The sequence below is a fragment of the Bos mutus genome, chromosome 19 (assembly GCF_027580195.1).
Source record: "Bos mutus isolate GX-2022 chromosome 19, NWIPB_WYAK_1.1, whole genome shotgun sequence".
NCBI lineage: Eukaryota > Metazoa > Chordata > Mammalia > Artiodactyla > Bovidae > Bos > Bos mutus.
In genome coordinates, this window is record NC_091635.1 from 51,731,587 (window position 1) to 51,857,565 (window position 125,979).

General features: G+C 44.7%; 1 protein-coding gene and 1 non-coding gene across 5 annotated transcripts; one reads left to right on the forward strand and one right to left on the reverse strand.

Moving 5' to 3' along the window:
- Positions 1-2,366: 2,366 nt before the first annotated feature.
- YPEL2 (yippee like 2) lies at positions 2,367-76,620 on the reverse strand. 4 transcript variants are annotated; one of them, XR_011468063.1, is made up of 9 exons: positions 76,461-76,620; positions 67,006-67,230; positions 52,423-52,736; positions 19,342-19,385; positions 18,220-18,328; positions 12,499-14,345; positions 7,640-7,926; positions 6,475-6,678; positions 2,367-2,462 (listed from the first exon to the last, which is right to left on the reverse strand). XR_011468063.1 is itself a non-coding variant. In XM_070390581.1 (5 exons), exons 2-5 carry the CDS (start codon positions 52,537-52,539, stop codon positions 14,256-14,258), a joined length of 360 nt encoding a protein of 119 aa, XP_070246682.1. In that variant the 5' UTR covers positions 52,540-52,736; positions 76,461-76,620; the 3' UTR covers positions 13,291-14,255. The 4 variants fall into 4 exon arrangements, 2 of the variants coding, with proteins under 2 accessions (XP_070246682.1, XP_070246684.1); XR_011468064.1 differs by lacking the exon at positions 7,640-7,926; XM_070390581.1 differs by lacking the exons at positions 2,367-2,462; positions 6,475-6,678; positions 7,640-7,926; positions 67,006-67,230 and having other exon boundaries at positions 13,291-14,345.
- On the forward strand, positions 44,375-44,446 carry TRNAE-UUC (transfer RNA glutamic acid (anticodon UUC)). The gene has a single exon. It is a non-coding gene; the product is annotated as a tRNA-Glu (tRNA).
- Positions 76,621-125,979: the final 49,359 nt, after the last annotated feature.

The window sequence follows — 125,979 nt, forward strand, 5'->3', positions numbered from 1 at the left end:
ACCTACGTGACTGGGACTCGAGCCCAGCCAAAGCCCACAGCACATGGTACAGACCTAATGAAGCTCAGTTTCTTGATGTCTCATTGCAGAAAGAATACAGTGAGAGACAGAGATAGGTAAGAAGTGGATTTATCCAGATTCAGAGAGAAGCGGATTTAGATTCAGGCAGAGTGTGGGCCATTGCAGAGGGTGAGTGTGGCTGTGAAATGTGGCGTGGTTAGTCTTTATAGGCTGGGTAATTTCATATTTTATAGGCTGGGTAATTTCATGTGGCCATAAGCAGTGGCCAAAGGACTGGAAAAGGTCAGTTTTCATTACAATCCCAAAGAAAGGCAACACCTAAGAATGTTCAAACTACTACACAATTGCACTTATCTCACACGCTAGCAAAGCAATGCTCAAAATTCTCCAAGTGAGGCTTCAACAGTATGTGAACTGTGAAATTCCAGATGTTCAAGCTGGATTTAGAAAAGGCAGAGCAACCAGAGATCAAATTGCCAACATCCATTGGATCATTGAAAAAGAAGAGGGTTCCAGAAAAACATCTACTTCTGCTTAATTGACTACACCAAAGCCTTGGACTATGTGGATCACAATGAACTGTGGAAAATTCTGAAAGAGATGGGAATACCAGACCACCTGACCTGCCTCCTGAGAAATCTGTATGCAGGCCAAGAAGCAACAGTTAGAACCGGACAAGGAACAGCAGACTGGTTCCAAATTGGGAAAGGAGTACACCAATGCTATATATCGTCACCCTGCTTATTTAACTTATATGCAGAGTACATCATGAGAAATGCTGGGCTGGATGAAGCACAAGTTGGAATCAAGATTGCAGGAGAAATATCAAAAAATAACCTCAGATACACAGATGTCACTGCCCTTATGGCAGAAAGCAAAGAGGAACTAAAGAGCCTCTTGATGGAAATGAAAGAGGAGATGAAAAAGCTGGCTTAAAACTCAGCATTCAAAAAACTAAGATCATGGCATCCCGTCCCATCACTTCATGGCAAGATGGGGAAACAATGGAAACAGAGACTTTATTTTGGGGGGCTCCAAAATCATTGCAGATGGTGACTGCATCCATGAAATTAAAAGATGCTTTCTCCTTGGAAGAAAAGCTATGACCAACCTAGACAGCATATTAAAAGGCAGAGACACTACTTTGACGACAAAGGTTTGTCTAGTCAAAGCTATGGTTTTTCCAGTATTCATGTATGGATGTGAGAGTTGGACTATAAAGAAAGCTGAGAGCCGAAGCATTGATGTTTTTGAACTGTGGTTTTGGAGAAGACTTTTGAGAGTCCCTTGGACTGCAAGGAGATCCAACCAGTCAATCCTAAAGGAAATCAGTTCTGAATATTCATTGGAAGGACTGATGTTAAAGCTGAAACTCCAATACTTTGGCCACCTGATGCAAAGAGCTGACTCTTTGGAAAAGACCCTGATGCTGGGAAAGATTGAGGGCAGAAGGAGAAGGGGAAAACAGAGGATGAGATGGTTGGATGGCATCATCGACTCTATGGATATGGGTTTGGGTAGACTCCAGGAGTTGGTGATGGGCAGGGAAGCCTGGCGTGCTGCAGTCCATGGGGTTGCAAAGAGTCAGAAAGGACTGAATGACTGAGCTGCTGAAATTCATATGCTAATGTGTGGGAGGATTATTCCAACTATTTTGGGGAAAGTGTAAGTTGTTCAGTCACGTTCGATTCTTTGTAACCCCATGGACTGTATGTAGCCTGCCTGGCTCCTCTGTCCATGGAATTCTCCAAGCCAGAATACTAGAGTGGGTAGCTGTTCCTTCTCCAGGGGCTTTTCCCAAACCAGGAATCAAACCCAGTTCTCCTGCATTGCAGGTGGATTCTTTATTGTCTGAGCCACCAGGGAAACCCATTTTGGGGAAGGGGTGGAGATTTTCAGGAATTGGGCCACTGCATACTCCTTGGTCTTTTGACAGTGCCTTAGAACTGTTACTGGAGAAGGAAATGGCAACCCATTCCAGGATTCTTGCCTGGAGAATTTCATGGCCAGAGGAGCCTGGCAGGCTGCAGTCCGTGTGGTCATAAAGAATCAGACATGACTGAGCGACTTTCACTTTACTTGGAATTATCATGGCGCCTCTGGGTGCATCATTTAGCTTGCTGATTGAGGATCAAGGTCTAATTAAAATCAACTTGTCTGCCATCTTGGACCCCTTTGATTCTAATTGGTTTATGTTGTGTCCTTGGGCTATGTGGTTCTTTGAAAAGTTGTGTCCTGCCCCCTTCCCTCCTGTTACACTTGTACTTGGTTAGACTACAAGAAACCATATGACAGGCTTCACTCCCACCAAGAGATATAAAATATGCCCTCTTTAGTTATCTTACCTGGCAAACTTCTCTTTGGGACTTCCCTGGCGGTCCAGTGGTCAGGATTTGGCAATTCCACTTCCTAGGGCCTGGCTTCAGTCCCTGGTCAGAGAGCTAAGATCCCACAAGCCATGTGGCATGGCCAAAAATAAATAAAAAATAAACCAACTTATCTCATTTCCCTTATTGTTTCAAATGGAATGAAGGTAAACGCTAAAGCAATCTTTCCTTTATCCACAAGCATTCAATAAGTACCACATTTCCTTTTGGGTTGGGGTTGAAAGGAATAATTCTTTTGTTAACTGACCATACCTTACATCCACACTTTTTTTTTTTTTTGGTCCACGCAGCTTGCGGTATCTCAGTTCCCCAACCAGGGATTGAACCCAAGCCACAGCAGGGAGAGCCTGGAATCCTACCCACTAGACGACCAGGAAACTCCCCACGATTATTTGTTCATCAAACGTTCACTAGTCGGTTATAAAGAGTTCGGGACTTCCCTGGAGGTCCAGTTGTTAAGACTCCACGCTTCCAGTGTAGGGGGCGTGGGTTCAATCCCTGGTCAGGAAATAAAGATCCCACATGGGGAGCAGGCCAAAAAAAAAACAAAAGAGAACCTGGGTCCCTGCCCAGGAGGAAGTCCTATGAAAGGAGTCAGACAATAAACCTGGTAAGGACCAGAGAAGAGGCCTGAGTTAAGTGCTACGAGGACCTAGTGGGAGACAGGCAGCAAGGAGGCCTCTGGGAAGCCTTTCTAGAACTCTACTTTCTAGTCTAAACCAGTAACTGCTGTGGTAACTCTGACCTTTTTTCCACTGGGCAACCCTTTCTCCCCCTTGTAACACAAGCACTCCCTAAAGAGATTGAGAAAACTCCCCCAAGGGCAGGGGAATTATCCCTAAGCCTGGCTCAAAAAGACTTATTGAAAGAATGGGTAAATTACTGTCCTTGGGGATAATTGCCCAAATATACAGAAATGAATAATTGCCAAATATACAGAAATGAATAAAATATGTTCAGAAAGTGCATGCAAAGAAAAAGGAAAATTATAAACCAGCCTACCAGTAATCCTTGTCATTTGGCCATTGGAGCACATGCATTTTTCCACTTTGAATAACACACAGCCATGCTCTGCCTTTACTACTATTCAAGCAACAATAGCCAACATTACACCAGCTTCCCTGGTGGCTCAGTCAGTAAAGAATCCACCTGCATTGCAGGAGACCTGAGTTCGATCCCTGGCTCAAGAAGATCCCCTGGAGAAGGAAATGGCAACCCACTCCAGTAGTCTTGCCTGGAAAATTCCAAGGACAGAGGAGCCTGGTGGGCTACACTCCAAGGGGTAGCAAAAGTCAGATATGACTTAGGGACTAAACCACCCATCCAACCAACATTTCTTTAGCTTTAGGGGTGCCAGGCACTTGAGATACATTATCTCTCTTAGTCCTTACAACAACCTTCTTTTACAGATAAGTCAACTAAGCCTCAAAAGGTAACCAATCCAAGGTCACACAGCTGCTAATCAGAGCCTGGAAGCCTGCTTTTTAATCCCCAAATGCCTGGTAGTCTTATGCTCACAGGCAGAAAAGATCTTTACAGGCTTTCTAATGTTGAGTTCTGCCTGCCTTATCTGCTTTTACAAGTAAGTCTCCCTTAGGCTAAATCTAGCTCTACCCAAGGCAAGATGAAATATCTGATGTATAGGACACAACAGGTCCAAACCAGTTAGCTCAGTGATAACTCTAACCTTTTCTTTGCAAGTCTTGTTCCTGTGCTCAGCCGTGTCAGACTCTGTGCAACCCCATGGACTGTAGCCCGCCAGGCTCCTCTGTCCATGGAATTTTCTAAGCAAGATTACTGGAGTGGGGTGCCATTTCCTACTCCAGGGGATCTTCCCAAGATGACTCCCTAACTCCCCCTGGTTAAATAGAAACTTCCAGAGTTCCCTCCTATAGCCAGGGCTCCAGAAGGTCAGTGATGCTTCCTTTTTTCAATTTCTCTCCCTGATGTGGTTAACATTCTCTCTGGTACTATTTCTTTATAATATCATTGAGAAATAAGAACAGAATGAAACCTGAGCCCTGGGCATGTCTCATCACCATGGAAACAACTTCAAGCCTGAGTGCCTCCAGGAGATATGGGTACTGTTCATCCAATGGGTGTGGAAATAAGGCTCTGGGAACTAGATAAAGTTCAAACAAGCCCCTGTTGGCCTAGTGGCAGTTTTGGTAATAAAGACCATATTCAACATAGGATTGTATCAGCAGCCACATTATCAACCTATATCCTCCATTCCTGACACTGTGCTGGTTTGGTACAGAACATACCAACCAAATGAACATCAGCTCAAATTATCCTTCTTTTGTGAAGGGATGTTTGAAACTCTATTAAGGTGGCTCAGAGACTGTGGTAGGAGAAAAAAAAATGTAAACAGCAAAAAAAATTTCAAGAACATTCTGTAGATGATTTTTTGCTTCTGGGAATGGGAAACCAGTTTTCCCAAGAGACTCCATTATTAAAGTCATAAATAAAACATCCCTGATTCAACTGTTTGTTCGGTGGCTGTGCTCTGGAAAAGTGGCTCAGAATCAGAGGAGGCTGGGGAGGCGAGCCCGTTTGAGAACATCTTGCTTCCCCCACAAGCTGACCGCTCATCAGTCTCGGGTGTAAGGATAACGAGCGAATTTTGCTGTATGGAAGATGACCAAAGATGGGTACATTTCAAACAGGATCCTAAAATGCAAGGATGCTTTCCTAGCTGACACCCTTTCTTTTTTAAAGGTACACACTCTCCTCTCGAAGTAAAAGTAAGTAGTGTGGTGCAGGGACTCCTAGTCTGATTGCCTAGGTCTTCTGGGTTCCAGCTCCAGTTCTGGCTACATACCAGGCCCGTGATCAAGTGTAGGTTACTTAACCTCCCTGAGCTCCAGCCTCCTTGGTAGAGATGGGAAGGATGACTGTTGAACCTTAAGTATCCTATGTGCTGGGACTTCCCAGGCAGTCCAATGGTTAAGACTTGGCCCTTGCAATGCAGGGGGCACGGGTTTGAACCCTGGTTGAAGAATGATGATTTTGAATGCTGAGATAATATCAGGGCCAATAATAATAATAATAATCCCATGTGCTAGTGGTACCCATCACAGTGAGTTTCAATTACTCAGCAAATAAAGGGCAAGTGACACCTGCTAAGGCCCACTTGGTCTGGGCAAAGTGCTGAGCACTTTATGGCTGTTATTGATTCCTACAATAACTTATGCTTTCTGGTAGCCCCAACTTACAAACAATGGAAACTAGTCCTGAGAATTTCAGTGACTTCCTCGAAGTGATCAATGCATGTCCAACTCTTGAGACCCTATGGACTGTAGCCTGCCAGGCTCTTCTGTCCATGGAATTTTCCAGGTAAGAATACTGAAGTGTGTTGCCATTTCCTTCTTCAGGGGATCTTCCCGACCCAGGGACCAGACCTGGGCCTCCTACATTGCAGGTAAATTCTTTACCAAGTGAGCCATCGGGGAAGCTATAAGCACGCAGTCAGGCTTCAAACCCCCATCTGTCCAACTCCAAAGTAACCTTCTTTTTATTTGACCTTGCTAATATCTCAGCTTGGGAGAAATCATTAATATGATTTTAATTCGAAATAAATATAACTCGATAGATCGGTCATAGTTTTCAAATGGTTTGCTCAGGCCTTGAAAAATTCAGCTTCTCTAGCTATCCTGTCTCTCATTAAAATGATCCCACATCACTTGGGAATTAGAAGAATCTTCATGCAACATGAACTTTTAATCTTTGGCTTGTTCAAACAGGCCTGGAGCATCGCCCCCTATGGCTCCAAAGAAATATCATGTGTTAGGACACTTTAGTCATATCCAGATGGATAAGTTTTGGGGTTTCTATCTTTCAGTCTGAACTGAAAGTAATACTTTTTTTTCCCCTCAAAAGACATAAGTCGTAGTACTGAAATCAATAGTCATGAAATCCTGTGGAATAAAGGTTTAACAAACTATGCTTCCTCAGTTCTAAGCTCTTGGCTTCTAATGGAAAAGCCAGGGTTTCCATTTCATGAAAATAGAATAAAATATAAGAGAACAAAACAACATGACATTTTGGGTGTGCTTAGTCAGACCTGCCAGAGAGTTTCCGGTTTGGTAGTTATTCCTTTTTCCTGAACGGCAGGCTGGACCAGATGTGGTGTGGACTTCAGAATCAGAACATTCCTTTTTCCTGAACGGCAGGCTGGACCAGATGTGGTGTGGACTTCAGAATCAGAACAACAGTTCAGAGCTCTTCCATGTATACATTCATGCTCACTGAACCTCAGTCTTTCCCTCTGTAAAACGGGGAAGCGTCATGGGATTGTTGTGAAATTAAACAAAAAATATAAAGAGCAAAGTACAGTAGTCCTTTTTTCCCTACTCCAAATTCAAAACGGACTTAAGCAGCCTGTAATGATAACAGTTATTTTAATATCATTGACTCCTCCCTGGATTCCTTTTTTTATGAAGGGAAACCAGTATTTGAAACCAGGTGCTCTAATTCCAGGACTTGCCCTGTGCCCTGCTCTAGGACACAGCCATTTACTGGGTTCAGATGAAAGGATTTATGAGCAATTGCTTCTGCAGGAAACAGCTGCCTGAGGGTCGTGGTCCCTGTGGCTAGGTATTTGGCCAACGGTAGGGAAAGCCATGCATAATCCTTTGTTCTCACTCAACACAATTAGTACCCCTGCTCTTCTCCTCCCTGGGGTTAGTTTCCTGACCAGACTAGGTACATAATAGATGCCCCCAAAGTGCCTGCTGAATAAATAAATGCAAGTTAAAAAACTGATTGCTCATGGTGTAACAATTTATGGAACATTTAATACTAACCTCCATTCTTCTCTTACGGAAACAAACATGTTAAAGAGATTAAAAAAAAAAACACAAACCTGTTAATTCTCCACATTAATTCAGTGTTCACCAAGCACTTATTAAGGACCTCCTATTAATCAAAGGGCCAAGGATTACATATGTAATTCATTACTGAGTATTAAAGAAGCAACAAAGCTCAGCTTATATTCAGCTGTGGAATACACAATACTTTTCAGGTAGAATTTAGCTTTGTGGCTTTGTTTGCACTGCTTTTCTAATTTGCATTCCTCAGTCCTTATTTATTAAACAGTCATGGTGGGCAGACTGGGCAAGCGTCCTGTGAACCACGCTAGAATGAGGGCAGGAGAAGACAGAGGCTAACATTTGGGACACGGTGTAGGGAACCAAGAGCATAAGGTCAGATGGGCTACAATTCCTCACCCTGTCATGAGAAACCTCGGTTTCCTCATCTACAAAACGAGAATGATCATTTGCCCTGCTCTCCCACGAACTCCTAGGATGATATGAGGAAGCACTTCCTTGTGAACATCCTACGTTGAGGTCATGTAAGCAAAGAGCCCAACACAGGCTCTCACGCAAACCAGGCACTCCATGAATATCTCTGCTTTCCCCTCCGTTTCTTCGGGAGGCGTCCCTGGTGACTCAGTGGTAAACAGTCCTGCCAATGCAGGAGATGCGGGTTCAGATCCCTGGGTCGGGAAGATCCCCTGGAGAAGGAAATGGCACTATCACTCACTGAACAAATAGTAAATATCTATTCAGTTCTAGGCGGCTTCCCTGGTAGCTCAGACTGTAAAAGTGTCTGCCTACAATGTGGGAGACCTGGGTTCGATCCCTGGGTCTGGACGATCACCTGGAGAAGGAAATGGCAACCCACTCCAGTGTTCTTGCCTGGGAAATGCCATGGACGGAGGAGCCTGGTGGGCTACAGTCTATGGGGTTGCAAAGAGTTGGACATGATTTAGTGACCAAACAACAACAATCCCTTCTTCCAGCCTGATCTCCTGGACAGCTGCCGTGGTTTGAGTCTGGTCCTCTCCTGCACATGTTATCTTTTCTCCCCTCCTGGCTGCCAAAGGCAAACACAAATGAAATGGTAACAGGGTAGCCACTGAAGCAAAACAGGTCACAGGAAGGAGATAATGCATTCAAGGACAAATAAAAGTCAACTGTATACAATTATGTAAAGTTTAAAAATAAAATAAAATTAAAAAAAAAAAAAAAAAAGTCAACTGTAGCTGGGGCCAGAATGGGTAAGTAAAAAGTCCAGGAAAGTAGAGATGGTATCTCCTATTTTAATAGGGAATAGGCTTTTAAAATATTATGACCAACGTGAAAACATACAACACATATATTTGTGTGGCTCTAATATCCTCTTTGCTGTTTAGGTTGCTTGCACAAGGTGGGGACTCTGTAAGTTGTGGATGCAACCTTCTGAAAAAATGCTTTAAAATATAGAATAAACTGATGATGTTTAGGTAAAAATAGCCTTGTTAAAACTGTACTTATAATGAATGGCTATGCAAGGCTGTGTGTGCATATAGACAAGACTAGAGGGAAAGGTATTTGGGAAATAAACAGCTGCAATGTTAGGATGGTTGAATCGTCTCACCCAGTCCCTAGAACTGAATGTGAAAGTGAGGTTGCTCAGTTGTGTCCGACTCTTTGCGATCCCATGGACTGTAGCCCGCAAGGCTCCTCTGTCCATGGGATTCTCCAGGCAAGAATACTGGAGTGGGCTGCCATTTCCTTCTCCAGGGGATCGTCCCGACCCAGGGATCGAACCCAGGTCTCCCACATTGTAGGCAGACATTTTTACAGTCTGAGCTACCAGGGAAGCCGCCTAGAACTGAATAGATATTTACTATTTGTTCAGTGAATGAGAAGACTTGCTTTTCCATATATTGTATCTATGCTTATTTCCTTTTGTTAGTCAACCATTCAGAGGTAATGTTGCCTCTTTTTGACATTATTTTATTGATTCACCTGTTTTTTTTCCCCTTGGCCTAATGCAATTCTATCTCCACAGAAAATTGGTGTAAACAGAAAAGGTTGCAGAGACTAACAAGGGGCTTAGTAGACAGAAATGATAAAGGTCACTCCTGCATTTCTGATCTCCAAAACCAGGAGACGTGTTTATAGATAAGCAGGAGACCTGAGTTTTATTCATTAATCAGCCAAGTGTCCTTAGAGAAAATAACCCCCTAGGGCCTCAGTTGACAGATCTGTGAATGGGCTTAGACAGATGGCCTCCTTCTGACCTTTCAGTTAACTTTTATGTATTAAAATGTCGAGATAAAACATGCTGGGTCAATTAAGACAGAGGAGCCCTGCAAATAATTCATATTTGAAAACTTTATTTTCTCAAATGAGCACCAACACAGATTGGAAATATGACAGAAACAATGCACTTTTCTCTAATACTGAATCACTATGTACAAATACAGGAAATGGTGAAGACAAATTACTTGAAAATAATTTTCTTTGTTATTGAAGCAAAGTGACCTGAAAATGCCACTAAAAAAAAAATAATAATAAAGATAAAAGAAAAACAAAACCCAACAAATACAGTTTGTAAACACAAGCATAAATAGGCAGAGTCTGTATTGAAAGATAGTCTCTGCAGGTTGGAAAAGGGAACTGACTCTCACTTTCACCCAAATGTTATACAAAAACATACGGGCAGGTAGAATTTGATACTATGAGAACGGCTTGTTTCTTCTTGGCTTTATCTTTCACTGCTGGCTGATTTCATGACGTTATCTTAATTTTAAATATTAAATATTAATATATCTCTTTCCTCACCTAGACCACTAGCATGTTTTCTCATTTGAGGCAGACTCATTTTTTAAAAAAATATCTAAGTTGATTGTGTTCAATATTTGATTTCCCAGCCTCTTCCTGAACCTGAGGCAATGTGACCTTAAAAAAAAAAAAAAGCTATTTACCTACAAAATATGTGTATTATTTTATTGACATTCTTTTCAACCCAAACCGGTTTAATGTTTAACATGATGTGGCTTCCACAACAACTGGAGCCCTGGGTCCATGATGAGTTCCCTCACCTCTCAGTGAGGGACACAGCTGTGACTGCTGGGTCTTCACAAACAACAGATTTCCTTTACAGTCTGTAAAAGCTGAGCACACAAAGACGAAGGAGCAAACTCGCAACAGCTCCGTGCTCGGGGAAACAAACTCCTCGAGGGTTGTGCTGCTGGTCCACTCGGAAACAAAACCAGCAGAGAGAAAGAGAAGAAAAATCTTATGTGCCCAAGGTGTAAACTGTAGGTATAGTGTCCCCCCAAAAAACGAAAACCGCAGGCACGATGCAAAGTGCTTTACACACACACACACACACACGCACACGTGGGCGCACACACACTTACACAAACAATTAAAAACAAGACTCCAATCTGTTGGAAATTCTTCCAACAAGAGGAATCGCTCTAAGTTGTTACTAAATTTATTTGATTTATTTTCTTTTCTGGCCAATAGCGGTACAAGAAAATATTTCAATTCTCAACCTGGTAATGAATGTACTGCAGAGTCTGTTCCATTGGGAAGAAATACAGAGACATTGCTTCATTTATTGCCTCTGTCCAAACTAAAGTGATGGAGATCTTTTTTTTTTTCCTTTCCTTTTCTTTTGCAAGAGTATACTGGTGATCACTGTTTCCCTTAAAATACACTTCAAGAAATGCAGAGGAAACTAGAGAATTTAAAAATGAAAATAAAAAGTGCTCTCAGGGGATCTGAGAAAACAGCACCAAATATATTATTTAAAAAATTAAATATTATTTACAAAAGTATATTTCACAAGCAACTGTTTCTTATATATCCTCTTGAAAATCTTTTTATAAAGGGGACACCTGTCTTTCACACACTGATCCACCAGTAAAGATTGACTCTATCCTATCTCCGTCATCTTGTTGTCCGGGGAATTGGGCAGGCCCAGCTGACGTTCCGTGGACACTGAGCTTGGCTGGATTGGATACACGTCAAATCAACCCATCAGCGGCCTGAGACTAATATCCCAGCAGGCTGGGTGTAATCCAGGGCCGCCCACGCCATATGACCTGGGGAGGCACGAGGGAGATGGAACTAGAATCTGCCGGCTGGACTTCAGCTGAAAAGGAAGACAGCTGCTGGCTGATGTCTAGCACGTCATGCCTTTTTCCTTTCCCCTTCTCCCTTTCCCTACTCCGGGCACCCCACCTAAGCCTTACCATCGAACTCCAGTTCCCCAAACCCACCAGGGGTGAACGGATGAGGTCTTTGGTTATGCTCTGAGTCCATAATTTGGTGAGGAAATTAAAAAATGAGCCGACTGAGGCATCTCCCTCACTCAGCTGCGGTCTCTCGGATACTGCCAGACATTAGTAGACAAGCCATGAACGGAGCTCACGTTGTAAGAAGCACTTTCGGTTCTTCTTAGGGAAAGCCTAATGAGTTGGTTCTTTCTTACCCTTGTCATTATGGATAAACCAGCATTTTGTGCAGCTCTCTTGCACCATGTGCCCACTGGATGCTCAATGGATAGTAATTTAAATTAAAGCAAAACAAAACACCAAAACCCGGGTCTAACTGGAGCCCGCTCTGATCCATGCAAGAGTCAGAGGCCCCATCCCCACAGACGAGCAGTGGCACTTCAGTGTCCTCTGCCCCTTGAACATTCTAGGGCACCTCACATCCAATTCCTATATGACCATGCTCGGTTTTTACACACCTACATGTTCCCCCCACCCTGACCCTGCCTGTTTTCTTTTCCTGGAAAGGATTATCAATAGCCAGGACATTCCCTGAGTAAAGGGGCTAATCAAAACACAGAAATGAGAGCCACTACCTTCAGCAGGGATGCAGAGGGGAATTTATGATTTCTGGGCTGGCAAACCAGCTTAGGAATGTGAAAGTTGAAAATGATTTTTTTTTTTTTAATTGAGATCTTGGGCCTGGGAGCCAGAGGAACTGTTTTCTCTGGGATTGGAAATGAAAGACTTCTGAATCTCAGTCTGCTTTTTAGTAATGTGGAGAGAACAACTTAATCTCCCAGGGTTGCTAAAGCACCAAACGACGTGGGCCAAGAAGCTTTTGGGAACAAAATTTGCTTTTGCAGAACCCTCTTTGTTTCACGGAGGCTGTCTGCTGCTAAACGCAGGGCTACCTGGCTTCCCGTTAGCTCTCCACCCAGGACTGCCAGGGCAGGACCATGAGCATCTCAGGCCCTGTGCTCCACCAGCAGCCCACAGAGACGCAAAAAGGCATTTCCATGACAGACTCACCCTCTCTGGGAATCTGGTTCCATTTTGAAAACGTCCCGGGTTGGCTGCTTTAATCTTGCTTAACAATTTTACAGGTTCTCGTCTCCTTCAACTCACTCTTTTGTGACTTTTAAGGTGAATTTTCCTATAGGATCAGCCTACTGGGAGAATGAGATGCTGAGAATTACCTAACATAACCTACACATATCTTAGCAATGATAATATTTTCAGTCTAAGCAATGAAATTATCTCAGTTAAATGAGTTTCGGTCATGCACTGCATACTGGCTAAATTGCTGGAGAACAGACTTCACAGTGTTGATTAAATGCAACAAACTCTTCTCTCATGAGCCTCACAGAGATGCGTTCCCCACTTCCCTAATATAATGAGCTTTGGATGGGGAGGTCGGGGGTGGGGTGTAACACTGGAATTTATAACTTGCCGTCTGACATCAAATTGAAGACTTTTCCGTTGCTGGATCACACAGATTTCTCTCCACACAAAAACATTCAAGTACAAAGAGAACAAGCTAGGGGCATGAGGAATCTGTCAGCCAGGTCATCACTAAACTCGAAGGCTTGGGACTTTGTTTTCCGCAACTACAATGATAGACCTGGAGGAAAACACCCAAAAACTCATACGCGTAAAGGACTGCTGTTCTCAGTGAAGCCAATGCATACCAAAAAAAAAAAAGATGCACTTAACCTGTAACAGTTCAAACCAAAACTATTCCAGGCTCTGCCCCACCCACCCCCTCTTCCTTGCCACAGTGCTCTTCTCTTATGAAGGTTCAGAAAAAAAGGTCAGTCGGAATTGCTAACTGGTTCTACTTTTTTATTTTCTCTGGCCCAAGATCAAGGCCATTTCTGCAAGAGCTCCCCAACTGCACCTCCCTCCCCTGTGTTCCCTGTTATCCTCAATCATTGATTTTTTTTTACTTGATTGCTGGTCAAAGCCTTTGGGATATTTGCATCTCGCGCACATTGCAAATGACAGTCCCCTCTCCTGTCACCTACAGTGGCTGAAGAGGCAGAGATCACCCAGAGGAGCAGTGAGGCGTCAGTCATCAAAACCTTCTGGGCTTTTCCCAAGTCGTCCCCTGCTGCCAGGACACACTCCCCCCACCCCCACCAGCTCGGCCCGGGAGAACCAGGCCGGCCCCCTGCCCCGCCAGCGAAGACGAGGGGCCACCCTTCTTGTGTTCTCATTGGCTAATCTGGCACATTTGGTGGCAGGAACAGAAGCTTCTGATCAGAGAGAATGCAGTCATGAGGTATTTTTTTTTCCTCTTTGTCCTCTTAGACAAGTCGATTATTTCAAGCCTAAGTTCCCAGGTCTCCAGGAGCAGCACAAGTCTGTTCCTACCTCTCCCCTCCCGTCCCCTGCCCACCCGGGACCCTCACACCCCCGGGCTGGGCCACTGTACTCCTGCCCAGCGGCCTTCGGGCAGCTCTTCAAGGGCCCTGGGGCCTTCGTCAAAGTGGGCTGCCGCCATGCGGGCAGGCGTCTGTTCCTTTTGTTGTTTTGTTTTTTTCAGCCAACACTAGAACAGAGAGAGAAGCCAGGATCAACTCACAAACAGATACAAAGCAAAGAGACAGAGAGACAGCGGTTTAGAGGCCGGTCACCAGAAAGATGGCGTCAGGGTGGGAGAATGCCCCAGATGGCAAGGCCCCTAAATGGATGGAACCACGTGTTCAGTCACTCTCTCACGCTTGGGTAGAATGTTCGGTTGGATGGCATTCACGTGGACGCTGGGTTGGCTGGATGCTCTCCCATCAGTCCCAGCCATTGTCCTTGATCATGTGTGCTAGCTCAATGATGTATTTGCCTTCTTTATATTTCTGGCTGCTTTCAAAGGCGTGTTCCTACGGAAACACAAAGGAAGAGAAGACATGGAATGACCAAAGATGCGCAGGTGACTTCTGGCATACCGGAGCAAAGGCAGGGCCAATGACAGGCCTCGGGGCCTCTCAAGTCTGACCCCAGCCTCACCCAGACTCACTGAGAAGGCCCACTGCTCAAGCACGCCATGTCCCCTTGGCTTAACTGCAGGACTGAGGCATCACCAGGGCTTTCTCCATATTTACAAAAAATTTAAATGTTTTTAAATTTAAGTATTCTAAATATTTTCTCAGTATTTGCAGTAGAGTTCCTTTAGCATCTTTGCTCAAACGTCATCATTGCAGTAAGGTCTTTATTGAAAACCACAACCTCCCCTGCAGCCACCTCCCTTGCCCCCTGTCGCTTCCTGCTTTACTTTTCTCCACAGCACTTAACCACATTCAAACATACAGCATAACTTGTATCTATTTTGTGTCTTTCCGTCTTGTTCATTGTATATCTATTTTGTCTTTTGTCTGCCTTGGTTTTTGATGTTAACCAGAAATCTGTCCTATGGAGGTATCCATAGAATTTCTGTGCCAAATTTTTATTATTTTGGGGGGCTGTGCCAAGCAGCTTCCGGAATCTTAGTTCCCCGACCAGGGATTGAACCTGGGCCCTCAGCAGTGAGACCACAGAATTCTAACCCCTGGACTGCCAGGGAATGCCCACTGTGCCATTATTTTAAACCATGCTTGTTAGGCTGAGAGAAGAGACATTGGGGGAGAGGAACAAAGTGTACTGTATTGCCAAACAGGTCTCTCTTTTATTTCTTATCTTGCTATTTCCATGTCAGATGGGTTAAGTTTGTTTTTCCATCATTGCCTTTCTCTAGGGAGAAAGGAGCTGTATGAACTGCAGGCTGAAGGACCTGCCAGCCCTTGAGCCCCACTCAGCTGCGAGGCCTCCAGAGGACAAACCCAGCACAAAGCTGCTGGGAGGTGCCCATCTGAAATAGCGCCACAGGCTCTCCCAGCTAACAAGCCCCACAGAAATAAGTCCTGCATCAGTGTGGCAGCAAGGTGATATTCTATTTGCAGGTACAGATACAGAAAGCCATCTTGGTGTGTCATCTAAAAAACAGTGGGTGTCAGGGTCATCAGATGGCGAAGCTCAATGGGCAGAACAGTGGAAAAACTCTCCCTTCTGAGCCCCCCAGATCGGGAAGGAGCTAAATCTTACTGCTGATAGGTGCTGGGCAGCATCTGTATGAACTGTATCTTCTGTTCTAGAGCTCAGGGGCTCTGGGTCTCAGAATGCAAGTTCAGACTTGAGTCTCTCATTCAGAGAGGAGTCATTCCCCGTAGCAGAGAGGGGAGGGGCGCCAAGAGAAAGTGCAAACACACCACACACACACACACACAAGAGCTGTGGGCTCAGCAGTAATTTCCCTGACACCTCATTATTCCCCAGCTCCGTCTGCGTGAGTGTGATGTGTACACAACAGAGGAATACGGTTTAGGAACAAGACCTGTTGTTCCATGGTAGTGTGTTCAGAATACAGGGGGAGGAAAAAAATAAAACTAGGAAAGTGACAGTGTGTCCCTATTTAAAAAAACAGAGAGAGAGAGGGAAAAGAAAGCCAATACGCCCACCCCTCAAGCCTCAAGGCACTTGCAAAATGTCACAAGTGGACTCTAGGAGACAGAGCCCTGGATCTGGAATTGACACAAACATCGCAGATTAAACCCTGCTCCTACTGCTTCCCAGCATCAAAAGCATCATTTAAGCATCTAACTTCCATTAATAGTTTGCAAAATTATAAACTTTCCATTTACAAAGTTGGGATAATTACAGGGTCATCGTAAGGGTCAGAAGGAATAATAGAATGAAAGGTTGGAGCACTGGGGTTTGTGAGAGGGGATCAGGGAATGTTTGGGGAGACGGATGTTTCTCTGTTGTCCTGTCCAGCTGTTTGATCTTCACTTGTGGCTTTCCTCCCAAGTATCATGACTATAAGCATCCTGAGAGCAAGAACTGTCTCTCGTCCACTTTTGTATCCAACACAAAGGCTCTTAATAAATAAAGCTTTGTCAAAGGACTGGATTTTTTTTTTTGGCCACTCTGTGTGGCCTGTGGGATCTTAGTTCCCCAAATAGAGATCCAACCTGTGTCCCCTGCATTGCAAGGTGGATTCTTAACCGCTTAACCGCTGGTCTGCCAGGGAAGTCCCCAGGACTTAATCATTTTACCTGAAGTAAGGAGCCAAGCCGGCCAACTCAGGATTATTTTCTGTCTATGATCCAGCACAACTTCAAGGAATAAGATAATCAAGAAGCTGGGAAACAAAGAAGGGGCAGAACATTTCTGGGTAATCAAAACCAGAACTGAGGCCCCAAGACCACACAGTGGGGACCAGTGGCCACATGGGAATCAGAACGGCCAAGGCCCTTTCTCCCAGATGAACCTGTGGCTAAACCTTCTCAGCATTGTGAAACACAGCATCTAGGTTTTTCTGTTCTCATTCTGAACATTCCAAGGAAGACATGAAAGACAGACTCTAAAGGCTGTGCTCCTTCCCTGGACTCTACCTGCTGCAGCTTTTATGATCTGAGTATTTTTAAACTTTATTTCAACAGAATCATACTTTCATGGCTGGCTTCTCTTGCTCGATATCTTTTTTTTCACACAGACTCATATTTTTAGAGCAGTTTTAGACTCATCGAAAAAAGGAGCAAAAGACACAGATTTCCCCTATGCTCCCTGCTCCCACATATGCAGAAGCTCCTCCACCAGCAAAGTCCTGCAGAGTGGTGTCTTTGCTGCCATCAACAAACCTACATGACACATCCTTATCACTCTCCAGGAGGTTCTGACTGCTCCTTCAGGCTCCTTCCCAAGCAGGTCCTACGAGCCAGCCCCACACCGACCCTCTGCAACAACATGGAATAAAGTTCTCTCCCAGAAACAGGAAGACTGACTTTTCAACATCCCCACAATGACAGAGAGGGGAGAGAAAAGCACTGTGAAAAGATCTACCGATAATAATAGCAGCAACAACAATAATAATACAAGTTGACTCTCACTGAACACACATACCTCCTCTCACCCTGGCAAGGCTCTGAGCACTCTCCTAGCTGCCAAGGAGACGTTACAAGTATCTGTCGAGGGACTCCCCTGGCAGTCTAGTGGTTAAGACTGCACTTCCAGTGCAAGGAGTGTGGGTTCAATCCCTGGTCAGGGAACTAAGATTCCACATGCTGCATGGCATGGTCAAAAAATAAAAATAAATAAAAATTATTACCCTGCCTAAGCCTCAGTTTCCTCATCTGTAAACTAGGGATTAAATTATGGCTCACACACTAAGGATTCTGTGAAGAGTAAATAAAATCACGTATGCCTGGAACACGCGGTCAGGAGGTGTTACGTGCCATTGTTACTACTACTATTACTACTGGGCTTCCCTGGAGGCTCAGAGGGTAGAGCGTCTGCCTGCAATGCGGGACAGCCGGGTTCGATCCCTGAGTCAGGAAGATGCCCTGGAGAAGGAAATGGCAACCCACTCCAGTACTCTTGCCTGGAAAATTCCATGGACTGAGGAGCCTGGTAGGCTACAGTCCATGGGGTCGCAAAGAGTCGGACACGACTGAGCAACTTCACTTTCCACTATTATTGCACTGAGAGGGCGCGTGACTGTGTGTCTGTGTGTCAGGAGCAGGTGAAGGACTGAGTAGGAAGAGTGGACTATCAATGCAAAGAGGATGCTTGGATGCCAGGAACTGCTCTTTGAACTCAGTTTCCCATGCTCATTGCAGACAAGCCCACAAGGCCGGGGAAGCAAGTGGGAGAATGCATTCCAGTGACTCTCATTAGTTTCTTTACAGCGCGCTCTCCACCCACAGACCCCTCGGTACTTACATATTTCCAGCCCAGGGTGGTTTTGCAGTTTTCACAGTAAATGTCTGCGACGGCGTGCAGTCCTGTGAGCAACACGCGCTCTTCCGCCGGCCCGCAGCCCACGTTAACTCTGTGCCGGGGATGGGGAGAGAGAGAGCGGGGAGTCAGGCAAATGCCCATCGGTTGTTGAAGCTGAACTCCCAGCAAAAGATTAACTGAAGACGGCTGCCCAAAGGAAGCTAACGCTAAGCGCATCATCTCTAACTGAAACTAGAAGCAACCTCAAAGGCAGCCACATGGACACATCTCCATTGAGCTATCTGTCAGATGTGAAAGTTCTGATTCTGTGAGTCAACTCAAAATACTCTTTATGGCTGAGACTTTGCTTGGAATTTTTCTTTTTTCAGAGCTTTCCTTAACAAGTGCTTTTAGGCTTGTGATTTAAGGGGACAAACTGACAATCACACTGAAGCCCACGCCATGAGCACAGGTCCTCAGAACTTCCTGAGGACAGACTGTGGTCGAAGAGTCAATCATGACAGCAGAGTCCTGTCCTCATCACAGGGACGGGTGAGCCCCATCTATCAGCTCTCTAGACTCCTACATGGAGCTCCTATTATTTCAAGCTGGACATGCTAGATTTCCACTTTCACAGTTCATCAGGCTTGCCTTCCCAGAGAAAGCTGTAAATGCTGCTGAGGGCTGTGGCAGACCATACGAGGGGATGGAGGCTCTTAGCTCACTCCACTTTACAAAGCCTCCTCCAGCCTCAGTCCTCCAACGGATCCCGGGGTCTTCTGTTCATCCTCCTTTCTTCTTCGGAGACACGTCTCAGGTCTAGTTCTGAGACCTTCATGGTCAGGCTTCAGGAGAAGCACTCCAGCTTCTTTGCTAGGAGACTACAGCCCTCTGTGCTTACTGGAGTACTGCCTACATTATTTTTAGCCCAAGATGATGCCCCCCCAACCAAATTCCCCAAGGATGACTGGCTAACATGTGTGGTAAATAATGTTCCATGGGGTTCTGTGTGTGTGTGTGTGTCAGAGAGGACAGGTTCCATTGTGTAATCATCACAGAGTGTTGCTTTTCCCCATCCCTCAAAATCTGCACCGAACAATGGATGTACCATTCAGAGACACTCACACTGAGTTAAAGAGGTATGCTCGTCCTTGACTTCCTTGGAACGACTGAAATGCAAGAAGACAAATCGATGGTTAGAGATCCATTTCACCCACCCAGGGGGGGAACCAGCCCCAAAGCACAACAATCATGACCTTGCGGGACTGACACAGCTAAAAGGGAGCAGTGAGCCAGTTAACCGTCCAGCTGGCAGATGGCATGGTGGGAGGAGGAGAAGGCAGAATAAACAGAGGTACGGAACCCGGGGCACCCACACTTGGATTGGCAAGAAGACAGTATTAATCCACATTGGCCTTTCCTGGACCCATATGATTTTGGCCATCTGTGCTGCCCACAGTTTTCCTCGAGTCGGCCAGGGCACGGCCACAGGCACGAGTACCTCTCCAGGCTCTCTTGGTACAACCCTCAGGAGACAGCAAAGAATCCCCAAGGTAAGAATGAACCACCAAACCCACACTTCTCACTGGTCTTACTTTTTTGGAGATCCTAATTGCTCGAACAGTCACTGTCTTCCTAATTGGCAGCACGAGGACTTTCCTGGTGGCCCAGTGGTTAAGAATCCACCTTTCAATGCAGGGCACACAGGTTCGGTCCCTGGCTGGGGAACTAAGATCCCACACGCTGTGCAGCCAAACAAACAAACAGAAAAACCTGCAGTGCGGGAGTTCTCTCTTTTTGAGGTGCAGGCAACTTGATCTCCAGGTCACAGGAATACCCACTAAAGGGTAATCCCACTTTAGGAGCTTCTTTCTTCTGGCTGGAGGATGGCAGGGACTGGGAGAAACCGGAGCCTGAAAGCTCACAGTGCGATACTTCCACTAACACGGGCCCTGTCCATGTTTTCCTCCTCTGGTCGCACTGGAATGTCTGGCTGACATGAGCCAGCCATGTCCTGCACTGCTGCCTGCATTTTTAATGCGGCTTGACAACTGTACCCTGAATTAAACATCCTCGTCTGCTCTCAAGACCACTTGGAAAAGAAACAACCAAACAAAATAAGGGACTCTCCCGTGACCTCTGTTATTCAGTGGCTGGAGAGATCCAGGGCTGACTGGTTAACAGATGACCAGAGGGCAGGAGAGAACCAGACAGGACACAGATCACTGCGCCCAAGACAGCTGTTGTCAGAAGCAATCAATGGATTTTAGGAATCGGGGCCGCCAGCCACAGAGAAGGGTTAAAATTCTTGACTTGCGGAAAAACTTGTCTTTGGGGCAGCTGGATGGTTGGCTGCCTCCAATGTGCAAATGCACCAGAAGCCTTGGCTCCCGGGTGCAGCTCCAAGGAGCAAGCAGGTGTTTCCCAGCTGCTGCTTGGGCAAAGCCAGCTCTCTTTCCTCTGGGTCTTGAAGCATCTCCGGGGAACACATGAGCTCCAGGCTAGAATTGAGCATGAATACAAGTGTTACAGCCTTGAGACCTGGAACCTGGAAGTCCATGCCACATGTTCAGATGAGACAATGTCTCAGCGAAACAGACCATAGATTTGGCCAACCAGTTAGTTCCGTCTCGGAGCACACAGACACCCAAGCACCACCAGGAGAGCAAAAGTTTCACCATCTGGTCCCACCACCCCCTGTAGTCTCTTCTCTTGCTACTCTGCCACTGTCTTTTGCTCTAGTCAGGCCAAACCATGTGCAATTCCTGGAACTTGAATTTCACCAACTTTGCCCACGATCTTCCCTATGATGGGGAGGGTTCCTTCACTTGACCAATCTCAAGCCTCAGCTTGGCCTCCTCTCTTTCGTAAGGCTTTCTCTGATCTCCCCAAGAAGAGGCACCCACTGGTACCCATGGACGGGACCCGTCTTGCTCACTGCCTGTTCCTTTTTTTCTCAGCTCTCAGCACACTTGATTTCAACTGCCTGTCTGACTAACTCCCTCACTAGACTGTGAGCTCCCCGAAGACATAAACCGTGTCTTCAATGTCTCTCTGAACCCGCAACACATAGCATGAAAAATCTGGCATCATTTACAAAATATTTATCCCATGAGTCAATTGCCTCTAACTTCCTTTAAAAAAAAAAAAAAAAAATTGCTGCTTCTATGCTTTAAGACGTCAATAATGAGACTGATGTTATAAAAATAGGATCTTAAACAGTAGGATCCTTGCAATTTTTTACAGTGGGATAGAGTAGCCCAGAGAGGTTCATTTATACCCAAGTACTTAAAAATGTAAAGATAAAGTTATGCATTTTTCCTTCGCCAAAAAAACATTCCAAACTACCTGAACAAAAAGTTGCTGACAAAATGCTGACTTGGCAATATTTTTTAAAAACACACACACACTAAATCTGCCCCTTCAAAGTAAAGGCGACATTTTGACAGGGAATGGAAACGTAACTCCTTTTCCAAAGAAACTTGTACTACAGAGAGAACTGGTATTTAGCAATGTTTTCATTTTATATGATCTTTGTAGTTCAAAATTGAAATGCCTATACAAAAAAACTAATTCAAAATGGAGGCTATTAAGAAAAAAAATGCAGGAGAAAATCTTTGTGACTTTGCATTAGAAAAGACTTCTTAGATACTACATCAGCAATACAATTTATAAAAGAAAAAACTGCTAGATTTCATCAAAATTTTAAACTTGTGCCCTGAAAAACACTGTTAAGAAATAAATCATAGACTGGGAGAAAATATCTACAAATTGCTTTTCTAACAAAGGATTTGTATCTAAAATATATAAAGAATTCTCAAAATTCAGTAAGAAAATAAGAAATCCAATTTTAAAATGGGCAAAAGATTTGAAGAGACTTCACCAAAGATAAGCAGATGGGACCAGGCCCATGAAAAGATGCTCAACATCCCTAGCCATTCAGTTCAGTTCAGTTCAGTCACTCAGTCCTGTCCGACTCTGCGACCCTATGAATTGCAGCACGCCAGGCTTCCCTGTCCATCACCAACTCCCGGAGTTCACTCAAACTCATGTCCATCGAGTCGGTGATGCCATCCAGCCATCCCGTCCTCTGTCATCCCCTTCTCCTCCTTCCCCCAATCCCTCCCAGCATCAGTCTTTTCCAATGAGTCAACTCTTCACATGAGGTGGCCAAAGTACTGGAGTTTCAGCTTTAGCATCATTCCTTCCAAAGAACACCCAGGACTGATCTCCTTTAGAATGGACTGGTTGGATCTCCTTGCAGTCCAAGGGACTCTCAAGAGTCTTCTCCAACACCACAGTTCAAAAGCATCAATTCTTTGGCACTCAGCCTTCTTTATAGTCTAACTCTCACATCCACACATGACCACTGAAAAAACCATAGCCTTGACTAGATGGACCTTTGTTGGCAAAGTAATGTCTCTGTTTTTGAGTATGCTATCTAGGTTGGGTGTTGGTCATAACCCTCCTTCCAAGGAGTAAACGTCTTTTAATTTCATGGCTGCAGTCACCATCTGCAGTGATTTTGAAGCCCCCCAAAATAAAGTCAATGCAAATGAAAAACAACTGACATAGCCCTATTAGAATGATCCAAAAAATTTTTAACTGACAAAACTAAGTGCTCTCAAGGACACTGCAAAATGGCAATGTCTGGACAGAGTTTGGCAGTTTCAGTTACTCAAATGTAATAAAAACCTATGTTAATACATGTAACAACATGGATGAGCTTGAAATGCTTTAGGCTAAGAAGATCAGTGGTTGCCAGAAGTTATGGCTAAGGGGTGAGTTTGATTACAAAGGAGTAACATAGGAGATGGAATTATTTTCTCATCTTGATTTTGGTGGTGTGTAAGACTACGCATGTGTCAAAACTCATTGAATTTTTAAAAAAATTATTTTGACATACAGTAAAATATACTCCTGTTGGTGAAATCCAATAGAATCTTTGTTCCCCAATCAGGAATTGAACCCAGACCCCTAGCAGTGAAAGTGCCAAGTCCTAACCACTGAACCACCAGGGAATTCCCACAAATATTCCATCTGAATCTACCTTTCTTTGTAAAGAAGTTTTCAGCAAGGCCAACAGTTAAAATGAAGTACTGAAGAGGACTGTCTTTAGGACACACCTCTGAATTAATGAGGGCTTCCCTGGTGGCTCAGATGGTAAAGAATCTGCCTGCAGTGCAGGAGATCCGGGTTTGATTCCTGGTTTGGGAAGATGCCTTGGAGAAGGGAACGGCTACCCATTCCAGTATTCTGGCCTGCATAATTCCATGGACAGAGGAGCCTGGCAGGTCCTAGTTCATGGGGTCAGAATCAGAAGCAACTGAGTGACTAACACTTTCACTTTCTGAATTACTGAATCATAAAGTGATAAATGAAGATTTTTTTTTCCCTCCTGAAAAGAGAACAGATTCAATCATATATACTTTCAATGAAATAAGTTTAAAAAGTTATAATTGTGCTATTTTTTCTTCCATGCTTTTAAATTGCATAAATTATTAAAAATTACTAGTAAATGTTTATAATGTATAAATTAGCAACCCTATGTATACCATTTATAAATAAATAGACATTATTAGGAGTACACACTCAAAACACTTTCCTGGTAGGGGTTTGTGACTTTAAATGCTTGGAGGTGACTGTTCTGGGGGTTCTAAGGCAAGGCCTAAGACTGGCTTTCTCTCATCAGTGTTTTATAGTTTTCTATATATAGAGATCTTTTGTTTTTTAGGTAGATTTATTCCTAAGTATTTTATTCTTTTCGTTCCAACTCCAGTGAATGGAATTGTTTCCTTAATTTCTCTTTCTGTTTTCTCATTGTTAAGTGTATAGGAATGCAAGAATAAATTAATTTAAAAAACATCATATGAAAAGTAAAAAAAAGAGTGGCTTTCTCTAGCCTGACACACATTCGAATTTCTAGAGAGTGGGGTGGGGGAGGGCACATGGAGAAGAGTCTTCAATCAGGCCCAGCGGCGCCTCCCAAGGCCACCCTGGTTCCTCCAGGGGTCTTCTCCGAGGGTGTGCTGGCAGCGGCCCATGCTCTGCAAAGGCTGCTGAACCCATCAGGCGGCGAAACCTACAGAGGCACCCCCCCTAGCGACAGCATCGATGAGTCGGTCTCCCCAGGCCCGCACCCGGGACCAGCTGAGTCTCTGAGGACAAGAGAGATTCTGCAAGCTCTTCCGCCATGGCTTCCACACTGGGCCGCTGCCAAGCCAACATTTATGATGAGAAAAACATTCACGGAGAACAACAGGCATCTTGCAAATAGACACAGACAAGAATAGCCCGGCTGGACCGCTGTATCCTGTGGGGCCCGGCCCAGCCTGGTACGACCAGGCGCGGCCTGGCGCTCCCTTGAGGGACGGTGGTACCAAAGGTGGGGAGACTGAAAGTGGTGAAGGGAGCAATCAGGACGGAGCAAACAGGATTTCAGACCAGGAGATCCCAGACAGACGGTCAGACACATTTGTTTGCTGTCGTGACTGCCAGGCAACAAGGCAGCTCTTTTCCATGTTGTATATCAACCAAGGCTGGTATTCAGGACTCCAGGAAAGGGTTTTTTTTTTTTTTGGTTGTTGTTGTTTTTTTAAAAAATTACCCCAAACTTCTCTTCTGTCCTTTAAAGGAAAGTTATAGTTTCAGACCCAACCCTTCCAGCCAGCTCAAAGGAACGGAAAGGCTTTGAGTTTCCTGTTTGGTAGCCAAAACCACTGATTTCTGGCCCCTTTGAAAGTCTGGAAAGCAGCAATTCCTTTCAAATGCAGGAGGACCATTGAAAAATGAATATTTGTCGGGGGAGGTGGCAACAGAGCAAACATGTGGATTCCTCCTTCTCTCAAACAGGCTCAGGCTGTGAAGTCCTCCTAGCATAAAGAGGGCCTCTCAGTCTCCTTTCTCTGGGAAGGTCACCCATGATCAATTGAGTTCGTGCCCCAGGAGGTGCCCAGGGATGAGGCAGGCAGAGGCCCACCTGATTACTCAGCTGTAACAACCGGAGCTAGCCCTGGGGTATCTGCACATGATGAGAGGATCTCATCTCGGCTCAGAAATTCAGGATAAAATCCTGGCTTCACCAGGAGAATTATCTACCCTCTGGGCTTCCACATCTTTTACACCTGTGGATGGAAAACATGCCCAAGTCCTAAGTTGTTGAGACCAAGAAGTAAAACAAGGTAAACCAAGTGCAGAGGGAAAAGGAGATGAGTTCTCCACCTTCCCTCTCTGGCCTTTGCAGGAGCCTGCAGCAGAGAGAAGGTTGACTCAATCTGCTTCTTCAAAATCCATAAAAATACAGGGATAGCGCTGCAGCTGCCGATGACTCTTTCCAGTTACAGTATCGTCCACAGGCACAATGTCCATTACATGGGCTTTGAAGAAGTGGGACTGCTAGAGTTGGAGCTTGGCGTGGCCATATATTCACAATGCTACTAACTTGGTCAAGCCAATTTACTTCTCTGAGACTAAACTTCCTAATCTATGAAATGGGCACAGTAAAATTGTATTCACACTCACACCAGATTTGTATAAGAAATAAATAATACTGTGTACACTTCATGGCATGAGAGACAGAACCTTACCATAAAAGTCACCATTAACAAAAGTTAATGTATACAATTCAGGGGCTCTTGGTATATTCCCAAGGTTGTGCAACCATCACCACTATCTAATTCCAGAACATCTTCAGACCCCACAAAGAAATCTCGCGTCATTATCAGTCACCTTCCATTTCCCTTGTCCCTGGCAGCCACAAACCTCCTTTCTGTCTTTACGGATTTGCTCATGGTATTATATGCTGTACTCTGTACCTTGTCAGAGAAAACGTAACATAGGTATTAGATAGAGACACAATAAAGGAGAAGTAAAACTCCTCCCTTGGGTGTTGGCTGAACACCCCACCTCAACATTCTCCTGGGGAAGGTCAGGTCAGTCCTTTTTCCTTTCTCATTCCTTTATGCATTCAAGCCTGGTGGAGTTTGCTATTCAGGGTCAAAGTAAACCACAGGCTCCATTCCAAAGAGCTGAAACTCAAGCAAAATAATCTTGTCTAAATTTCACCCTTGAGGAAGCATATGGAGAAAGTGGGAAGGGTAATAATAAAGAACAATGAAAATGATGAAAACTTCCACAATTAGAACCCGAGTGCAGTTTAAAGACTCTGAGCAATCAGCTAAGAGGAAAGACAATCAAAGGGGATTTCTTCCATTTTCTCTGCAAATAAGGAGGAAGCGGACTGATACGGAAATAAGAGAGACTTGGGTTCATTATAAGGGAAGAATTTCCTGACTGTGTAGGACTTCCACACTGGGACACAGGTCACCAGGAAAGATTAGGAAAGAATAAAGCCATCTGTATGTGTTTATAGTTTGCAGAAAGTTTTCACACATCTGTCTGGAGGTCTACATGGGGTAAAAAGCAACGTGTGTGCTGCCTAGGGGGAGAAGCTTGGCTGCCTCTGAGCTCTGGGAGGTCCTCTCATTCCTGAACCAGATGAAGGGAGGGGCAGGGAAGAGACTGGCTCTAAAGGAGGAAATATCTGCAGTGTGGAGTCATGAAATTCCAAGGGCATGGGAGCATACACGATACAAGGAACTGAATGGCAAAAACAAAAGGTGGTGTGGGGCCTGGGTGCCACATTTTATTGCTGAAATGTGGAGACTTCAGGATCTAAATTACTTGATGATCAGACCCTTCAATTTCAGCAGATGCTGGCAGCTCCCTACAACCTGTACTCCTCCTCTCTCTCCACAGAGAAGGCCTGGGACACTTGCATTCTCTACAAGGATACAGAGGAGGGGGTTTCTATGAGCAGACAAGCCCCTGTCCTCTACAGAAGAGAGCCTGACATGTCTGCTGGGGGGGATGGCTTCTGAGACAGAGAGATAACAGGTGGAATCAGGATGCAATGGCAGCCAGTCATTAAAGCTGGGCCCTTTGCAATTCAAATATAAAACTGAAACTTCTGGAGGGGGGCCTTCCCTGGCAGTCCAGTGGTTAAGACTCTGCACCCCAGTTCGATCCCGGGCTGGGGAACTAAGGTCCCATGTGCTGCAGAGTGTCACCTAAAAATAAATAAATAAAAATAAAACTTCTAAGGGGGCTAAAATAATGGAGCTCAAATTTCTCTCAAAACCATCAGGCCCTTCCACTCTTGGGTATACATCTGAAAAATAAAACACTAATTCAAAAAGATACGTGCACACCCCTCCCTACCCGCAGTGTTCACAGCAGCATTATTTATAATTGTCAAGGTATAGAAGCAACCTAAATGTCCATCAACAAATGAATGGATAAAGAAGATGTTTTATATATATATATGATGGAATACTACTTGGCCATAAAAATAATATTGAGTGCATAGTGCATATTGCATATTGAGTGCAGCACTTTCCACAGCATCATCTTTCAGGATCTGGAATAGCTCAACTGAAATTCTATCACTGCTGGGAGCCAGTGAGGAACTCCGCCCATGACAAAGGTCATGAGGAAGGAGGCTTGGCATATGCAAAGGCGGGATCAAGCCTCAGGAGTCTCCCTGGAAATTCTCGAGCAATCTACCCCCAAAAACCAGAGTCTGCCTACTTTCTGCTTTGTGCTTTCACCTAAACCTCTGACTTTACGGGGCTGTCCCACTACCTCTCTGAAAAAAGAGAGTTAGCTTACAGCTCCAGTTAATAATTCTTGGGTGTGACAGTGTTTAACCTACAAACTCCTTTGGAAATCCTCTAGCCTGCCTGAATAGGTTTTTCCGCCACATGTGACTGTTCAGAGCCTCCCAATTGTCAGCAGGCCCCCCTGGCCAGAAGATGATGCAACACCCCTAAGACCTCTGTATACATTTGTATGAAGCACCTGACTTTGATAAAAGTCAGGACTGCTGACCCCACGTGACTTTTGCATAACATCTCAGTGTATAAAAAGTAGACCATGGAAAATAAAGAATTGGGATCAGTTTCTCGAAATACTGGTCTCCCCATGTCTCTCTCTCTTTCACTCTGGCTGAGTCTCCATCTGGAGCGCGGAACCCACCATGCTTACTAATTACACCTGGGCTTCTAAGATCTCTCCTTCGAATACCCTGGATCAGCCAGGGCTGGTCCTTGGCAGGGAGGGGCAATATAGGGGGAGAGGGATTTGTTTTTTTTAAGGGTATTTTGAGATCATATGAAATCATGTGTGTGAAACCTTTTCAGGCCTTTAAAAACAATTTACTATGAGCCCCTGAAGTTAAAAAGAAAGCAAATTAATATATCTAGGAAGAACATGATCAGTTTCTTGGATTTAGGTTTCCTTCAGTTCCCAAATCCAACTGGGCATTGGCAAACGAAAACGTCCTGACACTACAAAGGATCTCTGGAAAGCCAGTGGGCAAAACTTTACAGACTCTCAAGGCAAGACTTCCCCTTTGACCAATCCAGACAGAAAGGGTTCCCTGCAAGACTGAAGCCACATGCTATGGGGGTGGGTGGGGGGGTTGTTTTCTAAATATCTTCTAACAAGCAATCATGATAGTGAAATTAGAGACAGTTTATAGGTGTGAAGTGAAAGTCGCTTAATCGTGTCTGACTTTTTTTGACCTCATACAGTCCGTGGAATTCTCCAGGCCAGAATACTGGAGGGGGTAGCCATTCCCTTCTCCGGGGGATCTTCCCAACCCAGGGATCGAATCTGTGTCTCCTACATTGCAGGCAGATTCTTTACCACTGAGCCACCGGGGGAGCCCAAATTGAGATGGCTCATTAAAATAAATTGGAAATGGTGAAATAATAGTCATGGCTTATATTTACATAGTGCTTGCTATTTGCCATACAGGGCTTCCCTGGTGGCTTAGCTGGTAAAGAATCCACTTGCAATGCAGGAGACCTGGGTTCTATTCCTGGGTTGGGAAGATCTCCTGGAGAAGGGAAAGGCTACCCACTCCAGTATTCTGGCCTGGAGAATTCCATGGACCATACAGTCCATGGGGTTGCAAGGAGTTGGACACGACTAAGCGACTTTCATTGGACAAGGGAATGGCAATCCCCTCCAGTATTTGCCTGGAGGATTCCATGGACAGAGGAGCCTGGTAACCTACAGTCCATGGGGTTGCAGAGAGTTAGACAGGACTGAGCAACTAAGCCAACATATGCCAGACAGGATTCAAACTCTTTTACATAAGCCAGGTAATTTAATTCTGTCAACAATCTAATGAGGGAGGGACTTTCATCAATCCCATTTTACAGATGAGGAAAGCAAGACAAAGAAAGGTTAAAACATATGCCAACACAGGGTCAAATTCCAACATATGACAGTGACCCAGGCAGTCTGGCTCCAAACTCTAAGAAATGATTATGTCATCCCATCTAATGAAGATGGGATGACAAGGATGCTGTAAGTGACTTCCTAAAAGAAAGGAGCTCAACAGAATTAGACTAATATCGACATGTTTAAAGGACCTCTGAATGTACAAAGATCTTTCACATATATTAATTGATTTACCTCTAAAACAACAGAGGTGGAATCTGAGGTCCAGAGCTGTTCAAGTGACTTACCCAGTTTCCCAAAGCTTGTAAGTCAAGGTCAATACATAAACCTATAGCTTCTGACTCCAGGTCCCAAGATTTTTCTAGAACGTGTTCACTTGGAAAACCTGTCTCTTTGAAAAAGGAGGATGGATCAAGCTGTCAAAACTGATGAAAGTCTCTTAAGCTATTCACCCTCCTCTGCTCTGATTCCATATTTACTCAGCAACTGCCTAAATTTAATTCATTCGCTCAGTGGGTTTACCTTCAAGGAAGATAACACACATCTAAGCTTTCGGGATTATCTGTTCCACTGTAAATTAATTAGAATTCTGGTCTACCAATTAGCTTCCTGTGAGTTATGTTAGGATGAATCACTTCACCAAGGCTTGGTCACTCTTGGGAGAATGGATAAAATTTAATTTGTAAACTTAACAATGCTTAAGGCTGATGGAGGGCCACCAAGAGAATGCTCTCTGCATCCTAGCCCGAAACCAGCCCTCCCAGGTAACAACTGAATGAATGATTCTCATTTCACAACCCATGGAAAAAGAAAAGCAAAGAAGCCCTTAAAAATCCACTCCCCTTTTTTTGGGCTCCTGGACTTCATGATGCAGAATGAGCAGAGAAGCTGAAAGAATGCTTCGGGGAGCTTTCAAAAAGAAAAGTAACTACAGTCCGTAGGAATCTCATGAAGTGGACTGCAGGTTAGGTATAGTGGCAAGAGGCCTCCACAGCCATGGAGGATCTCCAAACAAAACAAAATATATGTATGACTTTATCCAGTTTCAATTTCAGAGACCACTGGGCTTTGAGGAGCCCCGGGGTCAACCACTCACCTGCTGTATGGCTCTTGTCCACATCTCCACTAAAGACTAACGTGCGCTCAGTTGTGTCTGACTCTTTGCGACCCCATGGACTGCAGCCCGCCAGGCTCCTCTGTCCATGGGATTTCCCAGTAAGGATACTGGAGTGCGTTGCCATTTCCTACTTGAGGGGATCTTCCTGTCTCCTGTGTCTCTTCTTGTCTCCTTGCATTGACTGGCAGATTCTTGACCACTGTGCCACCTGGGAAGCCCTATTTCCACCAAACTTCTGCCTAAATACTTTCAGGGATAGTGAACACCCTGCCTCCCGAGGAACCCCATTCTGCTGCCAGCCACTCTGATAATCCTTCATCTTTACATCCTTTGGTGCCAAAAAATACTTCTGGTTATAGCTTTACATCGCGGTTTCCTTCCACAGGCTAAGCTTCTCCCAGTTTAGCAGATGAACTAGATTCAAATTCCCTTTATGGCATTTTCTCTATTGTGTGTTCTTGAAGATGCTCCCCTTTCTGGTCTCAAGTTCCTCACCTGTCAAGTGGGGTAATGGTACCCACCTTGCAGAGAGTAAAGTGACTGGCATAAGCCAGGCCCTTGAAAAGTGGTAGCATCCTTCGAATTTCCTGTACGTGGCATGGTTTTACTCTCACAGAGTCTCTCACTGTCTCCTTAACCTGATTTTTTCATTTCATCTTTGGGGTTCCTGAACACCCCTTTCCTGTCCTGGAAATGCTAATCAAAGCACAAGGACTTGCTTCACCAGTCAGGCTTCAGGTTGTTCACACAAACTAAAGCAGACTGAGTAATGGTTTTCCCTGCCAGGCCACAGGTCCATTACCAGACTTTCCTCCCATGAGTGTATTAGCATCTATCCACATTTAACCTCCGAATTCATGCACCCCCAGGGACTGGGCTTAGTCAGGAGCAGAGATATATGAAATAGTTATGAAGGAAGAGACAATGTTATTTAAAAGGGTTTGAAGAAATCACAGCCAGCGAGCTCTTATGAAAAAGACTCAAAGATACAAATATTAGAAAGATCTCTGCATTACGTGCTTGCCAAAGTGCAAAAGCTGGGCACTGGAGATTCTCAGTATTCCGTCTAGAGACAGAATACGAGCGGGTCAGAACAACCAGCCGGCCCGCTCCCAGCCCCGGCCAGGCAAGGCTTCATCATCTGCCTCCAGCTCCATGCCTTCCTCACGCAGAGCCCTGCCCCTCTGCACTGGGAGTTGCATCATCTGTGAAATGAGGGGGTTGACTGAGGTTTCTTACGAGGGTGAATATTGCATGAGTCCATATTCTCCAGAGAGTAGACGCCTTGCACAGTGAACGAACATTTCTGAGTCAGACCTCTTTTCTGGTGTTTTTTCAACTTCCTGTTTATCTGGATAAAAGGTCTTTTTTGCTCATCAGCTGGTCTATCTTATCTAATTCCTCGATAAGACTCATCCTCAAGACTTAGAGACTTAAATCCCTGCCACATATTCTGGTGCTCAACCTTCTTCCCTGGCCAATAGAAAAACCTAAGGCACACTGAAATATCAGGCACTGGAAAATCATCTCCTGGGCAAAGAGATTTTCCCACAGTAACACAGTCTATGATACTTTAAAAATAGGAGACATGGGGTGGGGTGAGAGCTAACTATTCAATATTATAGACATGGCTGAGAGCTTCCCTGGTGGCTCAGTGGAAAGAAGCTGCCTGCAAAAATGAAAAGAAAAGAAGAATTGGCCCGCCAATGCAGGAGATATAGGTTAGATCCCTGGTCCAGGAAGACCCCACACGCCGCAGAGCAGCAAAGGCCACGTGCCACAGCTACTGAGCCTGTGCTCCAGAGAAGGAATCACAACTACTGAGCCCACATGCTGCAAATACTGAAGCTCACGTGCCCTATAGCCATGCTCTGCAGCAAGAGAGTGAAGTCGCTCAGTCGTGTCCGACTCTTTGTGACCCCATGGACTGTAACCCACCAGGCTTCTCTGTCCATGGGATTCTCCAGGCAAGAATCCTGGAGTGGGTTGCCATTTCCTTCTCCAGGGGATCTTCCCGACCCAGGTATCGAACCCGGGTCTCCTGTATTGCAGGCAGACACTTTAACCTCTGAGCCACGAGGGAAGCCACCGCAAATGAGAAACCTGTGCACTATAAGCAGAGATTAGGCTCAGCTTGCCACAACTCAAGAAAAGCCTGTGCAGCAATGAACACCCAGCAGAGCCATAAAGAAAGAAAGAAAGAATGCTGTACCTCCATAACTTTAAATCAACAAATATTGAATGTCCTAGACCTTGCGTAGCCCCAGAGGGTATAAATAGTCTGCCCCGAAGATGCTTAAACTCCAGTAGAGGGCTTTCCTCCAAGGTGAAGATGATGAAGAGGACTTGAAACAGCTGGGTTACAACCTGCCTATATGCACACCTCTTTCCCAGGGAAGGATAATAACTCAGTGAGCAGCACACCCCAAATGCTCACTACATAATAAGAAAAACAACAATATCTTATATCTCCCCTAGTTTGATACCACCTCAGGGCATTGTCTCAGGATTATCCCTGTTTTATAAGACAGCTGATGGGGACCTTCCCTCGTGGTCCAGTGGTAAAGAATCTGCCAACTCATGCCAACTCATGAGCCACCCCAATGAGAAGCCACCCCAACGAGAAGCCCGTGCACAGCGACGAAGACCAAGTGCAGCCATAAATAAATAATTTTTAAAAAGATAAACTGATGAGGACAGAGCCACACCGGAAGTTAAACTCAAAAGCGGCCCCCTCTCTGGGGGCAGCTCCTTTGTGTGGCAGTGTGGGTGAGCCTTGTCTATTGTATGCACATCACTCCCCTACCCACTGATCTTTCCTGTTGATGGGGGCGGAGAGAGGGTGTGGGATCCTTAACAGCACTGGACAGCAACTTTGAAAGCAGAACTTGTTAGTTTTTAAACAAGGACCAGCCAGTTGGACCACCGAGTGGGAGTTCCCATGCAAATTCCAGCGCTTTCAAGTTGCTCCATGAACAGAGCCTACCCAGGACAGCAAGCCCTGTTTTTCTGCAACCAGCTCTTTGATTAGGTCTAGTGAGGGACTCAATTAGCATCATGGAAACACAGAGCAGATTTCAGAAAGGAAAGGTCAGCTGCAAGCCCTAGCATTTGCTATCAGCCATCTGCCAAGCAGGAAGTTCTACTCAGATCTATTTTTAATCATATTCCCTAGGCAAAGGCTCCTGGGAGAATGCACAGGCCAGACTTATTCCAAGAGAAACATTAAATTGCTACCTTTCTGAACACATTTTTAAACCTGTCTCTGGATACTTGGGATATCATTTTAAATATATTTTGGACACCAACTTATATACAGAGGCCCAGTTCTTGGGTTCTCTCACACTGACACCTACCTCCAAGGAGGCCATGGTTGGCCTGTATTCTCCCTTCTTGGGAAAATTCCCTGGGACTGTTCGAAGGATGGACTAATTCCACATACCATAGCAATCCCTACAACCAGGTTCCAGGTATTTGATTTGGCTGCTAATGAAGGGGGAAGCGAAGACAAAAGAGGTGGTAGTTTCAGTCCAGCGTCCACGTCCACTTCCCAGAGCAATGAGACCGGCGAAGCTAACAGGGCAGACCTCCCGGTCACTCTCATTTTTCAGTCCATCTATCACTTCAGAAAGCTGAACTAACACCAGTTCCTCTGGCAGGGACTCGACCGTGACTCAAGATATGGCCTGGCTACAGAAAGGAGCAAGGTTTCAGCTCGCCTCCCAGGGACCCGGCCTGTGCCGTGGCTGGCTGGTCCGCCCAGGCGCAGGAACATTCTGTCCACTGGCTTCTTCCCCCCTCGACCCGCAGCAGCACTCGAGTCTCAGTTCCCGCCAGCCCGAGGGACGAGACGTTTCTGCGAGGCCTGGATGGGGAGTCTGGCACAGCTGTGGCAGAGAAAGTTCAAACAGGCCAGGCTTCTTCCAGCCTGTGCACACATGGAACAGTTTCCCTGTCTCTGGACGCTTACAGGCTTTCTGCCTCTGATTTCCAGCCGAAGGTAAAACCTAAGTGTATGTATGACTGTGCCTCAGCCAAGTCAAGTTCCCTTTGCCAACTAAGGCCAGGGGCCCCCACCCAGGGCTCACCCCATCAAACCCTGCAGTGGCGCTGAGGGGCCCAGTGTGCCCCATGACAAAGGGCACAACGGGGTCTGCCTGCTGGTTTTACCAGCCTCTCCACCCCCACCCCGCCCTCCTCTTAGGAGCTTATCTGTCAGTGAGCAGCCGATGGGAAAGCTAAGCTGAAAGGGCACCTTGGCTGTGGGATCTTTGCCTGAGAATGTGAAATAAGAGACTGGGTATTTGGGGCAACTTAACACCGGGAGGCGCCCAGCCAGAGGGCTGAGGAGGAAGGGATGGAATAGGCAGAGGTGAGCTCCACCGGAGATCTAACTCCCCTGGGCTGGGGGGTGGGGAGACAGCAGGGCTGGGAACCCAACCCAGTGAGCCTGAGCAGACATGTCCTTGAAAAGAAAAAAGAAAAAAAAAAAAAGGCCACTGCCCAGGGTCACTCCCCCTGACCCAGTTGGACCACAAATTAATTAGGGCTTCTGAGCCCTGCTGACTCTTGAGTTCCTCTTCTTTCTGGTTTCAGGAGCAAAGGGAGTTAATCGGTAAACAGCTTAAGAAAGAAGAACTCTTCTTATGCCCGTCTGAGGATCACTGGTGCCCTTCCTCTGCCCCTTCCCCAGTTTGCCACAACTGTGTGTGTACTGGGAACCCCAGAAACAAATGAAAAAACACCCCAAGGAAACATGGGGTGTTGGGTTTTGTCCAAGGGCTAAACCCCAGGAACAGGAAGTTACCTGGAGATTTCAGAGCCAGGCAGCCAGCCAGGGAAGGACCAAGAGAGGAGGCTGAGCTCTCAGTTCCTCTGCTAATTCAGAGCCAGAAACAGGCCTCAAGGTAGAGCTCTTAGGGGAGTGGGCTGCGGAATGAAGGGGGGCAGGGGGCAGGGGTGGGGTATGCACCCCACCTGAATTCTAACTCTGGTTCTACCACTTCCATTTCCTAGCTGAGTCCCCTTTAGTCAACTCAGTTCGCCCAAGCCTCACCTACTTCACCTGAAAATGGAAACAAGAGGAGAAAAGGGAACCCTCCTGCACTGTTGATGGGAATGTAAGCTGGTGGAGCCACTGTGGAAAACAGTACGGAGGCTCCTTTAAAAACTAAAAAAAAGATTTGCCATATGATCCAACAATCCCAGTCCTGGGTATATATCTGGAGAAAATTCTAATTAGAAAAAATACACGCAACCCAATGTTCACCAATGTTCACGTGTCGATTCTTTTCAATGCTATCGCTGTAGTCAACCGTGTCTGATTCTTTTCAATGCCCCCCTCCTGTAGTCCCCAAACCCAGAGATTGAACCCAAGGCTCTTATGACTCTATCCACACTAGATTTCTAGGCAAGAATACTGGAGTGGGTTGCCATGCCCCCTCCTGCAGGGGATCTTCCCAAACCCAGAGATTGAACCCAAGGCTCTTATGACTCCTACATTGGCAGGCAGATTCTTTATCACTAGCGCCACCTGGGAAGCCCATATTTACAATTTGAGCCAAGACATGGAAGCAACGTAAGTGTCCGTGCCAAATGAATGAAGAAGACGTGGTTCAACGGAAGACCACTCAATCGTTAAAATATAATGAAGGGCACTACGCTAACTGAGGCAGGTCAGAGAAAGACAAATACCATGCTAATCACTTATATGTGGAATCTAAAAACATGATGCAAATAAACTATTTACAAAACAGAAATAGACTCACAGACACAGAAAACAAACGTAAGGTTACTAGAGGGTACAGTGGGTGGTGGTGAGGGAGCAGGGAGAGATAAGCTAGGAATTTGGGATTAACAGATACATACGATCTGTTATGTATGTATAACATACATATAAAATAGGTAAACAATAAGGACTTCCTATACAGCACAGAGAACTACACTCAATATCTTATAATAACCTATAATGAGGGCTTTCCTCATTCATAGCTCAGTTGGTAAAGAATCTGCCTGCAATGCAGGAGACTCCGGTTAGATTCCTGGGTCGGGAAGATCCCCTGGAGAAGGAAATGGCAATCCACTCTAGTATTCTTGCCTGGAAAATCCCATGGACAGAGAAGCCTGGTGGGCTACAGTCCATGGGGTCGCAAGAGTCGGACACGACTTAGTGACTAAACCATCACCACCAAATAACAAGGACTTAGCACAGTAATATATATTGAGTACAGATACTCAATATCTTACAATAACCTATAATCGAGTGAAAGTGTTAGTCGCTCAGTCGTCTCCGACTCTTTAGCCCAAATAGAGTACCTCCTTAAACCTGGTGTCCTAGGAGACTTGTTTCCTTCCCCTAGCAGAGGCTTCCCAGTGACATTCAGACCTACAGAATAGGAATCTCGGGGACCTGGAGACCAGCCATTTTATCCCAGGTTATTCTGATGTACTCTCTGACTTGGGAATCACTGCCCAAGCATCTCCACTTTCCAAAGCCAGTTTCAATTACTCTCAGGCCAAAGACATGAAGGTTGTAGAAGCCACTTAATCTCCTCCTTCACTTTTCCCTGGCCTAAACCTCAAAACTACATACACCAAAGTCATCTGATTTCTGCAACTCGGTTCTCCCTTGAAAGTAATAGGAAAAAATCCATACATGCAGGCTGCAACTGCCTGCTTATGATGACTCAGTGAGTGAGCTCAAGAAGCTAGAGTTCACATGAGAGGAAGCATCTCACCCAGCGAACCAGATAACCCAGGTCCCAGAGTTCTTTGAGAGGCCTTCATCTCAGAGTCACGGGTGCTGGGTGTTGGCCAGTGATTTATCTGGATGCCGTTTAGCTGACAGCATCGCCAAGAATGGTCTGAGCCTGGTTATTAATTACAGCCACTGGCTTAATTATCAGCACTTATTAACTTTATACAATATCAACATTCCTCTTCACACAAAGCTCATAGGCATAGAGGGAAGCTGAGTGGAACCAAAGGCTATTACTCCCTTGCTTGGAAACTATCCATGGCTCCCAGAGCATGCAGCATGCAGAATTGCATCTCAACTTCCCTGGCCTTCTGGGCCCATGTGATCCACCCATGCTGACTTCCTGCTTCCCTCTACCTGCCCTCTCCGCCTCTTACCTGAGGTCCTATAGGCTGGATCTCCTCTGCAAAGTCTCTATGCCTCCGCTGGAAATGGACTCCCCTTCCTTGTTCACTTAGTAAACACTCATCTTGCTCTCTGCCCCTGTAAGCAGCCTAAATAATCACCTATTCAAAGCCTGTGTTTCACTACATCCTGTAATAGTTAACTTGTTTCTTTTTGCCCACTAGATCATGAGCTGCTTCAGGGCAAGAATTTTATCGTGTCCAATTCTGCATCCCCAGTGCCTCATACAGTAGTACTCAGGACACGCTGAATGGTCAGAGAGATCATGTGCCTTATCCAAGGCCACATTCAACATTCAGTGGCAAAGCCAGGCCCTAGGGCGGAGGCGCCCGACTCTTCATTCAGGGCTCGTAAGGTGGTGCCAATGACTCGCCACCCACAGGGCCCCACACTGTTCTCCCATGGAAGTGATGAGACTGAAACTACGGGCACTGTCTGGCTCGGGCACCGTGTAACCAGCGCCCTAGATGACTGAGGCTGCAGTTTGGCCCGTGCAGAGGAATTCTCTGGCACCAATCAGACCACGCCACTGAACAGCGTCCATCAACTCCTGTACTATCCCTACCAAACGGAGCCCCCTGTTGATCTGGAACACCTCCTGAAATCACAGTGACCCATTTTTCCAACACCGATCTCATAACAGTCATTCCAATCATCAACTCAGGGGTCAGCAAACAATCCTCTAGGGCCAAATGGGGCCCCTCACCTGTCTTGTAAATAAAGTGCTACCGGAACACAGGCTGACTCGTTTATGTATTTTCTAAGACTGCAGAGTTGAGGGGCTTCCCAGGTGGCGCTAGTGGTAAAGAAGCTGCCTGCCAATGCAGGAGACATAAGAGACACGGGTTCAATACCTGGGTTGGGAAGATCCCCTGGAGAAGGAAATGGCAAACCACTCCAGTATTCTTGCCTGGAGAATCCCATCAACAGAGGAACCTGGTGGGTTACAGTCCACAGTGTCACAAAGAGTCGGCCACGACTGAAGCGACTTGGCTTGCGCACACGTAGAGCTGAGACCATACGGCCCGCAAAGCCTTAAATATGTATTATCTGGCCCTTACAGGAAAAGTTTTGCTGACCCCTGATCTAGCTGAAGGAACAGGGAATGAAGACTCCAAACAGGCCCGCCCTGCTACCAAGAGACTGGCTGCCCCTACTCTGGAAGTCAGTGGACCAGACTGGCTTTTGCATGATGTCATTGCTTTTTTTAGCTCTGGTTCCAGGCCTGGGATCCAGGAGGAGATTTTCCCTATCAGAGACACACACAGGGGCCCGGGGCACCCAAGCATATGACCTGGCTTGGTTTAATGGTGCTCAAGCAATGTTTATTAAATAAACAGACAAACAAAGGCTTGTGGAGTCCAGCTAGTCCGGGCCCCTAACCCTGAACAAAGGTCCACCCTCCCTCCCGTCAGTTTCAAGGTGACTAGTCACACAGGTGTCTGGCAGCAGCCTGGTGACCTAGATTTGTCAGACCTTATCTTATCAGCTTTCCTTCCTTACTTACCCAGCACCTGCCCCCACAGTGCCCAGGGCAGCCTGGCCTGGTGTTTTTATAGAGAAGGAGAGAGACTGGGAGGACCTCTCGCCTTCCCCACAGATATACTTTGTTTTTCTTTCTCCTGCAAAGGGGAGGACCAAGATATACGGAGACTTGGAGCTTAGAGGAGCTCCGGGAAGTCTGGTTTTTCTCACTTCCTCTCCCCTTGGGTTTCCTGGGTGAATCTGTCTGGGATGGACCTCAAAGGACTCCTCAGAGCCCCGCCTGCCAAGTGGCACGTCTGACACGTACAGGGGAGGCACCAGCTGTGGGTGAAGCGAGCAAGGCAGCCACCACCCCAGGGCGAGAGAGAGGCCTGATCCTGAGAGCAGACAATCCTCCCACGACACAAGATAACGCCAGGTCTGGTTCACCGGCCACCTCATACTGCCCGTGAGAGCCCAGGCAGCAGTTTTACAGCTCGGGTCCACACTGCAGGGGGGGAGCGGGGGCAATCGGAAGGCGAGCTGGACACATTTGGCATCTCCTGAAAACCAGGCAAACGGGACAGAAGGTGATATGGAAATGTTGGCTGCTCAGCTGCTCTGGACAACCCTCAGGACAGAGATCCCCACTTGTCCTGCTACCGGCTGCTTCTTCAGATGGTGGGCTTGTTAGGAACCAAAGGATTCTGGGTGCCAGCTGGGTGAGGGCAAGGCATACGTCTACATGCCACTGTCTCTCCAATAGCTAACAGGTCAGAGGAGCTCACTGAACTCCAAACCGGCAGGGCTTAGGACAGGAGGTTTCACACCGAGACCTTTTGTTTTTCTGTGTGTGCTCGGCCGTGTCTGACTCTTTGCGACCCTATGGACCACAGCCCATCAGGCTCCTCTGTCCATGGGATTCTCCAGGCAAGAATCCTGGAGTTGGCTTGCCATTTCCCCAGCCGGGGCATATGCTTCTCTGAGCACATCATTCATCTGTAAGAGCTGAAGTTACAGTGAAGGCTCTTGGTGGAACCAGTCCTAACAGGGAAGAAAAGGAATTTCCTGGGCCCTCCAAAGGTAGATGATTTCCCTTTTGACAACTGTAAACTGTCCCTTCAAAAACCCAAAGGTGTTAGGCGTGAGGGGTAGGGGAGAGTCAGGGCCACCTGCGCTGTCCCCTGTCATCACTGTGGTCTGGAGTGGAGGGAGGTGATGCACCGATGAGATGTTGTTTTTTGCAGCAGCTGGCGGAGCTGTCTCCTCCTCTCTTCCTCCCCACCTCCTCCTCCTCTGAGTCACTGTCCAGCCACCAGCAATAGGCAGGGAGGGGAGGGAATCCGGAGCTGAGGTTCTCCTTGGCAAGACAGCCCTAACCCCAGAGATAATACTCTGGGTCACCAGGTCAAATCCTTCCCTCGGGAGCTGGCTGAGTGCTTTGGAAAAAAAAGGTACCAGAGATGCTTTTCTTGGTTTTGTTTTTGAAAGATAAGAAAAACAGCATCTCACCCTACCCCCACCGTGAAGCATCACAAGGTGAACCAAACTGATGAGCAGTTCTGAGCTGCTGCTCACACATGGAGGCCCCGAATTCTCTCCCAGCTGCCTGGGCTGCTGCTGTTACCGTGGTAGTTCGAGGTCTCTGAAACTGCCTGATGTGTGGTTCACAGGCAAAATCACACCACCGCACAGACTGGAGGGGAAGGGGCAGGGGGCTGGTTTTTCTGTTTAAACTCTAGAGAGGACTCCCAGCTACCTGCAGGTAAACCCCACCAAGGGCAGGATGGAAGCTGCTGCTGCGGCTGTCAGCCCAGCACTGTGACAGGACCTGCATCTCTGTGAGTGCCACTTTCTGTTTGGTTTTTGCTTAGGGCTTCCCTGGTGCCTCAGGGGGTAAAGAATCTGCCTGCAATGCTGGAGACCTGGGTTCTATCTCTGGGTCTCAGAGTTTTCCCCTGCAGGAGGAAATGGCAACCCACCCCAGGATTCTTGCCTGGGAAATCCCATGGACAGAAGAGCCTGGCAGGCTAGAGTCCATAGGGTGGCAAAGAGTGGGACACCACTGAGCAATTAACGCTTTCACTTTGCTTAGTGATGTGCAGACAACAACATTTACCGAGCATTTCTGATAGGTCAGGCACCATGAGAAGTACTTTATACTGATCACCTCACTTAAAGTCCACAAATCAATCTTAGAGACATCTAAGATGAACATGATTCCCATTTTTCCCAATGAAAGCACCGAAACACGCAGGAGTTGCTTAGCTGCAAATCTATTTAGGTGAGGAGGCCAGGTTTGGACCTGGGTAGCCTGACTCAACGGAGAAGGCAATGGCACCCCACTCCAGTACTCTTGCTTGGAAAATCCCATGGACGGAGGAGCCTGGTAGGCTGCAGTCCACGGGGTCGCTAAGTCAGACACGACAGAGCGACTTCACTTTCACTTTTCACCTTCCTGCATTGGAGAAGGAAATGGCAACCCACTCCAGTGTTCTTGCCTGGAGAATCCCAGGGACGGGGGAGCCTGATGGGCTGCCGTCATGGGGTCACACAGAGTTGCACATGACTGAAGCGACTTAGCAGGAGCAGCAGCAGCCTCACTCAAATATTACACTGTTAACCACTGAGTTATGTTGCCTCGCATCATCTGCCGCTGCTATCTTATTAACAGAATCAGAGGATGGGGAAGGTGGAAGGAAACTTCTGATCTAATGCCTCGTTTGGATGGATGAAGGAAAAGGAGAGCCTGAGAGAACAGTCTTGCCCGAGATCACACAGCCTGATCCTGTCCTTCTCCCCCTGCCAGCGCTCTCTTCCAGGGATGCCTCTAGCATTTTCGAGCGCCCGTTATGTGGAAGGTGGTAGGTGGTGTGTGTGGCGGGGAGGAGGTGGCAAAGTGCAGAGCCAAGAGGCACTCAGTTTCTCTGGGCCTTGGTTTCCTAACCTGATGAGTAGAACTAGAAACACCCCAGTTCAAAACCTCTAATACTCAGAGAGTCTATGACTCCAGGTCATTTAGAATCTTATTAGGAAACCAGAAGATTACACATAAAAGTACAGGTAACCACAAAAATATAGACCATATTATTACAAAACAGTCATGAGTAATTGCTGAATGAACAACCAGGCAGTGAGTACTACTGATGTTCAGTGGAGGGAGAGGATCCTGTAGTCCAGGAGGACATCCTAGAAAATACTTAAGCTGGTATTCAAGAATGAGCAGACATTAGAGAAAAAGAAGGATTCTCCAGGCAAGAAAAATGACAGGAGGGCAAGAGGAACAGGATTGACCACCAATATTAGCAAGACCCAGAAAACAGTCAGTGCCAAGGGAGCTACCTAGGTCAAACCTAGGTCAAGAGGGCATAGACCCATCTAGACCTGTATCCCATTTTGGACTACGCCATCGCCTTAGGCAAGTCACTTAATTCCCACCTTGAAGGACTGTTGTAAAGTAAGGAGTCCCAAGCACATGATAGATCTTCAATAAATAATAGTTAACAGCAACAATGCAGATTTTCCATCCTGTGTTTTTTTAGGTCACCAATACAACCTCATCTGTAACATTCTTGTGCCCTCCCAGTGAGCCTTACATTTCCATGCACCCCAGAGATCACAGGCTCCCTGAATGTTGTGATCTTTGTAGGCTTCTTCTCCCTATCCCTAGCACCCAGCCTAGGCCTGGCATGTCATCTGAAACACAAAAAATATTACTGAAGTGAACAATCAGCATATGATGGTGGATTCCAGTCAGGTCCCCAAATACAAACAACCAAAGAAGCAATGGTGTAGCTTTACCATTCCAGAGACCTCGGGAGAGTGGGTGCTCCAACAAAAAACATGGGGATGGGGTTCTGCATCCACCGCCTGCTTCCCAGGGAAGAGTGCCCTGGTGAAAAGAGTTTGGATTTTCACGAGGAACAAAGCTTGCTATCACGGGTGTCCTTCCTGAAGGCCAACACACAAATGCACAAACCAATCTTAGGATTGGAACCTTACAGGCATCTGCAAACCACAGAGTTAATTTTCAGGGCACGCCTCATAGCTCAAGTCAACATTTCCTTTTGGTATTTAAAGCAACCACATAGAAAGGACGGCACTTGAGCAGATTTGTGCTCCAGCTGCCTGCAGTCTGCAGCAAACAACACAAGATGATTCACTCGACTTGATCTCCAGCAGCTCCTTTCATAATAAATTGGTGAGCAATTCTGCTTATGCCCAGATCATTAATTTTCACAGAGTGTAGGACAGGTCTGCCTTCCATCCAAAGAGGGTGACTTCCTGAACTCAATTCCTCTTGTTCGTGGCTATAAATGATAGGGCGAATTTTTCTAAGCCCTAGAATGCTTACAGCTCTTTCGCAAGCAGTGGTCAACAGTCTGCACCGGATGATCGCCACATGCATGAACCGCCTGCAGACCACTGCGTGTGCATGCGTTTTCCCATGTCTGGTTTCCTCTTCAGCAGTTCAGCTACGACACCGTGATATCTGCCACCTGAAAGCCAGGCTCTGGTCAGGGCGTTACTTGCTCAAAAGCCTTCAGTGGCACCCAACTGCCAGCAGAAGTGGCACCCAACTGCCAGCAGAATAAAGTCCCAACTTCTCCCAACAACCTGGCTTCAATCCGTATTCACACAGTTCCTCACTATGTTACCCAAAAGGATGGCTCCTCCCCCACATGCAGGGCCTTCACTTCTTTCTTCATGACGCTCCTTTTACGAGTCCCTCCCCATCAACTTCCACACATCTAAGTTCTTGCTTCATGGGACGTTTCAGTGTCACTCCTACCAAGTCTTCCCAGAACTTATAGACCTCAAGGGGTTTTTTGACCAAGGATCCTTTGAGAACCTAATGAAAGCAACGGAACCCTCCCTAGAAAAATATACACATATGCAGAATTAAACATACAATTTCAGGGACCCTTTGAAGTCAGTCCAGAGACCCCAGATGTAGAGCCCCTTATTCTGTCTTTCTCTGAGAGAACTAACAAGTTATTTGCACAGATATTCACTGGAAATTGGCCAGTATTTAAGAGCTGTGCCAGGGGCTAGAGACGCAAAGATGACATCACAATCATCTCCATGAGTAGTTCATAGGCTACTGGGAGATATGAATCATTACACTATGATAAATGCTTTAAGATAAACATAAGGTGTGGGATTCCCTGGTGGTCCAGTGGTTACGACGTGGCACTTTCACTGCTGGTGCCCAGGTTCAATCCCTGGTCAGGGAGCTAATGTACCATAAGCTTTGAGGCACAGCCAAAAGATGAGAGAGAGAGACAGCACCTAAGATAAACATAAGGTGAAATACAGTTATTCTACTGTATCTGAAGGGGATTGGTCCACCTCACAGATCAAAAAAATCCACCTCACAGATCAAAATTCAAGGACGCTGAAGTCCCTTATATAAAAATGGCATAGTATTTGCATATAAACTAGTAGATTCAAGTTGGAACCTATGATAAGGAGTTTGGGGACTTCTCTGGTGGTCCAGTGGTTAAGAATTTGCCTTCCAATGCAGGGGACATAGGTTCAATCCCTGGTTGGGGAGCCAAGATCCCATGTGCCTTGTGGCCAAAAAAATAAAATGTAAAACAGAAGCAATATTGTGACAAATTCAGTAACGACTCTAAGGATCTTCCAGACCCAGGAATTGAACCAGGGTCTCCTGCATTATAGGAGGATTCTTTACCAACTGAGCTATGAGCCACCAGGGAAGCCCTCTCTCTATATATAATTCATTAAAATTGTTCTAAGGGAAAAAAAGTGGGGGGGGAGTGAATGACTTATCTGCCTGCCAATGCAGGTTCACTCCCTGGATTGGGAAGACTCCCTGGAGTAGGAAATGGCAACCCATTCCAGTATTCTTGCTTTGAAAATTCCATGGACAGAGGAGCCTGCAGGCTCTAGTCCATGAGGTCACAAAGAGTTGGACATGTGCACACATGCGCATGCACACACGCACACACACATACACACCCCATAACTAGTACCGTGCGTCACCACCCCACAATACATATTTCATATTCATGCAATAACAGAACACAGCCAATGAAACAGATGACCAACTTACAGGCACAGCCCCCACCGCCATCACCCACGTGTACCAGAGGCCTCTGATATCCAGTGAAGGTGGTCCCAACTCTGAACAATTATGCTATACAAATTATACCAGCCTAACTTATTATTTATCTTACCCTGAATTGATTCAATCTCTGCCTCATGGGGAGAAGATACCGTAAGAGATTATATTTTACAATCTCTTTTCACCGAGAAACACTATAACCACATTCCTTTGTTTGGAGATTTGCTGTATAGACAGGGTTCACCTGTCACCCCTTCCTGGGTGGTCAACAGCTCATCTGCAACTCCACCCCCACCCCACACCTCTCCGCCCCCCCCACCCCCCCACCAAGTACTAACACTTCATTAGCAGGAGATTAGCGCTTTCAAAGATCAAACAGTTGAGCAAAAGAAGCTTTAGGTTGCATATGTGATTCTCTTTGCAAAAGCAAAATTGATTGTGTCTTTCAACTGGGGTATTGGTGTATGCTGGAACACTTCCATAACTTATCACTTCTGCCTTTACTGGGCCTCAGAAACGCTCTTTAGGAAACTGACAAACATATGACGGTGTTTTGCAAACATTGCAAAAGAAGCAAAGGCACCTGCTATTTGGCGTGGGTCCCGAAATGGCGATTGTTCTCAACCTTTTGTTTATTAAAACCCATCAATCACTCTGGTCCTGGGTCTCCAAGATTTTAGAAACAAAAAAAGGACACTTTTAATGAGATAGACATTTACATGTTTATATGCAATCTGCCTTTTTCCCCTCCTGCTAGAATGAAAAATAAATGTTACTAATTTTTTTTTTTTGTAAAAAATGACTGTCATCACTGGATACCAAAACCGCTCAACTAATAAAATTACAATTTGACGTATTTTGCAAATTGGGTAAGCTCACAGAATTATCTTCAAGACCCATGTCTTATTGCATGTGTTCTTTAGGAATTATGCCATTTAATGTGACATAGCAGTCATTAATACAACTAATGCAATCCAATGCTCATTATAGCATTTTCCAGGGTACTTAGAGAAAAAGAAATGTGTAGTTTTTTTTTTTTTTTTTTTTTTAGAAATTCTGTTCCTGTATTTATTTTTCACATGAGGTTTTCAGGACAAAAATAACTGCATTAACATTTTGGAGAGTTCATTTTATTACATGTTGAAGACAAGCTGGCGGGTAGTGGGAATGAAGAGAGACATGTCCTTGACAGGTAGAGTTGATAGGACTGGACGGTACCCCGCTTTCGTCCACAATCTCTAAGTCGTCATTGTGTTGGTGGTACAAGACTTTTGTGGAGTCACGGGTGTAGAACGCTAGAGCTGAGAAGCCGCGGTGGGTGAGCGGGCCTCTCAGCTGCCACCAGGTCAATACAAGACTTCAGAGCATCTTCCTCCCTGCCACTTTTCTCACAGTGATGTTGCATTTAGTGTCTAGGCAGGAAGGAAAAACCCAAAGGCCACCACTGTGAGCCCAAAGGAACCCCACAGGGAACAAAAAGAACCTGCCTCCTAATTAGGCTGCAGCCTCACACAAGGAGGCCCAGCTGCTCACATGCAGAGCAGTGGAGTGGGTGAGGTGGAGACTGGGCTGGTCACGGAGTTACCAGCCTCCGACACCTTCCCTCTAAGGACCCAGGGCGCTTAGAGCAACCTGTGTCCTGGAATGAAGCCAACATGCCCAAAGTGGGTTCACGGGAGATTAGTCCAATTCACCGTTCTTAAGTGGCCTCCTTGCCAGGCCATCCAAGGGCTAGCAGGAAAGAGGTGAGGGAAGGACAAAAGACAGTTTTTCAGGAAAGGCTTTGTGAAGATCCAGGTTGCCAGAATAGACAGTATCCACTGAAGTGAGCATTAGATTGTTTTCGCTGGGGGCAACTGCTCTGATGGAAACTATTATTATTTTATAACCAAAGTGTATTCTTATACTGTGACTTGCACCATTAAGTGAGAAACAACAGCATGAGCAATTCCTCGTGCCAACTCAAAATACCTATGAGTGCAAACACTTCAGCATTTAGACCACAACACCCCCTAAGAAAGCAATTGTAGGAGGCCTCAGCACATTCCCTAGATAGCTCTGTCATCGATTCAAAAAGCAGCACCCCCTCCCGGCACCCCCCTCATCCCCAGCATCCTACAGAGCAAATGCTGTTACCTTTCTGCCAACACACACAGCTTTGCTGTCCTCTTCTTAGCCTTGCAAATCCAACTCCTGTGCTCCACGTTCTAAAGCGAAACTATCTTGGTATAAAGTCAATTTGCTTAGTGTCAGGCAGGAACAATCCTGTCCACCCATCTCCTTGCCTTTTTGGTTTTTTTTTTTTTTTTTTTGGACATCAAGGCCAAGAGAAGCCAAGGGACAACTTTATATTTGCATAGAGCTTTGTGATTTGCAAACCACCCACACATCCATGATCTCATCCAGTCTCGTAACAACCCTATGAGGTAAACCTGCTCCCTCGATACTCAAATAAGGTAGGGCTACCTCCTAGGGCTGTTAGGGCCATGGCATGTAGTAAGTTCGCAACAAGCACTAACTACTTGCCATAGACACAGCAAATATTACTCATTTTATGGGTGAGAAATTGAGACTCAGAGGTTGGACAGCTGATTCCAGGCAATGAGCCCTCTAGGAATCTAGAGAGAGCTGGGAAGACAGAAAGCCTAGTGCAGAGTCTTTCCACCACCGTATCAATACGGACCCTAACTGTTTAAAACCTGACAACTACACATCTCCATGGAGGCTTAGCTATGTTGATAAGAAGGAAGCCTGAAGTCTCGATTCTGTTCCCAGCTCTCTGCTAGCCCCGGAGCCTTAGTTCTCTGTACCTTTATGTCGCCTTCTCCATAATGAAGGCAGACTCACTTAAAACAAAACAAAAACCCAAACAATGGAACCTCAAGCTTCCAGATGAAAGGCTCTATTACAAGGACAAAGTATCATTTAATTACACTGCTGCTCCAGTTAGTTGCTTCCCAGCTCCTAACTCCCACTGGGTGGATTCTGAAACTGCATAGGAGATTATGTCAAGAGGGGAGAACAGGAGAAACATTCTCTCCCTGAACTTTCTTAAATGGAAGAGAGAAACAAAATGAAAAGAAAGGCCTATTTTCCAGGGAGGGGGCTGGGGCAATGATCTTTCCATTAAGCGGACTTGCATAAGAAATCTATAGATTATTTAACACCGGGGGTGGCTGTGGAATGAAATAAAGGAATCTTTGTGTGATGCCAGCCACAGTTCCCTCGCTCTCCCCGCAGTCAGGAATTTAACCCAGCTCTTTAAATCATCAAGCTCCAATGCGCCCCATCTGTGCATCGGTTGTAACCAATGAAACTGAAGCCTGTGCTGACTTTGGCCCGGACTTGTGAAGGAGGCTTTCTGCCCCAAAACAGGGCAGGAAGGAGGACATCAAGTCTTTTTTTGCTCATCACTTGTTTTCTCCCAAGGCTCAACAAGAGCCATCCATCTGTTTATTTGATCATTTATTGAGCTCTTGACGTGGGCCAGGTTCTGACCCAGAGATACAAAGCTCGTAGGATACGGCTTCAGGAGGAAACGGACGTGTAAGAGCTCCTGGGAGAGAGGGAAGGAGGTAAAGAAAAATGATAGTCCAGTGGTTAAGACTCTATGCTTCAGAAATGCAGGGGTTATGGGTTCAACCCCTGGTCAGGGAACTAAGATCCCATAATAGTGTGCAGCATGGCCAAAAAAAGAAAAATGGATGCTCCTGGCTGAGGCACAGAGGCCTGAAATACCCCCATCTGCATATCCAGGGAAATGCTGCTGGATATGCCAAGAGGTTAGAACATTACGCAAGGAACTCTACGTCTAAAGCTAGGCTCTGCCAGATCATCTAAGGCCACAAAAAAAGTTAGTGAGACTGCAGGTATGTGCAAGTAAGGCTTTGAAGGTTGAACTTTTCTAACTTCAGGATTTTAAGCAGAGGACGTGCAACACCTGATTTACACTTTGAAAAGATCCTTGTGACTCTTGGAAATGTGCTGTAAGATGCATGAGTCAAAGTAAGGAGACCAGTTAAAGAGCTCATTGCTGGAGTCCAGACAAGGGAAGATGGTGAAAACTGGCCAGATTTGAAATATATTTTTTGAGGGCAGAGCTAACAGGACTTACCTGTGGATTAGATATGGGGACTGAGTGCAGGGGGAGGGGGAAAGGGGGGCAGTAGTAAGACAGGAATCAACGATGACCCTTTGGCTTAAAACTCAGCATTCAGAAAGCTAAGATCATGGCATCTGGTCCCATCACTTCATGGCAAATAGATGGGGAGACAACGGAAACTGACAGACTTTATTTTGGGGGGGCTCCAAAATCACTGCAGATGGTGACTGCAGCCATGAAATTAAAAGACACTTGCTCCTTGGAAGAAAAGCTATGACCAACCTAGACAGCATATTAAAAAGCAGAGACATTACTTTGCCGTCAAAAGTCCGTCTAGTCAAAGCTGTGGTTTTTCCAGTAGTCACGTATGGATGTGAGAGTTAGACTATACAGAAAGCTGAGCACCAAAGAATTGATGCTTTTGAACTGTGCTGTTCGAGAAGACTCTTGAGAGTCCCTTGGACTGCAAGATCCAACCAGTCCATCCTAAAGGAAATCAGTCCTGAATATTCATTCAAAGGACTGATGCTGAAGCTGAAACTCCAATACTTTGGCCACCTGATGGGAAGAACTGACTCACTGGAAAAGACCCTGATGCTGGGAAAGACTGAAAGCAGGAGGAGAAGGGGACGACAAAGGATGAGATGGTTGGATGGCATCACTGACTCTATGGACATGAGTTTAAGTAAACTCTGGGAGTTGGTGATGGACAGGGAAGCCTAGTGTGCTGCAGTCCATGGGGTTGCAAAGAGTCAGACACAACTGAGTGACTGAATTGAACTAGAACATTAAGCCAGGGACCCTAACTCTAAAGCTAAACTCTGCCAGATCATCTAAGGCCATGTGCACCAGGCCAAAGAGGTAAGACATCAACTCTGAAGGCCATTACCACCCCCACAGACTCCCTTCTGCTCACCTTACAAGGCCTAGCTCAAATTTCTTCCAGAAATTCTTTCAGAACATGCTCAAAGTCATTGCCCTCTCTTGTTTGAGAGCTCAAAACTTGAGTTCTTGGACAACTTGTATGCGTCTCAACTTCTCCATCCATATATGACTGGCATCCCCTACCTCAAAGGCGTCTTAGGAGGGATGAGTGAGATAGTATTATACAGTGTTAGGCAGCAGTCCTTTGTACTCTGAAGGTACCTACATGGTTTACGGTTACCTCCATTTCTTAGGACACACAGCACCTCTCCCTGAAGTTAAAAAGACATCTTGGCTTCCGCTTTCTCTGGAGACTTCCAGGGACAGGACAACTCACATGTTTTTTCCCCTCCAAGCTTGCAGGCCCCCTTCCAAAGCAAAGAGGACTGACTACCTCTCTCTCCTCTCACTGACACAGCCTCCCTGCACCCAAACCTCCAGACTCAGGGGGTTCCCAGAAGATCCAAGAGGAATCTGGGAGGAGATGAGCCGGTTGACAGGGGAGGAAGCTGTAGGCTGGCTGGAACATGAGGGGCACCGAGGAGCGTGAGCAGCAGAGACCTAGAGGAGGGCAGGTGGGCCCGGGGCCTGGCCTCCGAGGTTCCAGCTCTGGGGTGACCCCAGAGCCTGGGAGGGGCCTCGGAGGAGCAGTTCCAGCCGCAGTCTTGACCTGAGGATCGCTGCCACCAGACGCGGCTGTTGGAGCGGCTCCTCCGCTTCCTGTCAGGCCGGCCAGCTGGACGGCACAGCTAAGAGCCTGCCGGACCTCCCTCCCTCTGGCGGTGGCTACCGAGCCAGAGGCGGGAGAGGGGCGCCATCTTTTCTAGTACTTCTTGGAAACAGATCAAGAACACTGTTTTTTGTTTTTTTTTTTTCTTTTTACTTAGTCTGAGTTAGCATAAAAGTTTTTCTCTTTTTTTACTTCAACGATATGAAGTCTATATTCTAAAAGTGTCAAAGTGAAAGTGGTGTCTGACTCTGCAACCCTGTGGACTGCAGCCCACCAGGCTCCTCTGTTCATGGAATTTTTCAGGCAAGAACACCGGAGTGGGTAGCCATTCCCAAAGAATGCTTTTTTTTTTAATTAGAGGATAATTACTTTACAAAATTGTGACGGTTTTTGCCACACATCAACATGTAGGAGCATGAGGGACACGTATGTCCCCTTCCTCTTGAACCCTCCTCACACCTCCCTGTGCACCCCACCTCTCGAGGTTCCCACAGAGCACTGGCTTTGGAGTCCCTGCCTCATACACAGATACAGCTCCCACGGGCCACCTACAAAGAGACAAGTCCCCCTGAGCTCCTCTTCCTTTTTATGCAGCCTAGCAAAGCTGTTTCTCCTCCCTTGGGAACATAGAGCCAGGAGGGAGGGAGCACCCTTAAGAATGCTGCTTGCAGGAGCCGGGGACTGGACCACCACTGGGAGACTCAGCTGTTTGTTATGAATAATAATCCCCCACCCCAGCTTTAGGGAGCAGTTGCCAAGGCTCCTCAGGGAAAACGGAGTTCCCGTCTTTCTTCTGATTGTGACCAAATGTCATACCATGTTACCTCATGTAGAAGCCCTACAGGGACCACAAACCAGTGGGTCAGCTCTTCACCAAGCCACTTGTGATTCACCCAAAGGTCACCCACTTTAGTAACTAAATCATCTGGTAACCATCCCGGGGAGCTTAAAAGGCAATATTCCCTCTCTCAGCCATTAACTGCCCCTACCTTTCTCTCTCCTACCTACCACCTTTCTTAGAAGTCCTTTCCAAGCAGGCAGCCCCTTACATTGAGTTCATCTGCCAACCCAGGCCAGGCCACCTGGGTGAAAGGCTTCAATCACTCCTTGGCCCCTCTCCCCACGACCTGGGGATGTCAACAGCAATGACACCCACTTTCCAAAGTTACAGATTAAACTAGTACTGTATCCCCCCAACTCCGAGTTCTTTCTTAGTTTTGAGTGAGACAGCCATGCAGATCCGCCCTCCCTGGACAAAAGAAGGAATACAAACGTCCCGGGCCCTTTGGGAGAGCTTGTCCACGTCTGCAAACCCAGAAGCGCCCTCCCCCGAGGTCGGCAAGGAGGGCCTGCAGCGAACATGTACCTTGGAAATAAGTTCATCGTGATTGGCCAAGTGGGCTCTGCAGTGAATGCAGCTGTAGGTGCGGTGGCAAGAAGGCAGATAAGCCTGGAAAGTCTTGGATCTGGTCATCTTCACCATTGGCGCTGCTGAGCCGGGGGTGAACTCTGGGGTGGCCCACGAGGCACTCCCACAGGACGGGTCGCACGGGAAACACCGGAAGACGCAGGTAAAGGCCGTGGTTTGGCGGGGGGTGGGTGTGCGGCAGGCTCCACACACTGGTGATGTCTTCAGAGGAAGGACCCTCAAGCAGAGGTCTCGGGCTGGTTCTCAGCAGCCTGCAGGGCCAAGATAAGCGAATATCATTAGCTAGATGGAGCTGGGCTTCCTGCAAAGCCAGTAGAGTCCAACTGCCACCTGAGAGAGGGCAACATTTACAGCATAAACTGATCCCCCTTCTGTGTTCTTACACTGTGCCAAGATGCCCAATGAGTAAGAAAGAAACCAGTGGAGATCCCACTGTTGCTGCAGTTCTAGAGCTGGAGATTCAGTGTGACCTCAGGGCTCTCAGGAGTTAATCCCTGCCAACGACCAGCAAACTGGCACGATCACCACCCCCAGGAACCTCTAGACACGGTGGTCCTTTAGTCGCTACATTGTGTCCGACTCTTTTGCAACCCCATGGACTGTAGCCTGCCGGGATCCTCTGTCCATGGGATTTCCCAGGCAAGAACACTGGAATGGGTTGTCATTTCCTTTCTCCAGGGGATCTTCCCGACCCAGGGATCAAACCTGCATCTCCTGCATTGTGGGCAAATTCTTTGCTGCTGAGCTACGAGGGAAAACTCACAGCTCTAGAAAAGGCCAGGCTTAAAGATATGCCACCTACAGCCCCAGGAGAGGACCCCTGGGGTCCTGTTTTCCCGATCCAACCAAGATAAATGACTTTCCTGCAGTCAACAATCACAACGGATTTGTATTCATCTCCAAATACTGGAAGTCCTCCAGCAGTTGAAATCACCATCTGAAGAAGCAACAAACCCCAAGTCTCTTTTGCGTATAAAGGAAACACAGGATATAAAGGATCAAGCTCCCGACCAAGAGGATCCCTCATGGCCAGGCAGTCCTTTTGAGAAATGATTCTTGTTGTAATATAAGGGCTTCCCTGGTGGCTCAGATGGGAAAGCATCTGCCTGTAATGCAGGAGACCCAGGTTCAATCTGGGTTGGGAAGATCCCCTGGAGAAGGAAATGGCAACCCACTCCAGTATTCTTGCTTGGAGAATTCCATGGATTGAGGAGCCTAGTAGGCTACAGTCCACGGGGTCACAAAGAGTCGGGCATGACTGAGCGACTTCACTTCGCTTTGCTTCTCTTTGTAATACCTTGCCCAGAAGGAGATGCTCAGCGCATTTGTTTTTAAGTAAAAAATGAAGACAACTAATGGCAGAATCAGACTCCTGCATCTCAAATTCACAATAACAGTGAATCTGACCAGAATTTCTCTTCCAACACTTAAACTTTCCATTACTCACCCCACAGTACCAAGCATTTCTCCTACCAAAGCCTCAGCTTTGTGATTCCCATGGGGAGCAAGGTCACAGAGAAAGAGGGGTGGCTCCCGGGTTATGTCGAGTTAAAGGTCTGAGGGCAAAACCCCAAGCTCTGAGATCCACTCTACTTCTCTGTGGCTCACATACCTGAGGCTTCTGGATCTACCTATTCCCTGGGCTTCACTCTTCACTAACGGGGGTGGTGTTCCCACTTGCCTACCTCCCAGGAGAGCCAGAGTGTTAATTAACGCCTGCGTCATGCTTTGAAGATAAAATTATTTAGAGAGACGGGGGAGGAAGACAAACAAACTCGGATATTCCTTGCTGCATTATGCCTGGGATCCATCTGGATGTTCGGACAAAGCCCGCCAATCAGTCTTTTCCCTCTAGAGCTCCACTGGAACCAAAGCTTCAGAAGGAGAGCCGCCCTCCTCCCTGGCATCCTTCCCACTGCAGCATCACTGCAGGTGAAGAAGGAATTCATAGGGCCTGGACTCCATCTTAGGCCTGTTCATGCTGATCATGCTCGGCCACCTTTCCAATGGACTCTGAACTCTGTGTTTACTGCCTATGAAAACAACAACAGAAGGATAAGACCCCCTCCAGACAAGGGAAGGGGAAGTATCTTGAAGATCGTATCTAGGTTACTCATCGCCTAAGAGAAAACATACACTAATCACCCCTTCCTCCAGATAGGCCATACATTTTTCTGTATCAATCGGAGTGTAACCTCGGGTTTATCGATTATTGGCTAATCATTTGACTGTTTGAGCACATGAGCACATAGCACGTGAATGATGGGGTTATTGGGACTGTATTTTCCTCGGTTTATGTAAGTCTCAAGGAATTTGGAGCGGTGGGTTCAGACATGTACACATGGGGTATAAAAGATTTTCACAAATGCTGGTTGGGGTCCTTGGCTAAGAGGAGACTCTGCCTTGGGCCCCCCGGTGTAATAAACTGCACTCCACTATCTGCATTGTCCTTCTGAGTGAGTTTGTTTCCCGGAACGCGTGGCTACAACACAGGCCTCTAGGGCACTCTATAGCCTCCTGAGTGGCTAACACCCTTGGCCAGCACTAGGCTCAAGGACAGCAGTGGTCACCATCTCTCACCCTGCATGTCCCTTGAGAGCTGAGCCAAGTAAGCTCCATATCCAGAGTGACCAACTGGTCACCTGAAATGTCCAACTGCTGAAGGGGTTCGGACCTAGAGGGGCCCAGGCACAGTGTCTTGGCTGCTCGAGTCTCCCACCGCTAATTTTAAAGAGGACTAATTGGGGACTTCCCTGGCAGGCCAGTGGCTGAGACCTCACGCTCCCAATGCAAGGGGCCTGGGTTCGATCCCTGGTCAGGGAACTAGATCCTACATGCCGCAACTAAAAAGAACCCATGTGCTGCAACTAAGACCCGGCACAGCCAAATAAATTTTTTTTTTAAAAAAAAGAGTCATCAGATTTAACTGAGCATCATAGAAATACTTGAAGAATATGGGAGGGGCAGGGGTAAGAGGGGCTTCCCAGGTGGCTCCAGTGGTTAAAAAAAAAAAAAAAAGACAGAAAACCTGCCTGCCAACACAGAAGGCATATGAGATGAAGGTTTGATCCCAGAGTCAGGAAGATCCCCTTGGAGAAGGGCACAGCAACCCACTCCGGTATTCTTGCCTGGAGAACCCCATGGACAGAGGAGCCTGGCGGCCTATAGTCCATGGGGTTGCAAAGAGTCACACAACTGAAGCGACTCAGCACACGTGCATGGATGGGGGTCAGAATTCACCTGCTCAGCTTTGCCTCAGTGTGAGGCCTGGCCATAATAGGAGACAACACGACCCCTTGGATCAGAGCCCCCGCATCTCACCCCAAGCTTACTCTGCAAACGCTAAGGTTGAGTGTCCAAACCAAAGCCCACAGTAGACCAAGGCTGTTGGGTGTTGAAGTGTTGCAGGTGGTAGAAAGAGCCAAGGACCCTGCTTGGTGTTCCCTGAAAGATCCTAAAACTTTGCAACACTCCTGTGTCATTCTCAGGAATGGCAGCATTTCCAGGAAAGGAAGTGGTGAAAAGTCAGGGGGTAGGGGTCAGGAACAGGAAAGCCAGGGCAGGGGAAGCAGGAGGGAGGCCTGCCCCAGGCCAGGAGCTCCTGAAGGCCAGGGCCCCCGCTGCCCAGTGGAGAGCAGGAGGAACACCAGCTGGCCTGTCCGCCTTTGATCCAAACTTGCAGGAAGGCGAGGGAACAGTGAGCCCTGGCTGCCAGTCTGGGTTTACAGAGCAGCCCCAGAGTCTGTTTCCTTACACACGCAGACAGCTGAATTATGCATTTCCCCAGAGTAGAATTATTTTTCTCACTTCTCTTCTGTAGGAAACCCCCCAAAAAAAGTTCACAGGCAGGGATTTCTGGTTGTGCTCAGCTTCAAATGTGAATCTCAAAACTTACGCAAACCTTTGGAGAAACTGGCATTCATAGTCTGCTTTAAACATGCATGTGTCACATACAAACACAGTCATCCAGCTCAGAACTTAAGAAGAGAAAAACGGACCATGCAAGCAACATCGCAGGCTGCCTGGTGCTAGAAAAGCCCCGAACAGCCTTGGACTTTGCTCTACAGTTGCTCTGCTCCTTGCAAAGTCTCCACTCATTCCTAGGAATTGACAGGAACCCACAAAAGGTGACTCCTTCCCCAAGATGGAAAGAAAGAAAAAGTGGCTTGCTGAAATATGAATCTTGTTCAACTGCTGCAGGGCAAACAAGAAGGAATAAGAGGGGGAAAGTGGAAAGTAACGTGAAGGAGGATCAAGAGGGGGGTCCTTGAACCTGAGAAGAAAGGAAAGAATGGGCTGAGCCAGAAAAAGTGAAGAGCTGGAGACCAAAAAATAATCACCAATTACTGTCTCCTCCCCTCTTAAGGCCAAATATTGAAAGCTGCTTCCTTAAAAAGCAGTCCATTTTTTAAAAGGAAGTAAAAAGAAGTCAGTTGTTAGGAAGGAAGATGAAATAGCTTTGTTTTTGTTTTTTTTTAAGGAAGAAATTAAGGCTAAAGGGCTGCAGAACTCACTGCATTTTAATCTCTGGACTCTGGTACCTGCTAATGGGGCCACAGGCTCCATGGGGCATCCTGAGTCCACCTTGCTGAACACGTTGTGGAGTTTAAATTGATTTCCAACAATAATCAAATGAGCTCAATATTTAAAAGCCTCAGGGCACGTGTACAAATTAAACACCATTTTAAGCAAAGTAATAATCCATCACAGTAGAAATTAAAGGGAGATTTGCTACCACCTCCAGCTGGCCCCTGCTGGTCGGCGTGGAAAGAAAAGATGTGAACTATTATGATTAAAAACAAAGACCTCAAATACGCCATGCTGAGAGCCAAACTCAGAGGGAGCGCACAGCGAACCTAGACATCCCACCTCATGGACTGGGCTTTTCTACCAGAAGCCACGACTGCAGGTGGAATTCAAAACAGAAACTTCTGCGTGTCCCCAGGAGGGAGGGGAAGGAGGTACCGAGCCCTCAGGTAAGTCATGAAGGGACTGGGTAAGTGACAGTGAACAAGGTTGCATCCGATCTCACAGAGCCTCAGAAACGGGGAGGACGGAACTCGCTGGGGGAAGTGACCCCCCTACCAGCCACAGGACAGGACCACCGCGAGGCGTGCGTCAGTGCTGTCGCTTCATCGTGGAGTGTTGTTCTGGAGGAAGGCAGGCAAAGACGGCCTGGAAAAGAAGTGGGCCCTGCAATCAGAAACTGGTGATAGGGGACTTCCCTGGTGGTCCAGTGGTTAACTCCACGCTTCCAGTGAAGTGGGTGTGGGTTCGATCCCTAGTCAGGGAACTAAGATCCCACAGGCTGGCCAAAAAAATAAATTTAATAAAATAAAAATAAAATTGTGAAAATGGTAAACTAAAAAGAGAGACTGGTTCTGCTCCACTGTAGCTGAGGGACTGTGGCAAGTTCTTCAACTCCCCTTACCCCCAGCTTCCCCAGTTCTAATAAAACCGACATACTCAGGGTGAGAAGGATCAAACGAGAGGTATAAGTACATAAGTACATAAGTGCATATAAGTACATATAAGTACATGCACAGCGCTGGCATACAAAACACCAAAATTGTAGCTATTACTGTTTTTAGTGGTCAATGAATTAAAAAAAAAAAAAAGATGCTGCTGCTTCAAAAAAAGAAGAAAAAGAAAAAGGAGGCCAGAGAGTTCAGAGACAGACATGGTTTTCCTGCCGCTTCATTAGGATTGTCTAGCTTGTCTTCAAGCAAGGTAGATGGTACCATTGGGATCATTGGGATGACATTTCTCTAAACCTAGAATTCTCCTCCCAAGGTGGTGAGCACACCGGAGGAACCGCAGCAGTGTTCCTTCCCCTAAGGGGCGATTTCCCTCGTGGCCATGCTCACAAAGGCCCTAAAGCACTGTCAGGAACACAGCATCGCTGATGCACACAGCCCTGGCAGACAGCTGAGTCTCCTTCCCCCCTAAACCCACCTTCTGCATTTCAGCCAGTGTTATGTATTTAAAAAGCAGATTTGACCATCTCATCACTTTCATGTCCTTCATAAAGGCAATACGAGGCAGTGGGTGAACAGATGGATTTTGGATATTTAACTAAAAAAAAAAAACCCAAAACACCTAATTCAAAAAGATCTATGTACCCCTATGTCCACTGCAACACCATTTACAATAGCCAAGATATTGAAGCAAGTGTGTTCACTGATGGATGAATAAAGATGTGATATATAATATATATATTTATTTATTCATATATACACACAATGAAATATTACTCAGTCATAGAAATGAATGAAATCCTGACATTTGCAACTACATGGTTGCACTTGGAGGGTATTGTGCAAGGTAGAATAAGTCAGAGAAAAACAAACACCATATGATTTTACGTATATGTCTAAAAACAAAGCAAATGAACCAACATAATAAAACAGAAACAGAGTCACAGATACAGAGAACAAACTGGTGGCTGCCAAAGAGGAGAGGTGTGGGGGTACAAATAAAACAGGTGAGATACAAACTTCCAGCGATAAAATGAGTCATCAGGATGAAATGTACACACAGAATTCAGTCAGCAATACGGTAATAACTTTGTACGGTGACAGGTCTTACTGTGGCGGTCATTTCATAATGTATGAAAATATTAAATCACCATGTTGTATACCTGAAATTAATATCATATTGTGCAATATGTAATTAATTACAATTCTATTTTTAAAAAGGGCTTTTGGAACCAGACTCCGAGGATTTCAAATCTCAGTTCAATAATTTATTAGCTGTGTGACCTTGAATAACTTAACTCTCTGGGCCTTGCTCTCTTCATCAAAATCTAGGAACACTAATAATGACCTCATAAGGCTCTTATGAGAATTAACTAAGCTAAAACCTATAAAGTACTTAACATATGCACCTGGCATATAGTAAAGAAAGAAAGAAAGTGAAGTCGCTTAGTCGCTCCTTCTCCAGGGCATCTTCCCAACCCAGGGACTGAACCCACATCTCCCGCATTGCTGGCAGACTCTATCAACTGAGTCACCAACGGAAGCTGTCTATCTATATATAAATGCATACATACATATATATATATCTGTATCTGTTGAGGTTACAGCTTAACCATTTTCCAGCTTTTCCATCTTGTACTTATTGTAGGCCCTAAAGGAGGAAATGGCAACCCACTCCAGTCTTCTTGCCTGGAGAATCCCATGGACAGAGCTAGCGAGCTACAGGCCATGGGACTGCAAAGTCGGACACAACTGAGCACAGACGCACGTATTGTAGGAACTCTTAGGAATCCTAAGGAGGATTTCATGCTGCCTTTAAGGACAGGAGGGTAGGCGCTTGTTGACTGACTAGCTTGTTCCAGGAAGAAAGAGAGAAGACCCAACTGGAGGCAATAAACAGGCTGCAGTGGAAAGGGGACAGGTGAGCCATTCTGGGACTGGAGACAGAAAACAAAGAGACAGAATGGCTGCGGAAAACCTCTGTCCCAGGAGATACCCCTCTCTCTTCCCCGTTTTCCTGATCTCACCAGAATCCTCGACCCTGACCAGGGAGCAGGGGGCCCAGTTTTCCTGGGCTGCCACCTGAGAGAAGAGGGTGGTGGTATCTTCTCCTGGTGAGGAGGACAGGATTAGAGGTCGACCTGGATTCTGTCTTGGTTCTTCTCACTAGCTGCATCGCCACTGGGCAAGCTGCCTGAAAGAGGCTAACAGCGCCTACCTCGTGGAGGAGACAAAAGCATCAAATGACATAATGCAAGGGAAGCATTCAGCAGAGCACCTGGCATGTGGCTGGCACTCCGTAACCTTGAGAAGCTGCGATCATCCTCACCAGCAAGAGAAAAAAACACGCGGGAACCCTTCCTGTTCACGAGACCCGAATGAGCGGTGCTCCTGTCTGCCAGGTTGACTCATGGTGGTTAGAGGGTTAGGCCTAAATTAATCCACTTAAAGGTATACTGTGGTTTAAGCAGGTTCTGGTGGCTTAGCTGGGGATCTGACATTACTGCAGTGTCATTGTGAACAACAGACCACTCCATCACTTCATGCAATGGAAGGTTTCCTCTGCAGTCTGCATTGACTCTACTGATCCCAGGAGGGGGCTGCTACTGAAAACATTATTGAAACTCTGCATTAAAACTGCCACAAGCTGATGTGCAAGGCACGTGGGAAAAACAATGCTATCACTTCATGGTTAACCACTTTATACCTCTGAACTCAGGTGGTATTTTAAATACATCTAGTTGATGAAAAATAAATAAACCATTTGGATATTCAGGAAACCACTCGTTCATAAACAAAACCAACCATTCATCTCTATGTTGGATACAGGGTCTAGTCTTGATTTCAGGGGGATTATCTGTCAGATGATAATCCTACATGATCTCTAGGATTCCTTCAGCTCTTAAAATCCTGATTTCATGTTGTAATGATGTCTCTGCCAGCTGAACACTGCCCCAGAGTAAACTGCCCACCCACCAACCTTCTGTTTTGCGAGGTCACAGAAACATGCCAGCCTCACAAAGTCCACTGGCTCAACAGTGCTTTGCAACATCTGTTAGCAAAACAATATATTTACCACATGGCCCTTAGTTCAGCACTCTGCCTGGGAGGCCCCCATATGAGGCTTACATCTGTTAGAACACCTGCATAGAGAAGAGGCACTTCCTCTTGAATATCCTGAAACTTGAAAGTAATTTACTAGTCATTACATACAAACAGCTGTTGCTAGCTGCCTAGGAAGAGATCAGATATTACTTTGGGTTGTTTCTACAACTCTAACCAAATATGATCTGTCTGAAGATTCATTACCAAGCACGTTTGGCTCAAGTTCATTGATGGCTCCCTTCTTTTTCTTATACAACATCAAGATCCAAAAAGGATTTAAGGGGGCTTTACAAAAGCACAAATCATACAATACTATTGAAATAGATTAAGAAATTAGGGTTGGAAGAATTAAAGAACACAAAGAGAGTTAGGACACAAACGCATGCTATTAAATTGCTAAAGATTTACTGAATTTCCACTGCAAATTTGGCTTTGAGCTCCCCAGGAACCAAGGCAGGAAAAGAAAATACCAGCCGTGTTTCCTATGAAATAAAAGCATCTTGGTTGTTCAGGATACAGATTCTCTGAGAGACATTTCTCCTCTGGGTGGTTGCAGGAGACAATGAGCAAGCCAGGGGATAGAGCCCCAGTGGGTCAGCCCTTTCCACCCCGGAATTCTCTTGCAAGTCTTTCTCAGAGGCCCCTCCATGAAAATGGACAGCATGAGGAACACTGAAGGGCGATTCAGTAACTGGGATTCTACACGGGGTCAAATGAGGGCGGCCCAAGAACGTGGCTTTCGGATGGTCTGGCTGGATCCAGCGATATCGACTCTCCGGAGGAATGGGAGAGCTACACAGCCTTCTGGCAGCGCTCCACGAATATCATTTATCACAACCAGGCTTTTGAGTAACAAAAATATGGGCAGCCTCCAACATGCCAAGTCCAAACACTAATACTTTTGAATGCTAGCACTTATTTGGCCCTGGTGCTGCATTCACTCTCTCGCTGGGCTGTTTTTTTCCCCTGAAACTCTCCCTTACAGGCCTTCTCTTGCCTCTCTGAGCCTCAGTCTCCCTGGCAGCTCGTCCATCCTCCTCCTTGGAGGAGCTTCCACCATATATGCCTGCCTGCCTGCCTGCCCTCTCCCCTCCCCCTCCAGCATTCTCATCCACACTCAAGTCTTCTAAATACCTTTCTGGATTCCTTTCTTTCTTTAATATTTATTTATTTTTATTAATTTGGCTGCACTGGATCTCAGTTATGGGATCTACTTCCCCGACCAGGGATGGAACCCAGGCCCCCTGCAGGGGAAGCGCGGAGTCTTAGCCGCTGGACCACCAGGGAAGTCCGTGGATTCCTCTCTACAGGGGACCCCTTTCTGGCTCCTAGGAAAGCGCTTCAAATTCCCAAAGCCAGCACCATCTCTCACCCTCCCCCGGCTCCGATCCCCTGTCCCCCTCTTCTGTCCCCTCCTCTTGGAGGCCCAGCTGCCCAGGCAGGAAACACCCTTTCTTCTCTCTCCCTTCTGTCACTCACACACACCCCGTCTGTCCCCTACACAGCTGACTGCCTCGACAACCCACCCTCCCACTGTCGCCCTCAGTCCAAGCCGCAGCATTGCGAGCCAGGCCCTCTCTCACCCTGCACTTCCTGAACTAGGCCCCCTGACTCAGCTCTTACCTCTCCAACCCAACTGTTCTAGAACTCTATTAACAGCACAATCTGATCACAGTGCTCTTCTGTTTCAAACCTCCAGTGGTTTCCTAGCAGCCTGCAAGACAAGGTTCAACCCCCGTTAGGTGGCACTGAAACCTGGGCCCAATTCTCTGTATCTTCTCGTCAGCTTCCCACACTGCTGCAAACCTGTTTCCCCATCAGACTGAGCTCCTTCATTACCTTTTCTCAAGTTATTTCAGCCTCCTGCAAAGCCTTAACCTATGTTCTCTGCCCAGTAAATACCTGCTGCTGCTGCTAAGTCGCTTCAGTCGTGTCCGACTCTGTGCGACCCCATAGACGGCAGCCCACCAGGCTCCCCCGTCCCTGGGATTCTCCAGGCAAGAACACTGGAGTGGGTTGCCATTTCCTTCTTCAATGCATGAAAGTGAAAAGTGAAAGTGAAGTCACTCAGTTGTGTCTGACTCTTCGCGACCCCATGGGCTGCAGCCTACCAGGCTCCTCGGTCCATGGGATTTTCCAGGCAAGAGTACTGGAGTGGGGTGCCATCACCTTCTCCGCAGTAAACACCTACTCATCCCTTAGTACCCAGCTCGAATAAGACCCTGAAGAGGGACTTCCCTGGCAGTCCAGTGCTGCCAATACAGGGGATGCAGGATCGGCCCCTGGTTGGGGAGCTTAGGATCTCACGTGCCTCACAGGCCAAAAGAAAAAGAGAGCCTAAGCAGAGCTAGGGGCCCCCTTCATCCAGCATGCAAAAAAAGCTGTTCTCTGGAATGGTACTTTTCCACTCTCAGGCTGGAAACTTTCTGTATCAGAGGTTCAGTCTCTACCCGCCCACCCCCCTGGGTTCCCAAGGACTCCTGGTAGCCAGCACACTGGAGATTCTTGATAAATGTTAATTAACTGAGTAAAGTGAATGACCGTCATTGGCTCCGTGCTGCTCTATACAGCTGATATTTTTTATAGTCTCCTTACTTTGCCATTATCCAGTACATTTAAAATACTGAATTCTGGGCATTACACGGGACTCACACACCATTAATGTTCCACAAACTCTTCTGATGTAAACTCACTTGGGCGGGCAGGTTGAAACCCAGGACTGTGGAGCCCTATCTCTGACAGGCCCCACCATAAAAACCTCTGATGGTTTTACCCAGCTGCTGTCTGCTGGCAGAAATACTTTCCATTCAGCCTCCCCTGGCCCTTCCCACCACTGCCCACCTAGGGCAACTTCCCAAGGCACCATTCCCAGGCTGACAGTGGCTTCCAGACCCCTAAAGAAACCCCCAGACTTCCCACCCAGGAACCTTCTCTTCCAGGATGGTCCCCACTAACGCCCCAAGGCAGTCTGAGCTGCTGCTCTTGGTAAGAATGAGTCAGAGAAAACGCAGTGTCAGACTTGGTTCAGGCCAAGAAGGAAAGGGTCCGTTGACCTTGCCTCTGCTCCACGTTTCAAAGAAACCAGATGGACCCACTTGCAGTCCCCAGGGCCTGGCACCTTCAGTGTCAGTCCTTCTTTTGTGCTTGGCCATGCTCAGAGAGGCTAATCCTGGTTAAAACAAAATGACTGCATTCCTCCCATGATCTGGGGCCCAGACAGGGATCCAGCCCATTCCTCCGTCCCAGACAAGGCTACATGTGAACTGTTATGTAAAGCAGCCATTTAGAAGATCTGTAAAGAAAACGTCTTGGAAAGCAGAGTAAGAGATATGGCCCGTCCTCAGATTACTTCTCAAGGGAACCCTCACCTTAGACTCCTCCAACCCCCACAAGGCCAGGCCCCCAGCTCCACGTGATAGCACTTGCCACTGTGGTTACTGAGATGATTATTTGATTGTCGCCTGTGTCTCACACACTCAGAGATCCAATATTATTTACTGAATAAATGAATGTCTTTTGGAACAAGGGCACTGTGTGACCTTGATTTCTCTTTAACTGCTGCTCCCCTAGGGCACAGCTGGGGCCCCAATTAGCTACAAGCCATCCATCCCAAATCTGCCAATACCATTCTATTGTTCCGCTGTCAGCATGCCTTTGGCTTTCTCACTTTAATCTCCCAATTCAAATAAATCCAAAACTCGACTCTGACATCTGTGGCTGGGCTCCCTGCCTTTCCACGATTGGAATTTGGAAACTGGACTTAAAACTCAGGAGAAAAAAAGGGCAGAGGCACTTTCCAAAGGCTGCCTGTATGTCCAAAGTCTCAGCCTTCACCACCCTAAAGATGGATGCATTTTGTTCTAAGAATTAAACTGTCACCTAGCGTGGCCATTTATTGAAGAAATGAAAGAGGAACAGGGTGGGGGAGATAGATTCATTCTAGAGCAAATTTCTGGATTCTTCCTGTTATGGGAATGGCAGATTTTAGTAAGAATGACAGCCTCATCTCCTTTCCAGCCTGGCACACTAGGGGGCCAAGCATGTTGCCGGTGTAGACTCTTCATATACTTTAAGAGGCCTCCACAGAGCTACTAGTTTATGGGCTAATCTTCCCGCTAGATTGTGTGTCATTCCTGATCACGTCTAGGAACCACATCCAGTTAATCATCTGTCATAGTTAGCCCAAAGCCCTGCTGGCACTACTAGCTCAGAGAAGGAAGGTAGGAAATGAGCAAAGGAGGTAGGAAGAGTCACTGAGGCCTTTCAGCAACTGTCAGAAAGCCTCCAGAACTCCACAATTTATTAATTTCTTACCATGGGCCCATGAGGGGTGAAGCACTTGATATGTATTATCTCAATCCTCACAACAACCCAGACAGGCAGGTATTATTATGATTACTCCTATTTGAAAGATGATGAAAAAGCCCAAGAGAAGTTAAGCAACTTGTCCAAGGTCACTCTGCTAGCAAGTACCAAAAAGTGAACTCAAAGTGTTTGCTGCTCGGTCGTACCTGACTCTGTGACCCCACTGACCACAGGACTCCAGGCCCCTCTGTCCACGGGATCCTTCAAGCAAGAATACTGCAGTGGGCTGCCATTTCCTTCTCCAGGGGATCTTCCCTAAACCAGGGATCGAACCCAGGTCTTCTGCACTGCAGGCAGATTCTTTACTGTCTGAGCCACCAGTGGCTTAAATAGAAAGTACCAAAACTGAGATTTGAATCTGGGAACCAACCCCCTCCAGGGGATCCTTCAACCAAGACATGATAGAAAGTGATCTGAAGAGGTTCATCCTTGGTCCTGAGCCCTCTAAGACAATACCTCCCGGAGAGAGAGACTAAGTCAGTTAATGACAACGCGAAAGATGTCAAGTTCTCTCAAAACATCTTCAGACTCCCAGGGTTGGCCCAGTGCGTCAACTTTTAATTGCAGCAACCTGAGAAAACAAATGAGGGAAGAGAATAACCTGAACCAGAAGGTGGGACAGCAGATTGCTGCTGCTGCTGCTAAGTCACTTCAGTCGTGTCCCTCTCTGTGCGACCCCATAGACAGCAGCCCACCGGGCTCCCCCGTCCCTGGGATTCTCCAGGCAAGAACACTGGAGTGGGTTGCCATTTCCTTCTCCAATGCATGAAAGTGAAAAGTGAAAGGGAAGTCGCTCAGTCGTGTCCGACCCTCAGTGACCCCATGGACTGCAGCCTACCAGGCTCCTCCGTCCAGGGGACTTTCCAGGCGAGAGTACTAGAGTGGGGTGCCATTGCCGTCTACGGGGACAACAAATTAGGCACAAGAAAAAGCTAGTTTTCAGTTCTTATCATCTCTTCACGCTAACGGGATATTTGGCTTTCAGGCTGCAGTTATGGGTGGAAATACTTTTCCCCTCAAATCCTGAAGAAAACAAATTAAGAACCATGTAAGCAAAACTAACCAAAAGCCCTATCTAATATATATTTACATAATACACGTTTATACCATTAGCACAGCAAATACTGAAAGCGAATCCTTTCTACCTTATGGTCCCTTTGGAGGTGGGTCAGTTTAGGTAGGGACACCCCAACAAAGACGACAGTGCTCAAAGAAAACGATTAAGGGGAAACAAATACAATGGATGATACACAGGGACGCATAAACAAAAGAAGAATAGGAAGAGGCAAACACAGAAACTAAGGGAAAGGAGGCCAAAGGTTAAGGAGGTTTAGCAGCTGGTTTCTGCCTGGGAGAGCAACTGCCTTACTGATTTCCAGACAGAGTGAGGTGGGCTGCGAAGAAAAATCTAGGAAACGGGGATATGCAGGGGTATTATTTGTTTATTCTTATTAGATTCCCTATCCTGAAAATTCTGATTCTATAGGCCTTTAGCTGGGCCAGGAATTTTTAAGACAATCAAGGTCGAGAATCCCTAGGGACAGTCTTACTTTTGAGGATGCCGATTACCTACGTGTGGTTTTTCCAGTAGTCACGTATGGATGCTGAGAGCTGGACCATGAAGAAGGCTGAGCGCTGAAGAACTGCTTTCAAAGTGTGGTACTGGAGAAGACTCTTGAGAGTCCCTTGGACAGCAAGGACATCAAATTCATTGGGAGAAGTGATGCTGAAGCTCCAATCCTTTGCCACCTGATGCGAAGAGCTGACTCGCTGGAAAAGACCCTGATGCTGGGAAAGACTGAGGGCAAGAAGAGAAGGGGGTGACAGAGGATGAGATGGTTGGAAGGCATCCTGACTCAATGGACAGGAGTTTGAGCAAACTCAGGGAGATTGTGAAGGACAGGGAAGCCTGGAGTGTGGCAGTCCATGGGGTTGCAAAGAGACACGACTGAGCAACTAAAAAACAATAATTATCTATGTCAGCCAGACCTGTTCACAGGTCTTCATCGTCCAGAGTTCTGCTGTGAATGTATGTCACAGTCCACTTCTGTGGAGCTACTCGACAGCAATGGCAACCTAAGCAATTTCTCCCCGCATCACACATGCCTCCTGGCATTCCTCATACATTACCTCTCAAGCTCGTACCTCCGTGCCTTTGCACACACTGTTTCCCCTGGCATGTTTCTTTCTGCATGCTGAAATCCTCTTCACTCTTCCCAATCCTATCTCCAAAACGCCTACCCTTCTTTCTGTATCGCTGTAAGGACTTTAAACTCCTTCTACCTTGTACTCTGGTTATTGACAGAGACGCCTTAATCACTCCTATTTGAGGATTTGCTCTTAGGGGCCATATTATAACTTATCTTTTTCTCCCAAAGGTCTTATCATCTGTTGAATGATGATTACCCAGGGAAATAAAATAAAACCAAGGTTGAATTTCAGCCCCAGGCCAGAGGTTCCTTTTCTCTATCTCAAAAAAGGAATCAAAATTTTCCTGACTCAGGCAGGATATGTTCTCTTGCCCCAGGTATTCCCACCCAGAACACCATGGGAAAATTCATCATTAGGCAGGTCAATATTTCCTATAACAAAATTTCACATCAGCTAAAATAAAGCCACTTTCTTCTGCCCAACTGATCTCAACCCCTGTTCACACCCAGTGGACTCAGTCAGTGGCACATATTTGGCTTCCCCAGTGGCTCAGTGGTAAATAATCTACCTGCCAAGCAGGAGACATGAGTTCTATCCCTGGGTTGGGAAGATCCCCTAGAGAAGGAAATGGCAACCCACTCCAGTATTCTTGCCCGGGAAATCCTATGAAAACAGAGGAGCCTGGCGGGCGACAGCCCATGATGTGGCAAAGAGTCAGACACGACTTAGCGAGTAAACAGCATCAGGCACCCATCTGCCATCTGGATATCAAGCCTTTCTTTCATGGCAAGAAACAGCCATGGGAACTCCAGACACTAGAGGCTGATTTCATCCTGAGCAGGGACTCTCATTCCAGCGAAAACCCACTAAGTCCGGACATACTGCATTCCCAAGACCACAGGGGAGGCCTGACTGCCCCGTAACACAGGAGACCAGAGAGGTCGGTGACCCAGCCAGGAAACAGGGATTCAGGAGGCAGTGCCACACCTCACTGGCAGATGCTGCTCAGTCCCATCCCAAGAGAGAAGGGAGGCTTTGCCTAGTATTGAGACATTATGAGTTCTTTAGAGTTTAAGTCAGGAGTTGATACTCTTCCAGAATGCACAGGAGTTGTAAGAGCCCTGGACCTGAGAAATAAAAGATACAGTTTACAGTCTATCCTGTGCCCTACTTAGTTCTGTGTATTAATAAGCAAGTTCTTATTGCCTGTTTGAGCCTCAACGTTTGTGTCTCTAAAATGTAACACATAAAATGAATTTGAATGCCCAATCCAGCAAATATCTAAATAATACAGAGTTATAAACCATTAGCTTGAAAGCAGGGAAAATAAAAGGATAAAGTTACCACTGGAAAAAATTGGGATACAGGGCCCGACAGTTACTAAAGTCAAGCCACAAATTTGTTTCTCTGCTTCCTGGCAGCCAAAGCAAAAAGAGAAACATGATCAGTTACACCCAATTGTCCACAAGCAAAGTCATGCCAGTTCCCTGGGACAGGCAAAGCTTTTCCTGGCACCAGATTCTGAAAGAAAATTTCTCCAATTCACTTAACAGAGACATTAAGTGAAGCTATAGCTTAAGTCTTCCACAATGTAAACTCTTAGAAGAAATATAGTAGCAAGTTACATAAAGCTATTTTGGAGAGCATCAGTCCATAAAGCAAAGGGCAGGACGCCCATCTCAAGTTCATCTCAGTGAAAGTAATTCTGGCGGGGCTGAGCTAACATGGCCCAAGTATGCAGCTTTCAGTTGGCCCAACTTAAATCAAGGATAAAACTAAGACCAGGTAGACAACTTGTTCTTCCAAACACTTCTATAAATATTACTTCTTCCACATGGATGTTTATTAAGAGTTAGTTAGCAGTTTCCAATTAGATGACTTCTACATTCCATTCCAGTTCTGATAAATCTAAGTGACCTTTTTGGTCTTCATTTACTTATATTAATTTAAAATTTGGTAGTTTTCCCCGTCTTACTGCACTCCCAAATCAATGGGAATTCCTGCCAGTGAGAGAGAGAGAGAATCTAACTATTAACATTACTCTTGCTATTAATAGCTAATACCAAGTGCTTATGTACCAGGCCCGGGGCCTGGGTTCCCGTGCATTCTCTCATTTAATCCTCCCATCAACCCTGTGTGATAGTAACTATTATTAGTCTCATTTGACAAATAAGGAGTAGAGACTTAGAGAAAATGTCCAAGGTCACAGAGCTTTCTGGTTCCAAAGTCAAGATTCTTAGTTCTACTCACAGTGCCTAGTACTCATGAAACATGATTACTAAGTTTGTCCGAACAATGAAGCCTAGAGTGAGGCTAGTAGAGCAGGAAAGAGTTATTAACAACAAAAAAATAACAGTAGAGCTTTTAGAGACTTTGGCAACCTATAAAAAGAATAAAAGGATGAAAAATTTGTGAGAAGCAGAAATCCCAAAAGAAAAGTAATTCCACAGGAACAGGAATTCTCAGGAAAGGGAAGAGAAAACTTCTTTTCCTCCTCTTCTCTTGAAAACAAAATATTATAAAATAGATAACCAATGAAAACCCACTACACAGCACAGGGAACTCTGCTCAATGCCCTGTGCTGACCTAAGTGGGAAGGAAATCCAAAAAAGAGGGGATATATGTATTACATACACATACCTGATTCACTTTGCTGTACAGTAGAAATTAACAACATTGTAAACCAACTATACTCCAAGAAAACTTAAAAAAAAACAAACAAACAGAAAAGAAAGTCATTTCCTACTCTTCAGTTCAGTAGCTCAGTTGTGTCCGACTCTTTGTGACCCCATGGACTGCAGCACACCAGGCCTCCCTTCCATCACCAGCTCCCGGAGTTTACTCAGACTCATGTCCATTGAGTCGGTGATGCCATCAAACCATCTCATCCTCTGTCGTTCCCTTCTCCTCCTGCCTTCAATCTTTCCCAGCATCAGGATCTTTTCAAGTGAGTCAGTTCTTCGCATCAGGTGGCCAAAGAATTGGAGCTTCAGCTTCAGCATCAGTCCTTCCAATGAACATTCAGAACTGATTTCCTTTAGGATGGACTGGTTGGATCTCCTTGACGTCCAAGGGACTCTCAAGAGTCTTCTCCAACACCACAGTTCAAAAGCATCAATTCTTCAGAGCTCAGCTTTCTTTATGGTCCAACTCTCACATCCATACGTGACTACTGGATAAACCATAGCTTTGACTAGACGGATTTTGTTGGCAACGTAATATCTCTGCTTTTAATATGCTGTCTAGGTTGGTCATAACTTTTCTTCTAAGGAGCAAGCATCTTTTAATTTCATGGCTGCAGTCACCATCTGCAGTGATTTTGGAACACCCAAAAAATAAAGTCTGTCACTGTTTCCATTGTTTCCCCATCTATTTTCCATGAAGTGATGGGACCAGATGCTATGATCTTAGTTTTTTGACTGTTGAGCTTTAAGCCAACTTTTTCACTTTCCTGTTTCACTTTCATCAAGAGGCTCTTTAGTTCCTCTTCACTTTCTGCCATAAGTGTGGTATCATCTGCATATCTGAGGTTATTGACATTTCTCCCGCAATCCTGATTCCAACTTTTGCTTCATCCAGCCCAGCATCTCTCATGATGTACTCTGCATATAAGTTAAATAAGCAGGGTGACAATATACAGCCTTGACTTACTCCTTTCCTGATTTGGAACCAGTCTGTTGTTCCATGTCTAGTTCTAACTGCTACTTCCTGACCTGCATACAGCTTTGTCAGGAGGCAGGTCAGGTGGTCTGGTATTCCCATCTCTTTAAGAATTTTCTGAAGTTTATTGTGATCCACACAGTCAAAGGCTTTGGCGTAGTCAATAAAGCAGAAGTAGATGTTTTTCTGGAACTCTCTTGCTTTTTCGATGATCCAGCAAATGTTGGCAATTTGATCTCTGGTTCCTCTGCCTTTTCTAAATCCAGCTTGAACATCTGAAAGTTCACAGTTCACGTACTGTTGAGGCCTGGCTTGGAGAATTCTGAGCATTACTTTACTAGCGTGTGAGATGAGTGCAACTGTGCGGTAGTTTGAGCATTCTTTGGCATTCCCTTTCTTTGGGATTGCAATGAAAACTGACCTTTTCCAGTCCTGTGGCCACTGCTGAGTTTTCCAAATTTGCTGGCATATTGAGTGCAGCAGTTTCACAGCATCATCTTTCAGGATTTGAAATAGCTCAACTGGAATTCCATCAATTCCATTAGCTTTGCTCACAGTTTCTACTCTTAAAAGACTCTAAACTTTGGCTCTCTTGGTCATTCATTCATTCATTCACTCCAGCAACAATTAGATATTTACCCTGTGCTACTCCCTGCCAGGCACTGTCAGCAGTGAGCAAGACACAGGAGCCTCCAATCCAGCCATCAAGTAGACAATACACTTCCAGATGGTATTAAAGTGCTTTGAAAAAAAAAAAAATAAGGGGATTAAGAGAGGCTGAGGGGCAAGGAAGGAGGACTGTTCTAGATAACAGATCAGGAAGGGGCTCTCTGAGCAGCATTTGAGGGAGCCCAATCATGCAAAAATTTTGGAGTCCAGGCACCAGCAGAAAGGCCCAATGACAAAAACAAACCTTACATGTTTTAGAAACTTCAGGAAGGTCACTGCAGTGGACTGAGGCCAGACTGAAGAAGAAAAGACCAAGTGAAGACCGGTGGGGAATGAGGTGGGAGAAGATGGGAGATGGGGCTACAGGGAAAGGAGGTGGACGCTTTCTGAAGGGTAATGGGAGGGGCATAATCCTACTTTAAAATCTCTAGGGCTGTGGTCAAAGCTCCAAGGGACTCCAGAGAGATGTAGTATCACCTTTTGTTAGGGATAGTATCACCAAAATCAAAACTCTTAAGGGAATCCCTTTAGCCTGCAGGCCCTGGTTTTCCATTGTTTGTTGTTGTTTAGTCCCTAAGTTTTTTGCAACCCCATGGACTGTAGCCCACCAGGCTCCTCTGTCCATGGCATCTCCAGGCAAGAATACTGGAGTGGGTTGCCACTTCATTCTCCAGGGGATCTTCCTGACCCAGGAATTGAACTGGCATCTCCTGCACTGCAGGCGAATTCTTTACCACTGAGCTGCCAGGGAAACCTGCTTTCCATCACTAGATGCTAAAAGTAAATAAAGCAGTTCCTTTTCCAGAGCTTTATACCCTCTTGTGATGAAGGGAATGCAATTGTCAGAGCAACTGGTGGTTTGGTTGACAGACTCTAGGGAAATGCCAAGATAATTTATAAAGAAAACTGATCCAGACCTCTATTTGAATCCCACCTGCTCTTCCTATCCTAGGATGTCGTATCCTTGGCTATCCTTTTGTTGCTTTCTTTTCTTTTCCAGAGGCTCAAAACTCAACACTCTCCATGTGAGCTGCCTGACCAAACTGAATATTATTAAAGTTAATTTCAACAATTCTACTGTTAGCCTTCCCAAATAAGGCATACCCTTGGCAGGAAGGACCACAGAGTATGAATTTGAATTTGAATCTTTTCTGAAGCTAAATTGCAGCTTTGATTAATTCAAGGAAACTTCTTTTACCAACGTGTTTGGACACAAGAACTAAGAGGGAAACATCCAACATGTGGAAGCAGCAGCTGTGTATGTTTCTGCTTGAAAGTAGAGACAGGTAAAGCGATGTGAAAGTGCTAGTCGCTCAGTCGTGTCTGAGTCTGTGCGATCCCATGGACTGCAGCCCACCAGGCTCCTCTGTCCATGGGATTTTCCAGGCAAGGATACTGGAGTGGTTTGCCATTTCCTTCTCCAGGATCCAACCCCAGTCTCCTGCATTGCAGGCAGATTCTTTACCAACTGAGCTACCAGGGAACGGGTAACAGAGACAGGTAACAGCATCAGAAAACGGTGACTAACAAGATACACCTGCACACAGGAGCCGAGCCATCACCCAGGAAAGAAGCTGGGCTGAGGTCGGCAAGGGGGCATGGAAACTTGTTGTCACTTCTTATTAAGAGACAAACCCCTGGCTCCCCTCCCCGCTCCCAACAACAACAAAAAATCACCAGTATGCCCTTCCTCCAGATTACACAGCCTGGAACACCCAGATACTAAACAAAATCAACCTTTCCTGCTGGCCAGACTATTAATGTCCCAGGCACAATGACTGTTATCATCAACTCAAAACCATTAAAATCATTCAAACACTGAAAATTCACCTAAATCTGGGAATAATGCAGCAGGTTCAACGGCACTACTCACGACCCCAACTCCACACACCTAGAAACATCCAGTCGTACAGAATAGTGAACAGCAGCCCTCAAATGGACTGGAGCAGGGTACTGTGGGAGTAACAGGGCCTATGCCTAGCTCTCAGGGCCAACGCGTCAAGCCAGGTGAAAGCAAACACTACACCCTTGTTTCAAAGCCCAGGCCTGCAACAGATGAGTGGTCCTGGGTTTGAATACAGTGTGGGTCATATAATCTGATCAAGGCTTTGCATATCATTGTTCATTGCCCCAAATTCCCACTAGTTCAGAGTTTCTTATCAACCATCTGCCTCATAACTTCATGGCCCACTTATTAAAAATGTCCCCCACTGACAATAAACATCTCCAGACTGGACTTACAAACTACATGTTCAAACATTATCCAGGTCGTCTTTATGCACATTTAAGTCCGAGAACTTCAGCAATGTTTCTGCAAACTGTGGGCCATGAGTCATGACCAGCAGTTGATATTTTTTTTTAATTAAGTAGGAAAAAATTATAAATAGAACACACTGCAGGTAGTCAGGGCAATTATTGTTTCTGGGAACTTAAGCAGTTACGGGCCTCTGTGCAGTGATGTAAAATGTATTCATCACTGTGGTTCAGTTTGAAAACCACTCTCCTAGAGGGATGAAGGAATATTTTTATGGAATATTTTACACTATTCCTATGCACGGTGTTTATTTTCCATTTTTCACCCCTAATTCCAAGCTTCTGGATTTTAGTTCAAGCACAAGTTATCAAGACACAAAGGCTGTTATCAAATCCTAAACTGATGAGGCAATGCCAAACTGAATAGGGGCATCAGCCCAAGGCTCCTTCCTGCCCCAGACCCTTCTCAAGGAGCTGCGGATACGGAAAGGTGCCAAAGGGAAGTTTGCACAACTCTCCCCAGGCTGGACCTGTTCCTTGGTAAAGAACTTGCACGCTCATTATCATACATTAGAAGAATTGAAGTGTTCCCTTAAGAGGGGGTAGGGAGCCGGGGGCAGGGGAGGCTCAGTCTCAGCCTAAGGAATAGAGAGAACTCAGCTTCAATCCATCAATGCAGTCCTGGGGCAGTGACCTAGGTCAAAGGAAAGTCAGGGAAGGGTGAATCCAGGCCCACTGACCACAAGGCCCTGAGCTCTCAGAATCAGGACAGCACTGGACAGCATCGGGCATGTGAGGTCTCGTCTCACCCCAGAACCAGTGACATCAGTTGCCTTGGGCAAGTCACTTAGCTTTTCAGTCCCCTAGGTTCCTTGTATGGCCAATGTTCTGGGAGCAAGTGGAACACAAGGAATCAGACAGCGTCCCTTCTTGCCCAATGCTCTAGGACAGGCAGCCCCATCTTGCTGGACCAGAAGAGAGGAACATGGGAGAAAGAGGGAGCGGGGAGAAGGAATAGCTGGGACTTCTCTGGTGGTCCAGGGGTTAAGGCTCCAGCTGCCATCGCAGGGGGCGTGGGTTCCATCCCTGGTGGGAGAACTAAGATCCCGCCTGCCAGCAGGATGTGGCCAAAAAAAGCAGCTAGCTGTCTTTTCGGCTTTTAGACTCATCAGAAGCAACGACTTACTGAAAACAGACTCAAGACTCGAGGAGAGCAACTGACAAGGAGGCCAGAGCTCAAAAACAAAAAACCCAGCGAAGCCCAGGAGCGGTTTCCCCTTGCCATTCAAAGCCGCGGGACTGCGGGCGGGTCAGCTACATCACAGAAAAACGGAGGGCGCTCACTCCCTTGGCTTTGTAAGCTCTTGTAAGCCGAGAGTGAAGTCAGAGGTGGCAGGCTCCTGGGCCCGGTCCAAAAGAACAGGTGGTTCCCCTCCCCACCACCCTCGACAACAAGAGAAAAGTCACCACTTGGGGTAAAGATACCCAGAGGAGGTCAGTGGCCAGGGAGGATGCACCTGAAGCAGTGCGAGGTCGGGGCTGCCCCGCCAGACCCACTTCCCGAGAGATACTCGCTGGAGAGGCCCCTTGATTCCGTCGGGCAGGAGTGAACTCGCGCCCACCTCTTTGGCAAGGGCGCTGGGGAGGCGCCGGGAAGCGGCCAGGCAGGAACTCGGCTGCGGTTACCTCTGCCCGGGGCCGGCCAAGCGCTCCTCGGAGTCTTGAGGGCGGCCAGTCCCCCAAAAGGCGGGAGGAGGGAGCACCGAGGGCGGCGCCCCGGGACCCAGTGTCTCCAGCGGAGACCCAGCGACATCGGGGACAGCAAACGCCTGGAACTCCCACCCTGGCCCCCCACCCACTTAGTCCCAACCCGCCGGAACTAAGCTGAAAAAGGCGCGGCCATCGGATCTCCAGGTTCACACCCCCCACCCTCGCCCCGCGCGCTCCAGACCTGCCCAGCTCGTCGCCCGGGTCCCCGGCCCCGATCCGGGGACCTGAGCCCCCTCGGCGCCCGCCGCGGGCCACAGCCGGGGCCCCGGCAGTGTTTGTAAACAAACCGGTCACGTGGCCCGGCGGCTCGCTCCCCGCCCCCTGTGCCCGCGGCCCCCCGACCCCGCCCCGGGGCGACCCCCGCGCCGGACCCCACCTCGGCCGCGCCGGCCGGAGGGTGCCGAGCTCGCTCCAAGGGAGCCGGGCCGCCGGGGCCCCGGGGCGGGATGGAGGGGGACGGGGACGGGCGCCCCGCGCTGACAGCGCGCCCCACGCCCACGCGCGCCGCGCTCGCGTCTCACTCACCAGGCAGCCAGCAGCCCCGTCCGGCCCGCGCCGCGGTAGGCTCCGCGGGGATGCGCAGCAGCGAAGGACCGCCCGGCCGGATCCCGGGCCCCGGGCGCGCTCTTAAAGCCACAGCCGCCGCCGCCGCCGCTCCGCATCCCTCCGGGCCGGGCCGGGGGCTGCCGGGTGACGGACACGCTCCCGCGCCTATCCCCTCGGCGCAGCACATAGCAACACGCCGCGGGTTGGCTGCGCCCGGCCGCAGCCCATCCGCCGCGAACCAATCAGCGAAGGACGGAACTCCGCCCCCTGCTTCCCAGACCTCCGCCCCCCACCCCCCACCACCCCTTCGGGCCCCGCCGGGCTTGGGTGCGGGGTGCGGGGCGCGAGGCGGGCGCCGGGATCTGGCCCCGAGGAGGCTGAGCCTGCCGCGCCTGGCGAGGCGGGGGGCGGCTGGCCCGAGGAACGGGAGGAAGGGTGATGACGATGGGGAGGCTCTCGGCGCCCGGGCGGAGACCGTTTATTTGGGTTTGGAGTTTGTCTCCAGGTCAAGGCTGGGATTTCTAGAACCCGGGGTGGTGGTGGTGTGGCGCTTTCTAGTGCTGCTTCTGCTTAGAGGAGCTAAGACAGTAACTCACTCCTCACGCCTTAGCCGCCCCCAACTCAGTCTAAGTTACCTGGAGAGGCTCTCGGGACCCAGGGCAGTTGAATGTAAAAAGCAACGCCAGCCCGAGGGGGCCCCCGCCAGGCCCCACTCCGCAGCAAGGCATTTCCCGTTGTCTCTGCTCTCCTTAAACCGGGCGCATTAAACGCAAGATAAGAGGCATTTACAGGCATTGGAAGACACCTCGCCCCCAATTGCTGCTGGTTTTTCTAAGGCTTTTGAAGAGAAACGATTCACCCGGGACACGAGGATGGTCAGTGAACACAGGAGAGGTGCGCCCAGTCTGGATCAGTGGAGCGGTGCTTTTCACGGAAGAGAAGGTTAAAAAATAAGCCCAGGGCTATCAGGAAATCTAGGGAGGCACCAGGTGGGCGGAGTGGGGCAGTCTCCCAGCAAGAAAACAGGTCACTTTGAGAAAGAATGCAGCCAGGGATCAGGGGCAGAGAGCAGTTCAGCCTTTTCATTTGGCCTCTGGGATTCTGGGATTGCTCAGAGAGCAGTAGGAAACCCCGGGTTTCACTGAGCTGCTGTTAGAATGTGAGACACTTTGAGCTGCTACTGGCTTCAACCCTTTTCCACGCTGGTTTGCGCGAAAGTGGAGAATGGTACCCAAGGCAGATCCCCAAGTGGCTCAAACTTCACCACAACTCCAGCCAACTGTCTTTAAAATACATTTGATTCAGTTAATATATTTCTCATTTGGATTGTATTCCGATAATATATATTGCATGGTTGGATGTGAATCCAATCCTAATGTTAGTAAAAACAAAAAATATACCTGAAACACATCAGCATCTCACATATGTATCAGTCTTAGTGTAAGCATTTTCAGTGTAAACAAGATCACATGGTCACCGCTCACAGTTAATGAACTTGGAAAGTTTAAAACAAAAAAATTTTAAATACTTATCAGATAAAGAATCTAGAAAGGTTTAGCACTTAATCCTTAATCTTTGAAGAAGTGGTAGATTCTTTAGATTATTGAGATCTTGATTTCTGCCCTAATCTGCCTCTTGGGCAAATTTCTTCCTCTTTCTAGACCTTAGTAGCCGCAGTTTGAAACAAAGAAGATTGAAATAGATTGAAATAGTCCCCTCCAGGCACTAAAATCTAAGCAGGTCCCGAAAGTCAAACTTGTTACAATGTTTCAACAATATTCTAGTGAATATTCCTGTTGCCAGATCACCACTCCCCAACCGCAGGCCCTGCATGAGTTTAACACCCTGGAATATTGGTATGTTATGTAACAAGACTGGTGGCTACTGTTTAAATAAAAGATAATGTTAGCTAAGGAGGACGAGCCTGGTGAGGTGCTTCAGAGGGAGATCTGAGGACCCCTGCAGGCCGGCCGCGTATATGCCGGGGACTGGAAGAGGCATCCAGACTGCAAGACCGGAGACAATAGAACCAAGCCAGGCAGCCAACCAAAAAGATGAAATAAGCCTGATCATGCCTCCTCCCTGTCAAAAGAGCCAAGCATTGTGAACTATTCCCGGAGAAAGTAGAAGTGAAACAAAGTAGCAGAAACAACTTCTCTTCCTCTGAAAGCACCTTGAATGGCCTCTCAGAACACATTCACTCAGGGCCTATTCTGTGCCGCCTTGCCTGATTGGCTTGAATGGTAGTTTTCTAAAGAATCTACCAGAAGAAGAGACAGCTGAGCCTATGGAGAGTGTGTGAGAATGGACAGGTATTTATCCCATAGGGCAAAAATGAGATGGAAAAATACAGGGAGAGATGTAAATAAATTCGTTCAGGTAACCCCACAGACAGGTGTCAGCCTGCCTCTGTCAGTGGCCCAGGACCCTTGTCTCCTCTGTGTGTGGCTGAATTCGTTCATTCCCAAAGCTTTCACAGCCATTCTTTTCCAGCATCCGCTCTCCCCAACCCGGCATTCCTACTGTTGCCATATTGACATCACTGCTACTGTGAAAAGGTCACATTTTTTTTCTTTTGACCATGCCGCTCACAGTGTGGGATCTTAGTTCCCCACCCAGGGATGACCCCATGCCCCCTGTGTTGGAAGCACAGAGTCTTAACCATTGGACCATCAGGGAAGTCTCAAAGGTCACTTGTATATGCTCATGGTGGGCTTCTCTAGTGGCTCAGCTGGTAAAGAATCTGCCTGCAATGTGGGAGACCTGGGTTCGATCCCTGGGTTGGGAAGATCCCCTGGCGAAGGGAAAGGCTACTTACTCCAGTATTCTGGCCTGGAGAATTCCATGGGCAGAAGAGCCCGGCAAGCTGTAGCGCATGGATCACAAAGAGTCGGACACAACCAAAACTTTCACACTTTCTTCCTTTCCCTCACCCCCACAGCAGTGCATCAGGGGGTCCTGTCACCTGAACTTCAAGAATATATACTCTCTTTCCTCCGAGCATGTCTGTCTCCACTGCCGCCTCCTGGGTCGGAGCCATAGCCTCCCAACTGATCTCCCTGCTTCCAGTCCATTCTCTCCGCAGCAGCCGGATGGTTCTTCCTCAAAACAAACCCCTTACGATGGCCACAAGGCCCTGCTAAGCAGGCCAGCCAACCTCTCCGGCCTTTCGCCTTTGCTCACACTGCTCCCGTCAAGCTGGCCCCCTTTCTGTTCCTTAAATACTCTGGGCCTAGTCTTCTTCTTCTTTTTTTAAAATTTTATTTATGTATTTACTTTTTGGCTGTCCCACTCGGCTTGCAGGGTCTTAGCTACCCCACCCCCCCCTCCAGGAGTCAAACCTAGGACCCTGACAGTGAAAGTAGGAGTCCTCACAGGGGGCCTAGAAGTCCACACCGAGCCTCGTCTTGTTACCGTGTCAGCGTTTGCTGTTCCCTCCACCTGAAACGCTAGAAGTTTCCCTCTCACTGCTTGGTTCTGAGGTCTAATACTTCCTTCTTAGAGGCCCCCCAATCCTTACCTGCTCCGCCCCCCCCCCCGCAAGGTACTCTCTCTTCTACCTACTTCCAGCTTTTCATGACACATATCTCTCTGAAATTGCCTTGTTTATTTCTTCTCTGTTTCATCCAGCTCTAAAGGATAAACTCCATGATCGCATCAGGGGCTTTGTCTTTCTTCCTGTTGTCTCCCCAGTGCCTGGAGCAGTGCCTGGCACATGACCGATACTTGTGGAATAAATAACTGAACAAATGAATGAATATGCTCGTCACCTCCCAGCCCAGCCCCTGCAGTTTATTTCACTTTGCTTAACGCCCCTTCCCTCTCTGCTCTTTGCTCATCCCGTTCAAAGCCTTTCACTTGAGGACTAAGTCCAAAGATCAAATGTCCCTTCTTTGGAGGAGTTTCCCCTTTTTTTCTCCCCTTAACGTCATCCACAGCAGTGTATTCATAACTCTTATCACATCACTCCACACTTCGCACTCCCTGTTAAGAGTTCTCAATCCATTCTCTCTGCCAGTCCCTCCTGGGCTGGAATCTTATCAGATCGTGTTTATATTTTTCAGCACCTGGCACATGACAGGCCTTCCCTCCAGGTTTATATCTGAGTTGAAGCCAGTCGGGATCCAAGCAGGAATGGATAAGCTCTGTCTTCAGAGCCCACTGATCAACAGATAGTGGTCTGACTTGACGGTGTGACCACATTAACCTGAAACTTCAGGATATTCAGTCACAAAAGGAGCTGCCTACATTTTAAAATCACAGCACAATGGAAACTTCCTGAACACTAAAGGCTACAGGCTGTCACACTACCACACCACCTGGGAAAACAGTCCCCTCTGCCAGGGTGGGGAGGGGGCGTTCTCCTCCCAGGCTGCACTGTACCCCTTCCTCCCATCTCCCCCAACACGGAAAGTCCCATGACGTTACATCACAGAGGAGGGCCTGGTGCCATCTTCCTGCAGACACATCATGGCAACAGTGCTTTGTTTCTTTATGTACAATAAATGCTTTCTCTGATCCTTGTCCAAGTCCCTCAGTTTCAGTCATGAAAGTGGCTGATTATGTGCTTTTCAGACTGCAAGTGGGTAAGGGTTATGCGTCAGCCCTCCTGAACACACGCCGAACAAAACAGCTGCTCTCATTTATTGAGCACGTGTTGTGGACAGCGCAGTTCCTATTCTCGTTATATTTAATCCTCAAAGCAACCTGCAAGATAGGTATTTTCCTCCATTTTTTTTTCTTTTTCTTTTTTTTTACAGAAGCTGATCCTATGGAATTAGAACCCTGATCTATCTGGCATCAAAGCCCATTCATTCTTTCTTCTACACCATCAAAGAGGACAAAGGCTTCGCTCCTCTTCTCTTCAAATATTCCAATCACTTTGACCAGGAAACTCATCTGAACATCAGATTACTCCCACAAAGCAAAACTCAAAGGGCCCAGAAGCAAGAGCTGTAAGGGTTTAGAACTTCTGTCTTAAATGCAACAGCTGATACAGACACTTTTCACGCATTGTTCAATTTTAAACCAATCTTCACAATAACCTTATGAGGAAGATAACACAGGTGTACTAACCTATACCTACCTACCATTCCACCGGGGAACAGATCTGCCCCTGTGGGGAAGGAGAGTTACACACCTTACCCACAGTTGCAAAATTCAAAAAGCTTTAAAAAATTAAAAATTTGACACAACCCATGTATAAAATAACAAAGCAGTGGTACTCAACAGCTAAATCTGTAGGGTAAAAAATATTTGGGAGGATGCAAGCAATTGCGTTTTCCTTCTTTATTTTCACTCTTATTGAGTGTCTTTTCATTTTCAACCCTTCCCGGGTGGGCTAGTCTCAGTATTGGTATAATTAATAGGTTATGCCTCACAATCAATTACGGTGCCTCTCTTCTGCATAATTTTTTCAGATGCCTCTCTTCTGTATAATTTTTAAACTGATGTAAAAAGCCATAAAATTTTTTTAAATTAATTAATTTATTTGGCTGTGCCAGGTCTTCGTGCTTCAGGATCTTCAATCTGTGTTGTGGCATGTGGGGATCTTTAGTTGCACATGTAAACTCTTGGTTGTGGCATGTGGGATCTAGTTCCCTGACCAGAGACTGAACCCAGGCCCCCTGCACTGGCAGCACAGATTCTTAGCCACTGGACCACAAGGGAAGTCCCCAAGATTGTTTTTTTTTTTAAGTTTGACATAGCTCATTTGATGGCAAGCTTCAACTGACATGACATTCATGCATTTTATTAGTCCCATCTGACATGTTCATATCTTTCTTACTGGAATATTACTATTTGGAAGAGCTCATACTCCCGGGGTTTTGTGTAATATACAGTATATGCACTGAAAGATTCTAGAATTTAAAACACATCTATGCCAGGGTTTCAAATATGGGACTGAGGACTATACTATTATCCCAACTTTACACACAAGTAACTTAGATTCAGAGAGGTTAAGTAACGTGTCCAAGGTGACACAGATAGTAAATAGTAGACCTACAATTGGAAATAGTCTGCAGCTGTAGAAAAAAAAAAATTTGGAATAAATGTGACAGCCTAAGGGCTAGTTTTTCTGAAGGCAAAAATAGGAAGTGACAATTCACAGTAAAAGAAAAAGAAATAACTTGTAAAGATATGAATATTCAACCATACGTATAACAAGAAAAAACTAAATTAAAATTACAGTGAGGTACTATTTTTATCTTATCAGATTGACAAGTAGTAAAAAGCTCAGTAACACTGTGTTGGATTTGCTGTACAACAGACCCTAACACAACATTGCATAGCAACTATACTCCAATAAAAACTAAAAAAAAGCCCCAAAACAAAAACATTGTGTTGGAGAAGCTGGGACAAAACACACACTCATATGTTGTTTGCAGTAAGGGAAATTGGTATGATTTCTACGAAGGGCAATTTGATACCCTCTCTTAAAATAAGAGGTTAATATACTCGGAAATTTCACTTCTAGGAATTTATCCTTAAGATGGACTCACACATGTGCACAAAGATGGACATTAAAGGATATTGTAAAATCGTTAGTTTTACCAAAAACTCAACTGACTCTCTGGGAAATGTAACTTTACAATTGATTAAAGCCCAGAAATCTTATGACTCTCTAAAATTGACAATGTTTTAGGTTAGTCACTGCTGCTCCTGCTACTGCTAAGTCACTTCAGTCGTGTCCGACTCTGTGCGACCCCATGGACTGCAGCCTACCAGGCTTCTCCATCCATGGGATTTTCTAGGCAAGAACACTGGAGTGGGTTGCCATTTCCTTCTCCAATGCAGGAAAGTGAAAAGTGAAAGTGAAGTCACTCAGTCGTGTCCGACTCTTCGCGACCCCGTGGGCTGCAGCCTACCAGGCTCCTCCATCCATGGGATTTTCCAGGCAAGAGTACTGGAGTGGGGTGCCATCGCCTTCTCTGAGTTTAGTCACTAAGTCATGTCCAATTCTTTTGTGACCCCATGGACTGTAGCCCACCAGGCTCCTCTGTCCTTGGGATTCTCCAGGCAAGAATACTGGAGTGGGTTGCCATTTCTTTCTCCAGAAGATCTTCCTGAACCAGGGATCAAACCCGTATCTCCTGCACTGGCAGGTGGATTCTTTACTACTGAGCCACCAGAGAATATCTTCCAAAAAACAGATAATTGGGGATGATTATTTTTTTCTGTTCAATAGTAGAGAACCTCAAATGTTATTATTTTCACCCTGTGGGACATTAGCCAATTACCTACCGTAATTGCTATTTCAGAATTTCTTTTTATCCACTGATTTTATGATTTTCAACTTGTATATTGTTTTGAAACAACTTTGTCATCCTGGTGGATTCTTCATTGATGGGTTAGATAAAACTTTAATATATGGTTTCTATGCATTTATACTGAAAATATGATTTTCATCTTTTAAAATGAATGCTTTGAAATAATCTAAATCCATCAATAAAGGACTGGTTGAGTAGATTACAGTGCCTCTGCCTGAAGGAATACTATGCAGCCATTATAAAGAGGCAGGTCTGTACATAGCTACTCCATGGGGGCAAGGGTCTTTGGTTCCGCAATGAACCTAAGCACCTGGAATAGTCCCTGGGCTCATAGTGGTCTTAGTTTGCTTCTGGCTAACAGACAGTGGGGATTCCTAGGTGACTCAGATGTTAAAGAATCCACCTGCAATGCAGGAGACCTGGGTTCGATCCCTGGGTTGGGAAGATCTCTGGAGGAGGAAATAGCAACCCACTCTAGCATTCTTGCCTGGAGAATCCCATGGACAGAGGAGCCTGGCGGGCTACAGTCCGTGGGGCCGAAAAGAGTCAGACGTGACCGAGTATGCACATAAAAAACAACACAAAATATCAGTAGCTTACCCATACACACAAAACACATTGATTTTTTTCTTGTGAATCTGTCAGGCACCTGTGCTTCAGGCTGAGGGTCACAGGCTGGGTTGAAATTGGCTTCTAGTGTCTTTTCATTTAGGGATCACTGATGTATGTTTAAGAAGTCCATGGTAACATATGATGCCTCTTAAAGCCTCTGCCTTGCCTGACACATTGTCACTTGGGTCTGCAATCCACTATTCAAAGAAAATGATGTGATCAAGTCCAAAGTCAAGAGAGAAGTATACTTCACTTTTTTGGGTGAAAGAGCCTCAAAAGTCACATGGCAGAGAGCAGGATGTATAACCCTCCCATGAGGAGTGGAGAACAATGTTTCAATCTAGCATAGTGCTCAGTAAATATTGATACATGTTGAATGAATGAATTGAGTAAACAAACTCTAAGAATTCAGGTGGGGGGTGGGGGTGGGGAGGCATGGGGCAGTACAATGGTACAAAGTATGTCACTGTTTATTTTTTTAATATAAATATATGTAAGATGTATAGAAGTATGCTTGAATAAGACTTTACTATCTCTAGGAGAATGCTCAAAAAACTGGTACCTGTTTTTGCTGCTGGGAGAACTGAGAGCCTGGGAGTGAGGCGTGGGAGGGAGCCTTACCATTTAGTATCATGTCTATGTATCACCTATTAAAAATAAAGTTAATTTCTCTACGGAGGAAATAAAAAGAACAACCCAACACAGTCTGACTGTAGAGTCCAAACTCTGTGCTATCTTTGGGAGAAAGCCATGGATCAGGAGACTCTTGTTAATCCATTGCAGACAAATGTCTCAAATGCCTGCAGACTCACCTATAGCACAACACCAATTACGATGAAAATTTCATCTCAGCCAATTTTTAAATGTTCCAGAGCCATAATTTTCAAACCCAGTGGAAAGTTTCCCAGGAATGGAAGTCTCTGAAGAGAGAGAGGTAAAACTAGTTCATCCTGATCCCTTCAACCAATTAGCTCTGCTTTGGGCTGTTTTGCTTCTGAGCTGAAATAAAACCATTCTCCTAATAGTGAAATGAGACGATGCTCATGGTTCTCTCATGCTCGCTTTATGGTTCTGTGTAGAGCAGTGTATTCCTTAGGCACCTCCAAAACTTCAGATAAAAGTTCCCCTCCAGCAGTAACAATAAGGAGAATCAAACCGTGATGGAAGAGACTGGACATCTACACAAAAGACTTCCCTAGTCAGCAAATGGATAGAGATTTGTGTTGTAGTTTAGTCATTAAGTCATGTTCGACTCTTTGTAACCCTATGGGCTGTAGCCTGCCAGGCTCCTCTGTCTGTGGAATTTCCCAGGCAAGGATGCTGGAATGTTTTGCTAGTTCCTTCTCCAGGGGATCCTCCAGGGATCGAACCCTTGTCTCCTGCATTGGAAGGCAGATTCTTTACCACCAGGGAAGCCCTAGATAGAGATCTAGGACTTTCCATATGGGGATTAGGGCACAATGTCTAAATAAGAACAATTGTATATTGTTACTGTATCCAAAGCTATAAAATATTCTAGTCTCTGAGTGAATGCATTGTGTTATCTATGGTCTGAAGAATAGCCCCATTCATTGCTGAGGTATCTGAGCAAAGAATGGGAATTCCACACTGGAAATGTTGGCAGTGGCACCTCGCTTACTGGCTTCCTCTCAGCAGAGCCTGAGGCACCTTGCCGTTTACTGCGCCCTGTTTAATGGATTTCAGGTAATCTTACACTACCGCGTTCAGTTTCCATTAAGTTAACCCTCACAAAATGGACAAGAGCTTACCAAGTTTCCTGCAGAGAAACCACAAATTAAAGATAATGCTAATAATTAAAGCCCAAGCAAACGAGAAAATGGTGAGGTTGACATTTCTCTTACCTTTAATATCAGCTGTCAGCCACATTACTCAGGAAAAAGCAATAACTGTCTTGTCAAACCTGACAAGAAGATGATAGCAAAAAAAAAAATCAAAATTATCCACAGATGATTTGAAAAACTGACTTTAATTTTTGTTGCTGTTGTTGCTGTTAGCAAAGTACAACCAGAAAAGTCTGGAGGCCCCTAGTTTGAAAAAATGACTCCCCAACAGCAAGAATTTGTCAGCAACTGCAAGGTGGTTCAGACAGAAGACACCCAGCCAGAGTCTGGGGTATTTTATTCTGCTTAACTGTTCACCCCTGCAGAAAGGCTGAATGAATTCAGCTACTATAGCTTGATGATACCACCTTGTAAGATCACCTAACCCATTTCTTAATTCCACTCTTGATTTTCAAGTATAATTTATGATTCCAACATGGCTCTCCATGTTGTCTTTCTTACAGATGGTTGAGAACGTACCATCCAGTGTCATGGAGTAATTCAACATCAGACTCTTGTGAGCCTGGTTAATGTGGGTCTATTCCCAAAAGACTGCTCACCTCTAAGTTATGACAAGATGAATTATTGGGACTTCCCCGGTAGTCCCAATAGACTCTGTTAGAGACTCTGTTCTTCCAATGCAGGGAGCCCTGGTTGGGGAACTAAGATCCTCCATGCTGTGGAGCAGCCCCCTTCCCCAGAAAAACAAACAAAGAGCAAAATGAATTCCTGAATTTGTCAAAGTAATGCCCAGACCCTAGAATACAGGGACCCTCAGTTTCCCCAGATGACTTCATCTCAGTGCTCTCTTCTGGCATTGCGGTAACCTAAATCCTTCTGCTGAAGACCCTGAAAAAGTAATATATGAGAACCTGGGCCTTGTTTCTAAAACAAGGGCGTTTCTAGCTCTGAATTGTGTTCACTCTACAGCACATCTAATGTTATTCTTGCTGAACAGCTTTTTCTTCTTTGGTCTCAGTTTTTGAACAGTGTTAATTCACTGACTTGAAAGCTGATTGTTGCTTTGGTCTGCCAGGCCCCAAGGCCCAGGCTCCCAACAAAAAATCTCTTCAGACAACACAATAGCCAAGATAAACTGACCCACAGAGCTGAGTTTACACAGGCTCCGAGCAGCTTCTCTGCTCTCCTGGCCTGCTGCTGCAGCAGAGTGCTGGAGGATTGCAAAGCTAGCCTCTGTAGCATTCTCCCTCCCGTGACTGGACTCTTCTTTCTTTGAATAAAACTGACATAGATCTATTTCCTTTAGTCAAATGACAATATCATCAGCTGTCTCAGCAGCTTGGCTGACCAGACTTTTATTTTTGCCTCACTGCCTGATGGCAATGTGCCAACACCAGCAATTTCTGGAAGAGCAGAACAGCCTACTCGGGAAGGGTAGGGTAGGCCCCACGGAACTGGGCTAACTTTAGATCAATTAGGATGGCAGTTCTCAGCCTTGGTTGCATATTAGAATCACCTGGAGAGCTTTCCCAACCGAGCAATGCCCATGCTTTAATTGGTCTGGCATGGACCCTGGGCATGGATGCTTTTAAAAGCTCCCGAGGTGGTATGTGCAGTGGTGAAGGCCACAGGCTTGGGATCTTATCCTCCAAGGGAGGATATGAGGCTGACACAGTTCTCTTCTAAGCCTTCCAGTCTAAAGCTCCCTTCCGTCAGCTCCACAAATTCCATCTGGCAATTAGCTCACAGACATCTTTGCAAAAAGCTGCACAAGTGAAATGTGTTAAGGGTACAATGCCATGCTTCACAGGTTCCAAGACATTTTCTCATGTATTCTTTCCTTTGACTCTTAAAATAACCCTGTGAAGTAAGCAAGACAGGTATTATTATCCACAATTTTCTGGTAAGGAAATTGGTATCCTGAGCCAACCGAAGATGCAGACTTCTGGTTTTTGTTCAACGCTTTTTAAATTACATAATATATACTCTACAGAGACATGAATAACCTCGGCTGTCACATATAGGGAGGAAATATTGAACAGGAATCAAAAGCAAAGATTGTAAAATCAGATTTAAAAAGCTGAGTTTTAGTTTTGCCACATATTAGTTCTATGATATTAGGCAGGTTTATAATCTTGCTGAGATTCAATTTTCCTCAACTGGAATATAGTACCAATTTTAAAGGGGGTATCAGTGAGATATAAATAGTTGCTATTCTCATTGTATGATCAGGGCGCATGTACCTACATGTTAGTTGGGCTCCTTTATTCCATTCGAAGTTTTCTTCAGTATCAGTCTTTGCCTTTCTTACCTGATACTGTGGCAGAAAGCAAGGGGCTTGACTGGTTCTCACTAGTCATCAAACGATTCCTTTTAGATCTGAATTCTAGCAAATCCACCATTTTAAGATCTCCTTTACTTATTTTACCAATGCGGTGCTTGATCGGATGCTTTTTAAAAAATTGATAGACTTAATTTATAGTTTTAAAGAAAAATTAAGCAGAGTGCAGAGTTCCCATATAACCTGACACCTGCAAACAGTCTCCCCTACTATTAAGATTTTATATTAGTATTATCGTAAGCAATGCCAGAGACCCAGGTTCTATCCCTGGGTCCAGAAGATCCCTGGAGCAGGAAATGGCAACCCACTCCAATATTCTTGCCTGGAAAATCCCATGGACAGAGGAGACTGGGGTCGCAAAAAGCTTGACATGACTGAGCCTCTGAGCATATGGTACATTTGTTCTAATTAATGAACCTACACTGACACTTTATTATTAATTAAAGTTTATAGTTATTCAGATTTCCTCAGTTTTCACCTACTGTTCTTTTTCTGTTCCAGAATCTCATCCAGGTGCCACCTTATCTTTAGCTGTCATGTCTCCCAGCTCCTCTTGGCTATGACAGTTTCTCAGACTTTTCTTGTTTGTAATGACCTTAACAGTTTTGGGTAGTCCTGGCTCGGTATTTGTAGGATGCCCTCTACTGGGATTTGTCTGCTATTTTTTCTCAAGATTAGACTGGGGTCACAGGGTATTGGGGAGGCAGATCACAGAGATAAAGTGCCATTTCATCATGCATGTCAGGGGTAGGTACTATCATTATGATTTATCAGTGTTGATGTTGACCTCAGTCACCTGGCTGAGGTCATGTTTGTTGAGTTTCTCCACTACAGTTACTTTCCATTCCTCTTTCTTTGACAGCAAATCAGTAATGTACAGCCTACACTATGGGACATCACTTAGCTGACAAAGGTCCATGTAGTCAAAGCTACGAATGTGAGAATTGTACCATAAAGAAAGCTGAGTGCCGAAGAATTGATGCTAGTGCTGGAGAAGACTCTTGAGAATCCCTCGAACTGAAAGGAGATCAAACCAGTCAATCCTGAGGGAAATCAACTCTTGAGTATTCACTGGAAGGACTGATGCTGAAGTTGAAGTTCCAGTACTTTGGGCACCTGATGTGAAGACCTGACTCATTGGAACAGACCTTGATGCTGGGAAAGATTGAGGGCAGGAGAAGAAGGGGGTGACAGAGGATGAGATGGTTGGATGGCATCACCGACTCCATGGACGTGAGTTTGAGTGAACTCCGGGAGTTGGTGATGGACAGGGAAGCCTGGCGTGCTGCAGTCCATGGGGTCGCAAGGAGTCAGACATGACTCAATGACTGAATGACAGCACTATGGGAATAAAGCTCCCTCTTTTAGAGTGAAATGTCTCCTTAATTTATTTGGAATTCTTCTGCACAGAAGACTGATCAAATGCTTTTGTTTGTAAACCTTTTGCTGCTGCCACCCACCAAATCATGACGATTAACCTGTTTGGTAGTGGCCATCGCCCTGTGTTAGGAGAAGGCAATGGCACCCCACTCCAGTACTCTTGCCTGGAAAATCACATGGACGGAGGAGCCTGGTAGGCTGCAGTCCATGGGGTCGCAAAGAGTCGGACACGACTGAGCGACTTCACTTTCACTTTTCACTTTCCTGCATTGGAGAAGGAAATGGCAACCCACTCCAGTGTTCTTGCCTGGAGAATTCCAGGGACGGGGGAGCCTGGTGGACTGCTGTCTATGGGGTCGCACAGAGTCGGACACTTACCATCGCCCTGTGTTCCAGAATAGAACCATAATGGGGTCTAGGGAGACCTCTTGTGGTTAAAGTAGGGCATAACAGTCAGCTACAGGTTCTCAGTATGCCGCCAACATTCCCCGGGTTATCCTGCTGCTGCTGCTGCTGCTGCTGCTGCTGCTGTGTGGTTCTCAATCCAGGGCGATTTTGCCCTCCAGCCCCAGGGGACATTTGGCAATATCTGGGGACGTCTTTGGTTGTCACACTTTTGAGCAGTGATGCTACTGATGTCTGGTAAGAAGAGCCCAGGGATCCTGCTCAACATCTTATAATGCAGAGGACACACACAGCAAAGAATTACCTGAATTGATACATCAGTAATGCTGAGGTTGAGAAGCCCTGTGGCCAACAGCTGTATGCAAGTGTATAAAGGTGACAACTGTCCTCAAAGGAATATTGTTATAATGGGTGTATGTGGGGGGGAGACTCTGTTTTGTGGCGGGGAAAAAAAGAAGGACAAATTCTTCAATAAAACCTGGAGCTCAGGACTTCCCTGGTGATCCAGTGAGTGACTCCACGCTCCCAACGCAGGGATTCTGAGTTTGATCCCTGATCAGAGAGCAAATCCCACATGCCGCAACTAAAAAGGATTCTGCATGTCACAGCTAAGACCTGGCACAGTCAAATACATAACTATCTTTTAAAATAAAACAAAAAATTTTTTTTAAATTTGCAGCTCAACACTATTGGTCACAGCAGAGACAGAAGAAATGGTGAAGTGAGTTCTGGATATATGCAGTTTCTTTCTTTTTTTGGAAATGTGTGGCTCCTATTTGGGCCAGTCTTGTGCACACAGACCTGAGTGTCAAAAGCTCATGCTGTGGAGTTCAACAGAAGCAAATGGAAACTGGGGAGCTGTTCTGAGCAGAAGAGGAACAAGTAAAGAAAGAAATTGGACTGAAGCTAGTGTACTGAGAAGGGGATTATGTGAGAAGATTGTTCATTTCAGATCATTGTTTGAAAACCAAGAACAATCTTGAGGGAAAAAAATTCAGCCAGTCCAATTAAACAACTATAATCCACAACTACTTTCAATTATATTTCCTATACATACATGTTTTTATGTTACTGCAGTTGATGAATATGACCATTCATATTCTGCTGTTTTCACCAAATAGTGTATCTGAAATATTTTTTTCATATTTCCGGAGTCTCCATGGGAGTCTATATGATATTCCATAACATAGGTGCGCCATAGAACAAGCATTCTTCTATTGTTAGGCAATAATATTGTTTCACATTTTTCTCTTTTCTAACACTTTTCTCTTTTCTAATACAACACAGTGTTTTTCTACGACTGAAGGGTTTTCTTAGGATTCCTTTCTTTTGTTATTGTTGTTTGTTGTTTAGTTTCCAAGCTGTGTCTGACTCTGCTACTCCATGGACTGCAGCACGCCAGGCTTCTCTGTCCTTCACTATCTCCCAGAGTTTTTTCAAACTCATGTCCGTTGAGTCGACGATGCCATCCAACCATCTCATCCTCTGCTGCCCTATTCTTCTGTCCTCAGTCTTTCCCAGCATCAGGGTCTTTTCCAGTGTGTCGGCTGTTTGCATCAGGTGGCCAAAGAATTGGAGTTTCAACTTCAGCATTAGTCCTTGCAATGAATATTCAGGACTGATCTCCTTTAGAATGGACTGGTTGGATCTCCTTGCAGTCCAAGGGACTCTCAAGAGTCTTCTCCAACACCACAGTTCAAAAGCATCAATTCTTCAGAGCTCAGCTTTCTTTATGGTCCAACTCTCACATCCATACAAGACTGCTGGATACCTTTCTAGGAGTCAGAATCCAGAGTCAAAGAGTATGAAGAGTATGGCAAAGTAGCAGAGTGGATAGGAACACAGAATCTGGAATGAGACCACCTGGGTATAAGTTCAGCCCTGCCTATTACCGCCTGTGTGACTTGAATGCCTTGCTTACAGCTCCCAGATCCTCTGGGGGTTGAGGTTATGATCCTGTATGTGGTGTACATGGCACAGAACTGGCAAGTAGACAAATTGTAATTATTTTCCTTTTTCTTGTTTTCCTTAACTTAAAGCTCTTGATACTTATTGTCATGTCGCCTTACCACAAGATTATACCAAGTTACAATGTCACAGAAATGCAGAAAACTGATCAAGAGAGGAAGGTGAGGGGAGGGGCAGAAGGAGAAGAGGGCAACAGAGGATGAGATGGTTGGATGGCATCTTCCACTCAGTGATGAGTCTGAGCAAACTCCAGGAGATGGTGGAGGACAGGGAAGCCTGGTGCGCTGCAGTCCATGGGGTCGCAAATAGTCAGGCACGATTCAGAGACTCAACAACAAACAGCAATAACAAAAGAAAGGCATTCTAAGGAAGCACTTTCATTGTAGAAAAACACTATGTTGTAAGAGACGGGAAGGGGAGAGAGAGGAAAGGAGAGGAAGAGGGGAGGGAGGGAAGAGAGCCATGAGATTGTATCACTCCTCTGAGAGGCTGCAGTGGGGTGACGTAACCTAACTGCCATGCCGGCCTTGCTCCCCTGCTGGAGCCCACGGCACTTGCAGCTGTGGCGTCACACCCTTCCTCCTGTGAATGCCTATTCCTGTGGCTCCTCTAGGCCTGTGAAGCTTCGCTCCTTGCTGGGCACTTGGGGTCACCCAAGATTGGTAACTGCGGCCTTGTGGGGTCTTAGTTCCCCACCCAGGGATTGAACCCGGGCTCCGTGCAGTGGCAGAGTGGAGTCAACCCCTGGACCACCACCAGGGAAGTCACAGAGACGTAACGTTAAATTTAACTGAGCATTTCAAGTGAGAATGAACATCCTCTGTGTCTCACTGGAATCTTCTCAGTGTTTTTCTTAGTCTCTATAGTCTACAATGTAAAGAAAATGAAATACTAGAGTCAAATTGATGGCCTCTGACCTTGGTTCTGTGCTTAGGAACATGGGCTTAGGCCTGAATTAAGTCCTTGCCACCTTCTGTTCTAGAAATAGGCTGTATTTCAAGGGGAAAACAAGTCCCAGCTGTGTGAAGAAATGAAATAATATAAACTGGATGCCTGTGATTCCTTTTTTTTTTTCTTTCTGGTCTCTGAGAGCATCAAATTTAAATATACTATGTCTCTTCTTTCTTACATGTCTAATATTTATACTTTGCAATGATAACTGTAGGAAATTATAGAAAATAACCTATAATCTAAAATTATAGAAAATAATCTAACCACTATTGACCTTGTATTTACCACCAGCTTTTTTTTCTATAAATATATAATTATGTAAAATTATGATTTAAAAATAAAGTTTGAATCTTCTGGTATATGCGGTGTTATTTGCTACCTCTTCTCACTTTTATTATATTATGAAATATTTATCCAGATTTTCAAAAATATGATTTTTATTGGCACCATAATATTCTGCCTTCTTAATATATTTCACATAATGATTCTATTATTGCTATATATTTTGGTCACTTCTAAGCTTTCATAGTTATAAATAATTTAGTGATAAGTATCTTTGGACATATCTTTATTCGTATCAATCATTCCCCAAAGGTAGTGTTTTCGATTCCTAGGACTGCCATAAACTATTTCCAACTAGGTGGCTTCAAACAATAGACATGTGTCATTTCGTGGTTCTGGAAACCAGCAGTTCAAGGTGTTGGCAGGGCCACACCAGCTCTAAAGGCTGAAGGGGGAATTCTTCCTTGCTTCTTCCATTCCGCTGTTGTTTGATGGCAATCCTTGGCATTGGTTTGCCTCCAGATAACATCATTCCACTCTTTGCCTTCATAGCCGCTCCGCCCTCTTCTCTCTATTTGCCTCTGTCTTCACAGGGTGTGTGCCTTCGTGGGTGCACACGTGCCTGCTCAGTCGGTCCAGTTCTTTGCGACCCCATGGACAGTAGCTCACCAGTCTCCTCAGTCCACGGAATTTTCCAGGAAAGTGTACTGGAGTGGGTTGCCATTTCCTACTCCAAGGGATCTTCCTGACCCAGAAATCGAACTTTTCTCTCTTGTGTCTCTGGCATTGGCAGGCAGATTCTTTACCACTGTTCCACCTGGGAAGCCTCTTATGGCATACTTCTTTCTTAAAAGGACACCAATCATATTGAGGCCATCAGATCAGATCAGTTGCTCAGTCGTGTCCGACTCTTTGCAACCTCATGAATTGCAGCACGCCAGGCCTCCCTGTCCATCACCAATTCCTGGAGTTCACTGAGACTCATGTCCATCGAGTCAGTGATGCCATCCAGCCATCTCATCCTCTGGCGTCTTCTTCTCCTCTTGCCCCCAATCCCTCCCAGCATCAGAGTCTTTTCCAATGAGTCAACTCTTTGCATGAGATAGTCCTCCTTATTCCAGTATGAATTCGTCTTTACTGATTACATCAGTGATGACCTAGTTTTAGAATATGGTTGCATTCTGAGGCACTGTGGGTTAGGACTTCAACATGCTGCTTGGATGGAAACAATTCAACCCATAACAAAGAGATCACAAGATCAACATATGTAACATTTTAAAACTCTCAGTACAATCTGCCAAAATACTTTCCAGAAGGTCATGTCACATTTATTCTTTACTTGAGTGCCTGTCTTATGATGCATTTGTCAACATTAAACATTCTATTTTTTAATCCAAACCAATTTATTAGTTTATTATCTCATTGATTTAAATGAGCTGTATTTCATCAGCGAGACTTAACATTTTTTCCATCTGCTTGTAGCCATTAGGCAATTTGTATTTTTTCCTCTGTAAATGTTTATATAGTTTGCCTGTTTTCTATGATGTTTTTCTGATTTATAAAAGCATATTCAAAATGCTCAACATAATTAGTTATTAGAGAAATGGAAAAATAAAAACTACAATGAATTATCACTGCATGCTTGTCAGAATGGCTATTATCCAAAAGTCTACAAATAATAAATGCTGGAGAGGGTGTGGAAAAATGGAACCCTCCTCCACTCTTGATGGAATTGTAAATTGGTGCAGCCACTGTGAAAAACAGTACAGAGGTTCCTTATAAAACTAAAAATAGAGTTGCCGTTTAATCCAGAAATCCCACTCCTGGGCATATACCCAGAAAAGATGAAAACTCTAATTTGAAAAGATACATGCACCCCAATGTTCATAGCAGCACTATTTACAATAGCCAAGACATGGAAAACACTTAAATATCCATCAAATATGAATGGATAAAGGAGAAGCAGTATGTATATACAATGGAATATTAATCAGCCATAACAAAGAATAAAATAAGGTCATTTGCAGCAACCTAGTGATTGGATGGACCTAGTGATTTTCATAGTAAGTGAAGTCAGACAAAGACAAATATCATATATCACTTATACATGGAATCTAAAAAAATGATACAAATGAACTTATTTACAAAACAGAAATAAGACTCACAGACATAGGAAGCAAATTTATGGTTACCAAAGGGGGTAGCAGGGTTTGGGGGCAGGGATAAATTAGAAATTTGGGATTAACAGATACACACTACTATATAGAAAATAGGCGAACAACAAGGACCCACTGTGTAGCACAGAGAACTGTGGCCAGTATCTTGTAAGAACTTGTAATGGATAAGAGTCTAAAAAGTAATGTAGATAAATACATATACGTATAACTGAATCCCTCTGCTGCACACCTGAAACTAACACAACATTGTAAATCAACTATACTTCATTTTTAAAATTTAATTTATTTAGTGGATGTGATCGAACTTCGTTGCTGCGAGCTTATTTTCTCGAGTTGCAGAGGGTGGGGATACCCTCCGGCGGTGGCGCGAGGGCTTCTCACTGCAGCGGCCTCTCTGGTTGTGGAGAACAGGCTCTAGGGCATGTGGACTCGGCAGCTGCCGCTCCCAGGCTTCAGAGCCCCGGCTCAGTAGTTGTGGCGCATGGGCTTAGTTGCTCCGAGGCATGTGGGATCAGCCTGGACCAGGGATCGAACTCATGTCCCCTGCATTGGCAGGCGGATTCTTTACCATTAAGCCACCAGGGAAGCCCCACTATACTTCAGTTTTTTAAAAGTGTATTCACCTATCATCTATTCCATTTATTCTATTTCCAAGTTTTTTCTTTTTCTTAACTTTCAATTTTTGATATATTTAAGTTTATTATTTCTTTTTCCTTTTATACTTAGAAACCCATTCATTTTAGGATTAATTAAATATATACATTTTCTTCTAAATACTGCATACTTCCTGTTTTCTTTTATTTTTTTCACTGTGCTGCACAGCTTACTCAGGATCTTAGTTCCCCAACCAGGGAATGAACCCAGGCCCTCAGCAGTGAAGGTGCCAAGTCCTAACCACTGGACTGCCAGGGAATTCCCCGCTTTTATTTTTTAACATATACTTCTTTAAGTTCTGGAAATCGTTTTCAGTATATGGTACCAACTAGGTATTTTTATCCAATTTTCTTCACACAATTGATGATATCATTTCTTAACCTACTGTGATACATCCTGTATACAACTTTAACTTAACCTCTTAAGAACCCTGAGATAGGTAATTATTATTTTTCACATTTTAAAGCTAAGAAAATAGGCACAGAGAAGTTCAATAACTTTTCCAAAGTCTCACAGGTAGTAAATGGGAGACGGAATCCTGAACACAGGCAGTGTGGCTCCAGAGACCCATTCTTAATGAAAGTAGTTAATCTGTAAATGAGTTAACCAACAAGGCCCTAGTGTGTAGTATAGGGAACTGTGTTCAATGCTATGTGGCGGTCTGGGTGGGAGGGGAGTTTGGGGAGAATGGATACATGTGTATGTATGGCTGAGTCCCTTTGCTGTCTGCCTGAAACTATCACAACATTGTTAATCTGCTATATTCCAAGATCAAATAAAAAGCTTAAATGAAAATGAAGAGAGAGAGATAAGTTTACCTAAAAATAAATAAATAAATGAGTTCATATATGCAAAGAGTCTAGAACAGTGTTTGGCACACAGTCAGCTTTGAATGAATGGTTGATTAGTAACTATGATGAAAATGTCATGGACTTATCTATCCTATGGAGAAGGAAATGGCAACCCACTCCAGTATTCTTGCCCGGAAAATTCCATGGATGAAGGAGCCTGGTAGGCTATAGTCCATGGGGTCACAGAGTCAGACACGACTGAGCGACTTCAATGTCAATGTCAATATCTATCCTAAGGTCCATTCAAGGATACCTGTTTGTATTCCATTGATCTGTCTTGGTTTCTGTTCCAGTTTTTATTAGGGAAACAGCATTCTTAAAATTTGAAAGGGCAAGCCCACATTCACATCCACTATTTTTTGGTAACACTTTCCTTGTTGGTCTTGCCTGCTCACTCCTCCACATCCATACTAGTTCTGAAAATTTTTGAAGAGAGAGAAAGTTTGAAAGAAGTATACAGTGAAAACCCCAAGGCACTTTAAAGTAATTTGTTTCAAAACTCAAATAAAAACTCAAAAATATAAAAAATTCCTCTATGAGGATCTGGTGGATATTAACCCACACTAAAAGTTAATTTGATAATATCAATATCTTTATGCCAACTAATATTCATCAGAAATATGGTTTATTTCTTCATGTGCTCAGGTATTTCTCTTTTTCAATGTATTTGTTTATTTATTTTTGAAATTTGTGGTTATGCTGGGTCTCTGCTGCTATGTGTGGGCTTTCTCTGGTGGTGGGAGGGCTCTAGGCAGGCAGATTTCAGGAGCTGCAGTACACAGGCTCAGTGGTTTTGGCGCATCATGGGCTTAGATATCCTGTGTATTCCTTATCCTTTCCCTGTGTTTTACTTTTGAAATCAACAAGAGCTTTCTAGGTCTGGAGAGACCACCGCTGCTATCCTGTTCATTTTACGACGTCACATTTCTTAAGATTTGCTTTGCTAATTCTTTCTAGGGTCAAAGATCTTGATGACAGCACAGCGGTTTAGCTTAGGGAGACAAAGCCTTATTCTTTTTCATCTCTGGCTTCTGAGAAAATTATACCGAACAACTCAACTATCTTGGTAGAGTAAGAAATGTGAACTGATACCCTCATTCTTCTGCTTTCTTAACTTTGGGCCCAGAAATCAACCAACTAACATCTCTGTCAGTAAAAACTCAGCACTTGTAGCTCAACCTAAAGATTGACATTACTGTCCTGAAACCCATTTTTCAATCTGTAATCAGTTTGTAAATTAATTTTAGTGCTGATTAGCGGGGAAGACGAATATCTCATATGCCAGATAAAAACTGAGTAAGTAGATCCAGTGCTGAAGCTGCAATATAGCAGCTCATTTATTTAACAGATCTTTATTGATCTTCTATGTGCCAAGTGGAGAAGGCAATGGCACCCCATTCCAGTACTTTTGCCTGGAAAATCCTGTGGACGGAGGAGCCTGGTGGGCTGCAGTCCATGGGGTCGCTAGAGTTGGACACGACTGAGCGACTTCACTTTCACTTTTCACTTTCCTGCATTGGAGAAGGAAATGGCAACCCACTCCAGTGTTCTTGCCTAGAGAATCCCAGGGACGTGGAAGCCTGGTGGGCTGCCGTCTATAGGGTCGCACAGAGTCGGACACGACTGAAGCGACTTAGCAGCAGCAACAGCAGCATGTGCCAAGCACTGTTCTAAGCTCTGAGCTACAGCAGTAAACAGAAAATGTCCTTGCTCCCATAGAGCTTACATCCTAGTGAGAGAGACAGCTATGAATAATAGATATGCAAATATATTACTATACATAAAATATGTCAGCTGGTTGTATGTGCTATTGCATAAAAATAAAACAGATCATAAGGGAGAGGTGAGAAGGTAGAAAGAGCTCTTTTAGATAACTGAATTTGTTTCTTTCTTTTACTTTTCTTTGTTGTTCATTTTTGTCTTTACTGAGTCTTAGTTACAGTGTGTGGGCTTCTCCCTAGTTGCAGCTCACCAGCTTAGTTGCCCCGTGGCTTGTGGGATCTTAGTTCCGTGAGCAGGTATCGAACATACATCCCTTGCATTGGAAGGCAGATTCTTAACCACTGGACTACCAGGGAAGTCCCTTACTTTTTCTCCTCTTAATCATTAAAGTATAATATACATAATATAAAGTATATAAAGTATACAGCTATGTACAACTTGATGATTTTTTCCATATGTTCATATTGTAACCACAGACCAGGTCAGGATATAGAACATTTACAGCAACCCAGAAGGTTCTTTTATGCCCTTCTAGGAGTGCAGTACAGTTCAGTTTAGTCGCTCAGTGGTGTCTGACTCTTTGCGGCCCTGTGAACTGCAGCATGCCAGGCCTCCCTGTCTATCACCAACTCCCAGAGTCTACCCAAACTCATGTCCATTGAGTCAGTGATGCCATCCAACCATCTCAGCCTCTGTTGTCCCCTTCTCTGCCTGCCCTCAATCTTTCCCAGCATCAGGGTCTTTTCCAATGAGTCAGCTCTTTGCATCAGGTGGTCAAAGGACTGGAGTTTCAGCTTCAACATCAGTCCTTCCAGTGAACACCCAGGACTGATCTCCTTTAGGATGGACTGGTTGGATCTCCTTGCAGTCCAAGGGACTCTCAAGAGTTTTCTCCACAGTTCAAAAGCATCAGTTTTTCAGCACTCAACTCTCTTTACAGTCTAACTCTCACATTAATACATGACTACTGGAAAAACCATAGCCTTGACTAGACGGACCTTTGTTGGCAAAGTAATGTCTCTGCTTTTGAATATGCTGTCTAGGTTGGTCATAACTTTCCTTCCAAGGAGTAAGCGTCTTTTAATTTCATGGCTGCAGTCACCATCTGCAGTGATTTTGGAGCCCCAAAAATAAAGTCTAGGAGTGCACTACTATTCTATTACCATTGATGTTTTACTTGTTCTTGAACTTCAGATAAATGGAATTCTAAAGTACATGTCATTTGGATCTGGCCTCTTCCACTCAATGTAATATCTGTGAGATTAATCCATACGGTTCCCTCCCCAGATGGAAGCTAAGCCCCAATGAGTATTTGTGTTTAGATTCTCTGGGTGATGTTTAGTACAGGACTGGAAGTTAGCTCAGCCCATAAACCACTATCAGAGGGGATGAAAAAAGACAGACAGGACTCAGAGGAAAGGAACACAATTGTTCAGTGACCCAGAATCTGGATCTTAGAAGCCTAATTATGGTTAGACACATTGCTTCACTATTGACTTTGTTCCTTGATATACATATTCTCATGTGTACACTGTGTCTATTTCTACCCAATTCTTCCTTCCCACCAACGCAGCTTATACCAAAAGACAGCAAATGACAGATGGCGTGTATACTGGCATTTTTCTACAGCCTAAGACCCAGCCAAGACTCTTGATGCCTTAAAAGAAAAACAAATAATATCAGCTACTTCCTTCCTGATAACCACCTCCTTTAAAGGAACAGTGAGATCTATATTCTTGTCATATTTTATGACAGGCTCAAAAAATGTCAGCCCTTGTGTAATCTTCCTTAAGTTTTGTGGTTTATTTGATGATCTGGTGAAACTTCACACTTACCTGAAGGTTGGTTGTGTGTCTTAAGGTGTCAGGGCCTGAGGAGTTCTATGTTGAGGTGAAGGAGGCTTTATTATTAGCATTAGGTCATAGACATGCATTCCCCAAGCTGGGGAAGAGCTGTGTAGCCCTTTCTGTAGCCCTGAGCTGGACAAACCTGTATGCTCCTGGAGAAGCCTCTGTTTATATGGCTAAGTAGTGAAAGATGGTGTTAGATAGGTCTACACTTAGACTGAGTGATGAATCATCATTATTGTCATTCAGTCGCTAAGTTCTGTCCGACTCTGTGTGACCCCAAGGGACTGTAGCATGCCAGACTTCCCTGTCCTTCTCACAGTTTGCTCAGATTCACGTCCATTGAGTTGACTATGCCATCTGACCATGTCATCCTCTTTTGCCCCCTTCTCCTCCTGCCCCCAATCTTTCCCAGCATCAGGGACTTTTCCAATGAGTCAGCTCTTTGCATCCGGTGGCCAAAGTATTGAAGCTTCAGCTTCAGCATCAGTCCTTCTACTGAATATTCAGGGTTGATTTCCTTTAGGATTGACTGGTTTGAACCATCATTAAAGCCATGCTAACTGATCAAAGGTTTGAGTGACTTAACAGGAGTCTTATGGTTTTCACCAATCAAGTCTGTGGGTACAGGAGTGGACTGATATACTTGTCAGTCAGTTCTTTTTCTGACTTTGCATTCCTTTCTCTGCTTGATATCAGCAAAAGCTGTGCTATAGACTAAACATTTGTGTGCTTCTATATTGATATATTCATACCTAATCCCCAACGTGATGGTATTTGGAGGTGGGATCTAAAAAGGTAGTTTGGTTTAGATGAGGTCCTGAGGGTGGAGCCCCCTAGTGGGATTAGTGCTCTTACAAGAGGAAGAGACGACTGCTCTATCCCATGAGGACACAGTGAGAAGGCAGCCAGGAAGAGAGCCCCACTAGACGCCAAAATACACCAGCAACTTGGTCTTGAACTTCCTCGCCTCCAGAACTGTGAGAAATAAATGTTTATTATTTAAGTTGAAAAAAATAATCCATACTGTTGCAAGTAAAGGTGTTCTTGAACTTCAGATAAATGGAATTCTAAAGTACATGTCATTTGGATCTGGCCTCTTCCACTCAATGTAATATCTGTGAGATTAATCCATACGGTTCCCTCCCCAGATGGAAGCTAAGCCCCAATGAGCATTTGTGTTTAGATTCTCTGGGTGATGTTTAGTACAGGACTGGAAGTTAGCTCAGCCCATAAACCACTATCAGAGGGGATGAAAAAAGACAGACAGGACTCAGAGGAAAGGAACACAATTGCTCAGTGACCCAGAATCTGGATCTTAGAAGCCTAATTATGGTTAGACACATTGCTTCACTATTGACTTTGTTCCTTGATATACATATTCTCATGTGTACACTGTGTCTATTTCTACCCAATTCTTCCTTCCCACCAACGCAGCTTATACCAAAAGACAGCAGATGACAGATGGCGTGTATACTGGCATTTTTCTACAGCCTAAGACCCAGCCAAGACTCTTGATGCCTTAAAAGAAAAACAAATGATATCAGCTACTTCCTTCCTGATAACCACCTCCTTTAAAGGAACAGTGAGATCTATATTCTCATCATATTTTATGACAGGCTCAAAAAATGTCAGCCCTTGTGTAATCTTCCTTAAGTTTTGTGGTTTATTTGATGATCTGGTGAAACTTCACACTTACCTGAAGGTTGGTTGTGTGTCTTAAGGTGTCAGGGCCTGAGGAGTTCTATGTTGAGGTGAAGGAGGCTTTATTATTAGCATTAGGTCATAGACATGCATTCCCCAAGCTGGGGAAGAGCTGTGTTGTGTCACCTTTCTGTAGCCCTGAGCTGGACAAACCTGTATGCTTCTGGAGAAGCCTCTGTTTATATGGCTAAGTAGTGAAAGATGGTGTTAGATAGGTCTACACTTAGACTGAGTGATGAATCATCATTATTGTCATTCAGTCGCTAAGTTCTGTCCGACTCTGTGTGACCCCAAGGGACTGTAGCATGCCAGACTTCCCTGTCCTTCTCAGAGTTTGCTCAGATTCACGTCCATTGAGTTGACTATGCCATCTGACCATGTCATCCTCTTTTGCCCCCTTCTCCTCCTGCCCCCAATCTTTCCCAGCATCAGGGACTTTTCCAATGAGTCAGCTCTTTGCATCCGGTGGCCAAAGTATTGAAGCTTCAGCTTCAGCATCAGTCCTTCTACTGAATATTCAGGGTTGATTTCCTTTAGGATTGACTGGTTTGAACCATCATTAAAGCCATGCTAACTGATCAAAGGTTTGAGTGACTTAACAGGAGTCTTATGGTTTTCACCAATCAAGTCTGTGGGTACGGGGAGTGGACTGATAATACTTGTCAGTCAGTTCTTTTCTGACTTTGCATTCCTTTCTCTGCTTGATATCAGCAAAAGCTGTGCTATAGACTAAACATTTGTGTGCTTCTATATTGATATATTCATACCTAATCCCCAACGTGATGGTATTTGGAGGTGGGATCTAAAAAGGTAGTTTGGTTTAGATGAGGTCCTGAGGGTGGAGCCCCTATAGTGGGATTAGTGCTCTTACAAGAGGAAGAGACGACTGCTCTATCCCATGAGGACACAGTGAGAAGGCAGCCAGGAAGAGAGCCCCACTAGACGCCAAATACACCAGCAACTTGGTCTTGAACTTCCTCGCCTCCAGAACTGTGAGAAATAAATGTTTATTATTTAAGTTGAAAAAAAAATAATCCATACTGTTGCAAGTAAAGGTCAGATCAGATCAGTCGCTCAGTCGTGTCTGACTCTTTGCGACTCCATGAATCTCAGCACACCAGGCCTCCCTGTCCATCACCAACTCACAGAGTTCACTGAGACTCACGTCCATCGAGTCAGTGATGCCATCCAGCCATCTCATCCTCTGTCATCCCCTTCTCCTCCTGCCCTCAATCCCTCCCAGCATCAGACTCTTATCCAATGAGTCAACTCTTCGCATGAGGTGGCCAAAGTACTGGAGTTTCAGCTTTAGCATCATTCCTTCCAAAGAAATCCCAGGGCTGATCTCCTTCAGAATGGACTGGTTGTATCTCCTTGCAGTCCAAGGGACTCTCAAGAGTCTTCTCCAACACCACAGTTCAAAAGCATCAATTCTTCGGTGCTCAGCTTTCTTCACAGTCCAACTCTCACATCCATACATGACCACAGGAAAAACCATAGCCTTGACTCATGGACCTTTGTTGGCAAAGTAATGTCTCTGCTTTTGAATATGCTATCTAGGTTGGTCATAACTTTCCTTCCAAGGAGTAAGTGTCTTTTAATTTCATGGCTGCAGTCACCATCTGCAGTGATTTTGGAGCCCCCAAAAATAAAGTCTGATACTGTTTCCACTGTTTCCCCATCTATTTCCCATGAAGAGATGGGACCAGATGCCATGGTCTTCGTTTTCTGAATGTTGAGCTTTAAGCCAACTTTTTCACTCTCCACTTTCACTTTCATCAAGAGGCTTTTGAGTTCCTCTTCACTTTCTGCCATATGGGTGGTGTCATCTGCATATCTGAGGTTATTGATATTTCTCCTGGCAGTCTTGATTCCAGTTTGCGTTTCTTCCAGTCCAGGGTTTCTCATGATGTACTCTGCATATAAGTTAAATAAACAGGGTGACAATATACAGCCTTGACGAACTCCTTGTCCTATTTGGAACCAGTCTGTTGTTCCATGTCCAGTTCTAACTGTTGCTTCCTGACCCGCATACAAATTTCTCAAGAGGCAGATCAGGTGTTCTGGTATTCCCATCTCTTTCAGAATTTTCCAGAGTTTATTGTGATCCACACAGTCAAAGGCTTTGGCATAGTCAATAAAGCAGAAATAGATGTTTTTCTGGAACTCTCTTGCTTTTTCCATGATCCAAGAGTGAATGTCGACATTCTAGGAATCAGCGACCTGAAATGAACTGGAATGGGTGAATTTAACTCAGATAACCATTATATCTACTACCGCGGGCAGCAATCCCTCAGAAGAAATGGAGCGGCCATCATGGTCAACAAAAGAGTCTGAAATGCAGTACTTGGATGCAATCTCAAAAATGACAGAATGATCTCTGTTCGTTTCCAAGGCAAACCATTCAATATCACAGTAATCCAAGTCTGTGCCCCAACCAGTAACGCTGAAGAAGCTGAAGTTGAACAGTTCTATGAAGACCTACAAGACCTTTTAGAACTAAAACCCAAAAAAGATCCTTTTCATTATAGGGGACTGGAATGCAAAAGTAGGAAGTCAAGAAACACCTGAAGTAACAGGCAAATTTGGCCTTGGAATATGGAATGAAGCAGGGCAAAGGCTAATAGAGTTTTGCCAAGAAAATGCACTGGTCATAACAAACACCCTCTTCCAACAACACAAGAGAAGACTCTATACATGGACATCACCAGATGGTCAACACCGAAATCAGATTGATTATATTCTTTGCAGCCAAAGATGGAGAAGCTCTATACAGTCAGCAAAAACAAGACCAGGAGCTGACTGTGGCTCAGACCATGAAGTCCTTATTGCCAAATTCAGACTTAAATTGAAGAAAGTAGGGAAAACCACTAGACCATTCAGATATGACCTAAATCAAATCCCTTATGATTATACAGTGGAAGTGAGAAATAGATTTAAGGGCCTAGATCTGATAGATAGAGTGCCTGATGAACTATGGAATGAGGTTCGTGACATTGTACAGGAGACAGGGATCAAGACCATTCCCATAGAAAAGAAATGCAAAAAGCAAAATGGCTGTCTGGGGAGGCCTTACAAATAGCTGTGAAAAGAAGAGAAGCGAAAAGCAAAGGAGAAAAGGAAAGATATAAGCATCTGAATGCAGAGTTCCAAAGAATAGCAAGAAGAGATAAAAAAGCCTTCTTCAGCGATCAATGCAAAGAAATAGAGGAAAACAACAGAATGGGGAAGACTAGGGATCTCTTCAAGAAAATCAGAGATATCAAAGGAACATTTCATGCAAAGATGGGCACAATAAAGGACAGAAATGGTATGGACCTAACAGAAGCAGAAGATATTAAGAAGAGATGGCAAGAATACACAGAAGAACTGTACAAAAAAGATCTTCACGACCCAGATAATCACGATGGTGTGATCACCCACCTAGAGCCAGACGTCCTGGAATGTGGGCCTTAGAAAGCATCACTACGAACAAAGCTAGTGGAGGTGATAGAATTCCAGTTGAGCTATTCCAAATCCTGAAAGATGATGCTGTGAAAGTGCTGCACTCAATATGCCAGCAAATTTGGAAAACTCAGCAGTGGCCACAGGACTGGAAGAGGTCAGTTTTCATTCCAATCCCAAAGAAAGGCAATGCCAAAGAATGCTCAAACTACCGCACAATTGCACTCATCTCACACGCTAGTAAAGTAATGCTCAAAATTCTCCAAGCCAGGCTTTAGCAATACGTGAACCGTGAACTTCCAGATGTTCAAGCTGGTTTTAGAAAAGGCAGAGGAACCAGAGATCAAATTGCCAACATCTGCTGGATCATGGAAAAAGCAAGAGAGTTCCAGAAAAGCATCTATTTCTGGTTTATTGACTATGCCAAAGCCTTTGACTGTGTGGATCACAATAAACTGTGGAAAATTCTGAAAGAGATGGGAATATCAGAACACCTGATTTGCCTCTTGAGAAATTTGTATGCGGGTCAGGAAGCAACAGTTAGGAATGGACATGGAACAACAGACTGGTTCCAAATAGGAAAAGGAGTTCGTCAAGGCAAGTAAAGGTAGTTATTCTCTTTATTGTTATCAAGTACTCAATTTCATGATTACACCACAATCATTTTATCCATCCTCCTGTTGATAACATTTGGATTATTTCTGAGTTGGGGCTATTATAAACAAAGCTGCTATAAATATTCTTAGATGTGTCTTCTAGTGGGCATAAGCACTCATTTCTCTTGGGTCTATGCTTGAAGTAGGATCCCTGTGTCATGCAGTAGGTATGTTTCCGTTTAGTTCAGTTCAGTTCAGTCACTCAGTCGTGTCCGACTCTTTGTGACCCCATGAATCGCAGCATACCAGGCCTCCCTGTCCATCACCAACTCACAGAGTTCACCCAAACTCATGTCCATCAAGTCGGTGATGCCATCCAGCCATCTCATCCTCTGTCGTCCCCTTCTCCTCCTGCCCCAATCCCTCCCAGCATCAGTCTTTTCCAGTGAGTCAACTCTTTGCATGAGGTGGCCAAAGTATTGGAGTGTCAGCTTCAGCATCAGTCCTTCCAATGAACACCCAGGGCTGATCTCCTTCAGAATGGACTGGTTGGATCTCCTTGCAGTCCAAGGGACTCCTCAAGAGTCTTCTCCAACCCCACAGTTCAAAAGCATCAATACTTCGGTGCTCAGCTTTCTTCACAGTCCAACTCTCACATCCATACATGACCACAGGGAAAACCATAGCCTTGACTAGACGGACCTTTGTTGGCAAAGTAATGTCTCTGCTTTTGAATATGCTATCTAGGTTGGTCATAACTTTCCTTCCAAGGAGTAAGCGTCTTTTAATTTCATGGCTACAGTCACCATCTGCAGTGATTTTGGAGCCCCCAAAAATAAAGTCTGATACTGTTTCCACTGTTTCCCCATCTATTTGCCATGAAGAGATGGGACCAAATGCCATGGTCTTCGTTTTCTGAATGTTGAGCTTTAAGCCAACTTTTTCACTCTCCACTTTCACTTTCATCAAGAGGCTTTTTAGTTCCTTTTCACTTTCTGCCATAAGGTATGTTTAGTGTTAGCAATTAATGGATTAATAGTGAATGATTGAACCAGTTCATACTCTCACCAGGAAAGAAGTTCAAACTTCTCCACATCTCTGCTAAAATGTGAATGTGTCAGTCTTTTTCTTTTTTTGGCTGTACCTTGTGGGTTGAGGGATCTCAGTCCCTGCTCCGGGACTGAACCTGGACCACAGCAGTGAAAATGCCAAATCCTAACCACGAGATCACCAGGGAGCTCCCTCAGTCTTCTTCATTTTAGCCATTCTATGTGTTTGTAAAAATGACTTTTAAGCGAAGATCTGAAAGAAGCATACTTTGCTTGGAGCATTTGCCTCTGGAAGAGAAGTACCAAGGCCTCAGGGCAGTAGTGTGCTGTCTGAGAAGCAAAAAAAGAAGCCTGTGTGGCTGGATCTGAATCAACAATAAGGAAAGTTAAATGACATAAGGTGAGAGAAGTGGGCCTGGGGTGAAGGATAAAGCCATCAGAGACTTTTAGGCTTTTATGCTGAGATACAGAAGAAATCATTAAAGAGTTTTAAGAACAGATATGATCTGACTTGGTGGCACAGTGGTTAAGAATCCACCTGCAACGTAGGAGACATGTAGGAGATTCTGGTTCAATCCTTGGGTCGGGAAGGTCCCCTGGAGGAGGAAATGGCAACCCACTCCAGTATTCTTGCCTGGAGAATCCCATGGACAGAGGAGCCTAGGGGGCTACAGTCCATGGGGGTGCAGAATTGAACACAACTAAGGGACTGATCATGCATGCATGACCTGACTTAAGTTTCTTTTTTCCTTCCAGTATCTTTGAGATATAATTGACACCCATGCAGTTCGTGCTCAGTCACTTGATCATGTCCAACTCCTTGTGACTCCATGGACTGTAGCCTACCAGAGTCCTCTGACTGTGGGATTTTTCAGACAGGATTGCTGGAGTGGTTTGCCATTTCCTCCTCCAGGAGATCTGCCTGACCCTTGAACCAGTCCCCTGAGTCTTCTATATTGCAGGCAGATTCTTTAGAGTTGGGTCACTGGGGAAGGCCTATAATTGACATACAGTGCTATATGTTTAAGGCATACAATATAATGGTTTGACTTATATACATTGTGAGCTGATTACCACAATAAGTTTAGTGAACATCCATCATCTCAGAAAGATGCAAAATTAAAGAAATAAAAAAATAATTTTTTTTCTTGTGATGAGAACTCTTAGAATTCACTCTTTTAACAACTTTCATACACAACACACAGCAGTGTTAATTATATTTATCATGTGGTAACACCTGGGTGTTCATTGCAAGGACTGATGCTGAAGCTGAAACTCCAATACTTTGGCCACCTGATTCGAAGAGCTGACTCATTTGAAAAGACCCTGATGTTGGGAAAGATTGAAGGCAGGAGGAGAAGGGGATGACAGAGGATGAGATGGTTGGATGGCATCACAGACTCAATGGACATGAGTTTGGGTGAACTTTGGGAGTTGGTGATGGACAGGGATGCCTGGCGTGCTGTGGTTCAGGGGGTCACAAAGAGTCGGACACAACTGAGCGACTGAACTGAACTGAACACACCAGTACTTATTTATCTTATAACTGAAAATTTGTATCTTTTGACTGCCTTCATCCAACTCTCCCTCCCCCACCATAAATCTGATCTCTTTATCTATGAGTCTGCTTGTTTTTGAAATACAACTGACCTACAACACTATTTCAGTTCCTGTTACACAACATAGTGATTCCATATTTCTATACATTTCAAAATGATCACCACAGTGTCTATTATGATGTGTGTCATCATACAAAGATATTACATCCTTATCAACTATATCCCCATACTGTACTTTTCATACCTATGAACCATTCATTTCGCAACTGGAAGTTTGTACCTTTAATCTTCCTCATGTATTTACCTTCTCCTCCCATCTCTCCCCTCTGGCAGCCTCCTGTTTGTACTCTGCTTCTATTGACTCTGTCTCTGTTGTGTTACATTTGTTTGTTTCCACACATCAGTGAAATCATACAGTATTTTTTATTTCTTGTCTGATTGATTTCATTTAGAATAATAACCTCTAGATCCATTGATGCTGTCACAAATGGCAAGACTTTATTCTTTTTTCGGTTGCTGCTGCTAAGTCGCTTCAGTAGTATCTGACTCTGTGCGACCCCATAGATGGCAGCCCACCAGGTTCCCCCGTCCCTATGATTCTCCAGGCAAGAACACTGGAGTGGGTTGCCATTTCCATCTCCAATGCAGGAAAGTGAAAAGTGAAAGTGAAGTCGCTCAGTCATGTCCAACTCTTAGCGACCCCATGGACTGCAGCCTACCAGGCTCCTCCGTCCATGTGATTTTCCAGGCAAGAGTACTGGAGTGGGGTTCCATTGCCTTCTCCATTTCATGGCTGAGTAATATCCATATAATATATATATATATATATATAGTAAATATTGTATTTACATTGTATTACATGTATATTGTAATATAGATTGTATATTACATTTACAGACTTACAGACTATGTAAGACTATTACATAGTCTTACAAAATATTGTAAGACTATTGTAAATATAGTGCTGCAATGAACATAGGGGTGCATATATCTGTTCTAATTAGTGTTTTTATTTTCTTCACATAAATATTTAGGAGTGAAAGTATTAGATTACTTGGGTAGTTCTATTTTTTTTGGCTATAACACATGACTTGTGGGGATTGAACCCGGGCCCCAGCAGTGATCACCAAGCCCTAACCAGGGGACCTCCAGGGAATTTCCATGTTTTTAAATTTTTGAGGAATCTCCACTGGTTTCCATAATGGATGCACTCATTTTCATTCCCACCAATAGTGCATATGCGTTCTCTTTTCTTCACATCTGTTGCCAACACACCATTAGGCCACCAGGCAACTTCCCATGAATGATTTTTTTTTTAACATTTAAAAATTGTTTTTATTTGTCTATTTATTTTCGGGTCACAGGGTCTTGGTTTGCTCTAGGTGTGGCAGACGAGGGCTACTCTCCAGTGGTGTGCAGGCTCTCATTGTGGTGGCCTCTCTTGCAGAGCATGGGCTCTGGACACTCAGGCTTCAGTACCTGTGGCTCTCAGGCTCAGTTGCCCTGAGGCATGTGGGATCGTCCCCGACCAGGGATCAAACCCGTGTCCCCTGCTTTGGGAGGCGGATTCTCCTGCACTGGGAGAATGAGCCTGTTTGTTTTTGAAATACAACTGACCTACAACACTATGTTAATTCCTGTTATCAAGTCTTGCCATTTGTGACAGCATCAATGGATCTGGAGGATATTATGCTAAATGAAATCAATCAGACAAGAAATGAAAAATACTGTATGATTTCACTTATGTGTGGAAACAAATGTAACAAAACAGAGACAGAGTCAATAGAAGCAGAGTACAAACAGGATTCTCAACCACTGGACCACCGGGCAAGTCCTCTGAATGAGTTTTTTTAAGAGAGGAGTTTCTCCAGAGCAACTAAATAAATAAATAAATATTTTTGAAAAAAGAAGAAAAAAGAGGAGGGTTTCTATTCCTACCGCCCTCTGGCTTTCCCCAAAGTAAGCCCCTCTGGTCTTCAAAACCAAAGGTTCTGGAGGCTCATCCTCACAGGGCAGGACCCCTGGGCTGGGAGCCTGACGTATGTCTCGGACCTCTTGCTCCCTGCAGAGAACCTCTGCGATTGTAACTATCCTCTTGTTTGGGGATTGTTCACCTGAGACTGTGGGTCTTGACTATACCACATCTCCACCCCTCCTCCTATCTCATTGTGCTTCCTTGTTTATATCTTCAGTTGTAGAAGATGTTGTTGTGCTAGTCTTCAGGTCTTTCTCATCAATCAGTTCAGTTCAGTTCAGTTCAGTTGCTCAGTCGTGTCCGACTCTTTGCGATCCCATGAATCACAGCACTCCAGGCCTCCCTGTCCATCACCAACTCCCGGAGTTCACTCAAACTCACGTCCATTGAGTCGGTGATGCCATCCAGCCATTTCATCCTCTGTCGTCCCCTTCTCCTCCTGCCTTCAATCCCTCCCAGCATCAAGATCTTTTCCAATGAGTCAACTCTTCACATGAGTTGGCCAAAGTATTGGAGTTTCAGCTTCAGCATCAGTCCTTCCAATGAACACTCAGGACTGATCTCCTTTAGGATGGACTGGTTGGATCTCCTTGCAGTCCAAAGGACTCTCAGGAGTCTTCTTCAACACCACAGTTGAAAAGCATCAATTCTTCAGCACTCAGCTTTCTTCACAGTCCAACTCTCACATCCAGTTGTTCTGTAAATAGTTATAATTTTGGTGGACCCATGGGAGGAGATGAGCCCAGGGTCTTCCCACTCTGCCATCTTACCATTCCCCTGATTAAGACCCTGACTTAAGTTTTAACTGGACAGTTCGGCTGCTCTGTTGAGAAAAGACTGAAGAAGAGCAATGGAATAAGCAGAGCAGGGAAGAAGCAGGGAGAGCTTTTGCAGTAACCCAGGAGAGGAAAGGTTTGGGCTTGGGTCAAGGTTGCAGCATTGTAGGAAGAAGTCAGAAGGGAACTGATTCTGAATGCATTTTGAAGGTAGATTTGACAGGGTTCTTTCATGGAACTGGGGTAGAAGAAAAAGAGAGTATCAAGCATGATCTCGGGTTTTCAAACCTGAGCAGAATGGGATTGAACCCAGGTCTTTTGCACAAGTTTTTTTGTGTAATCGATGACACAGAGAATTTGGCAGGAGTCAGTCCTTCAAACCTCAAAACAGTAACATCAAGTTTAGGAAGTGTTTCCCATGACAAAACCTTTCTGGAATAGCTCTGAACCTATGTAAATCTGTAATTGAAAAATCATTTCTACTGGAGAAACTTAAGCCAGTTTACAATTATAAGATACAAAGAGTGGCTTTGTTTTTAAATCTCTTCCAAGGGCTCTAAAATGCTTCACAAATCCCCTATGGCCAGTTTCTTCACCTCAACAATAAAGCCATTTCAAAAGCAGAAAGTCACGAGGCATGAAAATTTAGGTCAGGAAAGCTAACGATAAGAAAATAGCACAAAGCTAATCGCAATGCTTAATTAATGTAAATAGAACTCTAGGTCGTACAAAACTGTTCAAAGATGACCTAAACAGGAAACAAAACTATTCCTCTTATTTCCTAGTGCAAGAGGAAGCCTAAGGGAATTACTTAGGGCATTCACAGGATGAAATGTTCTTGGTCAATAAAAAGTTCAAGATTAATATTAAGTATGCACAACACAGCTGTTGGGTTTTCTCAGAAAATTATCCAAAATGCTTAGGAGCCAGTTTCCCTACATGACAGCAACAAAACCTCATAGATTCCTGACTTTCCTGCCTTAATAAGGGATAATACAAATGCATACAACAGTTTGTGTCACCCTACTCTCAAAAAGCAGAATTCAAAAACTTTCAAGTGATGGGAAAAGTGTGAATACTCATCAGCAAGCTCCCCTAGAAATGAAAGCAAGAGGAAGTGGTGTCTTTTGCTGGTTTGTCATGGTGCCCACATCTTCAAGTCACCAGCCAGAACTGAGGGTGAAACTTGAGAATGCAAAAAGTTCAACATCACAAAGTTGGTTTGATCATTCACATGAGGATTAAATCCACAGCTTTGGCCTCATCTGAAGTGAAGTTACTTAGTCATGGCCAACTCTTTGCGACTCCATGGACTGTAGCCTACCAGGCTTCTCTGTCCATGGGATTTTCCAGGCAAGAGTACTGGAGTGGGTTGTCATTTTCCTTCTCCAGGGGATCTTCCTGACCCAGGGATGGAACTCAGGTCTACCCCCATTGCGGGCAGATGCTTTACCCTCTGAGCCACCAGGGAAGCCTCATCACCAGGTCCTGATTAACTTTAACCCATCCTTTCTGTCAGAGATTAGCATACGATAATTTATGGACCAAATATAGCTTGTTTTTTTTTTTTTTTTGGATTACTCACAAGCTAAGATTGGTCTTTACATTTTTAGATGGTTGAAGAAAAAAATCAAAAGAAGAAAAATAGTTTGTGAAATGGGAAAATTACATAAAATGCAAATTTTGGTGTCCATAAATAAATTTTGATGGGAACACAAGCCAGCTTATCCATCTAGGTAGTCTCTCTGGTTGCTTTTGCATTATAACAGCAGAGTTGAGTAGTCATGACAGAGACCCTATAACCTGCAAGCCTAAAATATATACTATGTAATCCTTTACAGAAAAAGTTTGCCAGCTCCCTACTCATAGTCACACTGGTATATACAAGATAGAAATCACACTTGAAAAACTTACATTTCCAAAATGCAATTGAGGACACATCCTAGAAATGGAAAAGCACAGAAATGAAACTCATTAATGTTGCATGAATCTGGCTTTGACCTGCAGCGTATGGTGTTCATTCTTTCCAGGTAGCAGAAAGGAGAGTGATCACTCTTCCAAGAAAGGAAAGGGATCCTAATCCATTTTATCAGCTAGAATCTGATACTATTCATGCTTTCTGCTCTCAGATTGTTCTTTTTCATGGTGAGTTAGTAAAAGACAAAAGGGTGCTTAGACTCAGATAATAGACAGTTCAGTCAACACGCACATAGTTGGATTAAAACTTTTAGAGAAGGTTTTCAGAGCAGAGACCTTGCTTGCCTTTTTTCACTACTTGTACACTGTTGCTAAGTCGCTTCAGTCATGTCCAACTCTGTGTGACCCTGTGGACATAACCCGATAGGCTCCTCTGTCCATGGGATTCTCCAGGCAAGAATACTGAAGTGGGTTGCTGGGTTGCCATGCCTTCCTCCAGGGGATCTTCCTGACCCCCGGGGTTGAATCCTTGTCTCTTATGTCTCCTGCATTGGCAGGTGGGTTCTTTACCATTAGTGCCATCTGGGAAGCACACTAGAACCTCCCCATTTAAGCACTCAAATATCTGCGCACACTTAGGAAGAAAGTTGGCTACTAGATCTCGTATTTTCTTCAAGCAACAAATGAGACATCCGGTTCTTGGCCTCTGATTGCTCTGGGGAAACTGGACTAGCAACACCTGAGACCTCTGCCCTACTTCAGGATTAGAATCCTCAAGATCCGAGTGGCCCCTTGTCTCCGTCTCCATGCTTATGTCAAAGGGCAAGTATAGTTATTATCGAGTAAAGACTCCACAGAAAGATTTGTTTCTTATTCCAGCTTATTGGCTTGGCCAACATTAGACAGTCTGTGGGGCGGTATAAACAGAGTCACACTGATAGTGCTGCTCAGCCTCTCCACCTCCTCTTTCTACAGTCAAAGCTCTTTCCTTCTTGAAGTATTTTTCAAAGACTGTCAATTATGTGGGAAGAAAATACTGGCCAACACAAAACTCAAACCAGAATGCTCTTATTTACACAGAGAAGCCATTTCATCCTCTCTTCATTTTCACTAAATACTGAAAGAAACTCATAGATCCTTTAGCTAATTTTTTTATTGCAAATTTGGAATTAACCACATTACCTGAAATATTAACCCTGAAGAATGTTGCTGTGTCCCCCAAAAGAGTGTTTCTATAACTCAGCTTCTCTTTCCTAACTCTTTTCAACTTGAAGGGTTTTGTTGTTGGGCTTGATTTTTGCTTCTTTGGCTGCTCTGGGTTTCTCTGTTTGCAGCAGGTAGGGGCTTCTGTAGTTGTGGTACATGGGCTTAGTTGCCTCATGGCACGTGGGGTCTTAAGTCTCCCAACCAGGGATGGAACCTGTGACCCCTGCATTGGAAGGCAGATTCTTAACCACCAGACCCCCAGGGAAGTCCCTCAACCTGAGGTTTAAATGAAGATCTACCAAGCACCTCATAGCATTTTGCCAAGTTGGGAAAGAAGGACATAACAGAGCTGAATGAGATGAGCTTCTTGCACTCCAGAAGCTCCATGCAATAACAGTTGGTTTTTGTCTGTGTGACTGCAACACCTCAAGGGAAAATGAAATATATTCCTATGCTACACATTACAGACAAGAAAAAAAATAAAAGAAATCTCTACTCCATTAAACAGAATTTATGTTAGTTTTATGAAAACAACAAAAATTCCAACGAGAGAACTTTAGTGTTTTTATGCTATCGTTTAAGATCTCTCAAAGATTGTTGTCTAAGTAGTCTCAAGAGATAAACAGTCAGAACACTGCTGGTTTTCCAAATATTAAGTAAAATGCTCTACTAGCTAAGAATAAATTTTTCCTTTTGCCTAACATAAAAAGAAAGGAAATACAGAGAAAGCAGTCAGATCACCAGATTCTCTCCAGGTTCAGACACAAAATATTAATCCTTATTGCATATAATTTTGCCTTCAGAAAAACCTCAGTGTGAATAGTCTATGATTTATTTGATCATCAACCTTGGGCAATCCCTGGAACTCTCTGAGCCTCTGTCTCTTCCTGACTACTTCATAGAACTTCTGTGAGAATCAAGGAAAGCAATGTATATAAATATGCCTTATAAATTATAATTCCTGGGGCTTCCCTGGTGGTCCGGTGGTTAAGAATCTGCCTGGCAATGCAGGGGATATAGATTCAATCCCTGATCAGGGAACTAAGATCCCAGATGTCTTGGAGCAACTAAGCCCACGCACCACAACCAGTGACCGCAGATGCCACAACTGGAGAGTCCGTGCACCGCAACAAAAGATCTCGCGTGACTCAGGAAAGATCACGAGTGCCACAACTAAGACCTCACGCAGCCAAATAAATAGATAAATATTTTTAAAGTTATAATTCTGCACCATTCCCTGGGGAGTAAGGACAGCATCTTATTCCTTATCAAATTCCCAATGTCTAGGACAGTGCCTGTTACCTAGAAGATATTTAATTTTGAATGAAGGAATTCTTTATTACGTTAGTACCAGTTGTTTATAGCAAAATTTTACTATAGTTTGTGGATTTTTTCCTATGAGTTAGCTTTTGTTTTATTTTATTTGGGCTTTTTAGATTATGAGTGAAGTCATACAATTTTTGTTTTTCTCTGAGTTTCTGGATTAATAACAGGGTAGTAACTGAATATAAGATGCCAAGTTAGAAACTGTCCTTGGACTATTAAGCTCTTATTTTGAGTCTTTCTCTCTAAAATATGGTTTTCCTTAACAATAAGGTCCTACTGTGTAGCACAGGAAGCTATATTCAATATCCTGAGATAAACCATAATGGCAAAGAATATAAAAAAAGAATGTTTATATGTGTATAACTGAGTCACTGCTGTTCAGCAGAAATTAGCACAACATTGTAAATCAACTAGATGTCAATAAAAATGTTTAATAATAAAAATACAAATAAACATAAATATATAATTAAAACATTATTTATTATTATTTTATTTTTATTTATTATTATTATTATTTTCCTGAAAGTAGGGCCCAATCACAGAGTTTTATACACATTAGACACTCCATGAGTGTATAAATTAAGGAAATTGAATGTGCACTTTTAAGGGAAGAAGTCATTCCAAGACTGATAGTGTTGATGTCTTTTATTTTGAAGACATTTTTACTAACAACATCAGTTGGATATTATGCTTCAAGTTTCCAACAAACTGCTTTCAACAGTTTGCAACGACCCAGCCACATTTCTCTCAAATTTTCTGAGAATAATGGCACACACTTGTGAGGCAGCTTGCCAAAGTTCTGATATGAAACAGTTCTTCTCAGCAAGAATTGGCTAATTTTGATGGGGCTCAAAGTCACATTGGCATCTCTTTAACTCAGGTTCCAATCAGTTAAACTAACCACAAAGAACAATGACAAAGATATCAGGTAAATTAAAAGATCAAGTAGGATTGGAGGCACTGGGGGTGCAAAGCAGCATGGTTAAATTCCAAAGATCAAATACTCTCAAAACTTTTTTTAAAACAAAAAATTTATTTTCAAAGTTTTCTGTTTTTCTCTAACTTATCTATATGATTAGACCCTACTTCTTTTGGATTGTTCGTCTTTTCTTTTACCATTTGTATGAGCTCTGTGTATACTAAAGAACTTCATCTTTCAACTCCGTGTGTCTGTGCGTGCGTGCGTAATTGTGTCCAACTCTTTGTAACCTCATGAACTGTAGCCTGGCAGGGTTCTCCATCCATGGAATTTTCCAGGCAAGAACACTAGAGTGGGTTGCCACTTCCTACTCCAGGGGATCTTCCCGACCCAGGGATGGAATCCATGTCTCTTGCATCTCCTGCATTAGCAGGCAGATTATTTACCACTAGCGCTATGTGGCGGAGAAGGCAATGGCACCCCACTCCAGTACTCTTGCCTGGAAAATCCCATGGATGGAGGAGCCTGGTAGGCTGCAGTCCATGGGGTCACGAAGAGTCGAACAAGACTGAACAACTTCCCTTTCACTTTTCACTTTCATGCATTGGAGAAGGCAATGGCAACCCACTCCAGTGTTCTTGCCTGGAGAATCCCAGGGATGGGAGACTGGTGGGCTGCCGTCTATGGGGTCACACAGAGTCGGACAGGACTGAAGCAACGCAGCAGCAGCAGCAGCAGCAGCAGCATTACCTGAGAAGCCCTTTTAACTACTATGTGTGCTGCAAATAATTCTCACAGTTTGACTTGAGGGTATTTTTGGACACATAGGAAATCCAGATTTGTAATAGTTCACTGAGATATAACTCATGTATCATACAATTCCAGAAAATTTGGTTTTTATGTAGTCAAATGTATCAGTCTCCTTCTTTGCTTTTGTGTTTTATTTATTTTCTTCCAGTTTTATTGAGATGTGTTGATATACAGCACTATGTATGTTTAAGGTATACAGCAATGATTTGACTTGCATACATGATGAAATGATTATCACAGTAACTATGGTGAAAATTCATCTCACATAGATATAAATTTTAAAAAATAGAAAAAAGTTTGTCTTTGTGATGAGAACTCAGGATTTGCAATCTTAACAACTTTCATATGTAATGTATAACAGTGTTAATTGTATTTTTCATGTGGTACATTACATCCTAGTACTTATTTATCTTATAACTGGAATTTTGTACCTTTTGATTGCCTTCATTCAATTTCTGCCTACCCCTTCCCTCTCAGACAACCACAGATCTGATCTCTGGTTTATTTATTTTGTTTGTTTTGTTTTGTTTTTGGTCATGCCACACAGCATATGGGATCTTAGTTCCCAGACCAGGGATCAGACCCACATCCCCTCCATTGGAAGCACAAAGTCTTAACCACAGGACCATGCCGAGTAAGTCCTAACTTCCTTTTATGTGAGTTTCTTTGTTTTTGAAGTATAATTGACCTACAATACTATGTTAGTTCCTGTTACACATGGTGATTTCGTGTTTCTATATATTTCAAAATGATCACCTCGGTAAGTCTAGTTACAATCTGTCACCATGCAAAGGTGTTGAAAGTCGCTCAGTCAAGTCTGATTCTTTGCGACTCCATGGACTGTAGCCTCCCAGGCTCCTCTGTCTATGGAATTCTCCAGGCCAGAATACTGGAGTGGGTTCTCTTCTCTAGGGGATCTTCCCAACCCAGGGATCGAACCCAGATCTCTTACATTGCAGGTGGAATGTAACACTTGGGAAGCCCAAGAATACAGGAGTGGGTAGCCTATCCCTTCTCCTGCAGTTCTTCCCTACCCAGGAATCAAATTGGTATCTCCTGTATTGCAAGTGAATTTTTACCAGCTGAACTACCAGTTATAAATTGTATTCTTAACACTGTACATTTCATACCCATGACTCATTTATTTTGCAACTGGAAGTTTGTACTTTTAATCTCTTTCACCTGCTTCTTTCCTCTCCTCACTTGCCACTGGCAACCATCTGTTTTTTTCTATCTATGACTTCTATTTTGTTCTGTTGGTTCATTTGTTTTGTTTTTTAAATTGCACATATAAGTGAAATCATATAGTATTTTTCTGACTTTTCGTTCAGCATAGTACCCTCTAGGTCCATTCATGTTGTCACATACGGCAACACTTCATTCTTTTTTCATGGCTGGGTAGTATTCCATTATATATAATATATATATGGTATATCTTTATCCATTCATCTACAAATGGGTACTTAGGTTGCTTCCACATAGTGGCTATTAAATAATGCTGCAATGAACATAAAGGTGCATATATCTGATTAGTGGTGCTGAACAAAGATGCTCATGAATCTGTTGGCCATCTGTATATCTTTTTTGGAAAAATATCCATTCAGATCCTCTGCCCATTTTTAAATCAGGTTGTTTATTTTTTTGATGTTGAGTTGTATGAGTTCTTTGTATATTTTGGATATTAACCTCTTATCAGATATATTATTTGCAGATATTTGCTCCCATTCAATAAGCAGCCTTTATGTTTTGTTGCAGTTTGCTGTGCAAAAACTTTTTAATCTGATATAATCCCATTTGGTTATTTTTGCTTTTGTTTCCCTTGCTTGAGAAGACATATCCAAAAATATATTACTAAGACCAGTGTCAAAAAGCTTACTGCCTGTATTTTCTTCTTAAACTCTTATGGTTTCAGGTTTAACATTTGCATCTTTAATCCATTATAAATTTATTTTGTGCATGGTGTGAGAAAATAGTTCAGTCTCATTCTTTTGCATATAACTATCCAATTTTCCCAACACCATTTATTAAAGAGGCTTTCTTTTCCCCATTGTATATTCTTGCTTCCTTTGCCATAGATTAATTGCCCAGTCAACTGGGCTCTCTATTCTGTCCCATTTACCTATATGTCTGTTTTTGTGCCAATACCATACTGTTTTCATTACTGTAGCTTTATAATCAGTTTGTAATCAGGAAAACCATCCCCAAGAAAAAGTATGCAAGAAGGCAAAATGGTTGTCTAAGGAGGACTTACAAATAGCTGGGGACAGAAATGAAAGGCAAAAGAGAAAGGGAAAGATATACCCACCTGAATGCAGAGTTCCAGAGAATAGCAAGGAGAGATAAGAAAGCCTTCCTAAGTGAACAATGCAAAAAAATAGAGGAAAACAATAGAACAGAAAGGAATAGAGATCTCTTCAAGAAAACTGGAGATACCAAGGGAATATTTCATGCAAAGATGGGCACAATAAAGGATAGAAATGGCAAGGACCTAACAGAAGCAGAAGATATTAAGAAGTGGCAAAAATACACAGAAGAACTGTACAAAAAAGGTCTTAATGACCTGGATGACCACAAAGGTGTGATCACTCACCTAGAGCCAGACATCCTGGAGTGTGAACTCATTTGGGCCTTAAGAAGCATTACTACAAACAAAGCTAATGGAGGTGATGGAATTCTAGCTGAGCTATTTCAAATCCTAAAAGATAATGCTGTTAAAGTGCTGCACTCAATATAACAACAAATCTGGAAAGCTCAGCAGTGCCCACAGGACTGGAAAAAGTCGGTTTTCATTCCAATGCCAAAGAAGGGCAATGCCAAAGAATGTTCAAACTGCCATGCCATTGCACAGGCAATTGTACGTACTAGCAAGGTAATGCTCAAAAATCCTTCAAGCTAGGCTCCAGCAGTACATGAACCAAGAACTTCTAGATGTTCAGTCGTCACCCTGTATATTGTCACCCTATTTATTTAACTTCTATGCAGAGTACATCATGCGAAATGCCAAACTGGATAACTTACAGGCTGGAATCAAGATTGCCGGGAGAAGTATCAATAACTTCAGATATACAGATAACACCACCCTGATGGCAGAAAGTGAAGAGAAACTAAAGAACCTCTTGATAAAAGTGAAAGAGGAGAGTGAAAAAGCTGGCTTAAACCTCAACATTCAAAAGGATGAAGATCTTCTGTAAAGCAATTAGCAATTATCCTTCAATAAAAAATAACTAAATTAAAAAAAAAAAAAAAGACCATGGCATCTGGTCCCATTGCTTCATAGCAAATAGATGGGAGAAAAGTGGATACAGTGACAGATTTTTTTTTTCTTGGACTCTAAATTCACTGCAGATGGTGAGTGCAGCCATGAAATTAAAAGATGTTTGCTCCTTGAAAGAAAAGCTATGACAAACTTAGACAGCATTTGAAAAAGCAGAAACATCACTTTCCTGACAAAGATCCATATAGTCAAAGCTATGGTTTTTTCAGTAGTCATGTATGGATGTGAAAGTTGGATCAAAGAAGGCTGAGCACTGAAAAATTGATGCTTTTGAATTGTACTGGAGAAGACTCTTAAGAGTCTCTTGGACAGCAAGGAGATCAAGCCAGTAAATCCTAAAGGAAATCATCCCTGAATATTCATTGGAAGGACTGATGCTGAAGCTGAAGCCCCAGTACTGTGGTTACCTGATGCAAAGAGCCAATTCATTAGAAAAGACCCTGATGCTGGGAAAGATTAAGGGCAAGAGAAGGGGGTGAGAGGATGAGATAGTTGGATGGCATCACTGACTCATTGGGTATGAGTTTGAGCAAACTCCAGGAGATGGTGTAGGACGGAGAAGCCTGGTGTGCTGCAGTTCATGGGGTTGCAAAGAGTTAGACGTAACTTAGCGACTGAACAACAACAACCATATTGTTTTAATTACTGTAGCTTTATAATATAACTTGTAATCAGGGAGTGTGATGCTTCCAGCTCTGTTCTTTCTCAAATTGTTTGGCTATTGTGTTTCCACACAAACTTTAGAATTATTTGTTCTGGTTCTATGAGAAATATCATTAGTATTTTCATAGGGATTGCATTGAATCTGTAGATTGCCTTGGGCAGTGTGATCATTTTAACAATATTAATTCTTCCAATCCATGAGCAGAGTGTATGTTTCCATCTTTTTGTGCGTGTCTTCAATTTTTCATCATTGATATATAGTTCTTTGAATACAGGCGTTTTACCTCCTTAGTTGTATTTATACCTAGGAATTTTATTCTTTTTTATGTAATTGTCAATGGGATTGTTTTCCTAATTTCTTCTTCTGATAGCTAGTTGTAAATGTATAGAGTTACAACAGATTTCAATATATTAATTTTTTTCTGTCAGATGACAGTGGACTTTTTCTCCTTAAAAAAAATATTTACTTATTTTTATTTTTGGCTGTGTTGTGTCCATTGCTGTGTGCAGGCTTTTCTCTAGGTGTGGAGAGTGGAGGCTACGCTCTAGTTGCAGTGTTGGCTTCTTTTTGGAGGGGCTTCTCTTGTTGCAGAGCACGGGCTCCCGGGAACTCAGGCTTCAGTAATTGCAGCCCACAGGCTCAAAAGTTGGGGCTCTTGTATTCTAGAGTGCAGGCTCGTCGTTGTGGAGCACAGGTTTAGTTGCCCTGTGGCATGTGGAATCTTCCTAGACCAGAGACAGAACCTGTGTCTCCTACACTGCTGGATTCTTAACCATTGGGCCACCAGGGAAGTCCTTAACCTACAGTTTAAATGACTGTATGTCAGGAATGCCATAGAAGACATTTCTTCCAAGCCTGGCAGAATCTCAGACTTGACCCTAAAGCAAATACCAGTTGTATAGGAGAATAGAGGTTAAGGAGCAAAATGTAAACAATATTTCAAAGATAGTGTAGAGAATGATCATGGAACAAAAAAGTGACCTCTATCTGATTCTGCAGGAGGAAGCAATTAATATCCTCAGAAAAAATAAGGTACCAGTGAGGCTACAGGGTTTCTGTTGGTTGGGAATTTTTTCAAGAATTAGTGGTAACAGTTTTAAGAAGTCAAAAGAAAGACACCAGAAATTCAAAATACAGTAAAAGCTCATTAACTTTGATACTCTCCCATAGGAACTCTTCAAAAGCAATTTGCCAGATTTTAAATTTGTTTTTAATCAGAGTTCAGGTTTAGATATTATTGAAATCAAAACCTGTTTTGTAAGAAAACTTTTACTTTTGAATAAGGAAGAGGTAAGACAGACCAGTATCATGATAATCCTTCCCAATGCATTGTTATGGTCATAACAATATATGTTTTCACTAATGCCTCAAAAAAAAAAGTGTTAGTCACTCGATCATGTCCGACTCTTTGCAACCCCACGGACTGTAGCCTGCCAGGCTCCTCTGTCCATGGAATTCTCTAGGCAAGAATGCTGAAACTGATAGCCATTCCCTTCTCCAGGGGATCTTCCTGACCCGGGGATCAAACCCAGGTCTCCCGCATTGCAGGTGGATTCTTTGCGGTCTGAGCCACTAGGAAAGCCCCATTAATGACTCAAAATATCCCATGAATAGAATAAGTTTGGATAATTAACACAGAATAGATCACAAAAAGAGAAAAGTAAGCTATAGAACAATATGAATAGTGTAATATAATTTGTGATACAAGGGAATGATTTGTTTATACTTGAAAATATTCCAAACATATGACAGACAATTGTCATCTTTGGGATATGAAGCTAAATGAAGAAAAAGCGATCCTTTTTTTTTTTTTGATCTATGGTCTGTAATTGATGTATTTTAAAAGCATAACATTTTTTCCCTATTATGTTTCCTGAAGACTAGAAAACATGTACCAGAAAAGTCGTGTAAGTTAGAACACAGACACCAAAAGTACATTCATTAATAAAGTGTAGAGTGCAACAAGATGATCCTTTTTTGTAGATTAGATGTGGACAAAGCAGCAAAGCATAGGAAATTTGAGTTGTAAACCAAAGTGAGCATCAAGGAGCTGGAAATGAGTTGCCTCCCATCGTTATAAAAGCTCCCAATTACTGGAAGAACATAATTAGAGAGTAAATACTCTTTGATCAGGGATAGAAATATTTCTGTTTGGATAATTTTGGAATAGATAATCAACAAATGCTAAAATTCTAAAGGTATTAAAATCTAAAATATTTCCATTTATCCCAATTCTGTCTAAGGACAGATGAAATGGGAATTCTCTGGTGGTCCAGTGGTTAGGACTCAGTGCTTTCACTGCTGAGGGCTGGGGTTTAATCCCTGGTTGGAGAACTAAGATTCCAGAAGCTGCAGTGTGACACCACACACACCCCACCCCCCACCAAAAGGCAGATGAAATAAACATTTATCTCCCCAAATTTTCAGTCTTGTTAGACCTACTAATAACTTTAAAAATTGTTTTTAATTTTTAATTGTGATGAAATACTCATAACACAAAATTTACTATATTAATTTTTGTTTGTTTTGGATGGAGTTTTAATAAAATGTCAGTTGGCCAATTACACACATATAGACTTTCCCATTTTGTCTTCAAATGAGTAAGGTAGTATACTTTAGCAGAAATTACAGGCTCCCTTGGACTTCCCCTGTGGCTCAGCTGGTAAAAGACCTGTCTGCAATGTAGAAGACCTGGGTTTGATCCCTGGTTTGGGAAGATCCCCTGGAAAAGGGAAAGGCTACTTACTCCAGTATTCTGGCCTGGAAAATTCCATGACTATACAGTTCATGGGGTCACAAAGAGTAGGACACGACTGAGCAACTTTGACTTCACTTTTGTAACCTCTGGAGATGACTCTGTAGATGAAAAATCCTATTTATTCACCACTCCAAATTTATCAAATCTATTTTGAACTTACTGTCTAAAATCATGTTTTTATTTAATCCATATTAACTATTTTTAACTGTACGGTTCAGTGGCCTTAAATCTATTCACACTGTTGTGCATCCATCACTACCATCTATTTCCAGAACTTTCTTTCATCTTGAAAAACTGAAACTGCATCCTTTTAACAATAGCTTTTTATACCCCTTTGCCCCAGTCCTTGGAAACCACCATTATACTTTCTGTCTCCATGAATTTAATTGCTCTGGGTACTTTGTATTAAGTGGACTCATAAAATATTTGTATTTTTGTGATCAGCTTATTTCATTTAACATAATGTTTTCAAAGTTCAAACATTTAACATAATGTCTTCAAAGTTCAAAGTTCAAAACAAAGTTCAAACAGCTTATTTCATTTAACATAATGTCTTCAAAGTCTTCAAAATTGCCAACATCCACTGGATCATCGAAAAAACAAGAGAGTTTCAGAAAAACATCTATTTCTGTTTTATTGACTATGCCAAAGCCTTTGACTGTGTGGATCACAATAAACTCTGGAAAATTCTGAAAGAGATAGGAATATCAGAGCACCTAACCTGCCTCTTGAGAAACCTATATGCAGGTCAGGAAGCAACAGTTAGAACTAGACATGGAACAACAGATTGCTTCCAAATAGGACAAGGAGTACGACAAGGCTGTATATTGTCACCCTGCTTATTTAACTTCTATGCAGAGTACATCATAAGAAACACTGGGCTGGAAGAAGCACAAGCTGGAATCAAGATTGCTGGGAGAAATATCAATAACCTCAGATATGCAGATGACACCACCCTTATGGCAGAAAGTGAAGAGGAACTCAAAAGCCTCTTGATGAAAGTGAAAGTGGAGAGTGAAAAAGTTGGCTTAAAGCTCAACATTCAGAAAACTAAGATCATGGCATCTAGTCCCATCTCTTCATGGCAAATAGATGGGGAAACAGTGGAAACAGTGTTAAACTTTATTTTGGGAGGCTCCAAAATCACTGCAGATGGTGACTGCAGCCATGAAATTAAAAGACGCTTACTCCTTGGAAGGAAAGTTATGACCAACCTAGACAGCATATTCAAAAGCAGAGACATTACTTTGCCAACAAA

Excerpts from the sequence above, each read along its gene's own strand:
- YPEL2 (XM_070390581.1), bottom strand. The coding sequence starts at position 52,539 with ATGGTGAAGATGACCAGATCCAAGACTTTCCAGGCTTATCTGCCTTCT. Across the intron at positions 18,329-19,341 it reads GCATACCTCTTTAACTCAGT|AGTTAACGTGGGCTGCGGGC; the intron begins GTGAGTGTCTCT and ends TCCCCGGCACAG. Across the intron at positions 14,346-18,219 it reads CCACCCTGGGCTGGAAATAT|GAACACGCCTTTGAAAGCAG; the intron begins GTAAGTACCGAG and ends GTGTTTCCGTAG.